This window comes from Rhinatrema bivittatum, chromosome 6 (assembly GCF_901001135.1).
Source record: "Rhinatrema bivittatum chromosome 6, aRhiBiv1.1, whole genome shotgun sequence".
Classification (NCBI taxonomy): domain Eukaryota; kingdom Metazoa; phylum Chordata; class Amphibia; order Gymnophiona; family Rhinatrematidae; genus Rhinatrema; species Rhinatrema bivittatum.
The window spans coordinates 56,409,785-56,553,963 of NC_042620.1; positions in this window are offsets into that span (position 1 = coordinate 56,409,785).

The following is a 144,179-nucleotide window of genomic DNA, read 5'->3' on the forward strand; positions in this document are numbered from 1 at the left end:
GCAGTTTTGTTTATCGGCTGTGCCCGAGCCGATAAACAAAAAACCCTCCCGACCCTTTAAAACTAATACCTTAGCTTCCCCCACCCTCCTGACCCCCCAAACAACTTTTTACAGGTACCTGGTGGTCCAGTGGGGGTCCCTGGAGCGATCTCCCGCTCCCGGGCCGTCGGCTGCCACTAATCAAAATGGCGCCGATGGCCCTTTGCCCTTACCATGTGACAGGGTAGCCATGCCATTGGCCGGACCCTGTCACATGGTAGGAGCACTGGATGGCCCGCACCATCTTGTGCTCCTATCATGTGACAGGGGCTGACCAATGGTACTGGTAGCCCCTGTGACATACTAAGGGCAAAGGCTATTGGCGTCATTTTGGTTACTGGCAGCCGATGGGCCGAGTGCAGGAGATCGCTCCCGGACCCCTGCTGGACCACCAGGGGCTTTTGGCAAGTCTTGGGGTACCCTCCTGACCCCCACAAGACTTGCCAAAAGTCCAGCGGGGGTCCGGGAGCGAACTCCTTCACTTGGACCGTCGGCTGCCAGTATTCAAAATGGCGCTGATAGCCTTTGCCCTTACTATGTCACAGGGGTTACTGGTGCCATTGGTCAGCCCCTGTCACATGGTAGGAGCACAAGATGGCGCCGGCCATCCAGTGCTCCTACATTGTGACAGGGTCCAGCCAATGGCACGGATACCCTCTCACATGGTAAGGGCAAAGGGCCATCGGCGCCATTTTGATTAGTGGCATCCAATGGCCTGGGAGCGGGAGATCACTCCCGGGACCCCCACTGGACCACCAGGTACCAGTAAAACGTTTTTTGGGGGGTCGGGAAGGTAGGGGAAGCTAAGGGATTAGTTTTAAAGGGTCGGGGTGGGTTTAGGGGTTATTTTTGTGTGCCGTTTTTCCCGCCCTCCCCCAAAATGATAAGAGAACCCCACAATCAATATCGTGGGGTTTTCCTATCGTTTTGGGGGAGCCCCCGATTTCTGACGATTTTGAAAATATTGTCCGATATTTTCAATCGTCCGAAGCCCAATTCACATCCCTAACAGTTACCATTAGTGAGGACTTTGTGATTTGGAGAGATGAAAGGTGAAAGAAGAGTAGATTTGTATCATGTACAGAAATACAAGATAGAAATTGACTGAGCTAAATAATCCTTTTATGCTACCAAAATACAAGCAGCCAATGATAATTCCAATGATGTATTCAATATTGTGAAATCCCTCACTACAGTAAAAAATGAACCTTTTAACCACATCTCCAATGCTTTCTGTGATGATATTGCTCAACACCTTAGAGATAAAATAAATACAATTTCGTCTGAATTCACTACTTACCTATTCCTATAGTCAATCTCCCTAAAGCCACCTGTACTTGGTCTGACTTCACTAACACAGACCCTTCTAGCATAACCCACATTCTTTCTAAAATCAAGGCCTCCAACAGTCCATACAACCCCTGTTCAGGTCAATTATTTAAGGAGATTCAAGATTATATTTTACTGCATTAATTCAATTAGTTAATTTATCATTCAGCACTGGTACTTTCCCAAGCACTGTAAAACAGACCTCCATCTTACCTATTCTCAAAAAGAAATGAACAGATTCTACTGACTTTACAAACTTCTGTCCGATAGCCTCTTTACCTACCTTAGGCAAGATGATTGAATCTGTAGTTCTCCACCAGCTAAGTGAATACATTGAAGAAAATAACATTCTCCATCCGAATCAATATGGATTCCGCAAAGGACATAGTACTGAATCTCTCTTACTTTCATCTTTTGATTCTATTATCCGTGGCTTTGATTCTAACATTGATTATATTCTAATTATTCTTGATATCTCTGTTGCATTTGATTCTCTAAATCATGAAATTCTTTTTGCTAACCTTCAACACATAGCTGTCCAGGGCACTGTTCTTGAATGATTTAAGTCCTTTCTATCTAACCATCCCCAATAAGTTAATCTAGGGCAGTATAACTGTAACTGGTACCTCACTAAGGGCCTCATTTTCCAATATCGCATTGGTAACACATTAGGAGGCATTACCAATGCAAATGAGGCTTCTTTCGTGCAGATATTTGCCAGTTTTTGCACTTCAATCATCGCGGGCCACAATAGTCCCAGACAGCCTGTTTCAGGTGCTGAAAGAGAGAGAGAGAGAGAGAAAGAGAGAGAGCACCTTACTATAGTGCCTGTGCCCTAGACAGGTATTTTAATCCCTATGGGAGGGCCACCTACTAACTCGGGGTGGGGATTAGGTATCAGCGTCGGGGGTTGGGGGCCACTTTCGCATTCCACATGAGACCTACGGAAAGAACAGTGGTCTCTAGTGAAGATTTGCTGGCCGTTGGAGTGAGGAAACTCACTCCAAGAGGAGATTTGGGCAACGTTCTCTCCACCTAGCTTGTTGTTGCCCAGGTAGAGTGTCCAGCAAGCTAGGTGGAGAGAACGTTGCCCAAATCTCCTCTTGGAGTGAGTTTCCTCACTCCGACGGCCAGCAAATCTTCACTAGAGACCACTGTTCTTTCCGTAGGTCTCATGTGGAATGCGAAAGTGGCCCCCAACCCCCGACGCTGATACCTAATCCCCATCCCGAGTTAGTAGGTGGCCCTCCCATAGGGATTAAAATACCTGTCTAGGGCACAGGCACTATAGTAAGGTTCTCTCTCTCTCTCTCTCTCTCTCTCTCTCTCTCTCTCTCTCTCTCTCTCTCTCTCTCTCTCTCTCTCTCTCCCCCCCCCCCCCCCAGCGCCTGAAACAGGCTGTCCGGGACTATCGTGGATGGCAATAATCCTTTTCTGGCCTGTAGCGCAGTCCATAACGCAAATTTGAGGGTTGTAGTTAGCAGCCGCGCTAACACTGCGGCTGTTTCGCCGCACACGATAAACAGGTTCCCGCTTTACATATGCTCCGCCCCTGAATACCAAATAACTAATTTGCATTCGTGTTAACAGCTGTTAACGCGATTTGCGAATTTATCGCACGCAGTAAAGTGCTTGGAAAATGAGGCCCTAACTCAGATGTCTCTCAAGGACCCGCCTTATCAGGTATTCTGTTTAACATTTATTTGCTCCCCCTCTGTCATCTTCTCTCTGGTTTAGGCATACATTTCAAAATATATGCTGATGATATCCAATTCATCATTCCATATACTTCCTCCTGTTCTGAATCATTATCCCTAGTGAATCTATACCTCAAAACTATAAATACATGGTTAGCTCATAAACTCAAATTAAATGTCACAAAAACCGAAATAATACATCTACAATCCCCAATTCAGCATGTGCTCTCCCCTCAGAATTTATTTTTGAAAACTGTACCATTCCTATCTCTAGCAGTGCTCGTAAACTAGGGATTACTTTAGATTCAAACTTATCAATGTAAGCCAATATCTCCTCTGTGTAAAAGGTTCATATTACAAAATCCATTTACTAAAAAGACTAAAATCTCTTCTATACCCTAATGACTTCTATTCTGTATTATAATGCTTATTTCTAACAGGCTTAGATTATTGGAACTCGCTTTACTTAGGGCTTCCACCTTATGTCCACTTCAACTGGTTCAGAATGCTGCTGCTCACATATAGAAACATAGAAACATAGAAATGACAGCAGAAGAAGACCAAACGGCCCATCCAGTCTGCCCAGCAGCTTTCACACTTTTATTTTTCTCATACTTATCTGTTACTCTTGGCCCTTAGTAACCTTATGGTTCTATTTCCCTTCCACCCCTGCCATTAATGTAGAGAGCAGTGTTAGAACTGCATCTAAGTGAAATATCTAGCTTAATTAGTTAAGGGTAGTAAACGCCGCAATAAACAAGCTACTCCCACACTTATTTGTTTACCCAGCCTGTGCAATTCAGTCCTTTTTGGTTGTCTGAATATAAATCCACTTTTCTTCATTCCCCCTGCCATTGAATCAGTGAACTGTGCTGCATATGTATTTCAAGTGAAGTATCAGGCTTAATTGATTCAGGGTAGTAACCGCCATACAAGCAAGCTACCCCCATGCTTATTTGTTCACCCAGACTATGTAATTCAGTCCTTGTTGGTTGTTGTCTGTAAATAGATCCACATTTCTTCATTCCCCCCTGCCATTGAAGCAGAGAGCTATGCTGGATAGGCATTGAAAGTGAAGTATCTGGCTTATTTGGTTTGGGGTAGTAACCGCCGTAACAAGCAAGCTATTCCCCGCATTTTTGTGAATGCAAATCCTTTTTTTCACATTTCCTCTTGCCATTGAAGCTTAGAGCAATGTTGGAGTTGCATTAACCATGTGTATGTTTTTTGAATAAGGGTATTATCTCCAGGTAGTAGCCATCATTCCCGCAAGCCACCCTCTCTTCATTCACATCCTCTAGACTTTATGGATCCACAGTGTTTATCCCAAGCCCCTTTGAAGTCCTTCACAGTTCTGGTCTTCACCATTTCCACCGGAAGGGCATTCAAGGCATCCACCACCCTCTCCGTGAAGAAATACTTCCTGACATTGGTTCTGAGTCTTCCTCCCTGGAGCTTCAAATTGTGTCCTCTGGTTCTGCTGATTTTTTTCCAACGGAAAAGGTTTGTCGTTATCTTTAGATCATTAAAACCTTTCAAGTATCTGAAAGTCTGTATCATATCACCTCTGCTCCTCCTTTCCTCCAGGGTGTACATATTTAGATTCTTCAATCTCTCCTCATAAGTCATTCGATAAAGACCATCCACCTTTTTGGTTGCCCTTCTCTGGACCGCCTCCATCCTGTCTCTGTCCCTTCGGAGATACAGTCTCCAGAACTGAGCACAGTACTCCAGGTGAAGCCTCACCAAGGACCTGTACAAGGGGATAATCACTTCCCATTTCTTACTTGATATTCCTCTCTCTATGCAGCCAGGCATTCTTCTGGCTTTAGCTATCGCCTTGTCACATTGTTTTGCCGACTTCAGATCTTTAGACACTATCACCCCAAGGTCTCTCTCCTGCTCCGTGCACATCAGTCCTTCACCCCCCATCGAATACAGTTCTTTCAGATTTCCACACCCCATATGCATGACTCAGCACTTCTTGGAATTGAATCTCAGCTGCCATATCTTCTAGGGACATGCAGCCAAAAACTTTTCATTGCATTCGTGATACGTATTCATCGGGGGTCATTTCCATTGCATTCGGACGTATGGCGCCCCGATACATTGATATGTGAATTTGTTTTCCGGTTCCCATTAAAGTCAAAGGGGAAGGATTTCCAGCCTATTTTTGGCTGCAGAATTGGGGTTTTATTATCAATTTTGATGAAACTTCTGGGGAGCAATCATCACAACAACAAAAGAGCTCCAAGGTACTTAGACTTTGGCAAAGTGGCACCAAAGTGGCATGAATATCCTAAGGCACTGTAAAGGTGCAAAGGGCTACCAGAAGTGGCAAGGGTGCAGCAAGAGTGTCAAAAACACACCACAGCTTCAATAGAGAGCACCAATAACAGATGTATGAACCCTCGAAGGCAGCACAACAGGCAAAGTGGCAAGACAAGTGGCATTGACATCCTACAGCACAATGAAGGGGAACATAGCAAGCATAAAGACTAGCACCAACACACTGAGGAACCATGATAGTGGCAATAACACCACAAGGAGTTAAGTGAGTCATCTGGTAATTGACAGCAAGGCAGAGTGGCAGAAAGTTGATAGGGGCAAGACAGGCTGGCAGATCTGAGGTAGTCAGGTCCCTGTGGTTTGATAAGGGAAAGACAAGGAGACAAGACAAAACAAGGCTCAGCATGTGGTGGGACTGTCAACTGGGCATTCTGTGCACCCGACCCATCTTGAAACAGGGACCAGGGAATCTAACACGAGTGCTAGGACCTGAAACATGATGAACTATGCCTGGGTGGAGTGGAGCATCTGCGGGTTCCAATTTCGGTGGTAGTAGCAAATATTCAAACAAGAGCCCTGGGGAGAGTTCCCTTTCCTATGAGCAGGAAAGGGCTCCCTTGAATGGGTTCACCCCTAAACAGCGGTTCAACATGGGTCAGAGGGTAGAAACAGGCAGGCTATACCCGGGGAGAGTTCCCTTTCCTTTGCGCAGGAAAGGGCTCCCTGGAATGGGTTCGCCCCTAAACAGTGGTTCAACATGGGTCAGAGGGTAGAAACAGGCAGGCTACTCCGGGGGAGAGTTCCCTTTCCTTTGTGCAGGAAAGGGCTCGCCCCTAAACAGCGGTTCAACATGGGTCAGAGGATAGATACAGGCAGGCTACACATGGGACCCCGAGGTATTTTAGTATGAGAATATCCTTGACAAAAAACAGGTAGGCCAGAAAGCAGTCAGAGTACTGATTGGCACAGAAAAAGGCTAATTTCAAAATGGAACAGCGGTTCAACATGGGTCAGAGGGTAGAAACAGGCAGCCTAGGCTACACCCGGGGAGAGTTCCCTTTCCTTTGCGCAGGAAAGGGCTCCCTAAATGGGTTCACCCCTAAAGTGGGGGGGTTTCCATTGGGGTCCAGTGGGCTCTCACTGGTCTTTTAAAATCAGGCTGGCTGTAACTGGAATCCCCAGGGACTGAAGTGTGAGAATATCCTTGACAAAAGACAGGTAGGCCGGAGAGCAGTCAGAGTACTGCTTGACATACAAAGAGGCCAATTTTAAAATGGAAGAAACGACCGGAGGTAAAACACTAATAAAAAGGACTTCACCAAGTGAAGTAAAATCCCAAATGCCAGCTGTTGTGTTAGTAGAAACAGAGGCTTTGAAGAACTTTACTATTCCGAAGCTAAGAAGAAGTACTAATAAAGTGAGCTTGGCACCTTGCAACACAGAAGACAGTACATACTAGGGATGTGAATCGTTTTAGGACGATTAAAATTATCGTCCGATAATTTTAATATCGTCTTAAACCGTTATGGAACACAATACAATAGAGATTCTAACGATTTATCATTATAAATCGTTAGAATCGTGAGCCGGCACACTAAAACCCCCTAAAACCCACCCCCGACCCTTTAAATTAAATCCCCCACCCTCCCGAACCCCCCCCCCAATGACTTAAATAACCTGCGGGTCCAGCGGCGGTCCGGAACGGCAGCAGTCCGGAACGGGCTCCTGCTACTGAATCTTGTTGTCTTCAGCCGGCGCCATTTTCCAAAATGGCGCCGAAAAATGGCGGCGGCCATAGACGAACACGATTGGACGGCAGGAGGTCCTTCCGGACCCCCGCTGGACTTTGGCAAGTCTTGTGGGGGTCAGGAGGCCCCCCCCAAGCTGGCCAAAAGTTCCTGGAGGTCCAGCGGGGGTCAGGGAGCGATTTCCCGCCGCGAATCGTTTTCGTACGGAAAATGGCAGCCGGCAGGAGATCGACTGCAGGAGGTCGTTCAGCGAGGGTTCCGGCGCCTCGCTGAACGACCTCCTGCAGTCGATCTCCTGCCGGCGCCATTTTCCATACGGAAAACGATTCGCGGCGGGAAATCGCTCCCTGACCCCCGCTGGACCTCCAGGAACTTTTGGCCAGCTTGGGGGGGGCCTCCTGACCCCCACAAGACTTGCCAAAAGTCCAGCGGGGGTCCGGAAGGACCTCCTGCCGTCCAATCGTGTTCGTCTATTGCCGCCGCCATTTTTCGGCGCCATTTTGGAAAATGGCGCCGGCTGAAGACAACAAGATTCAGTAGCAGGAGCCCGTTCCGGACCGCTGCCGTTCCGGACCGCCGCTGGACCCGCAGGTTATTTAAGTCATTTGGGGGGGGGGTTCGGGAGGGTGGGGGATTTAATTTAAAGGGTCGGGGGTGGGTTTTAGGGGGTTTTAATGTGCCAGTTTTGCGATTTTACGTTTTTTTGATTTTTCACGATTTTTCACGATATTTTACCCCCCAAACGGCAACAATACGATTCCCTCCCCCTCCCAGCCGAAATCGATCGTTAAGACGATCGAGGACACGATTCACATCCCTAGTACATACAGATGAATTATACTTTAGAAGAATCAAGATTTGATATGTGCTATGATCTGCACTCTTCCTGGCATTTTTGTGATATGAAACCTGAATATACAAACGAGAGTTTTCAAGGCTGAGGCTGATGAGGGTGCATGGGAACAGGGGTTCATCATTGTTCAACAGATCCTAAGATATAGGGGAGACATCCCTTTCCTAAGAGCAGGAAAGGGCTTCCTTGGAATGGGTAGGCCCCTAGAGTGCAGCACGAGCCTTCAAAGCGTGGTGACATGGAGCAGGGTGCCATGTGAACAGCAGTTCAACATGGGTCAACAGCAGTCGAGGACAGATGTCAATCCCAACTAGGGACATAAGGCCTGGATAGACAGGCAAAGCAGTCGAGGTCAAACACTTGTAGGAACATAAGGCCTGGACGAACAGGCAAAGCATTCAAGGACAGTGGTCAATTCCACAAAGGGACATAAGGCCTGGATGGACAGGCAGAGCAGTCGAGGACAGAGGTCAATCCCAGCTAGGGACATAAGGCCTGGATAGACAGGCAGAGCTATTGAGGTCAAACACTTGTAGGAACATAAGGCCTGGACGAACAGGCAAAGTATTCGAGGACAGAGGTCAATCCCACCTAGAGACATAAGGCCTGGATGGACAGGCAGAGCAATTGAGGTCAAACACTTGTAGGAACATAAGGCCTGGATGAACAGGCAAAGCATTCGAGGTCAAACACTTGTAGGAACATAAGGCCTGGACGAACAGGCAAAGTATTCGAGGACAGAGGTCAATCCCACCTAGAGACATAAGGCCTGGATGGACAGGCAGAGCAATTGAGGTCAAACACTTGTAGGAACATAAGGCCTGGATGAACAGGCAAAGCATTCGAGGTCAAACACTCGTAGGAGCATAAGGCCTGGATGGACAGGCAGAGCAGTCGAGGACAGAGGTCAATCTTGCTAGGGACATAAGGTCTGGACAGACAGGCACAGCAATTGAAGTTAAACCCTTGTAGGGACATAAGGCCTGGACAGACAGGCAGAGCTATCGAGGTCAAACACTTGTAGGAACATAAGGCCTGGATGAACAGGCAAAGCAATTGAGGACAGAGGTCAATCCCACCTAGAGACATAGGCATGGACGCACAGGCAGAGCAATCAAGGTCAAACACTTGTAGGAACATAAGGCCAGGACAAACAGGCAAAGCAGTTGAGGTCAAACACTTGTAGGAACATAAAGCCTGGACGAACAGGCAAAACATTCGAGGACAGAGGTCAATCCCAGCTAGGGACATAATGCCTGGACAGACAGGCACAGCAATCGAGGTTAAACCCTTGTAGGGACATAGGCCTGGATGGACAGGCAGCGCAATCGAGGTCAAACACTTGTAGGAACATAAGGCCTGGATGAACAGGCAAAGCATTCGAGGTCAAACACTCGTAGGAGCATAAGGCCTGGATGGACAGGCAGAGCAGTCGAGGACAGAGGTCAATCTTGCTAGGGACATAAGGTCTGGACAGACAGGCACAGCAATTGAAGTTAAACCCTTGTAGGGACATAAGGCCTGGACAGACAGGCAGAGCTATCGAGGTCAAACACTTGTAGGAACATAAGGCCTGGATGAACAGGCAAAGCAATTGAGGACAGAGGTCAATCCCACCTAGAGACATAGGCATGGACGCACAGGCAGAGCAATCAAGGTCAAACACTTGTAGGAACATAAGGCCAGGACGAACAGGCAAAGCAGTTGAGGTCAAACACTTGTAGGAACATAAAGCCTGGACGAACAGGCAAAACATTCGAGGACAGAGGTCAATCCCAGCTAGGGACATAATGCCTGGACAGACAGGCACAGCAATCGAGGTTAAACCCTTGTAGGGACATAGGCCTGGATGGACAGGCAGCGCAATCGAGGTCAAACACTTGTAGGAATATAAGGCCTGGATGGACAGGCACAGCAATCGAGGTCAAACACTTGTAGGAACATAAGGCCTGGATGGCCAGGCACAGCAGGTTTTTCTTCTTTATTTATTTATCTTGCAATTTTCAAACGTTTCCAGCACTTCATAGTCGATTACACTCAGGTACTGTTGGTATTTCCCTATCCCCAGAGGGCTTCCAATCCAAGTCAAACCCTTGTAGGAACATAAGGTATGGACAGTTGATGATCAGGCACAGCGTTTGAGGTCAGGTACATGTGCTGCAGTGCTTATATTATCTGGAGCATAGGAGGCAGTTGGAGCTGCTGCAAGGCTTTCAATTGCTTTTATTCCTCTTGCCATTCACAGGGAAAATTTGGAAACCCAAGCAAAGGCAGGTTTACTATCAAAAACACTAGCATTTCCATCAACTCTGGTGCCAGCCTTGAGCGGTGAGGGCTCATGATATCCCCTGTCATTGAAAAGACATGTTCACTGGGCACACTGGTTGGTGGACATGACAGATATCACTGAGCCACTTTGGCTAGGTGTGGCCAGAGAGTGGACTTGTGTGCCCAATATTCCAGTGGATCTGTCTGCATGTTCTCTATTGGCTCTGAGAGATACCATGTCACTGACAGCTGTGCTGGTGTCTCCTTTGCTTGAGTGGGCTGAGAGTCACTCATGCCAGCTGTTTTCTCTCTCGCCCATTGCACAAAAGATGAATCTTTATGGGCAACGTGCCGTTGGCATTCTGACGTGGAGAAGGAGGAGGTACTATCTGTCACTGACACAATGCTGCTCCTGCTTGGGCTAGCAGCACAACTCTCTGAAGTGCCCGCTGTTTCCAACTCTGCTTGAAGCCTAATCTGTCTCTGCCTATGGCGCTCCTGTTCATGGACTGTAGATAACAGCAGGTCCTTCACCAATATGAAACAATCGTACTGTAGGGCAAGTTTCCCTTTCACACGGGAATCACAGACTGTGGCGAGCACGTATGTGTTCTGTTCTGTTAAAGGCCTTAATCTCTCTTTCACCTTCTGCTGCAAAACGTCCAGACAATGCAGCACCTCAACTGTCATTCCCTCTTCCTGTTTAAAGGCCTCCAAACATTCATCCAGGAGATTAACTATAGGGATGATGTCAGCCAAGGTGGCACTTCTGGAACTCAGCTCCTCCATGACATTCTTGAAGGGCTGCAGGATTTTTACCAGCTGACTCATGACTAACCAATCATGATGCCCTAGGGGATTCTGCACACCTATGTCCATTGTTCCAGAAATTTCATGAAGGGGTATCTGCAGCTCCACTAACCTCTCCAGCATCATAAAGGTGGAATTCCACCGGGTGGCAATGTCTTGAATGAGATGCTTGTGAGGCATCTCCAAATCAGTCTGCTTTTGTTGGAGAACCTGCCCCGCCTTCACACTTCTGGGGAAGTCCGCTGCTATGTTCCTGCACTTGTTTATTAACCTATGCAGGTATTCATTCTTTTTGTCATTGGAATCCAACCCCAGAGCTGACTTCACTACCAGGTGCAGAGTGTGTGCAAAACCTCGGATGTTCTTAAAGCGCCCGTCATTTATTGCCTTAACCATGTTTGCACCATTGTCTGTGACAAAGAACCCTGCCTGCATTTTCCTGTCTCGCTGGTGTAGTTGCCAGCCCTCCAGCATCTGTCTGATGCATGCTAGAATATTGTCTGCGGTATGGGCCTGGTCCGTCAGGTAGGTGTGCAGTAAAGCCCACCTCCACTCTGATACTTCTTCATTAATAGAGCTGCTGGCTGCCCCTGCCTCAGCCATGTCCCACCAGTCTGCTGGCAGAGAGAGGTAACAGTGTGCAGCATTCATGGCAGTCCAGATATCTCAGAGTATTGCAGCACTCTGATAATGAACAAAATACACTCTTCCCTCTGCCTTAGCTAGCAGCGCTTGCATGCAACTGCGACACTGCTTGTACAGGCTGGGGATGACCTTTCTACTAAATGTGGTTCTGGAAGGGACCTTGTAATTTGGAAGTAAGACTTTCAGAAAATGCTTGAAACCCACATTCGCCACTAACTACAAGGGCTGGTTATCAAGGGCAATCATTTCCCCAATGGTCCTGGTTACAACCTTTGAGGCTGCCTGCCTCCTATCCTGGGATAGCGTTACCACTCTCCACTCCATTTCCTCCATGGTGGATTGTCACTTCTGCCACATGTCAGGGGGTTGCTGGCCTGTACCTGACTGCTAGAAGGGGATGAGGGTGTAAGCTGACTCTGCTGCTTTCCTACCACTGCACACTGCTTGTAAGAGGTCCCCCGACTGGTACTGACACCATCCCCAGATGGCAGTAATCTTGTTGGGTGTTGCCTCTTCATATGATGGTTCATGCCAAAATTAGATAGATGTCCCATTTGCTTGCTTCTGCTAATAGCCCTGGCACAGTAATTACACCAAGCATAACGCAGGTCTTCCGTCACTTTAAAGTGGCTCCAGATCGCAGATGTCTTTCGTGATCCTCCCCACTCTATAGCCTTGGGGTGGATGCTGGCACTGGAGCTGAGGTAGTGGGTGCACCCTGAGAAGCAATGACAGGGGGGGCCTCAGTCACCCTTGTGCCTGTGCTGACTGCTCTTCCTCCTCCTCCTCCTCAGCACTTTCATCTCTCCCCTGCTGCACTGAAGTGGAGGCTAAGACAGGACTAACTGATCCTACCGAAGATTCTTCACCTATTACTTCTTCCGTTTCTGATGAGAATCCCACACAAGAAGATTCTTCATCTGAATCTGAAGCAAACAGTGACTGTGCTACCTTGTCAACCCTAAGTGTTAGTCGAGACTTCTGTCCCCCTGCTGCTTTTGGGTGTCTACATTTTGTCTGGCATGACTCTGCCTCCCCTTCCCTCACCTCCAAAACTACAGGGCCAGAAACATGTGGTGGCCATGGTGATGCATCATGGTCAGATTTCATTTTTTTCGGGATGGAACTGCCAGCCCCTACAAAGACTTTAGGTTCTGACAGGTGCCTTTTTAACTGTACTGGTGGTGTTGCAATAGTGTCTTTTGAGTTGCCTCCTCTGCCAGTCCCAATCACTTGACTACATCTATCTTTCCCTGACATTATGGATTTAATGTCACTGAGTAGTGCCTACCACTGCCCACTGTCACGGTGCCTGGCTGTGCACCAATGTGTGTGGCGTGTACACAGAAGCTGCTTGCTTGTAAGCACAAAAGAGGCAGACTCCCGGGGCACTTGACGCACAGACCCACCCAATAGTTAGGTTCAGTCTGTTAAAACTACCCACTGCCCACTGTCCCTGTGCCTGTGCCTGGCTGTGCACTAATGTTTGTGGCATGCACACAGAAGCTGTTTGCTTGAAAGCACAAAAGAGGCAGACTCCCTGGGCACTTGACTGCACAGACCCACCCAATAGTTAGGTTTAGTCTGTTAAAAATACCCACTGCCTACTGTCATGGTGCCTGGCTGTGCACTAATGTGTGTGGCGTGCACACAGATGCTGCTTGTTTGTAAGCACAAAAGAGGCAGACTCCCGGGGCACTTGACTGCACAGACCCACCCAATAGTTAGGTTCAGTCTGTTAAAACTACCCACTGCCTACTGTCACGATGCCTGGCTGTGCACTAATGTGTGTGGCGTGCACACAAAAGCTGCTTGCTTGTAAGCACAAAAGAGGCAGACTCCCTGGGCACTTGACTGCACAGACCCACCCAATAGTTAGGTTTAGTCTGTTAAAAATACCCACTGCCTACTGTCATGGTGCCTGGCTGTGCACTAATGTGTGTGGCGTGCACACAGATGCTGCTTGTTTGTAAGCACAAAAGAGGCAGACTCCCGGGGCACTTGACTGCACAGACCCACCCAATAGTTAGGTTCAGTCTGTTAAAACTACCCACTGTCCCAGTGCCTGGCTGTGCACTAATGTGTGTGGCGTGCACACAGAAGCTGTTTGCTTGTAAGCACAAAAGAGGCAGACTCCCTGGGCACTTGACTGCACAGACCCACCCAATAGTTAGGTTCAGTCTGTTAAAAATACCCACTGCCCACTGTCACGGTGCCTGGCTGTGCACTAATGTGTGTGTCGTGCACACAGAAGCTGCTTGCTTGTAAACACAAAAGAGGCAGACTCCCGGGGCACTTGCCTGCACAGACCCACCCAGTAGTTAGGTTCAGTCTGTTAAACTAACCACTACCCACTGAAGCCCAGTGCACAGAGAGACTAAATGACTTGAATTAGAAAAAAAATCAGTTTAGAAAAGCTGGAATTTTTATTTTTTTTTAATAGATATCTCTCCCAGTCAGCCACAACACCCTAATGGTGAGTGGCTGGCTGCTTCTCTCCCTGGCACAGCTTCTCTTGTCAGTGAGATCACCTAAATAAACAGCTTGAAAGAAACAGGATTAGCTGGCCCTGGCACTGCAGCAAACTAAAGAATAATTAGCTTTTTCTTTCCTTAACTAGCCTATTTCTCAGTGCAGCCTTCTCTTACACCCAGCCCACCTCCCCACTGCATCGCTGGAAATAAGTGTGTGGCTCCTCATGCTGATGTTTATATTTTGCTGGCTCATAATTAAAATTGACAGAGAGCACTGAGTGACAGTGCGATTGGCTGCATTCAGTGCATGTCACAAAATTTCAGTGCAGATACGTTGCATTCCAGTATCCATGCCGACCTGTCCGACCCTTTTCTATGAGTCACTGTGACTCACAGGAAAGGGTCAGACAGGTCGGCATGGATACCGGAATGTAGGGCATGGGTACTGCCATTTTGTGAAAATCATAGTTAGCTAATAGCTAATGGGGGCGAAGAAAAGCATGCGCCACAGGGCACACCGAATTAAACGGATAATAAGTTAAATACATGGGGAGTCGCGATGCGTTTCACCTCCCCACGTATTTAACGGATATGACAAGATACGTTGCGGATCGCCAATACGGCGAAAACGAATGCACACCCCTTATATCTTCAACCACTCTTCCAGCTTTCTTAAATCCCATCTCATTTTCTCCACTCCTTCCAACTTGTCCACTCTGTTGCAGATCTTAGTGTCATCCGCAAACAGACAAACCTTACCTTCTATCCCATCCGCTATGTCGCTCACATAGATATTAAACAGGACCGGTCCCAACACCGATCCTTGAGGCACTTCACTTAATACTGCTCTCTCTTCAGAGTAAGTTCCATTTATCATCACACATTGTCGTCTGTCCGACAACCAGTTTGCAATCCAGGCCACCACGCCGACACTCACTCCTAAGCTTCTCATTTTAATCACCAGCCTCCTGTGCGGGACCATATGAAAAGCTTTGCTGAAATGCAAGTAGATGACATCGAGCGCTCTTCCTCGATCCAGTTCCCTAGACACCCAGTCAAAAAAGTAAATCAGATTTGTGACAGGATCTTCCCCTGGTGAATCCATGCTGCCTCCGGTCCAACAATTCTCCCGACTGTAGATAGTTCACTATTCTTTCTTTCAGCAGCAACTCCATTACTTTTCCCATCACCGAGGTGAGGCTAACCGGCCTGTAGTTACCAGCCTCCTCTCTGCTCCCACGCTTGTGAAGCAGAACCACCACCGCTCTTTTCCAATCACTCGGCACCACTCCTGTTTCTAGGGATCTATTGAACAGGTCACACAGCGGACCCGCCAGCACATCTCTGAGCTCCCTCAGTATCCTGGGATGAACCTTATCAGGCCCTATGGTTTTGTCCACTTTCAGTTTCCTCAGGTCTTCCCTCACATTCTCCACTGTAAACAGAGTTACATCTATTCCAATGCCCTCCAGTTTCTGTTAACTAGCGACGGTCCTTCTCCTGGGACCTTGTTACAAATACAAATTGCAGAGATCACATCACTGCTGCTATTCATTCAGTTCACTGGCTCCCAATACATCAATGCATCTAATATAAAGTCTTGCCAATTATTCATAACTTAACAACCCTTCAATAGTTTGGCTATGCTCCTCACTACGATTATATCAGCCCCATGTCATCTTCGCTCCATCAACAAAATCTATTTGCAAATTATGACTATTAAGACAGTGAGACTAGATCTAACTAGGAAACGTGCCTTTTCTGTGGCAGGCCCCATATCATGGAACTCTATTCTAGATTCGCTCCGACACTTATCAAACACAAGAGTTCAAAAAGACCTTAAAACGTAGGTATGCTCCATTTCATTTAACAAACTCTAGGTTTGACTGTTTAAACACTCCATTTCTTTTTACTTTGTATTTTTTACAACCTTTTGTTCTTTTATTTTACATTTTTTAATATCTGTACTTGCTGTGTATTTTAATTTATTGATGTAATGATTTGTATTTTATATGTTTTGTAGTCTCAACATGATTATGTGTGTTGCCATATATAAAATGCTTAGACCTACCTGATTCGTATAGGTGGTATATAAAAGATTTTAAATAAACAAATAGATAAATAAATGTTCTCTCTACTTAGCTTAATTGCAAATAGGTAGAGAGTGCATCAAGCCAGGTAGAGTTAACATGATGCAAACCTACTCTTCTTTCACCTTTCATCTCTCCAAATCACACAAAATCCTCACTGATGATAATTATGCTTTTTGTACATATGACAGTGCATGTGATATTGCCCCCTAACATCCAACTCACACCACAAACCTCATCCTAAGTTTCTAGTGCCCCCTCTTACAGTGGTATAAATAGCTAACTTTTTGGTGAGCCTCCACAGAGTCTCTTTTTCTATCTCTCTCTCTCCAGCTGCAGTTCAAAATACAGTAAAAGCCTGTCCGGGGGCTACAATAGCTATGTGGTACAAGGAATATTACCCTAACTAGGCCTCTTTTTTTATCGCGTGCACTATTTGTGCAATATTTATCGCAAAATGATTAATCTAGGCCTTAGATTGTGAGCCCACTGGGAAGAGGGAAGTACCTGAATGTAATCTGCTTTGAAGTGGCTGAATGGTGGAATGTACATTAAAAAGAAATCTAATGGGAAAATAGGGAAAAAGAAGGGGCTTATCTTAGTCATGCAGATTTATCATCTGTAACCTTTTGATGACCCTTAATTCCACATATCCAAGTGGACTAACATGGCAGCCCCAATTCTTGGCTCATAAATAAAGAAATTCTAGGATAAGGACTTCATGTTATGAAGTCAGAAAGAGGAAGAATCAAAGGAAAAAGGAGTTCTTTAATGAGAGGATGGTGGATGGTTGGAATAGCCTACTAGCAGGAGCAGTTGCAGCCAAAACCATGTAAAATGTAAGCATGCTTATAACAGATACAGAATACAGTGTTAAGGGGCAGGAAAAAAAATAGGAAGTAGTAGAAATATTGCTCCTATTTTTTCTAACTATACAAACCTTTGGAACTCTATTTTCTGTCTATAGACAATAGGGATGTGAATCGTTTTTTGACGATTTAAAATATCGTCCGATATATTTTAAATCGTCAAAAATCGTTAGAAGCGCGATACAATAGGAATTCCCCCAATTTATCGTCAAAAATCGTAAATAGGGGGAAGGGGGAAGGAAAGGGGGAGGGCGGAAAAACCGGCACACTATAACAACCCTAAAACCCACCCCGACCCTTTAAAATAAATCCCCCACCCTCTCGAACCCCCCCAAAATGCCTTAAATTACCTGGGGTCCAGAGCGGGGGTCCCGGTGTGATCTTTTACTCTCGGGCCTGCGGTGCGTTGTAGAAATGGCGCCAGCGCTACCTTTGCCCTGTCATATGACAGGGCAAAGGTAGCGCCGGCGCCATTTTGTTTTTTGTCTCCCGATGTCAGGAGCGTAGAAGATTGCTCCCGGACCCCCGCTGGACTCCAGGGACTTTTGGCCAGGTTGGGGGGGCCTCCTGACCCCCACAAGACTTGCCAAAAGTCTAGCGGGGGTCCGGGAGCGACCTCCTGCACTCGAATCGTTTTGCCGTACAAAATGGCGCCGGCCATACGGCGTATGTCCGGCGCCATTTTGTACGGCAAAACGACGTCAGGAGCGTAGGAGATCGCTCCCGGACCCCCGCTGGACCCCCAGGGACTTTTGTCAGCTTGGTGGGGCCTCCTGACCCCCACAAGACTTGCCAAAAGTCCAGCGGGGGTCCGGGAACGACCTCCTGCAGTCGAATCATTTTGCCGTACGGCCGGCACCATTCCTACAGTCGAATTGTTTTGCCGTACGGCCGGCGCCATTTTGCGCAAAATGGCGCCAGCGGTACAGCAAAACGATTTGAGTGCAGGAGGTTGCTCCCGGACCCCCGCTGGACTTTTGGCAAGTCTTGTGGGGGTCAGGAGGCCCCCCCAAGCTGGCCAAAAGTCGCTGGGGGTCCAGCGGGGGTCCGGGAGCGATCTCCTATGCTCCTGACGTCGGGGGACAAAAAACAAAATGGCGCCGGCACTACCTTTGCTCTGTCATATGACAGGGCAAAGGTAGCACCGGCGCCATTTCTACAACGCACCGCAGGCCCGAGAGTAAAAGATCACACCGGGACCCCCGCTCTGGACCCCAGGTAATTTAAGGCATTTTGGGGGGGTTCGGGAGGGTGGGGGATTTATTTTAAAGGGTCGGGGTGGGTTTTAGGGATGTTTTAGTGTGCCGGTTTTCCCGCCCTCCCCTGATTTACGATTTACACGATATTTACAAAAACAAAACCGCGACGATCAGATTCCCTCCCCCCCCAGCCGAAATCGATCGTTAAGACGATCGATCACACGATTCACATCTCTAATAGACAAGCTATTGAGAATAATGTTTTTTATGTATATAATAACCACTGATGCAATAATTTCATATTTTTAAAAATGTGAAGAAAAAATTATAAATGAATTGTTATTTGTACTCATCTTCTGTTGAAAATAGGACTGAGATTCTTAAGAACTATAGTAAATAGTATGCTATATACATCTCATATTTGGGTTCTAAAATCAGAATCAGTGGAAAAAAATTGCTTTGATTTTTAATTTTGTAATTGAGTTTTGTTTTTCCAAGAATTTCATTTTGTTTAATGTTTCTTTCATTGTCTTTAGTTTATAATAATGAAAGAAATAGAAAAAAAACCCCAAAAACAAATTAAAAAAAAAGAAATAGGACCTCCCGAGGCCTGCTGTTCCATCATCCATACCATGCCAGACACAAAATCATCCCTGACTCCACTTGCCTGAGCCAGAGGGATCTGCTGAAGAGGGTTAGGCCCAGGCCAAAGACTCAGACTTTCACAGGCTTAGGAAGCAGTGGGTCACCACAACCTCAGTCTAGGCCCTATGCAAAGGCTAGGCTTGGAGGCCTTGTACTGATGACTCCACTTAGGTATGATGCCAGGGCCTAAGCCAGATACCAGGGCCTCAGCCTTGGTCTAAACCAAGGCCCAGTGCTGGGAGCTGGTCCAAAGGCCAGTTCCTGGTACCTGGGCCTCATCCTAGGCCCAAGTCTGATGCTGGAGCCTGGTCCATTTAAACTTCCATACACCAAAATGGTACCCTCTACTGAGGAGGAAGGCACCAGAGTTAATTTACTCAGGTGAGTTCCCAGCAGATGCCATCATTTAAAAGAAGAAAGAAGAAGACATCAGCATATGAGGCCTGGGCCTAAACTGAGGCCTTGGCATTGGAACCCGGCCTCTGGACTGGGCCCCAGCATCAGGCCAACTCCTTGACCATGATGTTGAATCCCTGATATATAATGTAAATGCATGCTGGGAAGTTTCCTAGGCTCAGCAAAATTTTTGGCACCTGGGCCTTTGCTCATGTCTTGACCAAGGATCAATTGTTGGGCCCAGGCCTAGGCATAGACTCCAGCATAGGGCTCACGTGTAGACTATGGACCCTGCATCAGGCCATGGCCTATGTATGGGCATGGCCCCTACCTCGGGCCTATGCCAATGCTCTAATGTCATGCATAGGCCTATGGCCTATGCTCTGCCACAGGCCATAGGCCATTGCCCTTGCTTTGAGTCTCAGTGTATTCCCTAGGTGAGGCCCTGATCTCGGACCTGGGCCTAGGTCTAAGTGACTTTGCTTTTGTTTTTCAAAATAAATTGAGAAAACCAACAACATTTCATCAGATTTTCAGTCTTTTTGTTTTAAGAATGAAATGAAACAAAATACAAAATGTCATTGTCATTTCCTATTTTATTTCTAATGAATGTAAATTCCTAGTATTATCTGACTGTTATGATCACAGGCTTTATTCATATGTGACTAGAAGATTCTAAGCCCTATCTGAATGGCTAGATGATATGTTCATTACAAGATGGACAAAATCATTTTGTAAATATCTGATGCAAATTTCTGTAAATCAACAAATTCACATTGCATTTTGAGTGATTTTAGCATTTCAGAGAAATCAGCAGAGGCAGATTGAATGCTGATTTGTCTGACATGTTAAATCTGCATCAAATTTCAGCAAATGTGCTCAGGTTTTCCTGAGATCCAAAAGGAAAACTAAATACATTTTCAGTGTGAATCTGAGGAAATTACTAAAATGGTGATAGACTATATGAAACACCTAAAATTTACCTGGGTTTGACTTTTATATTGAATATTAGAAAACACCTCTAATCACCATACAAAGCAGTCAGCTTATATGAACTATTTGAAAATTTCATCTTCAGGATCATTTATCTTTCCTATGTTGAAAAGATGTGTATCTTAAGGAGCAGTTTTCTATTGACTTGTTCGTCATAATATTAATTTGTATTTGTAAAGTGTGTTTTATCAACCAAAACTGTAATAGAGATTTCTATTTCTAATATTCCAGAAACAGTGAAGCAATAGTCTAACAAACCTTTTTTTATGGAACCTGGTTTTTATGCCAGCCTATAAAGAGAAGAAATGTGTATTATTGTTCTATTACAGTGTATAAAATTAAATACAAGGTGGTACTGTGACCTGTCTAAACTTACACAGGGAGTCAGTGTCAGTGATGGGGGAAGAGAATAATAGGAACAGAGTCTTGAAGTCAAATTTGAAGACATCCACTGCTTTCTAGTTCTGTATTCTATTAGACACTGCCTCATCCTTTGGCTTGAGAGGATCAAATTTGTGTTAATTTATCATGTAAAGCAAAGAACTCATTTTATATTTTGTATATCAGTAGAGAAACAAGAATTCTTTAATATTCTTAAATGCAAAGCCAAATAAATAGCTTGCAGTTTCTGCACTATTATTGCTACACTTAATAAATCTATGTAAGTGTGGCTTTAATGTTGTAAGTTTTAAGATGCAATAAAAACAATTCAATTTATTGACTATGTTCTCATGTTTGACTATATAAGTTGCACATTTACTTATATAGGGTATTATTTTGTATATCCTTTTCTAGTGCATCTATTCTTCAGTTTTAAATTTTTGCTAAGGGTAATGTTTTTCTTCATTTCAGTCAATGTTCTCTCTTTATAGGCTACTGGATCCGTATGTTTCTCTCTACATGGGCAAGAAACATATGATTGATTATCATCAACACTTTTTTGCTTGCAGTATATTTTTAATATTGTTGTACATTCCATACTATATAAATCTCTTTTCAGCTTCACATTCTAGGTGCATGAATAATGATATTAATTAAATAAAAAGCTCTGATTATAAGATATTTGAAAGATTTGTCATTAGGACGTGATTTTTTATGTACTTATGTTTTTAAATTCACTTTTCTTACAAGAATTTTTAATCATCTGCTGAAAACATAGCTATAGTTATTTAACCTATTAATGATCAGTAATTTTTTTAATCTAGTTATTGTTTGGATTACTATAAATTCAATAGGCACTTTATTATAGTTTTTTATAAATTTAGTCTGGAAAAACTAATGTAAGCATGTATTGGTTTTTGCTGCTGATCTATAACCTAAAGATTATTGGAAAGTTAAAATAGAGGAAATATATTTCAGGTTTTTTAAATCATTATTGTTGACTACTGGTCAAGATGTAGAATTCAGATTTGGCATTACATTTGCATTATGTTCCTTCTAATATTTTAAAATCTGCAAAGAAAGCATTGTAGCCTAAGATATAGGTAGTCAACTTTAGTCCTGAGAGGCCCAAACTAGTCAAGTGTGGCCCCTGTGTACCACAGAGGAGACGCAGAGTATATAAAGTTTGAGAGATTGGTGTTTCCTTCTAAGGAAAACTGTGAAGTGTATTATGAAAGAGAAAAGGTTCCAGAAAGTGTAAGTTCATTAAGTAGTCAGAGGGTGTGCATTGTAATTCTCTGACAGACAGAATGGTTCAGTCCCAAGGGAGACCTGGCATTTGCATAGGGCAGCACCCCGGGGGGGGGGGGGGGCAGCAGGAGAGGACACAGGGCTGCTGGAGAAGCTTAACCCACTGGCGGCTGAAAATGAGAAAAGTCTGGGAAGAAGAGAGGCAGGCCCGAGTGGAGCTTAACCTGCAGTGGCCAAAAATGAGGAAAGGCTGCGGCAGTATTCTCTGTTAGCTGCGCACATGCACATACAACTTTATGGCTTCTGTCTCCCCCCCTCAAACGCAAGAAGGCCAGCAAGGCCAAAGGAAAGAGTAGCCCTTGGTGCTGTGATAGATCTCATCCCACCATGGCCTGACCTTAAGGAATAGGAGTCCGGGTAGATTGTTAGGGAGCTAATCCCATCATGGCCCGAAGTGAAAAGGAGGATGGAGGGGGCAGCAGTGGAACTCATCCCTCCATGGCCTAGAGAAAGAAGGCTGTGTGTGTGTGTGTATATGTGTGTGAAAACCTATGTGCATGTGTTTGTTTTAGAACTTGTGTGTGTTGTGTCAGAGCTTGTATGTGTGTTTGTGTGAGAGCTTGAATGTTGTCTGTGTCAGAGCTTTTGTTCATGTGTATGTGTGTCTGTGTGAAAGCTTGAGTGTGAGTCTGTGTGAGAACTTGTGTTCTTATGTATAAGAACATAAGAACACAAGAAATTGCCTTTCTGGGTCAGACCAAGGGTCCATCATGCCCAGCATCCTGTTTCCAACAGAGGCCAAACCATGCCACAAGAACCTGCAAGTACCCAAACACCAAGAAGATCCCATGCTACTGATGTCAGTAATAGCAGAGGCCATTCCCTAAATCAACTTGATAAATAGTAGTTAATGGACTTCTCCTCCAAGAACTTATCCGAACCTTTTTTAAACCCAGCTAGATAACTGCATCAACCACATCCTCTGGCAACAAATTCCAGAGCTTTATTGTGCATCACGTGAAAAAGAATGTTCTCAGATTAGTCTTAAATATGATACTTGCTAACTTCATGGAGTGCCCCCTAGTCCTTCTATTACCTGAACGTGTAAACAACTGATTCACATCTACTCATTCAAGACCACTCATTATTTAAAGGACCTCTATCATATCTCCCCTCAGCTGTCTCTTCTCCAAGCTGAACAGCCTTAACCTCTTCAACCTTTCCTCAGAGGGGAGCTGTTCCATCCCCTTTATCATTTTTGTCCCCCTTCTCTGTACTTTCTCCATTGCAACTATATCTTTTTTGAGATGCAGCAACCAGAATTGTACACAGTATTCCAGGTACGGTCTCACCATGGAGAGATACAGAGGCATTATGACATTTTCTGTTTTGTTAACCATTCCCTTCCTAATAATTCCTAACATTGTTTGCTTTTTTGACTGCTGCAGCACACTGAGCTGATGATTTCAAAATATTATCCACTATAATGCCTAGATCTTTTTCTGGGTGGTAGCTCCTAATATGGAACCTAACATCGTGTAACTACAGCAAGGGTTATTTTTCCCTTTATGCAACATCTTTCACTTGTCCACATTAAATTTCATCTGCCGTTTGGATACCCAATCTTCCAGTCTCGCAAGGTCCTCCTGCAATCTATCACAATCCACTTGTGATTTAACTATTCTGAATAATTTTGTATCATCTGCAAATTTGATAACCTCACTCATCATATTCCTTTCCAGATTATTTACAAATATATTGAAAAGCACTGGTCTAAGTACAGATCCCTGATGCACTCCTCTGTTTACCCTTTTCCACTGAGAAAATTGACCATTTAATCCTTGTCTCTGTTTCCTCTTTTTTAACCAGTTTGTAATCCATGAAAGGACATCACATCCTATCCCATGACTTTTTAGTTTTCTTAGAAGGCTTTCATGAGGGACTTTGTCAAATGCCTTCTGAAAATCCAAATACACTACATCTACCAGTTCACCTTTATCCACATGTTTATTAACCCTTTCCAAAAAAATGAATCAGATTTGTGAGGCAAGACTTCCCTTGGATAAATCCATTTTGACTGTGTTCCATTCAACCATGTCTTTCTATATGCTCTGTGATTTTGATCTTTATTAGAGTTTCCACTATTTTTCCTGGCACTGAAGTCAGACTCAGTGGTCTATAGTTTCCCGGATCACCACTGGAGCCCTTTTAAAATATTGGTGTTACATTGGCCATCCTCCAGTCTTCAGATGCAATGGATGATTTTAATGATAGGTTGCAAATTTAACTAATAGATCTGAAATTTCATTTTTGGGTTCCTTCAGAACCCTAGGATGCATATCATCCAGTCCAGGTGATTTGCTACTCTTTAGTTTGTCAATCTGGCCTATTACATCTTCCAGGTTCACAATGTTTTGGTTCAGTTCATCTGACTCATCACCCTTGAAAACCATCTCCAGAACTGGTACCTCCCCAATATCCTCATTAGTAAACACAGAAGCAAAGAATTAATTTAGTCTTTCTGCAATGGCCTTATCTTCTCTAAGAGCCCCTTTAACCCCTCGGTTATGTATGTGCCTTTGTCTGCATGAGAGCCTGTATGCAGGTTAGGGGTGTGCATTTGTTTTCGCCATATTGGCAATCTGCAACGTATATGTCCCTATTCGTTATATTCGTGGGGAGGCGAAGCGCATAGTGACTTCCCACGAATATAACTTATCATCCATTTCATCCGTTGCATGGCGCACAGCGCGCGTGCTTTTCTTTGCCGCCATTTGCAATCAGAGGTCGCCATTTCGGTGTATCCACTATCCAGAGTCAAAAACCAGCCTTTTCCTGTGGGTCATCAGTGACTCACAGGAAAGGGTCGGACAGGTTGGCACGGATACCAGAATGCAGCGTATCAGCGCTAACATTTTGTGAAATGCACTGAATGCAGCCAATTTTGCTGTCATTCAGTGCTCGGTGACAATTTTCCTGATGACCCAGTAATAAATATACTTAAGCATGTGGTGTGCCGCGCACTTTCTTTGCAGGAGTGGTGTGGGGAGGTGGTCTTTGTGGAAGGAAGCTGCACTGAGAGCTGGCTAGGCTAGTTAGTAAAGAGAAAAAAAGATATTTATTCTTTATTTGGCTGCAGTGTCTGTTCCAGCTAGCCCTGTTTGTTTTTTAAGCAGTTTATTTAGGTGATCTGAGACGGTCTATCTGTGCCAGGGAGAGAAGCTGCTAGCAGTGCCATTTTTTTTCATTCACCCTCTGGGCTAGGCTGCAAGCAAGCATGATTTGGGTGTTGTGGCTGCGAGAGATATATTCAATTTTGCTAGAATTTGCATTGGAAAATATATTTCATCGATTTTCCTGCTGTGAAAACAATTCCAGCTTTTCTAAACTGAGTTGTTTAATTCAACTCACTCAGTCTCTCTGTGCACTGGGCTTCAGTGGGCAGTGGGTAGTTTAACAGACTGAACTTTATTATTGGGAGGGTCTGTGCAGTGAAATCCCCAGTCTGCCTCTTTTGTGCTTACAAGCAAACTGCGTGTGTGTGCACACCACACACGTTACATTAGTGCATAGCAAGGCACTGTGACAGTGGACAGTGGGTAGTTTAACAGACTGAACTTTATTATTGGGGTAGTCTGTGCAGTGAAATCCCCAGTCTGCCTCTTTTGTGCTTACAAGTAAGCTGTGTGTGTGTGCACACGACACACGTTACATTACTGCATAGCAAGGCACTGTGACAGTGGGCAGCCAGTAGGCACTAGGCAGTGACATTAAATCCATAATGTCAGGGAAAGCTAGATGTAATTGAGTGATTGGGACTGGAAGAGGAGGCACTTCAAAAGGCACTAGTGCCACTCCCCCATTAAAGTTAAAAAGGGACCTGTCACAATCTAAACTCTTTGGAGGGGCAATCAGTTCCATCCAGAAAAAAATGAAATATGACCATGATGAATCGCCATCGCCACCACCTGTTTCTGACCCTGTAGTTTTGGAGGTGAGGGAAGGGGAGGCTGAGTCATGCCAGACAAAATGTCGACACCCCAAAGCAGCAGGGGGACAGAAATCTTGACTAACACTTAGCGTTGAAAATGTAGCGCAGTCACTGTTTACTTCTGATTCGGATGAAGAATCATCTTGTGTGGGATTCTCATCAGAAAGAAGTAATAGCTGACAAAGATTTAGGAGGATCAGTTAGTCCTGTCTTAGCCTCCACTTCAGTGCAGCAAGAGAGAGATGAAACTGATGAGAAGGAGGAGGAAGAGCAGTCAGCGCAGGCACAGATGGTGACTAAGGCCCCTGGCATTGCTTCTCAGGGTGCACCCACTACTTCAGCTCCAGTGCCAGCATCCACCGCCAAGGCTTTAGAGAAGGGAGGATCATGAAAGACATCTGCGATCTGGAGCCACTTTAACGTGATGGATGACCCGCATTTTTCTCGGTGTAATTACTGTGGCAGGGATATTAGCAGAGGCAAGCAAATGGGACATCTATCTAATTTTGACATGACGCATCATATGAAGAGGTAACACCCAACAAGAGTACTTACATCTGGGGATGGTGGCAGTACCAGTCAGGGGACCCCTTCCAAGCAGCGTAAAGTGGTTCAAAAGCAGTAGAGGCAGCCCACACCCTCATCCCCTTCTAGCAGTCAGGTGGCAGCCCAGCAACCCCCTGACATGTGGCAGAAGCGACAATCCACCATGAAGAAAATGGGGTGGAGTGTGGTAATGCTATCCCAGGGTAGGAGGCAGGCAGCCTCAAAAGTTGTAACCAGGAGCAATGGGGAAATGATTGCCCTTGATGACCAGCCCTTGCAGTTAGTGGAGAATGTGGATTTCAAGCGTTTTCAGAAGGTCGTAGTTCCAAATTACAAAGTCCCCTCCAAAACCACATTTAGCAGAAAGGTCATCCCCAGCCTGTACAAGCAGTGTCACAGTCGCATGCAAGTGCTGCTGACTAAGGCAGAGGGGAGAGTGCATTTCACCTGTGATATCTGGACCGCCATGAATGCTGCACACTCTTATCTCTCCCTGACAGCACACTGGTGGGACATGGCTGAGGCAGGGGCAGCCAGCAGCTCTATTACTGAAGAAGTAACAGGGTGGAGGTGGGCTTTACTGCACACCCACCTGACGGACCAGGCCCATACCGCAGCCAATATTCTAGCATGCATCAGACAGATTCTGGAGGGCTGGCAACTACACCAGTGAGACAAGAATCCTCAGGCAGGGTTCTTTGTCACAGACAATGGTGCAAACATGGTTAAGGCAATAAACAACGGGCACTTTAAGAACATCCAATGTTTTGCACACACTCTGCACCTGGTAGTGAAGTCAGCTCTGGGGTTGGATTCTAATGACAAAGAGAATGAATACCTACATAGGTTAATACAAAAGTGCAGGAACATAGCAAGTTCTCTGACAAAAGCAGACTGATTTGGAGATGCCTCACAAGCGTCTCATTCAAGACATTGCCACCTGGTAGAATTCCACCTTTATGATGCTCGAGAGGTTAGTGGAGCTGCAGACACCCCTTCATGAACTTTCTGGTACAATGGACATAGGTGTGCAGAATCCCCTATGGCATCATGATTGGTTAAACTATCTTATTTTTATTTGTATTGACAATCAATTTTAATAAAATATATTGGAGAAAGAGGTAAGTTTCATATTACTGGTGCATGCCTCCACGGCCTTGTGCCCTTCTCGTAGTATAATCATTAACTTGCCTCCTTCCTCCTTATGTGAATTTTTATGTGTTTTTATAAATAACTTTAATATAATATTTATGTCAAAAAGATTTTTTTAAATCAAACAAGATTTTTAAATTAATTATAATCTCCACTTTGCATAATCGGGATAAAGCAACTTATATTTTTCTTCTATTGCTTTCAATGTCTTATCAACTTTCATTAAATGACTGAAATTCACGTATCCCTTATGCTCATAGACAATTAAATTTCAATCTCCTTTCAATTTATACGCCATCTATCTTAAATATCCCTACAAGGGTTTTGTGAACGCCGAGTTCCTGTATATTAAACTACCACTATCCAAATGGAACTGTTAGAGACTTATCTCCCGACACAGCTGCGTTTCGGTTTTTCTTCCTCAGGGGAGAATGTCCATTCCTGTTATCCTTAGTTTATAGTTGGTCCAAAGTTCATGGCGTTTTTTCAGGCTATCCGTTCTCTCTCTCCGGCTTACGAGCTCCGAGTGGCGGCGTTATTCTGAGCGCTTTCTTTTTGCTTTAAAAGCTAGTCAGCAGATCACTACTCAACCAATGGCGTTGGATACGTGTTACGTGTTGCATCATATTCACCAGCGGATGCTGATTGGTGGCCTCAAAATTAAAGGGCCGCTTCGCCCACGTAAACATACGTGAATACCATTCTATTTCAAATTAGACTCGCCCACTCTATCTCTTCGTTGAGTCCATGTGGAACAACAGTATTCAACCTAAAAATCCATTGCTGTTCAATGTAATTCAATTTCTTCTTTTCATCTCCACCGATGTTATTACTTTCAACCTTGTCTATAACCGCTGACAGATCATTCAAATACCATGGAAAGTTGGAAAAACGTTTTTAGTTACACAGAAGATCAGGTGGAGAAAATTAAAGAGCAATCATCGCTATTTTCAGATGCGCCAGAGGAATTGACCAACAAAGGTTGGGAAGATTATGATAAATTAAACAGGAAACTCATTAGGATTCAGATGCATGGTATAACGCTAGTGGAATATGTTAAACAACAGATAGTGCCAAGAGGGTTGAGGGTACTGAAGGATCCTATGCTATTCTCGGATGATAGTGAATTTGTGGGTGTTTGGAGAGCAATCCTCAACAAATGCTCACTGGACTTAATGTTGTTAATTATCAATCGAGTACGTCAACATACGGAAGAAGCACAAACACAAATACAAGATATATTGGAGACAGTGAGCAAATTATCAGATTTTGAAAACAAATTGGAAGAACACAGTTTAGCATTGGATCAATTTAGAGCGGACATAAAAGAGACGAAAATAACAAAATTTAAACGGGATCAAGCAGATTATTTAAATAATAGAGTTTATAATTGGAAGACTCGACAAGGAGAGATACAAAAGAAAAAAGTGAAATTTAATTTTTCGTCTGGAGAAAGTTCGGGGAGTTCAGAAGAAGGAGAAATAGAAGAGGACAAACAAGAACCGGTTAAGTCATCTAATAAATTTAAGAAATCATTGGAAAATAAAGGGGGACGTTCAAAGGATTTTTTAGGATTACAACCCAACAATCAAAGAAAAAAATCTTTAAGAACGGAGATTGTCGACAAACCGGGAATAACAACGAGACAACAATATCACAAAAATCAGAAATCCAGCAACGATCCTCCGCGGTGATAAATTTGTCAAAAATTCCTCTGACTGACTATCAGACACAAGTATTGGAAAACGGACTTTCATTTGTTCCAACTCAATTTCATAAGCCCTTTGACACGCGTATTTGGATACATAGATTTATAAGAAAACTACAAGTTAAACTGTTTTTCAGTCTGCAAGAAGTAGCTTCGAGCTCCGCTGACTATTCTATTGTTCGCCCTAAATCACGTTGGGTGCCCCAGGGTCCGATAGACCCACACATTATCACGTTTAAACACATGATTTTACGGGATCTTGAAATCATGGAAACGAAAGAAACCCCTAGATATCACAATCTTACTAAAGAATTGAGGACAGCTCTTCATACATTATCCAATGAAAGTCAACTAGTTATTAAACCGGCTGACAAGGGAGGCGCCATCGTTGTTCAAGACATTACCACTTACAGAACCACAATGTTACAACATTTAGAAGATCAGAAATATTATCATATACTGGACAGAGACCCCACTCACACGTTAGTTGAGTCCATTCAGGACCTTACAGAAGAAGTGCCGTTTTTGACACTCAAAGAGAAACGTTTTTTACAAAATAAACAACCTAAAATTCCATTGATATATTCAGTTCCAAAGGTACATAAAGAAATTATACCGCCACCGATAAGACCAATCGTCTCACTTAGAAATACAGTGTTGGAGCCCCCGGCGATCCTACTTGACAAAATTTTACAACCTATAGTGATTAGAGCAAAATCTTATCTGAAAGATACGATACAGTTTTTGAAGGAAATTTCAGAAATTCAAATTACACAAGGAGAATGTTGGTTGACAACAATGGATATCCAATCCTTATATATGCAGATTCCGCAACAACAGGCTATACAAGCAGTGATGTCTCAGTTGGTCAAAGAAAGGAAGCAGCGCATACCCCTACAGTTTTTGCAACAACTTCTGGAATTGGTATTAACTAACAATTATTTCAGATTTGGTGACAAGTTTTATCACCAATCTCATGGAATTGCTATGGGGTCATCGTTAGCACCTTCAGTTGCTAACATTTATGTGACACAATTCGAGGAATTGCAGGTATACAAATCTCAATGGTGGTCGAAGATTACATATTGGCGTCGCTATATCGACGACGTCTTCTTGATCTGGACGTCATCTAAAGAAGAATTGGACAAATTTGTACTGTGGATTAATACAGTGGATGAGAATTTAAAGTTTACAGCAGAAAGTAGCCAACAAAAAATATCCTATTTGGATGTATTAATAGAAAGAAAAGAACAAATATTAGAAACAACTGTACATCACAAAAAAACGGAAAGGAATACATTACTTAAATATCACAGTCATCATGCTGTATCCTTGAAGCAAGGATTACCAGCAAGCCAATTCTTTAGATATAAAAGAATCTGCTCCACCAAAGAAGAATTTGAAAGACAAGCGGAATATTTAAAGAATAAATTCAAGGATAGAGGATATCCTAATAAAATCATAAATAGAGCATATAAACGAGCAAAATATGCTGATCGCAACCAATTGCTCCAATATCGAAGTAAAAAGGAGCAAGGTAGACTCACCTGTATCATTCCACAAAGTACAGCAACGGCATCCATTACAGCTTCCATAAGAAGACATTGGCCCATTTTATCTGTGCATGAAGCGTTTGGAGAACTCCCATTAATAGCAACAACGAGAGGTTGTAATATAAAAGATATGGTGGTCCATGCGGATATTATTAGAGAAACGGAAGAGAAAATTCGAGGTGGCAAACATAAGGCATGTCAACGTTGTGACATGTGTCAAACCACCATCGAGGGCAATGAATGGAAGGATTCCGTTACAGGGTACTGTATAAAGAGGAGTAGAGACACGGATTGCACATCGAAAAATGTGATCTATTTGATCCAGTGTCCTTGTCCTAAGAATTATGTGGGCAGGACATCAAGAGTCATAAGAATTCGGTTGATCGAACATAGATCGAAATTAAACACAAAAACCGTGGAAGCACCCATGGTGCAACATTGCATCGAACATGATCACGTTTTTGATCAACTCAGGTGGACGGTTATAGACAAGGTTGAAAGTAATAACATCGGTGGAGATGAAAAGAAGAAATTGAATTACATTGAACAGCAATGGATTTTTAGGTTGAATACTGTTGTTCCACATGGACTCAACGAAGAGATAGAGTGGGCGAGTCTAATTTGAAATAGAATGGTATTCACGTATGTTTACGTGGGCGAAGCGGCCCTTTAATTTTGAGGCCACCAATCAGCATCCGCTGGTGAATATGATGCAACACGTAACACGTATCCAACGCCATTGGTTGAGTAGTGATCTGCTGACTAGCTTTTAAAGCAAAAAGAAAGCGCTCAGAATAACGCCGCCACTCGGAGCTCGTAAGCCGGAGAGAGAGAACGGATAGCCTGAAAAAACGCCATGAACTTTGGACCAACTATAAACTAAGGATAACAGGAATGGACATTCTCCCCTGAGGAAGAAAAACCGAAACGCAGCTGTGTCGGGAGATAAGTCTCTAACAGTTCCATTTGGATAGTGGTAGTTTAATATACAGGAACTCGGCGTTCACAAAACCCTTGTAGGGATATTTAAGATAGATGGCGTATAAATTGAAAGGAGATTGAAATTTAATTGTCTATGAGCATAAGGGATACGTGAATTTCAGTCATTTAATGAAAGTTGATAAGACATTGAAAGCAATAGAAGAAAAATATAAGTTGCTTTATCCCGATTATGCAAAGTGGAGATTATAATTAATTTAAAAATCTTGTTTGATTTAAAAAAATCTTTTTGACATAAATATTATATTAAAGTTATTTATAAAAACACATAAAAATTCACATAAGGAGGAAGGAGGCAAGTTAATGATTATACTACGAGAAGGGCGCAAGGCCGTGGAGGCATGCACCAGTAATATGAAACTTACCTCTTTCTCCAATATATTTTATTAAAATTGATTGTCAATACAAATAAAAATAAGATAGTTTATCGAACACATTTTTAGGAGGTGAGAGCACGGAATTTTGGGAGTACATTTATTTGGATTTCTCATCACAAGCGGAGAGAGATACTGATCATGATTGGTTAGTCATGAGTCAGCTGGTAAAAATCCTGCAGCCCTTCAAGGATGTCACGGAGGAGCTGAGTTCCAGAAGTGCCACCTTGGCTGACATCATCCCTATAGTTAATCTCCTGGATGAACATTTGGAGGCATTTAAACAGGAAGAGGGAATGACAGTTGACATGCTGCATTGTCTGGACATTTTGCAGCAGCAGGTGGAAGAGAGATTAAGGCCTTTAACAGAACAGATCACATACATGCTCGCCACAGTCTGTGATCCCCGTGTGAAAGGGAAACCAATAAGAGACAGTACAATTGTCTCTTATTGGTAAAGGCCCTTCTATTAGCAAAAATCCGTGAACAGGAGTGCCATAGGCAGAGACAGATTAGGCGTGAAGCAGAGGTGGAAACAGTGGGCACTTCAGAGAGTTGTGCTGCTAGCCCAAGCAAGAGCAGCATTGTGTCAGCGACAGATAGTACCTCCTCCTCCTCCTCCACTTCAGAACGCCAATGGCATGTTGCCCATAAAGATTTATCTGTTGTGCGATGTGGGAGAGAGATAGCAGATGGCATGAGTGACTCTCAGCACACCCAAACAAAGGAGACACCAGCACAGCTGTCAGTGATACGGTATCTCTCAGAGCCGACAGAGAACATGCAGACAGATCCACTGGCATATTGGGCACACAAGTCCATTGCCTAGCCATACCTTGCCAAAGTGACTCAGCGATATCTGTCATGTCCAGCAACCAGTGTGCCCAGTGAACGTGTCTTTTCAATGACAGGGGATATCATGAGCCCTCACCGCACAAGGCTGGCACCAGAGTTGATGGAAATGCTAATGTTTTTGAAAGTAAACCTGCCTTTGCTTGGGTTTCCAAATTTTCCCTGTGAATAGCAAGATGAATAAAAGCAATTGAAAGCCTTGCAGCAGCTCCAACTGCCTCCTTTGCTCCAGATAATATAAGCACTGCAGCACATGTACCTGACCTGAAACTCTGTGCTTGACGGTGCACTGTCCAGGCTGTACGTCCCTACAAGGGCCTGACCTGAAGCGCTGTGCCTATCCGTCCACTGTTCAGGCATTATGTCCCTATGTGGGATTCACCTCTGTCCTCGATTGCTGTGCCTGTCCGTCCAGGCCTTATGTCCCTTCATGGGCTTGACCTCTGTCCTCAACTGCTTTGCCTGTTTGTCCAGGCCTTATGTCCCTAGGTTGGATTCACCTCTGTCCTCAACTGCTGACCCTGTCCGTCCAGGCCTTATGTCCCTAGGTGGGATTGACTCTGTCCTGTATTGCTGTCCCTACAAGGGTTTGATCTAGATCGCCTTGCCTGTCCATCCAGGCCTTATGTCCCTAGGTGTGATTGACTCTGTCCTCGACTGCTGTGCCTGTCCGACCAGGCCTTATGTCCCTACGTGGGCTTGACATTTGTCCTTGACTGCTTTGCCTCTTTGTCCAGGCCTTATGCCCCTAGGTGGGATTTACTCCTGTCCTTGATTGCTGTGCCTGTCCGTCCCGGCCTTATGTCCCTAGCTGTGATTGACTCTGTCCTCGACTGCTTCGCCTGATCATCCAGGCCTTATGTCCCAATGTGGGATTGACTCTGTCCTTGATTGCTGTGCCTGTCCATCAAGGCCTTATGTCCCTACAAGGATTTGACCTCGATCATTTTGCCTGTCCGTCCAGGCCTTATGTCCCTGCATGGGCTTGACCTTTGTCTTTCACTGCTTTGCCTCTTCATCCAGGCCTTATGTTCTTAGGTGGGATTCACTTTTGTCCTCGACTGCTGTGCCTGTCCGTCCAGACCTTATGGCCCTATGTGGGATTGACTCTGTCCTCAATTGCTGTGCCTGTCCATCCAGGCCTTATGTCCCTACAAGGGTTTGACCTTGATTGCTTTGCCTGTCTGTTCAGGCCTTATGTCCCTACAAGGGTTTCACTTAGATTGTAAGCCCACTGGGGATAGGGAAATACCTACAGTACATGAGTGCAATCCTCTATGAATTGCTGGAAAAGCGTGAAAAGAGGAATATAAATAAATTAAAAAAAATTGCTGTCCCTGTCCGTCCAGGCCTTATGTCCCTACAAAGGTTTGACCTTGATTGCTTTGTCTGTCTGTCCAGGCCTTATATCCGTAGGTGGGATTCACCTATGTCTTCGACTGCTGTGCATGTCTGTCCAGGCCTTATGTCCCTAGGTGGGATTGACTCTGTCCTCGATTGCTGTGCCTCTCCATCCAGGCCTTACGTCCCTAGGTGGGATTGACCTCCGTCCTCGATTGCTTTGTCTGTCCGTCCAGGCCTTCTGTCCCTAGGTAGGATTCACCTCTGTCCTCGAGTGCTGTGCCTGTCCATGTAGGCCTTATGTCCCTAGGTGGTATTGACTCTGTCCTCAATTGCTGTGCCTGTCCGTCCAGGCCTTATGTCCCTACGTGGGCTTGACTTCGGTCCTCGACTGCTTTGCCTGTTCGTCCAGGCCTTATGTCCCTACAAGTGTTTGACCTCGATTGCTTTGCCTGTTCGTCCAGTCCTTATGTCACTCAAGGGTTTGACCTCGATTACTTTGCCTGTTCGTCCAGGCCTTCTGTCCCTACAGGGTTTGTCCTTAATTACTTTGCTTGTCCATCTAGGCCTTATGTCCCTTCGTGGGATTGACCTCAATTGCTTTGCCTGTTTGTCCAGGTCTTATGTCCCTACAAGGGTTTGACCTCGATTGCTTTGCCTGTCCATCCAGGCCTTATGTACCTACATGGGATTCACCTCTGTCCTCGACTGCTGTGCCTGTTTGTCCAGGCCTTCTGTCCCTACAGGGTTTGTCCTTAATTACTTTGCTTGTCCATCTAGGCCTTATGTCCCTTCGTGGGATTGACCTCAATTGCTTTGCCTGTTTGTCCAGGCCTTATGTCCCTACAAGGGATTGACCTCAATTGCATTGCCTGGCCGTCCAGGCCTTATGTCCCTAGGTGGGATTGACTCTGTCCTGTATTACTGTGCCTGTCCGTCCAGGCCTTATGTCCCTATGTGGCATTGACCTTGATTGTTTTGCCTGTTCATCCAGGCCTTATGTTCTTAGGTGGGATTCACCTCTATCCTCGACTGCTGTGCCGTTCTGTCTAGGCATTATGTCCCTAGGTGGGATTGACTCTGTCCTGTATTGCTGTGCCTGTCCATCCAGGCCTTATGTCCCTACTTGGGCTTGACCTCTTCCCTCAACTGCTTTGCCTCTTCGTCTAGGCCTTATGTTCCTACGTGGAATTGACACTGTCCTCGATTGCTCTGCATGTCCGTCCAGATCTTATGTCCCTACGTGGGATTGACTCTGTCCTCGATTGCTCTGCCTGTCCGTCCAGGCCTTATGTCCCTACAAGGGTTTGACCTTGATTGCTTTGCCTGGCCGTCCAGGCCTTATGTCCCTACAAGGGTTTGACCTTGATTGCTGTGCCTGTCTATTCAGGCCTTATGTCCCTAGGTGGGATTGACTCTGTTCTCGATTGCTGTGCCTGTCCCTCCAGGCCTTATGTCCCTACGTGGGCTTGATCTCTGTCCTCGACTGCTTTGCCTGACCTTCCAAGCCCTATGTCTCTACAAGGGTTTGACCTTGATTGCTTTGCCTGTCCGTCCAGGCCTTATGTCCGTACAAGGGTTTGACATCAATTGCTTTGCCTGTCTGTCCAGACCTTAGGCCCCTAGGTGGGATTCACCTCTGTCCTCGACTGCTGTGCCTGTCCGTTCAGGCCTTATGTCCCTACGTGGGATTGACTCTGTCCTCAATTGCTGTGCCTGTCCATCTAGGCCTTATGTTCCTAGGTGGGATTGACTCTGTCCAGTATTGCTGTGCCTGTCCGTCCAGGCCTTATGTCCCTACGTAGGATTGACCTCGATTGCTTTGCGTGTTTGTCCATGCCTATGTCCCTAGGTGGGATTGACTCTGTCCTGTATTGCTGTTCCTGTCCTTCCAGGCCTTAGGTCCCTATGTGGGCTTGACCTCTGTCCTTAACTGCTTTGCCTGTTCATCCAGGCCTTATGTCCCTAGGTGGGCTTGACCTCTGTCCTCGACTGCTGTGCCTGTTCGTCCAGGCCTTATGTCCAGTCCTAACGACTGAACCCTCGTTGGAAAAGGGAAACCTCAGTCTCTGGCAATTGAAACTAGTAATTCTTCACTGCATGGATCCTTAAATAAAACAAACAGTTTTCTTTAGTTTTAGGGCAGAGAAGAGAACTTCCTCCGTCTTGCTTATGAAGTCATTATCTGTTTACAAATGCTTAAATCCTAACAATTTGTATCATTTTACACTCTATGGGCCAACCTATTCCAGGGAGCCCTTTCCTGCTCAAAGGAACGGGAACTCTCCCCGTTGTTGCAGCCTATCTCTTACCACCCGTTGACGCATGTTCAGAAGAAGAAAGGATCTCCAAGGTACTTAGACTGTGGAAAACACAACACAGTGAGACCATGCTCACAGTGAGACCCTGCTCCAGGTCGCCACGCTTTGAAAGCTCGTGCTCCACTCTAGGGGCCAACCCATTCCGGGGAGCCCTTCTCGGCTCAAAGGAAAGGGAACTCTCCCCGGGTGTAGCCAGCCTCTATCTGCCCTCTGCCTCTGTGCCTTGCTGCCATACACCAGATGACCCAGTATGGCATGTCTTATGTTATGTTATGATCTTATGTTAAGTTAGGCTTTAGGAATAAGGTTCAGTAACATCTCAGTAACATAAAACCCTAAGAACAAAAAATTACCTCATTCCTTCCAATTGTGCCACCATTCAGAAATTCAAGTATATCATTTCTCACAGGTTAAGCTCTAGAATGAGGTTCTGTAGCACTCTTCTTTTCACAATCAGAGTAGTCTTTTCTAGTCCTTTCTTCACAAAGCAACACACTACATATAATTAGCAGAGAAAACTTTCCTCTGCAATCAACACCATCCTTTCTTCACAAAGGTAGGCTCTGCTTTAAATTGCAGGCTTGGTTCTTGGGAACCAAGCTTCACTACCTTCTGTAGCCTGCAGCTGGATTTACATATTTTTACTGCTTCCCAGCTACAGCTACAACCACCCAGGGCAGTGTTTACTGAGTACTTTAATTCCACACTTTTACCTTCTTCTGGGGAACAGCTCCACCATTTGTTCCTTGAATCTTTTCCATCTGAACCTCTCACTGCTTCTGCCACTACGCTTCTTTTAGAAAACTCATTTAAATGTATCGGGCTCCTTTTCTGGCTAATGGCCCATGTGGGTGATTAGAGGCTTGAATGTTTCTACCCTCCCTGCTCTCAAAAACTTTCTCTCCAGAGCCCCTATACATCCTGGGAATTGTAGTTTCCTTCCTATTCTGGCTGCTCCTCTGCTCTGGAGGTTTTTCCCAGGCTTTCCCTCTAGACTATCCCCTCTAGAGGTTCCCTCCAGCTAATTTCTCATAAAGGTATAAAACAATCATCATAACTGTAAAGTATGAAGACTGTGGGTATAATATGTATTTTTGTATCACATTTAACTAATAGCTGTTCAGTTCTTATTGTTTTCTTATCTATTTATTGTAGATCTCTGACATTATGCTCTCCTCTATGCAAGGTAAACATAGCAGAGTTGAAACAGAGGCATACTACATATTCAGCATAAGAGTCCCCTCTATCAAGGAGCTTATAATATATAAGGTGGATTTTAAAAGCCCGGCACGTGCCAAAATTGGGAGATGTGTGCACAAGTCGGGCTAGCACCCACCTACCAAATTTTAAAAGGCGCCCAGATGCATGAATATCTCCTGAGGCACACAGGTGTGGTCTGGGTGAGGTATGGATGTTCCGGGGAGAACATGTAACAACTTACGTGCCTGGGCACTCACCCAAGTCTATGCTGTGTAAGTTTACTTTTGCTATGGAGGAGGTGCAAGTTTAAAAATAAAAAGAAAGAGACATTTCTGCCAGGTTTAAAGGGTCTGGGGTAACTGAGGGAGGAGGGCATTCTATTAAACTAGAAGACCTAGCCCTTAACTGGGTGAACTGGTGGACAAACTGTCAGTGGCATGCACGTGCACCCTTTTTAAAATCCTCCCAATTTACGTGGTAGAACTGGGATTTACGCACCTAGGAGCATGCACACTTGAAACTGGGCGCACTTGTGCAAGCACCCAGTCTATTTTATAACCTGCCCACAAGTTATAAAATCGCTGCATATCTGGACGCACACCAACGTACGTGCCAAAGTTCATCTGCACGCCGATTTGAAAGTTACCAGTCCTGTGAGAAGATATGAGATTGGAGAAGTTTCATGCAAGACAAAAGATTGATCATTGAGTAGATGGTTGATTTTAAAGTGCCTATTGAAAAGCCTCTCTGACGAAATACATTTTCAAATAACACTCGTAGAAAGACAAAGATAGAAAGACAAAGATAATCTCTATTGTTTTAAAACAAGCATAGCCTGTTGGATTGGTCTTCAAACAAACCCTTCATCCATCTTTGCTGAGGTGAAAAAATAATGAAGTAAGGTAATAGTAATGATAAATGTGTGTTATGAAGGGAACACAATGAACAATGTTATAATATAATTCATTTCAATAGGTAAGGGGATGGACATCATACTAAAGTTTCATTTAGAAATATAATGTGTCATTCGCCACTAATGGAAATAAATGTGCATGCAATATTTATGTATTTTCTCTCCGTTTCTCATTTTAAAACACTACCTCACAGCTGTCTTTTATATTATACAAGCAAGTAATCAATAACTGCCTTATAATTTGATAAGGATCATTTTTTTTTCAAACTTCCAGGGCTCTGTTTTGTAAATATAATAGCCTTTCATCCTGATTTCTTAACCTTTTTTCCACTGTCACAAAATGGGAGAAAGGTTTTAGTGAATCAACCCCTTAAAATAGTAACAGAAAAAATGAGGGCAGAAAAAGACCAAAAAGGCCCATCTGGTTTGCCCAGCACAGATATTATTCATATTTACCCAATGTAGATCAAATTCTCTCTTGGAACACAAACCCCAATCCCATTATGTCCTCTTTAGGATTTTGACTGCCACTCCATGCGGGTTTCCCCATACTATCCAGGAATCACAATGTGGTTTTATCCCTACTGCCTTGGGCTGCAGCTGTCGCTCAGTGAAGGTTACCCCCCAGTGTCTTTATTAATTTTTCTTATGCTTAAATATCTTTAGATTATGAACCCAAATTCTTACTTTGGCTACTAGTGGATATGCCCTTTTAGAAAGAAAGTTTTGTATATATTTATTTTATTTATTTAAATAACTCTTTTCTATACCGAAATTCATGATACCGATCCTAACATATCGGTTTACAAGGAACTAGGGGGTTATAACATTAACATTAACATAGAAGAAGAAGCAAAGTTACAATAAAACAGGGTCGTGGAAACTTGGGAGCTGAAGTAGCTAGAGGCTGAGGTTAAACGAAGTAAACTTAACAAGGGTATATTGGGAGTGCCTTGAGTCATATATGGAGAGTTCTGTATAAGTGGCACTTATAAATGAACCAAAACAAGCTACAAAAGGGACGCAGAAACAAAAAAGGGGGGAATAGGCGGGAGGGACGGGGAGGCTTGCTGGGATAAAGGAGTGGAGGGGGTGGGGTGGGCTGGGTTAAGGGAAGGCGTGTTGAAACAGCCAGGTCTTTTTTTTCCTAAATGTCAACAGGCAGGGTTCCATTCTGAGATCTGGAGAAATGGCATTCCAGATGGCTGGACCTGCTGTAGAGAAGGCCCGTTCTCTGGTGGCTGTATGAAGGGTGGATTTGGTTGTAGGGGTGTGTAGGCTTCCTTTGTAAGCTTCTCTGATGGGTCTTGTAGCGATGTGGAGTCTAAACAGGATCTGAAGGTCAAGAGAGAGCTGATTGTGAATGGTTTTGTGGATGATGGTGAGGGACTTGTGTAGGATTCTGAAACTTATTGGGAGCCAATGCAGGTTCCTGAGGATGGGTGTGATGTGATCTCCACGGTTGGTGTTTGTCAAGATTCTGGCAGCCGCGTTCTGGAGATGTGAAGTGGTTTGGTGGTGGAGGCAGGGAGACCCAGTAGGAGGGCGTTACAGTAGTCTATCTTGGAAAAAAGTGTGGCTTGGAGGACTGTCCTGAAGTCATGGAAATGGAAGAGTGGTTTGAGTCTTTTTAGAACTTGTAATTTGTAGAAGCAGTCCTTGGTTGTGTGATTGATACATTTCTTTAAGTTCAGACGGTTGTCAAGTATCACTCCGAGGTCTCTTACTTGAGTGACCATGGTGTTGGGAGGGGTCTGCGGAGGAAGATCAGTGTGGTCAGAGGAGATGAAGAGGAGTTCCATCTTGACTGAGTTGAGGACAAGGTTTAGACTGGTGAGGAGGAGGTTGATAGATTGGAGGCAGTTTTCCCAGAACTTGAGTGTTTTCATTAGGGATTCTGTATGGGGATCAGAATCTGTACATCATCGGCGTAGAGATAATGTTTTAATTTTAGGTTCATTAGCAGCTGGCAAATGGGTAGGAGGTAGATATTGAAGAGGGTGGGAGACAGTGGTGAGTCTTGGGGTACTCCTAGTGATGATTTGATGCTCGGGTATTCTTTGTTGTTAATTTTAACTTTGTAGCTTCTATTACTGAGGAAGGACTCAAACCATCTGAAGACCGTTCTTGATATACCAATGTCTGATAGGCGATTTAGAAGGATGGAGTGATTCACCATATCAAACGCAGCCGAGATGTAGAGAAGTACTAGCAGGAATGAGTGTCCTTTGTCTTGGCCCATGATGATATGGTCCATGAGGGAGATAAGAAGGGTTTCCGTGCTTAGCGATTTGCGGAAGCTGTATTGAGTAGGATAGAGAATTTTATGGTCTTTTAGGTAGTCTGAAAGTTGAGTATTGACCAGTTTCTCCATGAGTTTGGCAACAAAAGGGAGATTAGAGATAGGATGGAAGTTGGTGAGTTCTCTTTGGTCTAGGTTCGGTTTCTTCAGAAGGGGTTTGAGGGTGGCAAGTTTTAGCGTGTCTGGGTAGATTCCTTGCAATAAGGAGCAGTTTATAATACCTGCCAATGGTTTGGAGATAGTGTCCGGAATCAATAAGAGTAGTTTTGTCGGGATGTGGTCGGATGGGTGGGTAGAAGGTTTCAATCTCTTTAGTAAGGACTCGATCTCCAAGGAGGACGTAGGTTTGAAGGAGTCGAGGTTGGCTCCAGCATAAGATGAGGTGGCAAAAGGGATAGGAAAAGAAGTTGTGTTGGTGGGGAGGAATGTTAGAATATTGAGATGTTTTCTGAAAGAAGGTTGCGAGTTTGTTAGCCTTAGTTTATGCTTGGTCGTCTGGGATTGCCTGGGTGGTGAGTTTTGTGAGTTCGGAAACATAAGAGTACAGGGCCCTGGCATTGAATCGGAGGTTGTGAATTCTACGGGCGTAGAAGTGTCTTTTTGTATGTAAGATGGAGCTCTTGTAGTAGTGGAGGGAGCATTTGTAAGCGGACAATGTAATAGTGCATGGGGCCTTGCGCCATTTGTATTCCTTGTGTCTGAGGTCTTGCTTCAGCTTCTGAAGTTCAGGGGAGAACCAAGGTTGTTTTCTTTTCAGGGCCAGGTTGATTGTTTTGACTGACAGGGGGCATAATTTGTTGGCTATCAATTCTGTGATATTGTGCCAGGAGAATAGGACTGAGCTAGGGTTTGAAACATCCAGGTTAGGAAGTTCTTTGGATAGGTGTTCGCTGAGAACATCTGAGGCGCATGGTTTCATGAAGTGGATGGTAAATTGGGGGAGGGGAGAGGTCGGACTTTCTTTCACCGTGAGGGCGGTGGATATCAACGAGTGGTCTGACCAAGGGACTGGGATGCAGTCAGGAGAGATAGAATGTGATAGGCTAGAGTTTATGAAGATGAGGTCTAGGATATGGCCCACTTTGTGGGTGGGCTTGTTAATAATTTGTTTAAAGCCCATGGCCATGAGGGAGGTAAGAAAGGCTTCACAGTTGGAGGAGGGCGGTGTTGAGTTGACATGGAGGTTGAAATCCCCCAAGATCATAGCTGGGGAGTCCGTGTTTATGTATTTTACTATGGATTTTATGAGAGGGGAGGCATCTGTGTCTAGAAGCCCTGGGGGGGCATGTATGAGCAGGATTTGTAGCTGATTGGATTTGAAGAGGCCTAATTCAAGTATAGAGGACGACTTGACAGGCTGTAGAGTGAGCCTAAGCTCTTTTTTGGCTGCTAAAAGAAGACCGCCTCCTTGTTTTTTTTTGTCTAGGAAGTGAATAAATGTTGTATAGATGTATTGGTAGTTGATTTATCAGGCTATGTCCGAGTTTTTAAGCCAGGTTTCCGTGATAGCACAGATGTCTGGCTTTGAGTCTAGAAGATAATCATTGAGGATGTGAGTTTTCTTTGTGAGTGACTGTGCGTTAAAGAGAGTTAGTGAGAATAGCGTGAATCCCAGGAGTTGAGTAAGGGGGGAGGTCATGATGGGAATGAGGGTTCTAGTTGAGTGGATCGGGGATTGCAAGGGTGATTTTTTTAGGAGAGAGGTGACGGGAACACTGAGAGGAGAGGAGAGGAGAGGATCACCTTGCTGATGGCTGAAAGGAATCAGTAAGTTTTTGCTTGGGACATTGTCTTTTTTAAAAGTATTGGGGCAAAGTTAACTATTTGGGAATATTATTTAGTGTGTTTGTGCATTTAATAGTCAGAAAGGCAGTGAATAAACAAGTTAGACTATTTGTATTTTTAAATAGTCAGTCAAAAAGGTAGCTAGTAAGCAGTAGGTAGTGTGTTTATTTTTAAAAGTCTGCAGAACTGAGTGTTCTGCAGACTTTTAAAGAACTGAGTGTTTGTATTGAAAAAAAAAACACACAAAAAAAGAAAAAAACCCCACAAAAAGTAGCCAGAAGCTAGAAATAAGCTAGGAGCAGTGTATGCCTAAGTAAAAAAGTTGAATAGATCAGCTCAGTTACTCACCTTGGAAAGGTGTTGAGGTAGTGTGATTGGGTTTGAATAGGGACCAACATTTGTTAATCAAGAGAGCAGTGAGTCACTCTGGCTGACTAACTGAAGTTAGACTGTTTGTATTTCCCAACCCTCCCACCCCTCGCCCACCCACCCCTAGCTCATCCCTTAATTTATAGGCAGGTGCCACTTTCACAAAAAAAAAAATCAACAAAAACTTTATTGAGAATTTGATCAGACGCCGGTAGGCCACTACCAGCACATACTGAATTCACTAATACATTTAAAGGACGTTAGACACATTCCTACTCCCATAGCAACCTAAAACTTAACTAGGAACTGATCAAAATTGAGATGAAGGCAGCAGTCCAGCAACAAGAGGGGGGCTTCCCAGTTTTTTGCAGAGTGTCACATGTATGATTTTTTACCTACTGGTGAGAAGTTGTACATGGCATGCGATGCAAAGAGCTCCTGGCTCTCAGAGAATGAGTCCGATCTCTGGAGGCTAGAGTGGTAGACCTGGAGGAGCTGAGGCAAACAGAGAGGTATATCGATGAGACCTTCAGGGACATAGTAGTCAAGTCCCAACTTCAGACTGGCAGCCCTGGTGCTGCCTTGGAGGAAGAAGGTCTCATGATGGGAGAACACTAACCAGATGCAGCAGGAAAGGATCCTATAGCAAGGACCTGCTCTCCAGGTGATGCATTGTCCTTTCGCACTGAGGATATCTCCCCATGGCCTACTGCCCAGGAGGGAAGGGTTAGGTCGGCCGTCATAGTTAGTGATTCAATTATTAGGAATGTAGATAGCTGGGTGGCTGGTGGGCGCGAGGATCGCCTGGTAACATGCCTACCTGGTGCGAAGGTGGCAGACCTCACGCGTCACCTAGATAGGATTTTAGACAGTGCTGGGGAGAAGCCGGCTGTCGTGGTACATGTAGGCACCAACGACATAGGAAAATGTGGGAGGGAGGTTCTGGAAGCCAAATTTAGGCTCTTAGGTAGAAAGCTTAAATTCAGAACCTCCAGGGTAGCATTCTCTGAAATGCTCCTTGTTCCACGTGCAGGTCACCAGAGGCAGGCAAAGCTCCAAAGTCTCAATGCGTGGATGAGACGATGGTGCAAGGAAGAGGGATTCAGTTTTGTTAGGAACTGGGGAACCTTTTGGGGAAAGGGGAGTCTCTTCCGAAGGGATGGGCTCCACCTTAACCAGGGTGGAACCAGACTGCTGGCACTAACCTTTAAAAAGGAGATAGAGCAGCTTTTAAACTAGAACAAAGGGGAAAGCCGACAGTCGCTCAGCAGCGCATGGTTCGGAGAGAGGTATCTTCAAAGGCATCCCGACAGTGAGGTTCCAATAATAAGAAAAGTAGTCCAAGTGCCTGTAACTAAAAACTCATCTGAGCTAAAAAATTCTAACATCCCTATCAATTAAAATGCAGAATGAAAATACAAACAAAAAACAAACTTTGAAATGTTTGTATGCTAATGCCAGAAGTCTAAGAAGTAAGATGGGAGAATTAGAATGTATAGCAGTGAATGAAGACATAGAATTAATTGGCATCTCAGAGACATGGTGGAAAGAGGATAACCAATGGGACAGTGCTATACCAGGGTACAAATTATATCGCAATGACAGAGAGGAGCACCCGGGAGGAGGTGTGGCACTTTATGTCCGGGATGGCATAGAGTCCAACAGGATAAACATCCTGCATGAGACTAAATACAAAATTGAATCTTTATGGGTAGAAATCCCTTGTGTGTCGGGGAAGACTATAGTGATATGGGTATACTACCATCTACCTGGTCAAGATGGTGAGACGGACAGTGAAATGGTAAGAGAAATCAGGGAAGCTAACCAAATTGGTAGTGTAGTAATAATGGGAGACTTCAATTACCCCAATATTGACTGGGTAAATGTATCATCGGGACACGCTAGAGAGATAACGTTCCTGGATGGAATAAATGATAGCTTTATGGAGCAATTGGTTCAGGAACCGACGAGAGAGGGAGCAATTTTAGATCTAATTCTCAGTGGAGCACAGGACTTGGTGAGAGAGGTAACGGTGGTGGGGCCGCTTGGCAATAGTGATCATAATATGATCAAATTTGATTTAATGACTGGAAGAGGAACAGTGTGCAAATCCAAGGCCCTTGTGCTAAACTTTCAAAAGGGAAATTTTGATAAAATGAGAAAAATTGTTAGAAAATAACTGAAAGGAGCAGCTACAAAAGTAAAAAATGTCCAAGAGGCGTGGTCATTGTTAAAAGCACAGTCTAGATGTATTCCACACATTAAGAAAGGTGGAAAGAAGGCAAAACGATTACTGGCATGGTTAAAAGGGGAGGTGAAAGAAGCTATTTTAGCCAAAAGATCTTCATTCAAAAATTGGAAGAAGGAATCAATAGAAGAAAATAGGATAAAGCATAAACATTGGCAAGTTAAATGTAAGATACTGATAAGACAGGCTAAGAGAGAATTTGAAAATAAGTTGGCTGTAGAGGCAAAAACTCACAGTAAAAACTTTTAAAAATATATCCGAAGCAGAAAGCCCGTGAGAGAGTCAGTTAGACCGTTAGATGATCGGGGGGTTAAAGGGGCACTTTGAGAAGATAAGGCCATCGGGGAAAGATTAAATGATTTATTTGCTTCGGTGTTTACTGAAGAGGATGTTGGGGAGGTACCCGTAATGGAAAAGGTTTTCATGGGTAATGATTCAGATGGACTGAATCAAATCACGGTGAACCTAGAAGGTGTGGTAGGCCTGAATGACAAACTGAAGAGTAGTAAATCACCTGGACCGGATGGTATACACCCCAGAGTTCTGAAAGAATTAAGAAATGAAATTTCAGACCGATTAGTAAAAATTTGTAATCTATCATTAAAATCACCCATTGTACCTGAAGACTGGAGGATAGCAAATGTATCCCCAATATTTAAAAAGGGCTCCAGCGGTGATCTGGGAAACTACAGACCGGTTAGCCTGACTTCAGTACCAGGAAAAATAGTGGAAAGTGTTCTAAACATCAAAATCACAGAACAAATAGAAAGACATGGTTTAATGGAACAAAGTTAGCATGGCTTTACCCAGGGCAAGCATTGCCTCATAAATCTGCCTCACTTTTTTGAAGGAGTTAATAAACATGTGTATAAAGGTGAATTGATAGATGTAGTATACTTGGATTTTCAGAAGACGTTTGACAAAGTTCCTTATGAGAGGCTTCTAGGAAAAGTAAAACGTCATGGGATAGGTGGCGATGTCCTTTCGTGGATTGTAAACTGGCTAAAAGACAGGAAACAGAGAGTAGGATTAAATGGATAATTTTCTCAGTGGAAGGGAGTGGACAGTGGAGTGCCTCAGGGATCTGTATTGGGACACTTACTTTTCAATATATTTATAAATGATCTGGAAAGAAATACGACGAGTGAGATAATCAAATTTGCAGATGACACAAAATTGTTCAGAGTAGTTAAATCACAAGCAGATTGTGATAAATTGCAGGAAGACCTTGTGAGACTGGAAAATTGGGCATCCAAATGGCAGATGAAATTTAATGTGGATAAGTGCAAGGTGATACATATAGGGAAAAATAACCCATGCTATAATTACACAATGTTGGGTTCCATATTAGGTGCTACAACCCTAGAAAGAGATCTAGACGTCATAGTGGATAACACATTGAAATCGCCGGTTCAGTGTGCTGCAGCAGTCAAAAAAGCAAACAGAATGTTGGGAATTATTAGAAAGGGAATGGTGAATAAAACAGAAAATGTCATAATGTCTCTGTATCGCTCCATGGTGAGACCGCACTTTGAATACTGTGTACAATTCTGGTCGCCGCATCTCAAAAAAGATATAATTTCTATGGAGAAGGTACAGAGAAGGGCTACCAAAATGATAAGGGGAATGGAACAGCTCCTCTATGAGGAAAGACGAAAGAGGTTAGGACTTTTCAGCTTGGAGAAGAGACAGCTGAGGGGGGATATGATAGAGATGTTTAAAATTATGAGAGGTCTAGAATGGGTAAATGTGAATCGGTTATTTACTCTTTCAGATAATAGAAAGACTAGGGGGCACTCCATGAAGTTAGCATGGGGCACATTTAAAACTAAATGGAGGAAGTTCTTTTTTACTCAACGCACAATTAAACTCTGGAATTTGTTGCCAGAGGATGTGGTTAGTGCAGTTACTATAGCTGTGTTTAAAAAAGGATTGGATACGTTCTTGGAGGAGAAGTCCTTTACCTGCTATTAAGTTCACTTAGAGAATATCCACTGCCATTAGCAATGGTTACATGGAATAGACTTAGTTTTTGGGTACTTGCCAGGTTCTTATGGCCTGGATTGTCCATTGTTGGAAACAGGATGCTGGGCTTGATGGACCCTTGGTCTGACCCAGTATGACATTTTCTTATGTTCTTATGTTCTTATGGTGATATAGGATGGGGATTGGGTAGGCTTGCATCATGCTTCTCGTTTTGCAGAACCTGTGTGGGGAGGGTAGGATGGTTTTGCAGCTCCATCGTGGGGGCTGCGGATGTGGGCAGCTTAGATAGCTGTGGGGGGAGAGAGAAGCTGTGAGGCTGATCTGGAAGGGGAGGAGATCCGGGGAATAACAAATTATTCAGAGTTGTTAAATCACAAGCGGACTGTGATATATTACAGGAGGACCTTGCAAGACTGGAAAATTGGGCATCCAAATGGCAGATGAAATTTAATGTGGACAAGTGCAAGGTGTTGCATATAGGGAAAAATAACCCTTGCTGTAGTTACACGATGTTAGGTTCCATATTAGGAGCTACCACCCTGCAAAAAGATCTAGGCATCATAGTGGATAATACTTTTAAATTGTTCGCTCAGTGTGCTGCAGCAGTCAATAAAGTAAACAGAATGTTAGGAATTATTAGGAAGGGAATGGTGAATAAAACAGAAAATGTCATAATGCCTCTATATCGCTCCATGGTGAGACCACACCTTGAATACTGTATACAAATCTGGTCGCCACATCTCCAAAAATATATAGTTGCAATGGAGAAGGTACAGAGAAGGGCAACCAAAATGATAAAGAGGATGGAACAGCTCCCCTATGAGGAAAGGCTGAAGAGGTTAGGGCTGTTCAGCTTGGAGAAGAAACGGCTGAGGGGGGATATGATAGAGATCTTTAAGATCACGAGAGGTCTTGAACGAGTAGATGTGACTTGGTTATTTACACTTTCGAATAATAGAAGGGCTAGGGGGCATTCCATGAAGTTAGCATGTAGCACATTTAAGACTAATCGAAGAAAATTCTTTTTCACTCAACGCACAATAAAGCTCTGGAATTTGTTGCAAGAGGATGTGGTTAGTGCAGTTAGTGTAGCTGGGTTCAAAAAAGGTTTGGATAAGTTCTTGGAGGAGAAGTCCATTAACTGCTATTAATCAAGTTTACTTAGGGAATAGCCACTGATATTAATTGCATTAGTAGCATGGGAACTTCTTAGTGTTTGGAAAGGCCAGGTTCTTGTGGCCTGGATTGGCCTCTGTTGGAAACAGGATGCAGGCTTGATGGACCCTTGGTCTGACCCAGCATGGCAATTTCTTATGTACTTATGTTCTTATCAGATGTGGGAGGCCCAATCACAGGTGCTGGCAAGAAACTTAAACTCAGACGATGACTTGTAACTATGCTTATCTTGCTGGGTTGTAAAATTCCTCCTTCCATAGTAGTCTGGGATATGGGAGGTAGGTAGGAGGAGGCTGCGGTATTGCTGAGAATAGCTCTGGCTGGGAAAACTACGAAGTAGGTGTTTGATGAGAGGTTTCACCAGGAGTTTACCGCCAGCACCGATTCGCACGAAGGGGCGCACAAAGGGGCAGGCCCCTTTGTTGTGCTCCTTAGGCGTGCGAAGCCTGACACAGTCATCTGCCCTTTAAAGGGCTCGGATCACACCTCGCTGGCGTCGGGTGGTGGGCGGGCTTACCACTGTTCCTTGGGGCGCTTTGGGCTGGGTCGAGGCGCGGGCCGCAGGCCTCAGGACAGGCCTCAGTGGGTTCCACCGCCCTTGACCCCGATGGGTCCGTGCCGATCACGCGGGGCTGGCCTGCCATGAAAGGGCTGGCCTGGTGCCGTCATCTGCCCTTTAAAGGGCTCGGGTCCCGCCTTTGCTGGCATCGGGTGGTGGGCATGCTTATTGCCGTTCCTTGGGGCGGTTTGGGCCGGGTCGGGGTGCGGGCCGCAGGTCTCGGGACAGGCCTCAGTGGGTTCCACCGCCCCTGACCCTGATGGGTCCGTGCCAATCGCGCGGGGCTGGCCAGCCATGAAAGGGCTGGCCTGGCACCATCGCCCGCCCTTTATTTATTTATTTGTTTATTTATTTATTTAAATTATTTTGATATACCGATGCTGAAGACCAAGTCTTATCGTACCGGTTTACAATGAACTCAGGGTAAACCAATTAACACTGAAAGCGAAAGTTATATTACAACAGGGAAAGTCAAACAGAAAAAAGGATAGATTAACGATTTCTAACTGAAGAGCCGTGCCAGTAAGCACGGAGTAGTTGTTTACATGGTAAAAATAAAATGCAATTTACACTTTATAATTTACACATGGTGAAATTATATATGATTTACACAGAGGGGTCGATTGGACAAATTATATAAGAGCGTAGTTGGCAGAAAACAGTTCCTTTGTGAGGTGGCAGGAGGACGCAACGGTGGGATGTTGGTCCATGTAAGTTACCATAATTATTTATTCAGGGAAATGCTTGGGCGAACAGCCATGTTTTTAATTTTTTTCTGAATGTGATATGGCAATGTTCCTTGCGGAGATCTGGCGGGAGAGAATTCCAATGATGCGGACCAGCAGTTGATAGCGCACGTTTTTCAATGGTGTTATGTATAGAGGTTTTGTTCGGGGGAACCTGGAGGGAGTCTCCGTATGCAGATCTGGTAGGTCTTGCTGAGGAGTGTGGTTTGAGGGGTATGGAGAGTTGGAGAGAGGACTGCTGATATATGGTTTTGTGAATGATGGTCAGTGTCTTGAAGAGAATTCTGTAGCGGATGGGTAACCAGCGAAGTATTTTTAGAATCGGTGTGATGTGGTCCATACGGCGAGAGTTTGTGAGAATCCTGGCTGCAGCGTTTTGCAGCATCTGAAGAGGTTTGGTGGAAGAAGCCGGGAGACCAAGTAGAAGCGCGTTACAATAGTCAATCTTTGAAAATAGAATGGCTTGAAGTACGGAGCAGTAGTCATGGAAGTGAAGGAGTGGTCTTAACTGTTTTAGGACCTGAAGTTTGTAGAAGCCTTCTTTAGTGGTGTTGTTGATAAATTTTTTAAGGTTCATTCTGGAGTCTAGGATGGCTCCGAGGTCTCTCACTTGATTTACTAAAGGTGTATTTGTAGAGGGCTTTAAAGGGCTCGGGTCGTGCCTTCGCTGACGTCGGGTGGTGGGCGGCCTTACTGCCGTTCCTTGGGGCGCTTTGGGCCGGTCTAGTTTTACTGGGCATTTTATATTTATAGTGCTTATTTCTCTATGGGAAAATATATGAAGTAGGCCTTAGGTGACTACTATAAAGCAAGGTCTACTATCACATATAAAGAACCACTGGATCTGAAATATACAACATTAATAGCATATTGTAAGAACATGAACAGTTGAATTCTTTTCCCTGAGATTATATCTTAATTTATTAGGTTTAATCTATATTAATAGAAACGGCATCATACCATCCTTATAGAGTTCTCCGTCATAGCCTGGAGCACATAAGCATGCATAGGGATGGTAACTTTCAAACTGATACACAGGCACACATGTGCATGTGTGCATCAGCCCCCACCCTGGGACATGGCTATTTTATAACTTGCACACGAATATGTGCACGTTATAAAATAGTCTGGCAGCATGCACGTGCGTGCCACATTTTAAGTGGGTGCACAAATCCCACTTCTACCATGTAAATCGAGGGATTGTAAAAGAATTCCCAGTTTTATAAAGTCATCACCAGGTCACCCAGTTAAGAGATGGATCCTCCAACCCCCCTGGTTTAATAGCTTCCCCGCCCCCCTCCCAGTTAAACCGGAAGCTTAAAACCCTGCAGATCTACCTAGTTTTCTTTAAATTTTAATTTACACAGCATCCATAGCAAAGTTATGTGGCAGTGGGCCTTGGTATATGCCAGGTCATGTCATAAAGTATGCACACATCTTTGGTTCATGTCCTGTCCCTTCCTGAAAGCTTTCTAGATCTGCGTGCTGTGAGAGATACGTGTGCATCTCCTGGCTTTTAAAATCCTCTCGGCACTTGTGAGTCTGGCTTATTCGCACATCCCCTAATTAAAGCATGAGACAGACTTTTAAAATTCACCTCTACTTCTCATGCACTTCCCTCCATTTTGGCAGTCAGGACTACAGATTGCTTAGAATTGTTTCAAAAAGCAAGCCTTAATTTTCAGAAATTATATCTAGACATACATATAAATTACTTTTAAATTTGCAAGGGTTGCAGCAAAACTAAAACTCATAACAAAACTGAAATCTTTCCAGAAAAATAATTCATGTAAAACAGCCAACTGTGTGCTTTTTGCATAACTATTTAGAAATAAGATGTAATGCATTGTGACTTTACAGGCACTGGAAGCAAACTGAGCAAAAACAAATTATTTAATAAATTCAAACATTTATTATCACTAAGTACGGTCTTTATTTTTTGAGACGTAAATGAAAAATGTATAAGCATAAAAAAATGTGGAGGCCTTTATTTCTAAAAAGCATATGGAATTTCTATTGAATGTTTAAAATGAAAGTCAATATAAGGAGAAGAAATAATAAGGAAGAAATATCCAAGGGAATAATATCTGAAAACCTAATTGACAAGAACTATTATTAATGAATGACATTCAGAAGATTGTTACTATGGCTGGATATTCATTGCAGGTACCTATAGTGAATTTTTAGGTATTATACTGTTACTCAAAAGCTGGCAATTATAATTCATATTTATGTATCAGGTCACCTTCCATTCACAGTTGATCTTTGACTGCAAGTTACCAATTTTGTATTTAAAGTAATTTTCTCTATTTTGTTTTAAACGGCAACATGCCTTATTTTACCTTGAAACATACACCATGCATAAGAAAATAAGAACTTGCCATACTAGGTCAAACCGAAGGTCCATCAAACCCAGTATCCTGTTTCCAGCAGTGCCCAATACTAGTCACAAGTACCTGGCAAGATCTCAAACAGGAAATAGTTCTTATGCTGCTATTGCAGGAATTATGCTGCTATTGCAGGAATTTTTCATAAGCCTTTCTTAAAATCATGAACACATTTTTAAAAGTCATTGATAAAAACAAAATTAAATTGTAGTTCATTACTGTTGTAATAGTACTTTAGATTAGAAACACAATAACACTTAACACATGTGGATAAGTGCAAGGTGATGCATATAGGGAAAAATAACCCATGCCATAGTTATACAATGTTAGGTTCCATATTAGGTGCTACCACCCAAGAAAGAGATCTAGGCATCATAGTGGATAACACATTGAAATTGTCAGTTCAGTGTGCTGCGGCAGTCAAAAAAGCAAACAGAATGTTGGGAATTATTAGGAAGGGAATGGTGAATAAAACAGAAAATGTCATAATGCCTCTGTATCGCTCCATGGTGAGACCGCACCTTGAATACTGTGTACAATTCTGGTCACCGCATCTCAAAAAAGATATAATTGCAATGGAGAAGGTACAGAGAAGGGCTACCAAAATGATAAGGGGAATGGAACAGCTCCCCTATGAGGAAAGACTAAAGAGGTTAGGACTTTTCAGCTTGGAGAAGAGACGGTTGAGGGGGGATATGATAGAGATGATTAAGATCACGAGAGGTCTTGAACGAGTAGATGTGACTTGGTTATTTACACTTTCGAATAATAGAAGGACTAGGGGGCATTCCATGAAGTTAGCATGTAGCACATTTAAGACTAATCGGAGAAAATTCTTTTTCACTCAACGCACAATAAAGCTCTGGAATTTGTTGCCAGAGGATGTGGTTAGTGCAGTTTGTGTAGCTGGGTTCAAAAAAGGTTTGGATAAGTTCTTGGAGGAGACGTTCATTACCTGCTATTAATTAAGTTGACTTAGAAAATAGCCACTGCTATTACTAGCAATGGTAACATGAAATAGACTTAGATTTTGGGTTCTTGCCAGGTTCTTATGGCCTGGATTGGCCACTGTTGGAAACAGGATGCTGGGCCTAATGGATCCTTGGTCTGACCCAATATGGCATGTTCTTATGTTCTTACATTATTTTCCATAGCTTTAAACCATTGTCTAATGTTACTACCATAGTAAATGCATGAATTATGGTAGTAGTCTAATATTTAGCCAATCAGAAAGTAAGATTCAACAAAATGTGATCACAGGTTTATTAGAGTTACTAAAGCATGGGATGACCTAAGTCTTGTTTTTGCTTCTGTTATTGATCTGTTGTGCTCTTCTCCAGGAGAGGGAGGAGTTAGCAATCCATTACCAATTTGCTGCTAGGAGTTAGCGATCTGTTAGAATCTGCTCCCCAGGGGGGCGGAGTTAGCAATCTGAAATAAATCACCCCGCCAAGGGGAGGAGTTGGCAATCTGATATAAGTCCGCTAGGGAGTTGGCAACCAAGTATGGATCACTCCGCCAAAGGAGAGGAGCTAACAATTGTAATACTCCATAGGCGGAGTTAATGATCTGTAGTGGGTTGGCTTTCCACAGAGTGGCAGTCTATATAATACCACTCTAGTAGTGTAAGGAATGAACACTAATGTAAATTGGTGAATCCCTGGGCCGATGGAAGATGACAGCGCCCCCAGGAGGATGTCCTGAGAGGGACCACCGGCTATGCTGGTGTATGGAGACAAATACAGATAGTTCTTTATTAGACAGGAAGTAGAACCACCAGAGGTGGCAGTAGTGAGCTGATGTGCCCGGCATGGCTGAAGTCTCTCTGATACTGGAATTGCGGTCTCTGGGTTGCTGAGCTGTAGAGAGAGACTATAGATAGTGAGTAGACAGGGTATGCTGGATACATAACCAGTAGTAGATGATACACTCACAATTGTAGATAACTATAATGGCTTCTATGCAACAGAGAGTCTTCATTATATTCAGGAACAGGAGCCGTAGGTGAGTACTAGTTCCTATATGCAGTCTGGAATGAGAACTCACAATATCTGTGTATGAGATGGCTTCTGGAAAAGAAGAGAGTCTTTGGAGGGTTTTAGGAACATAGGCCCTCATGGAGCAAGGACCATTCCTATCTGCAATCTATAATAGTAATTCACAAGATATAGGTATGTGATAGCTTCTGAAATAGAAGAGAGTCTGTGAAGAGTTTTAAGAACATGGGCCCTCGTGGAGCGAGTACCGGTTCCTATCTGCAATCTGAAAATAGTAGTGCACCAGATATAGGTATGCGATAGCTTCTGAGATAGAAGAGAGTTGAGAAAGGTTTTAGGAACATGGGCCCTCGTGGAGCGAGTACCGGTTCCTATCTGCAATAGAACTCACAGTGTTCACGTCTGCGATCGCTTCCAGGTAATAAGGAGTCTTCTGAGCATTCAGGGATGTAGGCCCTCGTGGAGCGAGAACTGGATCCCATCTTAGCAATCTGAAATCAAGAAGAGAGAGCGGGGCCCCCGAGGAGTGGGTACCCCTTGGTAAGTTTGTGGAGGCAGAGCAGCGGAGAAAGAATTCCCCTTGCTAACTCGATTCGTAGTTGCAAGCAAAGACCTTTTAAGTTGGAAGCGGATGACATCACTACGGGGGGACGCCCCTGAGGTTCACGCCCTTGCTGGTACAAACTCTGGATCGTGCGCCCTTACGTCATCAAGAACATGGCAGATCCGCAGCTTCAGGCCAGCCCTGGGATTCCAGGGAGAAGCGGCGAGGAGAAGTCGCAGCAGCATCTGTCTGTCAGACCCGAAGGGAGTCGCCTCTAAGGTAGAGAGGGTGGAGCGAGGGCGAGAACAGGCACAAACTCAACAGCTCCTCAGACCATAGGGAAGGAATTCTTGCTACAGAACAAAAGCTACATATAATGGCTAGACTGAGTGTGCACTCATCCCAGGGTTCAAAGAAAGAAGAAGCTTGTGGTCCTCTCCTGAGGACTCTCACTGGGATGGCTGAGTTGGATTGAAAGGGGTGGAAAGGGCTAAAAATGGGGAAAAACACTGGGTAGTTGTGAAGAAAAGCTCATGATACAGGTCCCAGCTGTGAATGAACTGGAAGCCCAAAGTAGCAATAATGAAGAGTTACTAAATAATTACTATACATATATTTTTGAAGATATGGATTACTATATAAGATTTATATAATTATTTCTATAAGATTATTCTTGCATTAAAAAAAAAATGGAAATATACTCTTTATAAATTGTCACCTGATATATAACATGTTTGAAATAATTTCTGATGAGGACATTTGCTGCTAAGAAGGCAAAATGTTATGAGCCAACTGCAGATATAGAGTAATTAAGTAATATTGTGTACAAGTTAGCTGGCAAATGCTAGGGATGTGCATTTGTTTGAAACAAATGGGTAATCTAAAACTAGAATCCATTTGAGGTTTGTTCTAAATGAAATGAATTGGCAACACCTCAAAAAATCATGAAAATGTTTATTTGCATTCATTTTTTAATAACTTAAAATCTGCAAGGCAAGCAAAATTGAAGGGTTTTTTTTTTTTCCTACTCAAGTCAGGTGGACCAGAGCCTGGATGCAAAGGGACAAGGAAGGAACATAACCAATCAAGGTGAAACACTTTTTCAACCAGCCTATGCCAGTATCACTTCCTCATGTTTTAAAACCTAAAACTGAAAGGAAAAATGAACTTTGATAGTTATATTTTGTTCAGAGTATTTTCTCTGTTAGATTTCATACAGAGAGGAAATAGTTTCTGAAGATCTTTGTCAGAGTGAAAGAAAATCTTTTAAAATGGTTTACAAGGAAGAAAGGAAGGTGGGCTCTTGCCTCTTATCAATGTATCATAGAGACCCTATAAAAATCTAACGTTTACAGGGTTACAGGATCACAATAGGGGTTAGTGGGCTGCAAAAGACAGACACAGTTTGTCACTGTCTTGTCTGCAGCACATAGTAGGATAATTCTGTGTTTCATTGTGACTCTGACAGGAAGGTATAATGCAGCCTTTCTCAAATTTTGTGTGTGTCATTTAGTATAAGCCAGGAAGTACACAGAACAGCTGTGTGTGTGTCATGTGCTCTGTTTCATAACAAAATGACAGTGGCTGCTGTGTGTGTGTGGGTGTCCATTCTAATGGGTGTATTGTATCATTAGTGATCTGCTGGATTGGCCAGTGTTGGAGACAGGATACTAGGCTTGATGGACTCTTGGCTGACACAATATGGCATATCTTTTGTTCTTATATTATATGTATTTATGTTTAAAATTCCATCATGCCACTGGCATCGAAGGGCAGTCTAGGTAAGAATAGAAGAGCAAGAGGAAATCCTGTTTTTCTACAAGGACTTAGGACTATCATGAGCAGCAGCATCAATGAGGCTAATAGTGATTGGACCAGGAGTTCCCCAATAAATATAAAAGGGGGAAAGCAGCTAGAGAGATAGGGTAAGGTAAGAAACTGGAAGAGTGCTGCTTGTTCCCATCTGCACTGCTCCTGTTGTGCAGAGGTGACGTTAGGGATTGTGGACCCTTGGTCCGAGGTGGGGTTGTTGCTACCTGAAGGGTTGGGCCCCACAGTTCTCCACCGATGGGAGGCGAGGCTGGCCAGGAACAGAGGCAAGCTGGAACTTCATCTGTACCGATGCTCATTCCATGCAGGTTGAGCCCTTGGGTGCCTGGGCTGGCAGGACTTAAGCACACCTTTGTGTGGCTGGTCCCGGAGAGGGTAGACGACTGGGTGCAGAGAGTGTCAGAGAGGATAGGCACAGTCCGAGACAGGAGCACTCTCGAAGGGAGAAGGAGAGAGAGTCTCAAGGGGTACACGGCCACTGCAGCTCTGCAGAGTGAAGAGCAGGACCACGTGGGAGTAGCCTCGAGGTGAAGAGGTGCAGGTGCGGAGACTCGAACTGTGGAATGCTGAATATGGGCTAGAGCGGGAAACCCGCTGTAGCAGATGCCAAGAAAGCAGCAGCGCAGCAGTACTGCTCGAGTCATGGCAACCTGGTGACAGGACCTTTTGTAGTAGAAGCGCTAGGGAGGGCCCGAGGAGCAGGGACACCGAGACACAGTCCGGTAGAGTCACAGCGCTGGGCCAGGTCTTGATGAGTAAAAGCACTGGAGCAAGATCCTTAATGTAGAAGTGCAGTGGGAGTCCCAAAGAGCAGAGGGCACTGCAGTAGGGACTCAAAAGTAGTGGCACTGAGCCAGGCCCCGAGGAGCGGAAAGCACTGAGAGAGAGAGTCCAGGTGACGTAGCACTGAGCCAGGCCCCGAGGAGTGGGAAGCGCTAAGAGAATGTCCGAATGAAGTAGCGCTGAGCCAGGCCCCGAGGAGCGGGAAGCACTGAGAGAAAGTCCAGGTGAAGTAGTGCTGAGCCAGGTCCCGAGGAGTGGGAAGTGCTGAGATCCAAAGAGCAGGAACAATAGGTTCGTAGGAAAGAAACTGGCACCAAAAAGAACCATGGAACTTGTTGCCAAGTCGGTTAGTGGTAGCTGGTCGTAAGGCTTAAATATCCTGGGCCAGTGATGCCATCAGCAGGGGACGATCCTGAAGTTCCTGCCATTGGCCTTTTAAGGGTGGACAGATGGCATGTTCGTGTGTCTAGGGAGGCCCAGGGTTGGAACGCTGGTCGGCAGCATCCCAGCCGAGATGCCAGGAGCACCGAGAGCCAGGAGGAACGCAGTGGCAGTGACTGGCTACAGCTGCAAGAGTACCGGGGGTAGTGATCCAAGCATGACACGACGTGAGTTAAGCCTGCCGCGAGCGGCCGCGGCCTGCGGCCATACCAGGTGAGAAGAAGGCAGAATCACAGAATGTCATCAGCAGTGATCAGTAGCTAGAAATAGAGAATCCAAAAATTGAACAGCATTCACCCATGATTCCCCCTAAGGACAGTCTGCAGCAAGTCTTAAGAGAAAGTCTTGATTCAGGTGAATAATGTTCATGATTTTCAGAGTCAGAGAAAATTGAAGATCTAATAGGTGAGGAAGATTTAGGGAGTCTAGTAGTTTCTAGTGAACTTTCCAGTGAGCAGTTGCAAGAGGAATCAAGTAATATTACTGGGGCCAGGAGCATTCTCCAGGAGGATCAGGAAGTAGAGACCATGAGAAATACTAATGATCTTTTCCTACTGGTCTGCCATCAAACTCAGCACAACAACAACATTATCCAAGGTGATGCTGCAAGCTAGCAATCATGTAAAGGCACTTTACAGTTCTGGAGGACCAGTATTTTGAAGAACACATTCACTGATGGAAGGCTATCAGTAGAGGAAATGTAAAGTGCAATCTTACAAATAGTGGCATGCAGCACCATTAATAAAAACAACACCCTCTACCAATGACATCATTTGTTTCAGTGGAGGCTGTTAGTTTTTAATCTGGGCATCCCATCTTCCATTTAATGCAGGATCGGGAAAGCTAGAGAAAAGAGATGTCCATTTCCTAGCAGTCTCCTTCTCCCAATGGGGTGGTAGGTTTGGCAGCCCACATGCCCGTGTCAGAAGCAATCAACCATGGAACAGATGGTCTGGCAATCTATATCACTGTTCTGAAGTATGCGACAGACAGCATCAGAAATGGTGACATGGTGCATAAAGCACTGTAAGAATCAGGAAACATTGAGAACACCTCTGCAGAGTAATATTCAGAATGTAAACACCAGCTGGAGTTCCCCATATTTGATGCTGCAGAGATTATCAGAACAACAGATAAATATTCATGATTTTTCTCTGGAAAACAAGATAGGTGTTAATTGTTACATGTGGCATCACAATTGTTATACAAGATGTACATGGTGCAAGTGTTAAAGCTCTTCAAGGATACCATGGAGGATGTGAGTTCAACTAGAGCCATTCTAGAAGAGGTCATCCCCATAGTCAATATTTTGGAGAAGTTAGAGAAGGGGTCAGCAAATTTGTAGCTGGAGTGCCACAAGCAGGTCTGGTTTTCAGGATATCCACAATAAATATACATGAGGTATATTTGCATACACAGTGGTTTCATTGTATGCAAATATATCTCATGCATTTTCATTGTGGATACCCTGAAAATCAAATCTGGTTGTGACACTCCAGGTCTGGAATTGCCTACCCTTAAGTTAGAAGATTTATGGCAAGAATAGACTGAAACCGGAGATGTTGCTGCTTGTGGACTAACTTCAGTGGCAGCTCTAAAATAAGCTCAAACTCCTCACCCACCATGATCCTTACTTGCTAACTATGTTGAGTAATCCATGGGTGAAAGGAGTGCTGCACTCCAGTCCAACAGTTAATTACCTTAAAAGAAATGCTGGTAGCTAAGGTATAAGAATGAGAGCACCAATGTGGATATAGCAGAGGAAAGCATGCACACCTTACACAGTTCTGTCAGCAAGAACAGTCACCTTATCAGTTACCATTTCCTCCTCCCACCTTTATCTACATCACCACATAGCCATAGCAGAATAGGCTCTCCTGACACAGACCATAGCAACAGCTGTTAAGAGCAGAGACAATCATCCTCTACCATCATGGCAGATACTTGCACATCTTTTAGTCAAGCGTGATCTTGAAGAGCCCATAAGGACATGGGCACAGACTTGTCCACTAGGTACACAAGGCTGTGGATTAGTCAGACCTGGCCCAGGTAGCCCAACATTTCCTTTTCTCATCACCAATTAATGTGCCTAGTGAATAGGTATTCTAAATGGTAGGGGCCATTGTGAGACCACATTATTCATGGCTGATAGAAAATGTGGTCTTCCTTAGGTTAAATCACCCTCTGCTGGTATTCCCTGATTTTCCATGTGAGTACCAGGAGGACTGAATGCACTGCTACAGTGAACCAATACTGAGTACACTTTTGCCCTCACTACTATGCTGACTTGTTCCCATTTGCAACTATTGATCCTGCTGTCTGGCCGACTTCTCCTGTCCTACCTCTCTTCTGGTCAGTGATTTCCTGTGTTGTTGTACCATGGTTGTTTCCTGACCTTCTCCTTCTGCTGCTGTCCTGCCCACTCCTCATTCTCTCCTCTTTCCTGATTCATCATCTTGCTATATTGTTCTGCCATTGTTATTGTCCAGCCTGATCTTCGGCCCTGCTTCTCTCTTAGTTATACTGAGGAGCTTTCTCCCCTAAATTTTTTTTTAAAAAAGAAACACTTTCACCTCTGATCCTTTCATTCTCTTGGTTCTGTCTTGCTTTATTGTTCTGCAACTATTACTGCCCTATTACTCCTGCCATGCCCTTGTCTTGGCTATATTAGGGTATTTTGATTCTAAAAACAACTTTTAAAATTAGGAAAACCTCCTGAATACCTGTTTCATTACTGGTTCAGCATCTTGCTGTGTTGTTCTTCCATTGTTAATCTCATTCCTGCCCCTGCTGTTCTCATGGTGCCTTCCGAACCTCCTGCCATTGCACTCTCATGAAGTCTTGGAGCAATCATCCCACTGTCTATGCTGCTTTGTCCCAATCTCGGTACCATAAAATTTTAATGCCATTCTTGTTGCCTCATTTTACCCCTCTTCTACAGCTTACACTATACTTCATGCTTTGGAAATTTGATGCTATTCTTGAGATTTGTCATACTGAATCTTGCCAAAGCCCAGTATCCTATTTCCAACAGTGGCCAATCCAGGTCACAAGTAACTGGTATGATCCCAAAAGTTTGATAGATTCCATGTGTTTATCTCAGGGATAAGCAGTGCGTTAAATCATGTTACAAGTTACCTCGAGAAGGCTCCTTGCCCCTCACATATCCTCTTGTATATTGCACTTTATTTCGTTCCCCTTTCTTGTTTCCTACTCCCAGTTAAAGGCACCCTTGTTATAATGTAACTTTATACTCCTTCAATTGTCTCTTGTTTGGTTCGTTGGTTATAGTTACTGTCTAGTTCGATGTAAACCGAGTTGATTTGATTTGTATCAAGAAAGTCGGTATATAAAAGCCTTAAATAAATAAATAAATTACCCAAGTTTACCTTAATAATAGTTTATGGACTTTTCTTCCAAGAACATGTCCAAACCATTTTTAAAACTAACTAGGGATGTGAATCGTTTTTGAACGATTAAAATTATTGTCAGATACTTTTAAAATCATTCTAAATCGTTAGAGTGCACGATACAATACAAATGCCCCCCGATTTATCGTCAGGGGCATTTGTATTGTATCGTTAAATAGGGCACGGGAATTATTTGGGGGAGGGCGGGAAAACCGGCACACCAAAACAACCCCTAAACCCACCCCGACCCTTTAAAACCAATTCCTTACCCTCCCCCACCCTCCCAAACCCCCCCAAAATGTTAAGTTACCTGGTGTTCCAGTGGGGGGGGGTCCTGGCGCGATCTCCCGCTCTGGGGCCATCAGCGCCATTTTGGCTGCCACTAATTAAAATGGCGCTGATGGCCCGATAAAAAAAAAACCCACCCGACCCTTTAAATCGGCCCCCCTTAGCCTCCCCCACCCTCCTGACCCTTTTTTTTAGGGAGGCCCGCGCGCTAAAATAAAACAACCCACCCGACCCTTTAAATCGACCCGACCCTCCCGACCCCCCCAAACCTTTTAAAATTACCTGGTGGTCCAGGGGGGCCTCGGGGGGCCTCGGGGAGAGATCCAGGGGGGCCTCGGGGAGAGGAGAGATCCAAGGGGCCCTCAGGGAAAGATTTCCCGTTCCCAGGCATCAGCTGTTCTAAAAAGAAAATGGCGCCGATGCCCCTTTGCCCTTACCATGTGACAGGGTATCCGTGCCATTGGCCGGCCCCTGTCACATGGTAGGAGCACTGGATGGCCAATGGCACGGATACCCTGTCACATGTAAGGGCAAAGGGGCATCGGCGCCATTTTTTTTTAGAACAGCTGATGCCTGGGAACAGGAAATCTTTCCCCGAGGCCCCCCTGGATCTCTCCTCTCCCCGAGGCCCCCCTGGATCTCTCCCCAAGGCCCCCCGAGGCCCCCCTGGACCACCAGGTAATTTTAAAAGGTTTTGGGGGGGTCGGGAGGGTCGGGTCGATTTAAAGGGTCGGGTGGGTTTTTTTTTTTTAGCGCGCGGGCCTCCCTAAAAAAAAATTAGCGATGTGAATTGGAATCAGAAACAATTCCAATTCACATATCTTAACGATTAGATTCCCCCCCCCCCCCCCCCCCCAAGCCGAATCTGATCATTAAGACGATCTGGCACATGATTCACATCTCTAAAACTAACTACACTAACATTTTTTACCACATCCCATGGCAATGAATTACAAGTTTAATTATGCATTGTGTAAAAAACATTTTCTCCTATTGGTTTTAAAAGTATTATTTAGCAATTTCATTGTGTTTCCTTTAATCTTTTTACTTTTAGAAGAAGTAAACAACCAAACTGGGGTAACCCACTCCACTTTTGGGATGTACAATTGTTTAAAACGAAGTGCAAAACACGATGATTAAGGCTAATTTTTTTCATTTTGGAGGTCTCAAAACAAATCGAGGGCCCCCCGAATTAAACAAACTTTATTTGTTCATTTCATTTTAAACAAATGCATAGGGTCTAAGTCTAGACCCGAAACTGGGGCCTCACCTATGACATAAGCTGAGGCCCAAAGAAAAGACTGCAGCATAGGCCTGAGTGTGACACCTAGGTCTCGGAAGAGACCTGAAGGCGGGGCCTCAGAAAAACCCACTGAAAATTTAAAAAAAAAAAATCATCTTACCTGAGCTATTGGGTATCTGTCAAAGGCCGGGTCCAAATGCCGGGACCTTGGCCCAGACCCAGGCCTGACATCATAACCCTTCCCGGAGGCTGAGTCCTAACTCTGGGGACTTGGACAGGGCCCGATGCTGGGTCCTCAGACAGGAGGCCGGGTCCTGACACCTGGGCCTCAGCCCAGGTGTCAGGCACAGGCCTCAGAGACCAGGTTTGGAAGCTCCTCTTTACACCTCCTCTTCTTTCTTCTTCCTGAAACACAATGTCAGCATCGTCTTTGTGTCATGTTGGAGTTAATTAATTGCTTACAATTGCCATACAATTAACATACATTAAAATGATGCTGTTCAATGGGGTGAATGCACCGGAGGTAAATAAATCTGGCATGCCCCGAGTGTACGCCGTCATTGTGCTTCAGGAAGAAGAAAGAAGCTTCTAAGCCTGGGCTCCGAGATCTGGCCTGACCTTGGGCCGATGCCCAAGTATCAGGACCCAGCCTCCTGGCTGAGTCTGCTGCATCAGGCCTAGGTCCTGGCATCAGGTTGTAAAATCTGGCCTGGGACTAGACTGAGGCCCTGGCATCAGGACCTGGCCTCCGGGTCAGGTCACTGCATTGGGCCAGGGCCCAGGCTATAGCCTAGACTGAGGTCCTGGCATCAGGCCAGGGTCTGGGCCAAGGCCCCAGCATCAGGTCGTGGCCTCTGGGCTGGGCCACGTTCTTGGGCTTGAGTTTGAGCTCCAGCCGATGCCCAGGTATCGGTCCTAGGACTTGGCTGAAGCCTTGGCCTTGCATACACCGAAGCCTGGTAGATTACCACGGCCTTGGCCTATGCAAGTCCAAGGCTTTGGCCTAGTCCGAGCCAACAGATCCTCATGGGACCCAGTAAGTAGAGCCTGGGGGGGGGGGGGTGTCTTGGAATGGCCTTTTCCTGGGAGGGTGGGAGGGAATACTTGTTTTTGCTTTTTGGCTGTTTTATGTCTCCTTGTTAATTGCTTGATTTGTTTTTTCACATGAATGAAACAAATCAAGCAATCCATGAACTGAAATTCATGGGAATAAAATCTTCGGAAAATGAACTGAAAAATGAAAACACATTTTTTCTTTAAACATCCCTATTCCATTCCACTCATATCTGCCTTTAGCAATCTCTTCTCTAAGCAAAAGAGCTCTAAGCTCTTTAGCCTTTCCTCATAGGGGAATCATTCCATTCCCTTTATCATTTTGGTTGTTCTTCTTTTCTAATTCTACTACATCTTTTTTGAGATGAGGTGATCAGAATTGCACATTCAAGGTACAGTTGCACCATGGAGATATACAGAAGCATTATGATATTCTCTGTTTTATTCTCTCATTCTTAATAATTCCTAGTATTCTATTTATTTTCCTGGCTGTTGCCATACTTTGAGCAAAGTCTTTCAACAAATTATTCATGATGATGCTTAGGTCCCCTTCTTGGGTGGTGACTCTCAGTGTGGAACCTTGCATTGTGTATCTATACTTTGTGTTGCTCTTCCCTTCATGTATCACTTTGCACGTCCACATTAAATGTCATTTGTCATTTGAATGCCCAGTCTCCCAGCTTTGCATAGTTCTCATGTAATTTCTCACAAACTTCTTGTGATTTATCAACTTCAAATAATTTTGTATCATCAGGAAATTTCAATCACCTCACTCATTGTTGCCATCTCTGGGTAATTTATGAATATGTTAAAAAGCAGTGGTCCCAATACAGACACCCCTGTGGCACCCATGGAATCATTTTTTAAAAACTGGCTTTACATTGACCACCTTCAATCTTCAGGTACTGTAGCTGATTTTAATGACAGTTTATAGATTACTAATAGTAGGTCTGCAATATTAAATCTTCCAGGTTTAGTGAGATTGGTTTCAGTTCCTCAGAATCTTCTCCTTTAAATATCACTTCTTATAGGGGCATCTGCCTTACATCTTCCTCAGTAAAGCCTGAAGCAAATAATTTATGTAATCTCTCTGCCATGGCCTTGTCCTCCCTCAATAAGAATAAAAGAACATAAGAAATTGCCATGCTGGGTCAGACCAAGGGTCCATCAAGCCCAGCATCCTGTTTACAATAGAGGCCAAACCAGGCCACAAGAACCTGGCAATGACCCAATCACCAAGAAGATCCCATGCTACTGATACAATTAATAGCAGTGGCTATTCCCTAAGTAAACTTGATTAATAGCCTTAATGGACTTCTCTTCCAAGAACTTATCCAAACCTTTTTTGAACCCAACTACCCTAACTGCACTAACCATATCCTCTGGCAACAAATTCTAGAGCTTAATTGTGCGTTGAGTGAAAAAGAACTTTCTCCAATTAGTCTTAAATGTGCTACTTGCTAACTTCATGGAATGCCCCCTAGTCCTTCTATTATCCGAAAGTGTAAATAACCGATTCATATCTATTCATTCAAGATCTCTCATGATCTTAAAGACCTCTATCATATTCCCGCTCAGCCGACTCTTCTCCAAGCTGAACAGGCCTAACTTCTTCAGCCTTTCCTGATAGGGGAGCTGTTCCATCCCCTGTATCATTTTGGTTGCCCTTCTCCGTACCTTCTCCATCGCAACTATATCTTTTTTGAGATGTGGCGACCAGAATTGTACACAGTATTCAAGGTGCGGTCTCACCATGGAGCGAAACAGAGGCATTATTACATTTTCCGTTTTATTAACCTTTCCCTTCCTAATAATTCCTAACATTCTGTTTGCTTTTTTGACTGCTGCAGCACACTGAGCCAACAATTTTAAACTAATATCCACTATGATGGATACCTAGATCTTTTTCCTGGGTGGTAGCTCCTAATATGGAACCTAACATTGTGTAACTATAGCAAGGGTTATTTTTCCCTATATGCATCACCTTGCACTTATCCACATTGAATTTCATCTGCCATTTGGATGCCCAATCTTCCAGTCTTGCAAGGTCCTCCTGTAATGTATCATAATCCACTTGTGGTTTAACTACTCTGAATAATTTTGTATTGTCCGCAAATTTGATAACCACACTCGTCGTATTCCTTTCCAGATCATTTATATATATATTGAAAAATACCGGTCCAAGTACAGATCCCTGAGGCACTCCACTATTTACTCTTTTCCACTGAGAAAATTGACCATTTAATCCTACTCTGTGTTTCCTGTTTTTTAACCAGTTTGTAATCCACAAAAGGACATCGCCTCCTATCCCATGACTTTTTAGTCTTCTTAGAAGCCTCTCATGAGGGACTTTGTCAAACACATTCTGAAAATCCATATACACTATATCAACTGGTTCACCTTTATCCACATGTTTATTAACCCCTTAAGAAAAATGAAGCAGATTTGTTAGGCAAGACTTCCCTTTGGTAAATCTATGCTGGCTGTGTTCCATTAAACCATGTCTTTCTATATGCTCTGTGATTTTGATCCTTAAAATAGTTTCCACTATTTTTCACAGCACTGAGGTCAGGCTTACTAGTCCGTAGTTTCTTAGATCACCCCAGAGCACTTTTTAAATATTGGGATTACATTGGCCACCCTCCAGTCTTTAGGTACATTTGATGATTTTAATGATAGGTTACAAATTTTAACTAATAGGTCAGAAATTTCATTTTTTAGTTCCTTCAGTACCCTAGGATTCATACCATCCGGTGCATGTGATTTGCTACTCTTTATTTTGTCAATCTGGCATACTACATCTTCCCGGTTCACAGTTCGTCTGACTCATAACCCTTGAAAACCATCTCCGGAACTGGTATCTCCCCAACATCCTCATTAGTAAACACAGAAGCAAAGAATTAATTTAGTCTTTCAGCAATGGCCTTATCTTCCCTAAGAGCCCCTTTAACCCCCTCAGTCAAATAACGGTCCAACAGATTCCCTCGCAGGTTTCTTGCTTTGGATATATTTAAAAACGTTTTTATTATGAGTTTTTGCCTCTATGGCCAACTTCATTTCAAATTCCCTCTTCTCGCTTGTCTTATCAATGGTTTACACTTAACTTGACAATGTTTATGTTTTATCCTATTTTCTTCAGATGGATCCATCTTCCAGTTTTTGAAGGATGGTTTTTTTGGCTAAAATAACCTCTATCATCTCACCGTTTAACCATGATGGTAAGCGTTTAGCCTTCCTTCCTCCTTTCTTAATGCGTGGAATACAACTGGACTGTGCCTCTAGGATTGTATTTTTAAACAATGTCCATGCCTGTTGAACACTTTTAATCTTTGCAGCTGCACCTTTCAGTTTTTTCTAACTATTTTCCTCATTTTATCAAAGTTTCCCTTTTGAAAGTTTAGTGTTAGAGCTGCAGATTTACTTATTGTTCCCCTTCCAGTTATTAGTTTAAATTTGATCATGTTATGATCACTATTGCCAAGTGGCCACACCACCGTTACCTCTCTCAACAAATCCTGTGTTCCTTTTATCCCTTGATTATCTAATTGTCCAAATGACTCCCTTATAGGTTTTTAACTTTGAATGTACCTAAAAAAATTATTTCCGTTGTTTGAAAGATGTTCTTTTGGCTAGAATAAACTCTCTCACTTCACCTTTTAACCATGCCAATTGTCAATTGACTTTCCTTCTACTTTTTTTAATGCATGAAATATATCTAGTCTGGGCTTCCAAGCTGGTGTTTTTTAAGAATGTCCATATCTAATGTAAACTCTTAACTTTTGCAATTGTTCCTTTCATTTATTTCCTATTTTCCTCATTTTATCAGAGTTTCTCTTTTGAAAGTAAAATGCAAACACAGACGATTTCCTTAGTGTCCTCCATCAAGTTATCAAGTCAAATGTGATCATGTTATTGTTATGATTCTGCCCGTGGCTATGCCGTGAGCAGTCTCTTACCTCTCTCTGCTGCCTTCCGACACCGTTCTTTGCGGCCTGGGAGCTGCCGCCATCTTTACGGCCAGGAAGCCGCAGTCAAGCGCTGCCGAAGTGTCCATTCTTCGCGGCCTGGAGGTTACTGCTGACCCCACTGCTCTCCTATGGTCTGGCACCGCCTTCTTCATCTCTTCATGGCCAGGAGGCCTCCAAAGTCCCCTCTCTTCGTGGCTGAAGCCACCACCGACCAGGCCTTCCATGCGGCCTGGGACCGCCGCTATTCTGCTCTTCTTCGCGGCCTGTAGGTCACTTCCTACATCCTCTTCCCTGGCCAGGAGGCCACCCCAGAGCCCCTCTTTATGTGGCAGGAAGCCGCCATCATCTTCTGTTCTTCGTGACAGGGAGCTGCCATCATCAGGGCCTGCTTCCTCCTGTGCAGCAGGATGCCACTCTCCAAGGTCCTGCTCTCCTTTTTGGTGTGGGGTCATGCCTCTCTGCTCTTCTAAAAGGGCCAGCAGAGGGCTGTCTTCCTAGGCTCCTCCTGATGATGTCATCCAGGCATTTCCTCTTCAGCCCTACAAAAGGGCTCAGCCGTGAGTTCCTCTTCACCTTCACAAGGAGTCAGTTCTGGAGTTGGACTGCTCCTGGATCCTTCGTTCCAGCTCTTCGGTCCAGGAGTCTCTGATGATGTCCTTCTTCGCTTCTTCAAGGCACTCTCTTCCTTGTTGTCTTCATCCATAGTTCCTGAACCTTTGTTTTGATCTCTGTTCCTTGTCCTGATCTCTCAACGGATCCTGTCCTCTCATTCCCAGATGTCCTGGAGTCTCTGTGTCTCCATGTCCAGATTCTCCTTGTCTTCAGGTGTCCAGAGACCTTCCTTCCTTCTGATGTCCTGATGTCCTTCATCTTCTGATGTTCTGATGTCCACATCTCCAGATGTCCACGTCTTCAGATGTCCTGAGGTCCCCCCCTCTTGAGGTCCCTGATGTCCAGATGTTTAGATGTCTTGATGTCCTGAGGTACCGGTTTTCCTTTGTATCCAGTGTCCTACATTCCAGTCCTGACATCCCAAGTTCTGAGTCCTGATCCCGATGTTCCAAATTCCAAGCTCCTGATGTTCCAAGTCCTGATCCTGATGTCCTTCGTCCAGTTCTATTCCTGAAGTGTTGTCAGTTCCTAGCTCCGAGTTCAGCCTGCTCACCCCAGACCTCAGCTTCAGCTGAACTTTCCTGGGAGTAAATCCGTATCAATCCGGTGTCCATTTCCTGGTGGTTGGAGTCCTCTTCCAGCAGGATCCATCTTCCAGAACTGCCCAGATTCCTTCCTTACTGTGAGCCTCAGTCTAGTGCTCGCTCTGCTCTCCACGTGGTCCACAACCAGCCTCTTCAGGTTGTGTAGGGCATGCCATGGGACAGGGTGGTCCATGACCAGCCCACGTCGGCTGTGTAGGGCGCCTTGAAGGGCAGCGCCTGTCTAAACCTCAGAGTATCCTGAGTCCTTATCCTCATCTGAGTCCTCCCAAGTTCCAAGTCCTCACTGGAGTATCCGGAATCCTCACCTGACTCCAGAATCCACTTCTGATCTTCACCTTCATCTGAGCATCTTACATCTGAGTTTCAAGCCACTTCATGTCTTCGTCTCGTCTGAGTTCCAAGTTACCTTTGTCCTTGTCTCATCTGAGTCCCAAGATTCAAGTTCCATGTTTCCTTATGTCCTTGTTTAGCCCGAGTTCCAAATTTCCTGGTGTCCTCATCTCATCTGAGCTCCCAGTCTCCAAGCATCCTTGTCTCGTCTGAGCTTCCAAGCACCGAGTGCCTTCGTCTTGTCTAAAACTTCCAAGAACCAAGTGTTTTCGTCTTGTCTAAAGCTTCCAAGTACCAAGCATCTTCGTCTTGCCTGATTCTCCAAGTATCAAGTGTTCTCTCCTCATCTGAATCTCCAAGTGTCCTCGTCTTGTCTGAGTCCCAAGCTCCACATGTCTTCGACTTATCTGAGCCTCTGAGCTTCTTCGTCTTGTTCAAGTCTTCAGCCTAGTCCAAGGCCAAAGTCTCGTCTTGTTCCAATCTCCAGTGCCGTCACCTGTCCGTGACCTCTGTCCATCCTGACACATCTGCAACTACCTAGTGGCAGGTCCAAGAGGGCTATCGAGTGGCCGGAGAGCTACCCCAGAGACCAGCATAGCGCTGCTGGGTCTCTACCGGTGCATGCAGGTTTGGCGGAGGTTAGGGCAGTGTCAGTATGCTCCTCCCAAGCTGGGCCACGTCTTGCCTGCCGCAGTGCTTCCACGGAGCTCCTCTTTGCAGCCGCATCATGGTCCAAGGGCACACATCTGCCCGGAATTGGGAACGCTCCCTAGAGCTCCCTCCCACAGATCCCGTAACAGTTATGATCACTATTGCCAATTGGCTGCAACACCATTACCTCTTACTCCAAATTATGTCTTCCACTAAGGATTAGATCGAAAATAGCTTCCCCTGTTGACAGTTCTTTTACCTGTTGTTCCATCAAGCAGTCATTTTTTTCAACTAGAAATTTTATCTGCACTTCTTCCCTTAATCTTCGCTCAAAAACTTGGGGATTTGGTGCTATATTTCATCCTGTCTTACCCCTCACTCAATGTCTGGGGATATTGATGCAACTGTGTTTCCTGCCTTATTCTACTTTTTATGCCATGGGGAATTGAGACCATTCTTTTTGCTGCCTCACTCTGCACATTGTACCTTGTGGAGTTCATTCTACTACTCTTTATGACTCACTCTGCTTTCTGTCTTTTGAGTTATTTTATGCCACTCTTCTTCCTGATTTACCACATCTTACCCACATATAATTTTTTTGTCCGTGCAAAAAATTATATGTGGGTAAGACCTCCAGAATGATTAAAACACGTATAATTGAACATAGATCAAACTTCAATACCCATCGGGAAAATTCCCCATTGGTGGAACACTGGGCTCAATATTCTCACACTGTATCTGACCTTAATTTCTTTGTTGTTGATGTAGTTTGCCCTCCGGTGCTGGGAGGTAATTACTCTGACATTCTGATAAAGAGGGAACAAAAATGAATCTACCTTTTGGACACGGTTGTCCCTAATGGACTGAATTGCGATCTTGAGTGGAGTTTCTTTACTTGAGATTTGTTTTTTACTTTGGTTTTTCCTTCAGACTTACCTGCTATGTTCTGATTGGCTACCCATTCCTGTGATGTGATTGGTTGTTCTCATTCGCGCCAAATTGATCGAAGCGTTTAAATCTTTGCTACACTGTAATATTGATGCACTCCCTGTAACTCTCTACTTGTATACTGATAAGGTATGTCCTGACACATTTTTATGTTTGAATTTGTTTTTGTTAAAAGTTATCTTAATGTCGACTGTTTCCTATATATATCGTTGATCCAATTTCTTGTATTTGTTTTTACACTTGTTTTTGCAGAATATTGGTTTAATGGTGCTGTCCCTCCCGACGCAGCCAGTTGGCAAAACACGGGGTCCATGTCGGGGCACCCTGACTTTGCATTGGAATATTATAATTAACAGTGGAGTTAACAGTGGAGTTAACAGTGGTCAATTTCAGGAAGAGCCTGTGGTCACAGCCTTTCTTCAGAGGGAATCTTTCTCTCTAGCCTTACATCTTGAGGGACTTCAGTCCTATAACCCAGCACCACAGAGGAGCTATTCCAGATGCCCAGCAACCGTGAGGTTCTGTGCCAGATGTCCAGCATCAGGAAGGCATTGGCCCCACTATCCAATGCCCTAGAGTTACCTTTCCAGCGGTGCCCTCACTGAGAGATCCTGAGCCAGTGGTTCAGCCACTAAGATTCCCTGAGCAGGGCATCCAGTCAATGAGGGATTGATTCTGAGCCAGCAGTCCAGCACTTGAGAGATGTGGGTCCAGCCACCCAACTCTAGAGAGATGTGGGCCCAGCCATTCAATGCCCAAGAGATATGGGTTCAGCCACCCAGCATTTGAGAGATGCAGGCCCAGCCACCTAGATCCTGAGAGATGCGGGGACAGCTATCCATTGCCCAAGGGACTCTGAACCAGCCCAGTCTTGAAGAGACACTAATCCTCCAGTCCAGCCACAGAGAGGCTCTGAGTCATCAGTCCAGCTTCTGAAGGGCATCAAACCAGCCATTTAGCACCAGAGAGAGTCTAGGCCTAATGATCCAGCACCAGAAGGAGACTGGCCCAGTGATTCAGATCCAGCAGGGAGGCAATGACCTAGCAATTCAGTGCCCAGAAAATGCCTTTCCAGCTAACTAGCACCCAAATGACCTGAGAACACTGCTCTGATTTTTGACAGACTCCCAACCAATGGTTCAGCTTCACAGAGAAATTGATCCAGTACATGCAGACTGGACAAGAAAAACCTCTGCCTCTACTTTCAACAACCACACTCCAAGCCAAATACCCCATGGTAAATGGGACCCGAGAGGATGGGATCTTGAAAGGGGATTTATTGCCACATTTTTGCCTGTTGTGCAACTTCACTGTGCCCTGGTTCTACCTGCTATGATGCCTCCCCACAAACAGAAACCTCCAGTGAGTTTTACTTCCAGCTATCTAGCCATTTACTCATTGACCATCTGACTCAACAGTTCCTGCATTACTTAAGGCAGACTATCCAGTCCACTGATGCCTCTTCATCAAGTCACCTTGGCTCCTTGACCTGGCTAACCTTTTGCTACCCTGTCTTAACTTGTGGCCTTTCCAGATCTCCTGTTTTGACTTGAAACCTATCCAGACAACATGTCTTGCCTTGCGGCCTACCCAGGTCTCCTGTCTTGCCTTGCAGTCTAATCAGGCCTCCTCTCTTGCCTTTCGGTGTACTCAGGCTTTCTGTCTTGCCCTGTGGCCTCCTAGGTTTCCTTATCTTTATCTCTAGACTCCCAGTCCTCCTTTCCTTGCTCTCTGTACTCCTGGGCCTCCTTGACTAGTTCTCTGGCCTCCCAGGCCACATTGCATTCTAGGCTCTCTGCCTTACCGTACAAACTCCGAACCTGCTAGGTTTTCCTAGCCAACTTTGTCACCTGTTGGGCTTCCCTTTTTTTTTTTTGCCTATCCTTTCTAGTCCAGTTCTTTCCCTCTCTAGTCCAGTCCTGTTTTTGTCTTGTCCAGTCCTTGTTCTGTCTTGAACTGTTCTGCCCAGTCCTTTTTCTATTTTGCACTGCCCTGCCAGTTCCTTGACTGTTTTCTGGTGGGATATGTGTGATCCAGTACCCTTGTGACTGATTTTGGCTCTTCAGGACCAGAGTTGGCCATCCCAGGACTAATATATTTTAAAAAATAGCTACTGAAAATATAAAAAGATCTAAAGAAACACACACACATTTATCTAATTACATAGTGAAATTGGGGTACAAGAATCAAAATAAAATGCCCACTGTTTTACAGTTATCCTGAACATGCTAAAAATTGGCATGCCAGCACAGAATTTTAGTGCATAAAATATATTCACAGAACAGCAAAATTGAAATCTATTTAGAAGGATTTTATGATCAGAATATCAGTGATAAAATGAGAGAGATTGACTTTGAAAGATTCAGAAACAACTCAGTGTTAAAGGTCTAAATGAATACTAATTTCTACATCAAAGTCATTCTCTAAATGCATTTTCTCAGGCATTCAAATGATACTCTAACTGTAGGATAAGTGACTGCCTATCCTTTAGATGTCTTCTTGGGTTCAGTAACAGTTATAGAAGTCATTGTGTTCTCCAAATTCAAAATATAGGACCATTGGGTCAACAATATCTAAATTAACTAAACTACATGTTACATCAACATTTTCAAATGATTTGAGTGTATTTTATTCAATAGTGTATATGACTCATTTTATACATACAACACAATAAGTTAACCTTTGAAATAAAAGAACTGTTTATAATATCACTATTGCAGTTATATAATATCAAAATTCTCACCACACTGCACAGTATTCTTAGTGGAATATATTTACAATTTGTTTTAATATTAATAGCCTACTCCATGGCACTTGATCCAAAGATCAATAAGCATAATGATAGCTGGTGAAATTCATCTTTCAAACAGCATGAAACAATTTTGATCCTTGAATTATTAACCTTGACTAATGTTGTTGTTACTAGTTGAGGTCAATGTAATGTAGTTCTAGGGCAATTGTGCTACAATCTTTCTTGAATGAAGCAAAAGCTTATAAAAACATTGAATATCAAATCATGATATTCTTTAATAAGAATAATTTGTCATTATCTGTTTATGCATAATTGTTAAGCAAATTAATCACTAAATACTGGTAATCCTCTGTCTCTGGTGGTCTATAGTAGAAACATACTGTACTGATTAAATCTGTTAAAACTGGAGCTTAGTACTAAAATACAGGCAAGTAAATGTATCTATAGAAGCTGATCATCTTTATGATTAATAAAGGCATACAAAAGACATGAAGAGGGAGATGTTGGTAGGATATAGCAATCTGCCAAATGTTGATTGGAACATCCCATCTTCAGAATCAGAAGTAGAAAGATGCTGAACTCCCTTTATGGAGTTCTTCATGGGCAAATGGAAACAAACCCCACAATGAAAGTACATTACTTTACTTAGAACTTACAAATGAGGAAGTGTTTCTCATTTATTGGTTTTTTTTTTCTAGGAAAAAGTGATGGCACTCAGATGCAGGACTGTCCTTAGGAAGAAAGAACCCATTGGGGTAACAGCTGAGGACCCTGCCCCCCCCCCCCCATGGGTAGTCCCACCCCTAGTAACTGGTTGCTGAACCTATGAAAAACAAAATAAGTTGACCTATAGATTTATCCACAAACTACATCACATTGATCATACATGTAAAACAAAGACATTCACCAAATACAAAAGAGATCAAAAGTTAGAAATAGAAACATACAGACAAAATCTGGATACCTCAATAAAAGTGACTCAGCAGTACAACAATGGAAATATAAAAACAACTCTTCACATTTGTCCAGTAAGGGGAGATATCAATGAAACAAACACATAAAAACTCCCCATAGAATTAAGTGTATAGCAATATATCTTTCTTGTTGCTTTTGCTCCTTTACACTCACACTTCTAATCCTATAATATTTTAAAATATATTTTAATTAATTATATAGGACCTTCATATTTTGGGCTAGTAGCATCATATATCACTCATCATGCAAACAACGCTTGTTGTGCCCAATTGTTATAATCATTGGTTCTTGTCCATGAACATTAATGTGTATTACTTTGTTTTGTTTTTCTTTTCCAAATAAAATTTATACCATAACATTTTGTATGTCAAGAAGCTGGGTAATCTGTTTTATATATGAAATGACAAGACAAACACTTATATTGCGTGTCATTTCCAAGATGTAAAACTGAAGTAACAACAAGACCCCGACATGGTCTGTGTTTCAAAAGTCCATGCTTTCTGCTTCAGGAGAGTTGAAACATGTTGTTCACTTCTCCTACAACAACTTCAGTTTGACAGTGACTTGGCTTATTCCTGTCTTACAATGTGAATAACTGATAGTCTTATGGACAAATCGTTACACATCACTATTCACATGATAAGTGTTTTTATGACTGGTCTTAGATGGGTTTGAATAGTGACATGTGAGGTAGGATATTTGCAGAGTAAGGGTAAGCCCATTGATGGTTTGGTCCAGATTTTTATGTATGTATATCGGCAATTAGTAGATGTCATGGTTAGCCTGGAGTTGTCTTTCCTTTTCTTTTCCTTTAATGTGTACATTTTTTATCCCTCTAATTGATGTTGAAGGGTATGGATACATATTTACTTTTGCATTTTATATTATTGATTTGTTTCCATAGTATTGCCATTGTTCAGTAGTATTCTTAATTGTTTGTTCTCTGAAATATCAATAAAAATCAATTTTAATATAAAAAAATCACTACTAGCCAAAACTGCTGGCACCTGCACCTTATCTTTCTGATCACTTCTCTGCTCACCATCCCTCTAATTCCCCCATTCCCTTACCGCCCCTTCTCAGATCCTGATTTGCCTCATCTTCTAATGTCTCTTGATCAGGTCCTCTGCCCCCCATTCTATCCCTGGACTTTACAAGGTCCTTAGAACTCCAGCCTACCTATGGCTCTTTCACAAGTTTTCTGCCCCCCTCTGGGCTCCCTCCATGGCTTCCCAAGTATTTTTCTCTCTGTCCTACCTACTCACAGAAATGGCCTTTTTGAAAACTAACTAACAGAGAAGAGCTAATGAATTCCAACATAGTCAATCTATTATAAAAGAGGGAAACAACAAACAGTCTAATTAAAAAGAAAATTGGACCTCTGCAAATTGTGCCAAGGTTTCAGCAAGCCTGTCAGCGTCCCCTGAAATCTAGGGGCCATCCAGTCATTTCATTCATCCACTTTAAAATACATCTATTTTTTTCAGAATGTTTCAAATTTACTTATTAAAAATATATAAGCCCTGGCAAACAGTCTTATTCCTTCAAAAATTCAAATTTATGCCCAACATGGTTAGTAGGGATGTGAATCGGGCTTCAGACGATTGAAAATATCGTTGATATTTTCAAAATCGTCAGAAATCGGGGGCTCCCCGAAATGATAGGAAAACCCCAGGATATTGATCGTGGGGGTTCTCTTATTGTTTTGGGGGAGGGCAGGAAAAATGGCACACAAAAATAAGCCCTAAACCCACCCCGACCCTTTAAAACTAATCCCTTTGCTTCCCCCACCTTCCCGACCCCCCAAAAAACATTTTACAGGTACCTGGTGGTCCAGTGGGGGTCCCGGGAGCAATCTCCCACTCCCGGGCCATCGGCTGCCACTAATCAAAATGGCACCGATGGCCCTTTGCCCTTACCATGTGACAGGGTATCCATGCCATTGGCCGACCCTTGTCACATAGTAGGAGCACTGGATGGCCCGCGCCATTTTTAAAGATGGCGCCGGCCATCCAGTGCTCCCTCCATGTGACAGGGGCCGGCCAGTGGCACAGATACCCTGTCACATGGTAAGGTCAAAGGACATTGGCGCCATATTTATTAGTGGCAGCCGACGGCCTGAGAACGGGAGATCGATCCTGGGACCCCCACTGGAGCACCAGGTACCTGTAAAATGTTTTTTGGGGGGTCGGGAGGGTGGGGGAAGCAAAGGGATTAGTTTTAAAGGGTCGGGGTAGGTTTTTTGTTTATCGGCTCGGGCGCAGCCAATAAACAAAACCGCAATCAGGCCAGATGAAAAAAAACCCACATGTGAATCGGCACTGGAATCCGAACCGATTCCGGTTCCGATTCACATCTCTAATGGTTAGTGATTCATATAGAATGATTCTTTAGGAGCCATATCACATAAGCATTGTTATAAAAGGATAGTTGGACTGGTGTCAGCAGCAGTAGCTCCCTGCCCTGGAACAGTGGCAAGAGCAGAGAGGCGTACTGATGGCAGCACGGGCCATGAAGAGGATCCCTGGCAGCGGCTTCTGGGCTGCAAAATTGGAGGCTTCCCAGGGGCGGCACTAGGCTGAGAAGACGTGTGCTGCTGGCAGCTCCTGCTGCCGTGGGTTGGAAAGTGCAGTAGCGGCCTCCTGCCACGATGGAGGGATCCTGGCAGCACTTGGCCATGAAAAGATGTACCGGCGGTGGCTCTTCTTGCCGCAGAAGGCAGCGGTGGCAACATTAGGGCCGGGGTGCAAGTGATAGTGATAGGTGAAGGCCTGCTTGCTGGATGGAGTCTGCGAGCAGGATCGTAACAATAAATTACCAAAACTAGGGCTAAGAAATGCTTATCTATTGCCAATCAATACCATTCTTTGCTAGGATGGAAATGGAGAATCGAAGGTAGCATCCTCTTCTTCTGTAAATGACTGGGTGCATATCCAGTAATACAATCATGTCAGCTTGAATCGAAGGAGTTGTCTCCTATTATAATAGTCAGCTGATTGTGTGTATCAACGTAATGACAGATCTAACCCAAAAGTCCTGAACTAAAACCACTTGGTGAAACTGTTTTCAATCTGTGAATGCAAAGTTGTTCCAGATGCAACAGTCTCAGATCTAAATCCCTAACATGCAGGGAAAGGTTGATCAATTAGGCAAAATTGGAGATCATCAAAGCAGTGGGTTTGAGGATGGGGATGACTTTGGAACTATATGCATACTTTTACATTTTCAAAGGTATGCATGCAATTATTCTCTGGAAATCTACTTGCACAAGTTAGTAAGAATAAAGTATGTAGGTAATTTTCATTGGGTAATTTTCAAAGTGAAAGTATGTGCATTTCTTCTCTTTGAAAATAAGTGCAGATCTTCCATGTATCCAGCATTCTTTCTATAAATAAATATTTTCCATGTTTTTATTTTGTTTTTATTAAAATTTATGATTTAACACAAGTAAACCTGTTGCAGAAAATCTCTGTCTACAGATATCTCAAGATCAAACAACCATTACAAAAAAGAAAAAAGAACAAGCCAGTCCCAATGCTATATGATACAATATAAAAAAAAAAAAAAGGAAAATGGGTGGAGGAACCAAATTAAAGAAGCAAACATTATCCAAAAGAAAATGTGGAAGAAAAAAAGAAGCAAATGTCAAGATAAATTCAGATTAATATAAATGTGACAGCCAGTTAGTTAGTGCTGGACACCACTGGTCTATAAGAAATAAGAATCCAAAAAATAATCTTAATTGAGAAAGTTCAGCAGACACATATCTGACATCATGCAGATAAAATACTTCCTTATATTACTTCTAACTCCCTTCAGGCATCTATCATGATCTTTATTCTAATTTCTAAAGCCTCTTTGCTATGGACTACGCATGCAATCATTAAAATATCTTTTGAAGTTTCATAAAAACACTTTTAGGATCAGCATGTAATTGCATGCTGCATCAAGTGACAAATTAAAACATAAGAAACTAAAGAATTAACGTTCATTTACCTGAAATGTTATAGAAGCTGTCCCCAGGTTTTTGATGATCAAAACTTATGCAGTGCAATAAAAAGGACTACTTTCCTTCTAGTGAATCATTAAGCCCATCATTAATTGTTACAATTCTATAGTTGTGTTTGAATAAGTGAGGGATAAGTTCAATAATTTGATTGGCATATGCTGTACTTTCTCCTACACTATTGCTGTATGAAATGATTTGTCAGGCACAGAGAAGTTGATTGTTTCATGCTTATCAGTCACTTCAGCTTTGTGTATATGAAGTTTAAATTATTACTATTAACAATATTGCCATTATATTTATCTATTCAGAATCATTATTTGCCTTTTTTCTTACCAGTTTTTTTTTTTTGCATGCTCAATATGGGGAACAATAGAATTTAATCTGTATTTAATCAGTTGTATAATCTGCGCCACAATTTGAGGCAGATGGATACAGATTTCTTTCTTAAATTTATTTCAATGCAGTGAAACTTATCTTTGCTGATCTTTTCTAGATAATACATTCCATTGTAGCTCTCTTTTCTATCTGTATTAAATCATTTATCTAGATATTGCTGTTAACTCTGCTGCCCTGCACAGCTATATAAACAAATCTATCATGATAATGAGAAAGTAGTTTACTTCTTAGCAAATTTAAGCTGTACTTTCTTTATGAATATAGAAAATAAATATTAAACCTGCAATGTGATTATAGGGGCTCTAAGGTATAGACTTTCTATTAATGCTTTAATGGTTGAATATAAAATATTTATTGCTTTATACTAAAAAAATATTCCTTCATAAGAAATGTATGTGGTTATACAACATCATTTCAACATAGATTTATATGTGGCCCTTTGTCTTATTAAATCAAAACCATTCCATAATCCAGGAATAGTCAAATTCAGTCCCTAAACAGGGATTTCTAATGGCATAGTCCTGTGCACCCCTCTTGGTATATAGAAGAAGGTTTCTCTCAGTAAAGGGTATACACAGAAACTAGAGTTACCAACTGGCTCCACTTTTTCAGGATAGGTTCATCCAATCCTGATTTTACCCCATTGCATGTTTCTGAGAGTCTTGTTGATTTCCCTATGAAAAGCAGGACTATTGGTCCCAGAATGAAATGAGGTTAACCAGGACTGGATCATCCTGTCCTGAAAAAAAAATGGAACCAGTTGGCACAACCCTAGTAGAGACCCCTTCTGGGCAATTTACTAGATATTCCCCAGAATAGAAACAGAGGAGTTCTACCTTAGAGGATTGAAAGGAAAGTACAGAGAGTTTCTTTCCCTGGAAGTCCATTTGTTCTTTTAGTGTATCTAATCCATTTTACCAGAATAACAGGCAGGGTCAGTTACCAAATCAAGAGTCTGGTTGACTGAATGTCCCTACTGTTCTATAATAAACTTTATTGAAGAGACCTAGGATAATTAACTGCAATCTGATAGACTGATACTTTACATTCTACTTACTTACAAGGTGCATTATCTCACCGGTAAGCAGATAGCATGATTCTTTTGACAGTTCAGTCAAAACTGAAGTGAAGAGAGTGGCAAATAAAATGATGGATGTCATAATGACTTTATATCACTCCATGGAGAGACCGCACCTTGAATACTGTATGCAGTTCTGGTCACCACATCTCAAGAAAGATATAGTTGCACTGGGGAAAGTACAGAGAAGGGTGACCAAAATGATAAAGGGAATGGAATGGCTCTGATATGAGAAAAGGCTAAAGAGGTTAGGGCTGTTCAGCTTAGAGAAGAAATGGCTGAGGGAGGATATGATAAAGGTCTACAAAATCATGAAAGGACTTCAAAGGGTAAATGTGAATAGGTTATTTACTCTTTCAGATAAATCAAGGACAAGGGGGCACCCCATGAAGTTAGCAAGTAGCTCATTTAAAACAAGTTGGAGTAAATTCTTTTTCACTCAATGCATAATTAAACTCTGGAATTAATTGCAGATAATGCGGTTACAGCAGTTAATATAGTTGGGTTTAAAACGTTTTGGATAGGTTCCTAGAGAAGAGTCTTTAAACTGTTATTAGGGGTAGATTTTAAAACATAACATGGATGCGCGGGCGGCGCACGAGGGGGGATGAATTTTTGCAAATTTTTGCAGCGATGCAATGAGGCCTTCCCCAGTTCCCTCCCAGTCCGCTCCAGTTAAGGAGCAAACTGAGAGGGAACTCCCTAATCCCCTGCCTAAACTTCCTTACCCTTCCCCTCTCCTCCCCACCTCCTAAAACTAATTCCCCGGGACAGTGGCTAATGGCCACTGCCCTGGCCAGCCTCCATCCCACCCTGCCTCACCCCGCCCCTCCCTGCCCAAACCCCGCCCCTGGCCTGGCACTTATGCGCATATCGCTGCTTAGGCGCATGGCCGGGCTCTTTTGAATATGCACGCAACGAGTGCAGGACCCAGCCACACACGTGGTGATTTTTACACCCACCGGGCTTTTAAAATCCGGCCTTTAATCAATAAGGATTAGTAGCTTGGGATCTATTCATTTGTTTGGGTACTGGTCAGGTACTTGTACCTTGGATTGGCCACTGTTGGACACAGAGTACTGGGGCTTGATGGATTCTTGGTCTGACCCAGTATGGCATATTTTATGTTCTTATAAATTTTTTTTCAGATTCATTTTAATTTAGAAACAGCAAAAGAGGATTTTAATGTTAATAATACTTTCCCCAATTAACAGTTGTTACTTAGAATGTAGTAAATTTGTATTATACAGTACTATTGCAATTTCCTTGACATCTGGCCTGTCTATGTTGACTTTCATGTATGTTAAGAACTTGCTTCTACAGCCTTAGCAAGGCTTCCTAAATCTGTCCTAGTGACCTCAAAACCAGTCAGGCTTTTAGGATATCCAGAATGAATATATATGAGATAAATGTGCATGCATTAGTTCTCCAAAGTGTGCAACTTTATCTCATGCATATTTGTTGTATATATATTCTAAAAAAAAAAAAAAAAAATTAGCTATGGTTTCCAGGATAAGTTTGGGAAGTCCTGGCTTAACATCCTGTGTCTGGTTCAAGAATGAAATAAACTATGTTTCTGCACTTGACATACAAATGTTCTGCTATCTTAAAATTTGATGGAACCAATAAAGCCTTTCCCAGTTAGTTGAGACAAGAAATGGGATTCTTAGGGTTTCCATAATCTTGCAAGGAAGGGATTGCCTTTACATGGTACACACTCTTTTATGCACTTTGGGCAAACTGCCAAATGCCGTTGACAACCTTGCATATAGTCAGATGATAATTTGGAGTCATACCGAAGCATCGTTATAGAAGGAAGCATCCAGAAGGTCTGCCGGCTGATGACGTGCTGGTAAATAGGCAAGTTTATTTATTTTACTCTTTATTTAAGGAGCCACAGCCTCACTGGATCCTGAGGCTGACAAATATTGTGCATGCTCATAAAAGTTCTTGGACTGACACAAAGAAACTTGGAGCTAGAAGACCAACAAGAAAGCAGTCTCTGCAAAGAAAGCTTCACGTTATGTGCTTCATTGTCTTAAGAAATAACCAAAGGGGGAAAATATTTCTTCTGCTTATAAACACAATCTGGTACAATGACCAAGATTATTAAAGGAGTTTTCTCCTTAGACAATGGGATCAGTCACTTTGAAAAGGAGATGTAGTTCAGAATGAGACCTTTAGTCACAAGTACATTTCTGAATATGCATTTCTGATGGATCTTTTGGCTTAGACAAATCAGCAGCAATGCTCAAATAAAAGTGAATTTTAAAAGCCTGACACATGCGGAAATTAGTGGATGTGCAACTATGTTGGGCTGGCACACACCGAGCAGATTTTAAAAGCAAGCCAGATACGCATGTACTTGCCACTGCACACACAAATGAAAAGTAAAGAAATAAAGGGGCATGGCATGGACATTGTCTGGGCAGGACATGGGCATTCTTGGATTTAACCATGAAATTTGTGTAAATACTTATGCACACTGGCATGCACTGGGTGCGTAACTTTACTTCTGCTATGGATGACATATAGGTAGTAAAGCAAAAAATATAAGCAGACCAGCGGGGATTTAAAGCTCGGGGCTAACAGGGGACAAGAGAGGCTACTAAACTAGGGGGGTTTGGAAGTCTTATCCCTTAGCTGGGTGAACTGGGAAAATGGGCAATAGCATTGGCGCACGTGGAAATTACACTTTTTTGGTAGAAGTAGCATTTGCGCACACAAGAACGTGTCCACTTAAAACTGCATGCTCATGTGCATGGCTATTTTATAACATGTGCGCATATATGTGTGTGCATGTTATAAAATGGCCATGTCCCTGGGGGCGGGCCGATGAATGTGTGCACGTGTGCGCCTGCGGGCTCATTTAAAAGTTACCTTGTAATGATAATAATGCAAGAGTTAGTGTTCTCATTTTTAAGCAAACTTTGAAAAAGGTAATTTTTTTTTCTCTACTCTTTGCCAAGTTTTACATTTCTTTAGGCATTTCTCCCTTCCAATAGTCTTCCATCCTCTGAGGCATACACAGATTGTCCCAACTGGGACTAGATTTTCCTAACTTCTGGTTTGTTTCTTGTCTTGCTTAAATAATCCACATATTACCTATTATCATAGTATCTGATTGCAGATATTTGTGTAAATAAAATAGTGTAAAAAAAAAGGAGCACTACAACTCCCCGCCATCCAGTGATCTGTGGACTATTCTTTAGCTGTGTTTCATTTTCTTAACAGACCTAAGAAAGAATGTATGATTTATGCAGGGTAGGGAATGCCTTCACCACAAAAATATCTCTAATTACTTTTAAAATTTACCAGCACTACATAGAGTAGTTTACAAAGCAGTTGATTTCACAAAATATAAATAAAGAGGTTCCAACTGGATTTTGGTTAAGATTATTAAATGTTAAGGCACAGAAGAAGATAATAAAAGGTAAATTCCATTCTGTTGTTGGAACACTAGTGCATATCACTGAGCAAAGATGCTTATATGCTAGTCAGGGATGTCTTATTAATCCTAATCCATAAAGTCAATAAAAATTTAATGCAAAACTCAATGGTAAATGGAATCAGCATTTGCAAAAAGAGCAGTTCCATCTTCTTATATTCAACTTCTTTTTCAACTTACTAGGCTTTCACCAGGTGTCATTGCTTGGCTTTGCTTCGTGAATTCTTTTGTGGTATATGTGCCATCTTCCCACAGATTGTGGTTTTAGTTTTACAATATGGGAAGGGGCAGTCAGAGACAACTGAATTATTCTGTAAACTGCCATTAAGTCTCACAAGTCAGAACAGAAACAGAGGACTTGAATCACCCAGTTTCATTTTGATGTCTGGATTGTGAATAGTGGAAAAAGTGCAGAATTGTAAGAGGCCTTCATGCAGATATTTAGGAAATATTCAGCAACTAAAAATGTGATACTCATCATGGACTGGAAAGAAATGCAAAGAGGAAAGAGGCAGAAATGGTGCTCTAGTCACATAGATATGCCCACAAATACCCAAATGCATGCACACCCATCTTTTATTCACCTCTGCCAGCCCTCAAACCCAAATATATCTGCCTGAGGCTGGTGTAAGCGTGGTCACATCTTCCTATGTGAGCAATTTTGATTCTTTTACATATTTTTACTCTTTGAGAAAACTGGAAAACTGTATCAAATCCTTTTTACTATATTACAAAGTTGTCAACAGGTGTATCGGGACACACTATTATGTGTGAGCTTCTGGGAGGTATGCCAAGGGGCCAGCAGGAGGTTGTTCTCTCTTTATCAGTTCAGGTGGGAGTTGGCACACTTCTCCCTTTCCAGGCATGACAGGAAGCTTTATCTTCCCCCACTGAGCCTTGAAGAAAAGCTGCTGATGATCTTTTCACTCCACGAGGCCCAGAAGTGTCAGACGGCAGGAGAATGAGGGAGAGAGATGTGTACTCTACATGCATAGATCCATTGTTGACTTCTGCTGCTGCTGCTGCCTCCTCCTCCTCTTCCCAATGCTTCTTGCCCTCATCTGCTGTCAATTAGGAGGGGGGGAGTCTCTGGACTAGACTGAAGGATTTTCTGCTAATTTGGAGGGTGATGGAAAGGCGTGGGGAAGAGGGTGTGTGTGCTACTAGGCAGGGAAGGGTGGGAGAGAAAGGAGATCAGGAGTTTGATGAGTAGAATGTGGAAAAAGGGAGTCTGGGCCAATTACTGGGCATGGAGGGGTAGGGGAGAAAGGTTGTGCAGGTGCTATTAGGAAGGGATGTTGACCTCGGGACTTCCTCTGCGAGCTCTGTTCCATCCTCCCTAGCTGCAGGAGCCAGCTCTCGGCGTCCCCAATGCCTGTCCCAAATGCCTCTGGCTTCACAGGCCTCACAACGGAGCTCCGGCAGGGGGTCCGCGTCCTCGGCATCCTCGGCCCCGCCCCTAGGCATGCACGCGGCCAGTGCTCCCTCTTTTAAAGGTCTCAGGGTGGGAACCTCGGCTTGGACGTCTCATGATGACATCACTAAGCACTGTATATAAGGTGAGGCCCGTCCCTCAGTTCCTCGCCTTGGTAAACAGATCATCACATTTATGTGAAGCTAGTTGTCATTCTGTGCTCCTGCGTTCCTGTGCTTGTTCCAGTGGTCCTTCCTTTGTGCCAGCGTCTGTTCCTGATTCCTGTTCCACTACCCAGTTTGTACCTTCTCGGACTGATTTATGGTACTGACCTCAGTTTGCCTCTGACCTTCTAAACTTCAAACTTAACTATCATGAGGCTTTTGGACTTATACTTTAGACACCTCTATTCCTAGGGGGATGAATGAGGAACTCAATCTTGCGATGTTAATTTCACATTGAGGAGGTGTGGTAGGGAGGTATAGCAAACACAATAACTCCTATTGGTAAAAAAATAATATTGTAGCAATAGATTTGTTGGCTTGAGAAGTCTAGATGATGCATAAAGCACGTTAATGTTAGGGATCAGCTGATCTTGAATGGCGTTTTTGTGAAAAACATGGCACACTAAGGGAGAATGCTCCGAAGAGATAGGGTTCATGGAGAGGATCTGCTGAGTATTATACAGATTGACACCCCCTGAGGAAGGACGGTTTGTTTGAAACAAGGACATGTTGGGATTGTTTACACCAATATGGGACTTTAGGCAGGGTTTATTTACATTTCATGTTAAAGTGTGTGGAACAAGAGAGATCACATGAGCTAACATGAACGGATGTAACTTCCCTCTCTCCGCTCCCCGCTCTGCATCCTATACCATCCTATACCATCCATCTGCTCCTGCCATCGCACAGCAACCTGCCCTCTGTAGCAGATCGGGGGAGATCGCAGCAAAGCGCGGCCAGATGGTGACTCAGTGCGCCTAAAAAGACAAGGAGCAGAGCATGCCCACTGATGTTCCACCGGAGGAGGAGCCGAGCACCGGAGATCAGCCGCAGCTGGTGCCAGTGGCCGACGTTTGGGCAGCAGTACAGGAAGCCCTGCCCCCGATTTACAAAATATTTCTTCCAAACTCACAGAAATTTTGTCAGCGCTCCTGAGCTTCGAGGGCCGCATGGAGACCCTAGAACAAAGGGTTTCTGACATTCAAGATGGCCACCAGGACACCTCCTCTGAATTGGAGCAGCTGAAGAAAACAGTGGCCAGGCATGCTGACAATTGGAGGAACTGGAGAACAGAGTGAGGCGCTCCAATATAAGGTTAGTGGGGCTCCCTGAATCCTTAGCTGACGCAGACTTGCCCACTTTCTTAGAATCCTAGCTCACTAAAGAACTGGGCCTGACCAGCAACCAGGGCCCTCTCCGTGTAGAGCGAGCACAGAGGCTGGTGCCTTAGAGGCCTGATGTTGCTAAACCTCGCATAGTTATTGCGAAAATTCTTAACTTTGTACACAAATCTGCTATTCTCAGGGCGATGAGTACAGGGAAGGCTCTCACCTATGAAAATCAGAAAATCCTGATTTTCCAGGACTTTTCAGCACAGTTATCTCAGCAGCGCAGGGCCATGGCCCTATTCTGTGCCAAGATGTAAGACCTGGGGCTCAGGGCCGCACTGGTTTACCCAGCACGTATTAGGGTAAACACCCAGCACGGTATCTGTTGGTTAAATAACGCTACGGAGGCACAACAGTTTCTGCAGAAGACACCCAGCTTTTCTTCGCCTTCAGCCAATGCCACGCAGGCAGAAGAGCCCTGAGGCCACAAAATCATATGGCCCTTGGATGTACAAATAAGTTCCTCTTTGTGGAGAGGACGATTTACAGTCCTGCTGCTTGGCATATCCTGCGATATCCTGACTGGAATGTGGGACATGTCCGGAGCAGCTCTGGGTACCCTGCTTCATCACGACCCGGCGATGAGCCTTCATGCGGATGTTTGCATTTTTTTCCTTCCCTTCATGGCTGATCTGTTGGAATGCAGGAGGACCTTATTTCTTTGGTCCCCCTGTAGACTACCCTTTGAAGCGCAGGGAGTTTTTTTCAAGCCGCACGAGTTACCTGTTCAATGTTGTTTGTTGTGTGTATTTTACTAGTTTTATGCTCATATTTCAAAAGAAGTGGAGTGGGGAGTTGTGGGAGTGGGTGGGGGGGGGGGGGAGAGGTGCTCATCTAGTGATCTCCGCTGCGGACCGGCTTGACCGGCGAGCAGCCCTTTGGTATAGATTTGGGAAGGGACAGAGTATGGGGGTAAAGGGGATTACAGGGGTAGACTAAGGGGGGAGTTGGCAGGTGGGGGTTCCTTATTGGACATTAGGGATGTTTCTCATGCTTCAGAGGCAGACCAGAACAGGCAAAGCACTTATGAGCGGGGACATGGGGCTCCTGCTGGGAGGGCCCACGCCCCCTTAATAGCAGGGAATAATTCTTGTGGTAAAGTACCTCCTGGTTTAAGTGATTAGCCCTAGCTTCTGACTATGCTCCTGGAATATATGCGGCCTTAATTTGCTGATTAAGCATTCCAAAATTCTACAATACCTAAAGAAAAAAAATGTGGATCTTGCTTTCTTACAAGAAACACACTTAAACGCTGTAGAACATGAGAAACTGCATAAGGGGGTGCGTTGGCTCAGTCCATTATGCCTCAGCCACCACGAGATCAGCTGGAGTGGCAATCCTTGTCAATAAAAACTTTCCTCTAATGGTGCAGAAAGAAATCATAGACCCTGGCGGTCGCTACATTATTTTAGTCACAGAGTCCCAGCGGCACACTTATGTGTGGTGTAATGTGTATGCACCAAATAATCCCCCAATGACTTTTTTTCGGGACTTTTATCGACAATTGGCTTCTTATAGAGATCAAGCAATAGTATTGGGGGGTGATCTCAATACTATATGAGACTTGCACCTAGATAGGGGGGCTATGCACATTAGCTCAAGGGCTTCTGATAATGGTATTTTGTTTCTTGAAAGATCCTTAAACTTGGTGGATACTTGGCGTACCCTGCACCCTGGGTAACGGGACTTTACCCACATCTCTAGGGCTCACGGGGCCCAGTCTCTAGATTACATATTGTTGAGTACTCACAGCTTTGCGAGACTGTTGGATTCCGGTATAGATGATATAATTATTTCAGACCATGCTCCTGTGTAGATAACGCTTAAAGGATCTGTTGAACCCTCATTAACCAGGATTTGGAAATATCCCTACTATCTAGCTGATGACACATCTTTCCAAGCCTATTTACAAGAGAAATGGAGGGAGTATATCCACTTCAACACTCAGCACTTGGAGGACCCAGTACTTTGCTGGTACACAGCAAAAGCGGTGCTACGGGGAGAAATAATAGCATACATAGCCCACTGGCGTAAGCACACGGATAAACAGCTACTGACACTCACTCACCAACTCCAGAATGCTAAGTGGGCTCTTGCATCAGTGGCATCTCGCTCAAATCGAGAGCACTATCTCACTATTCAGTGTGCCCTTAATGCTGCCCTTCATCAACGGGTGAAAAAGAGTTTGCTTTTTTATCAGCACAAACGTTTTCAATTTAGTGACAAATCTGGGAAGTTATTGTCTAATTTGAGTAAAACCCACAGAGGAGCGAGATATATCACGTCCCTTCGTTCCCCTGCTCATAAGGTGGTTTTTGATACTCCCTCCAGTTTGGCCATATTTAAGAATTATTATTATGTCTTGTATGGCTCTGAAACTGGGGTGCGAGTTGCCTGGGAACACTTTCACTCTAATCTCAACCTGCCTAGTCTGACTACCGCCCATAAGGAGCAATTGAATAAGCCTATTTCTGAGGAAGAAGTGAGACTCACAATTCGGCAATTGAAGCGCTTTAAGGCCCCCAGCCCGGATGGGTACAATGCCGAATTCTGCAAAACATTAAGTGACCAGGTTACTCCTCTTCTAGCCAGTACGTTTAATAGCCCATGGTGCATTCCCCAGAGAGACCATCAGAGCACATTTCATCCTTATTCCTAAACCCGGCAAGAATCTACTATCCCTGAGCTCATATAGGCCCATTTCATTACTCAATCAAGATCAGAAGATCTTGGCAAATATTTTAGCTGAACGTTTGGCAGATTTCCTGCCTGGGTTGGTGAGACATGGGCAAGTTGTATTTATTCACAAGCACTATGCATTGACCAAAATTAGGAGAACTCTGGTAGTCATGGCCTTGTGCCAACAACATCAGGAAGCACATGACGCTGAAAAAGCATTTGATCGGGTGGGCTGGGACTACTTGTTCAGTGTTCTCCGGCTGATGGACTTTGAGGGTTTCTTTTATGATGTGATCCGAGTGTTGTATAACGATCCCTGTGCTAGTATTACTGTGAATGGCTCCATGTCCCAGGAGTTCTCGATTAATCGGGGTACACGCCAGGGCTGCCCATTGTCGCCGTTACTGTTTGTGTTAGAGTTAGAACCCTTACTGCAGGCTATCTTGTCTGCGAACACTGTGAAAGGCGTTCGGCTCCAGTCCGAGACCTTTAAATATGCTGCATTCACAGATGACATTCTTGTGTTCTTAACCGACCCGCAAAAGTCTCTGCCCACTCTATTACATATTTTTAGTGAGTTTGGTGCATTTGCGGGCCTTAAACTTAACTCTGATAAGTCAGAGGCTCTGGGATATCTGGACTCCTTGCGGGGTACGTGGGTTGGGCAATTTCCCCTCCTTTGGGCCACCGACATGCTTAAATATCTGGGAGTATACATCACCACTTGCATGTCTAATCTTTATGAGTACAATATCCAGCAGTTGCACCTTCACACACTGGACCAGTTAAGGACTTGGCAACCCTTGCCACTGTCTTTGGGTGGCAGGCTCAGTTTATTTAAAATGGTGCTCCTTCCTCAATGGACTTACCTGTTTCAAAATTTGCCCCTGACCCTACGGCACACGGAACAGATTGCACTGGACAAGGGACTTCGTACGTTTCTCTGGCGGGGGAAGCGAGCACGGATAGCACTCCCTTAGATGAAGGGTACTTGGCGTTTTGGGGGTTTACAGGCCCCAGACCTGAAACTCTATAACCTAGCCAGTAACCTGCGGATCCTCAGGGACTGGATGCTGGAAGAATCCCACAATGTGAATATATAGGTGGAGCAGACCTTGTTGACCCTCTATAACTTGAGATATGTGCTTCAAGCCGCAAAGACAAGTTGGTCATACCAGATGGGTTGTGGCTGCTGATTGCTCCCATTGTGACTGCATGGTGAGCCTTTGCTAGGCAGCTCCATCTCCCGCAATTCAACGCCTATTTGTTGCCCCTGCAAGGGAATCCCGACTTTCTCCCTGGGACGCAGTCTGCGGGGATGAGAGGCTGGATAGCAAAGGGCTTGGTACAGTTGGGTAACGCTTTGGATAGTACTGGGCGCCTACTATCGTTACCAGAGATTATAGCTCTCTACGGGTGGGTACGAACATCAGAGTTCTCCTACCTACAGCTCAGGCACTATGCTGATTCTATACTGGCCGACCACCACAATCCGGCCTTCTTCTATACGCTGGAGGGGCCGGGACAAGGTGCCATCTCTGTCCCATTATTACAAATACCTCAGAACCAAGGGGCGGGTAGACCCTAGTCAATTGATGGCTGATAGATGGAATAAGGATGGCCTGTTTGTGGTTACTACCCCCATGGTTCAACACAGTCTTAATACTATAGTGAGAGTATCTCCCAATCAATACTTCCGTGAAATGCAATTTAAATTTCTTTGGCGGGCTTATATTTCTACACCTTTGGCATTCCGCTCATATCTAAAGTCCTCAGATGCTTGTGGGAAATGTCAGCAGGCAGTTGGTACGCTCTCCCATTTGTTTTTGGGGTGTAACTTGATTAAGCACTACTGGTGTAGGATAGCCACTTACCTCACAGAGCTGCTTGGAATTTGTGTACCCCCAGACCCCCACCTCCTGTTATTTGACTATGACATTGATCTGAAACTGCGGGGAATGGGACCCTGCCTATTCCTGCGAAAGGCTAGTTATGTGGGAAAGAAGGTGATCTTACTTCACTGGAAGGACACGCCCCCCCCCCCCCCCCACACACACACACACACACACATGTTTTGGGAGTGGCGCAACTACATACATAAGATGTTGCAAATGGACCATATGACCTCCAGAACATCTCCACTACACCACCAACTGTTTTTGCTTATATCAGACGCTTATCTTCAATTTCACATAGGTCACGCAGTTTAATTCTTAACAAATGACTATCAACATCCCTTGCATGCTTAAGGAGACACCCTTCCTTTTTTTTTAAGTTGCTTATGTACTGGTTCTTGGGATACTCTGGGGATAGGGATATGGTGGATGGGTGGGGAAGGGGGTAGGTAGGGTAGGGACGGGAGGGGAAGGAGATGCAGTACTGGGGGAAAATAATGCATTGTTGTAACCTGCACTGTTTGACCCATGTGAGCACATAAGACCACTGTGTGCATGGGACCTACTTTGTACATGTTTAATTTGCATTACAATAAAAATTGTTTAATACAAAGTGTGTGGAACAATGGAAAAGACTTTAAAAAAACATTTTTTTTTAAAGTTTTGCTATTCAATTGAAAGCACATTGGATATCAGTATTTAAAGAAAATATGGAGGTAGTTGGAAGTTTATGATTATATCATAAACTATTATGGTGCCGGGGGCACTAATAATTATATGAAACCTATAGCCCCTTCTACAAAAATTTATGTTTGAATATTTTTTAAATTTTGGAATAATATTGGAACCAGGTTTTCTGGTATGGTATAAAAGTTTATATCATTCAATGCAAATATTAGCATAATATAGCGGTGACGGGACATTCTTGTCCAATTTGATTGATACAAAATTCTCTAAGGCAGCGGTTCTCAACTGGTGTGTCGCGACACACCAGTGTGTTGCCAAGCACCGGCAGGTGTGTTGCGGCTTCTGGTGTCCCACTGCCCTGCTTGTGCTTCCCTTCTCCCCAGGGGTGGGGCCGAAGAGTGGAGAGATCTGTGCACTGCCGCCGGAGGCCAGGCGGCCGGCGGCTAAAGAGTAGAGAGATCTGTGCGCCGCCAACAGCAGGGCCAAATAGTGGAGAGACCTGTGCACCGCTGCCAGAGGCTAGGCCAATGGGGCCAAAGGGGCGGATTTTAAAAGGAGCGCGAATAGCCTACTTTTGTTTGCGCTCCAGGCGCAAACAAAAGTACGCTGGATTTTAGTGGATACGCGCGGAGCCGCGCGTATCTGCTAAAAACCTGGATCGGCGAGCGCAAGGCTATGGATTTTGTATAGCCGGCGCGCGCCGAGCCGCGCAGCCTACCCCCGTTCCCTCCAAGGCCGCTCCGAAATTGGAGCGGCCTCGGAGGGAACTTCCTTTTGCCCTCCCCTCACCTTCCCCTCCCTTCCCCTACCTAACCCACCCACACGGCCCTGTCTAAGCCCCCACCTTACCTTTGTCGGGGGATTTACGCCTCCCTCTGGGAGGCGTAAATCCCCGCGCGTCAGCGGGCCTCCTGCGCGCCGGGACGCGACCTGGGGGCGGGTCCGGAGGGCGCGGCCATGCCCCCGGGCCGCCCCGGGCCGTAGCCACGCCCCCGGGCCCCCCCCAGAACGCTCCCGACACGCCCTGAAAACGCCGCGCGGTTCGGGCCCGCCCCCCGACACGCCCCCTCCGAAAACCCCGGGACTTACGCGAGTCCCGGGGCTCTGCGCGCGCCGGTAGGCCTATGTAAAATAGGCTTACCGGAGCGCAGGGCCCTGCTCGCCTAAATCCGCCCGGTTTTGGGCGGATTTAGGCGAGCAGGGCTCTGAAAATCCGCCCCAAAGAGCGGAGAGACCCTGCACATTGCCAGAACCCAGGCCGGCGGCAGCTGGAAAGACAGTGCACGCTGCCGGAGGTCAGGCCAATGGCAGCTGATAAGCGGAGGCCAGGCTTATTGGGCCAAACAATGAGAAGAGGCTCCATGTGAGCTTGTATGTGTGTGTATGGTAGAATGGGTGCCTGTGTGCTTGAGTGGCAGCTTTGTGTGTGTGTGGTAGAATGGGTACCTGGGTGCATGAGTGAGAGCTTGTGTGTATATGTGTGTGTGTGTGTGGTAGAATGGGTACGTGAGTGAGAGCTTGTGTGTGTGTGTGTGTGTGTGGTAGAATGGGTGCCTCGGTGCATGAGTGGCAGCTTTGTGTGTGAGTGGTAGAACAAGTGCCTGGGTACATGAGTGGCAGCTTTTTGTGTTTGTGTGGTAGAATGGATGGCTGGGTGCGTGAGTGGCAGCTTTGAGTGTATGGGTGCGTGTGTGGTAGAATGGGTGCCTGGGTGGTGAGTGGCAGCTTTGTGTGTGTGTGGTAGAATTGGTGCCTGGGCATGAGTGAGAGCTTGTGTATGTGTGGAACAATGGGTACATGAGTGGCAGTGTGTGTGTGTGGTTGTATGTAAGTGACAGAGCATGTGTGTGAGTGAGAGAGAGACTGGTCAGAAGTGATGTGTTTCTGTGAGAGAGAGACAGACTGGTCAGGAAGATGACTGGTGTGTGTGTGTGTGTGTGTGTGAGAGAGAGAGAGAGAGAGAGAGAGGCAGAGACAGAGACTCGTCAGGGAGGTGACTGTGTGTGAGAGAGAGACAGACTGGTCAGGGAGATGACTGGTGTCTGTGTGAGAGAGACAGAGACTGGTCAGGGAGTTGATTGGTGTGTGTGTAAGATAGAGAGACAGAGACTGGTCAGGGAGGTGACTAGTGTGTGTGGGGAAAAGACAGATACTGGTCAGGGAGGTTACTGGTCTGCATGAGACAGAGACTGGTTGTGACTGGTTGTGGGCCCTAAGGAAGAGGACTGTGAGGACAGTTTCAGCAGCCATTGCTGCTTCTGGTGAGTGCTATTGGCCTGCAAGGGAAAGGAGTAGAGTTGCTGGAGAGAGTAAGTAAAGGCGACTTTTTAAGTTTATTTTTCTTAATTGACTATCATTTTAATTATTGGGTATTATGTGATGTGTCCACTGTTTTGAAATATTTTATTGATAGTTGGACAATTTTTAATAATTTTTATGAGTTTTTAATTGTTGGATGTTATTCTGTTCATCAGCTGTTTTGTAACATTTATTAGTATAATTTTACAATTATTTTTAAGTGGGTATCTATCTATAGCAGCTTGGCTTGCTCTGTTTTCCTAATAGGAGGTGTATTAGTGTTTAGGGCTTGGTTAAATATTTTCATAAGGAGGGGTATTGTGCCTGCCAGTAAAGAGAGTTTGTTTTGCTTTTACTGAGATATCATCAGAACCAGAATATCTTTTTTTGTATAGTGAGTTGTATGGGTAATGCTCTAGTTCTGCTCTGCACCCATATTTGGGGGTCGAGGGGGTTCCTGAGGATGCAGAATGTATATTTACATTTTTCCCTGTGATGGTCACATGTTCAGTATGTCACACATGTGAGAACCATCTGTCAGGTGTGTCCCAGCCGAAAAAAGGTTGAGAGCCACTGCTCTAAGCAGAAAGTGGATACCTTGCCTCCATTACACAAGTTCAGCTGTCCTATTGAACTTCTGTCAGGCACCATGCCTCCCAAAGGCAGAAACTATCCGTTGTCCCAGCCTGAGACTCAGGCTATGTAGGAATATATTAAAGAGAATCTAGAGAAAGGCTTTATCCATCCATCTGATTCCCCTGCAGGAGCGGGGTTCTTTGTGAAGAAAAAGGATGGAGGGCTATGTCCCTTTATTGATGCAGGGGTCTCAACATGATAACTTGTAAGGATTTATACCCACTAACCCTCATTAGCGAACTGTTCAATTGCCTCGAAGGGGCACAAATCTTTTCCAAATTGGACCTGAGAGGTGCATACAACTTGGTACGCATTCAACTTGATGATATTTGGAAGACGGCGTTTAATACCAGAGGCAGCCACTACAAATATGTGGTATTGCCTTTTGGGCTATGTAACACTCCAGCCATCTTTCAACGCCTCATGAATGAAATCTTCCGAGATCTCCTGTACAATTTCATAGTCGTATTCCTCGACGACATTTTGATCTTCTCTAAGGACATAGACTCCCACCATGAACACGTCCACATCATCCTCCAATGTCTGAGAGAGAATCACTTGTATACAAAACTGAAAAAATGTCTGTTTGAGCGTAATCGCTTACCCTTTCTGGGATACATCATCTCTGATCGTGAGTTTTCAATGGACCCGGAAAAACTTCAGGGAATCTGCAACTGGCCTCAGCTAGAAGGCCTTCAAGCATTACAACGCTTTCTAGGCTTCACCAATTATTACCAGAGCTTCATAGCGAACTATTCTTCCATAGTTGCCCCACTCACTGCTATGACTAGGAAAGGGGTCAACACCCAAGTTTGGATGCCTAAAGCAATTGCTGCCTTCTAGAGGATTAAAGAAGCCTTTAGCTCCAGCCCTTGTCCCTTTCATCCGGATCCCAAACGTCCATTTGTTGTGGAGGTTGATGCCTCAGCAATCGGCACTGGAGCCATTCTGAGTCAACACTCTCCCACGGGAAAGCTAACCCTCTGTTCATTTTACTCTCATAAGTTTTCCCCCATGGAACAACGTTACACCGTTGGTGACTGCGAACTCCTTGCGGTCAAACTAGTGCTTCAAGAGTGGTGCCCCTGGTTGGAAGAGGCGCAACATAAGTTTACCATTTTCACTGACCACAAGAACCTCAAACATCTCAAAGAGGCTCAACTTTTGAACCCCCATCAGGCCCAGTGGGCCTTTTTGTTCGAAAGGTTTGATTTTAACCTGTGCTTTCATCCTGGTTCCAAGAAATTGCATGCTGATACGCTGTCCAGATCATTCGAGCCTGAGGACATCCCAGAAGTTCCTAGCTTCATTATCGACCCTGCTTGTATTTTCCTTGCTGTGACTAACACAGTCCCTGTTGGGAAGACCGTCATTCCCCGCCGGCTATGTGAGTGCGTCTTAAAGTGGGCCCACGACTCCAAACTGGCAGGCCACCCTGGACGTGCCAGGCACTGGAAAGGCAGCAAAGACACTTCTGCCCGCGGCGATCTCCCCTTCAGCGGCTGCCGACCCGTGCGAAGGCCTGCGCAATCGGCGCCCAGACCCACCGGGGTAAGGCCTCTAAAAAGCGCACTTACCTCCGCTGGACCCGGGCCCGAGCACGCGGCTCCCTCCGACGTCCTCCGGCCGCCCCGACCGCCGTGAAGGCCCGCCCCCGGCCGACCAGCCAGCCAATCAACAGGGGCCCTGAGGCTCCTTAAAGTGCCTGCAGCCCCGGAGTTCCTCCTCTTCTGCCCGCGGCGATCTCCCCTTCAGCGGCTGCCGACCCGTGCGAAGGCCTGCGCAATCGGCGCCCAGACCCACCGGGGTAAGGCCTCTAAAAAGCGCACTTACCTCCGCTGGACCCGGGCCCGAGCACGCGGCTCCCTCCGACGTCCTCCGGCCGCCCCGACCGCCGTGAAGGCCCGCCCCCGGCCGACCAGCCAGCCAATCAACAGGGGCCCTGAGGCTCCTTAAAGTGCCTGCAGCCCCGGAGTTCCTCCTCTTCTGCCCGCGGCGATCTCCCCTTCAGCGGCTGCCGACCCATGCAAAGGCCTGCGCAATCGGCGCCCAGACCCACCGGGGTAAGGCCTCTAAAAAGCGCACTTACCTCCGCTGGACCCGGGCCCGAGCACGCGGCTCCCTCCGACGTCCTCCGGCCGCCCCGACCGCCGTGAAGGCCCGCCCCCGGCCGACCAGCCAGCCAATCAACAGGGGCCCTGAGGCTCCTTAAAGTGCCTGCAGCTCCAGCGCCGCGCGCCGTGCGTCGCGCGCCAAAGGTGCGCGACAAAGGGGCCCGCCCCTTTGTGCGCCCCTTCGGGCAGCCCCTTCGGACTGCCCTCGAAGGACCCCGGAGACACTACCCTGGTCCCTCCGTTCATCACTCTACAATCCCTTGGCCTTGAAGCAGCGCTGCCTGCTAGTCTGCTGCCAAGACCTACCTTGTTCCTAGAACCCTGGACAAGAAAAGACAAGGAAAGACGCTGATGCAGTGAAAGTGCCTCACAGCCACTACCAGCTTATAACCGGACTATCACCCTCACAGCTGTCGCCACCTGGTGAGCATTGCAATCTTCACCATTCTTTGCTCTACATACCTGTTACCAGATGTACATTATCTCACTGTATGTAACCTGCTGCACTGTATATCAAATAACTCCCCTACTGCACCCGTCTCCACCACCCTCCTCCTCTTCTCCTCCTTAACCCCTACTACACCACCCTACCTGACTGCTAGCGGTGCCAATATGGCTGCCTACGCAATCCCTCGCATCCACCACCCACTCTCCAGAATACCTCCCCCCCCTCTCCTCCCCCGCCACACCCCCCCCTCTCCGCAAATCCCTCATCCCCATCCTTACCTCACCGCTTACACAATTCCTCGGCCTCACCACCCTCTCTATCATTCTTATCAACGCGCAATCCCTATCAAAAAAGACGCCAATCCTCAATGACCTGCTCACGGACTGCACACCAGACATCTGTGCAGTCACTGAAACATGGTTCAAAGACTCAGACACCGTCCATATAAACCAACTCCCAACCACCCTTTATGACATCTTCCCCATCCACCGACCCAAAAAAAGAGGAGGTGGAATCCTCTTAGCAGCTAAAAAATTCCTCAACCTCAAACCCATCAGCATAGCAACTCCACCCAAACTTGAAATAGGTCTATTTAGGGCAGATGCCCTGCAAATCTGTCTTGTCTACGCCCCCCCCCCCACCATCCTTGAGTCCGACCCGTCTCCCTTAATTGAATTTTTTGTAGAATGGATAAAAACTGACACCCCCTCCATCATCCTCGGAGATTTTAATCTCCACGTTGACTCTCTCCCCCCCACTGCATCCTGCGACACCTTCATTCAATCCCTCCTTGCCATAGGCTTCCGACAAATCATAGTAACCCCAACCCACAAAGCTGGCCATACGCTAGACCTGATGTTTATCAACTCTAGCTTCCAAACCACCACCACACCCACCTGCACCCCAGTGCCCTGGTCCGACCACTGCCTCATTGAAAGCCGACTCTCTGCCATGAGACCTCTTCCTAGTAACCATACACATCACACTACCATAATTTCCAGAAAAACGTGCCCCAGCGACAAACTTACAGATGCATTAGCCTCGTCCTTACCAAACCTAATCTGCTCTGACCCCGACACAGCCTTAGCGTCCTGGAATAGCCTTACAGAAGACATAGCCAATAAACTATGCCCCCTCTCTAAACGAGTCATAAACACCTCTGCGAAACCCTCCAAGCCCTGGTACACCCAAGAGCTAAAAATCCTAAAAAATAATCTCAGACAGAAAGAGAGAATATGGCGCAAGGACCCTACCCCGCAACACTCCTCTAGCTACAAAACAGCATTACACGAATACAGACTATCTACACTCAAACACAAACGTGACTTCTACTCAAAAAAAATCCATGACTATAAATTCAACCCCAAAGTGCTTTTCTCCTATGTCGCCAGCCTCACCACCCCCATCCCTCCTACCATACCAGACTCTGAGGCAGCCGCCAAATGTGAGGAACTGGCCATCTACTTCCAGAGTAAAATCGCCAACCTCCTCTCCAGATTTCTGTTCTCCAATCTCTGTGCCCCCACCACCCTTACTCCTATCCCCGCCTCATCCCAACCCACAATGGCCATTCTTGACTTCACTTCCTCTAAGGAAATCATTAGCCTCCTTCGTAAACTTAAGCCAGCTTCTCACCCTAGCGACACCATCCCCACCAAAGCGCTAATAGCCATCCCAAACAGCATAGCTAGAGCCATAGCAGACATTATCAACTGCTCCCTCACCCATGGGATGGTCCCAGACTCACTTAAGCACGCTGTCGTCAAACCCCTTCTTAAAAAACCCTCCCTAGACCCTAAAGACCCCTCCAATTTCCGCCCCATCTCCAACCTCCCTCTTATTTCCAAGCTAATGGAAAAAGTTGTTAATTCGCAACTCATGGATTACCTTGAAGATCACGCTATCCTCCATGTTTCCCAATTTGGCTTCAGAAAACATTTTAATACCGAATCCCTACTCCTCTCCCTAGCCGACTACCTCCTCAGAGGTCTGGGCCAAGGCCACAGCTACCTCCTTGCCCTCCTTGACATTTCGGCGGCTTTTGATACCATCAGCCACCACCGCCTCCTGACACGGCTAGAAAGCATCGGCATCTCAGGAATAGCTCTCGCCTGGTTCAAATCCTATCTTTCAAACAGAAAGTTCTCTGTCAAAATTGGAAACAACCTCTCTGCTTCACACCCTTTACAACAAGGAGTCCCGCAAGGCTCATCTCTTTCCTCAACCCTCTTCAATATTTATATCACCCCCCTCTGCCAGCTCCTCACTGACCTTAAACTCAAATTCTATCTCTATGCTGATGATGTTCAGATCATCATTCCCATTCATAGCTCTATATCTGACGCCCTGGAGCACTGGGAAAATTGCCTTGCAGCCATCAACTCCCTCCTCACCAACCTTCAGCTTGCCCTCAACGCAAACAAAACGGAACTCCTCCACATCTCCTCGCAACCGCCTGACCTCATACCTAATGACCCTAAACTTAACCTCCTCTCAGGTCAACCAGCTGTTAGGGACCTCGGAGTTCTCCTTGATCCCAACCTTAGCATGAAACCACAAATCAAATCTATCCTCAAAGCAGGCTTCTTCAAACTCAACGTTCTTAAGAAACTCCGACCCCTGCTGTACACCCAAGATCTCCGCACAGTGATCCAAGCCACCCTTACCTCCAAACTGGACTATTGTAATGCCCTCCTCCTAGGGCTCCCCTTATCTTCAATAAAACCCCTTCAACTTTTGCAAAACGCCACTGCAAGGCTCATTACCAACACACGCATACACGAACATATTACCCCTGTCCTCAAGGATCTACATTGGCTTCCCATCCTTTTCCGTATACACTACAAGACCCTGACCATAGTACACAAATCTATCCACACACACAACTCCAACTGGCTTGACCTCCCTTTCACTGCGCCCCTGTCCTCCCGAGCCACCAGATCTGCCAACAAAGGTAATCTACATGTACCGTCCTTGAAGGCAGCTCATCTCTCATCCACCCGTGACCGCTCCATATCCATTGCCGGCCCCGCCCTCTGGAACTCCCTACCCGTCCACTTGCGCCTTGAACCCTGCGCCATCAAATTCAAAAAGAAACTAAAAACATTCCTGTTCAACCAAGCCTACACAGAATAGACCCTCCCTTCCCTCTATTGCTCATACCCCCTAGGTGACCGCCCTTTTCCTTATATTAAGGAATCTAATCACAATGTACATTGTTGTCTTCTTGTTATGACCTCTTGTTGATTTCTTGTTGTTTAATCTATTTTCCCTACTGCTCTAGGTTAACCCCCTGCCCAGTTCGCCTCCCCTGTTGAAATGTACTTCTAAATCTTTTGTTAATATGTGAACCGGTATGATGTCCCCACTAATACCGGTATATAAAAGTTTCTAAATAAATAAATAAATATTGGTGGCCTATTATGGTGCAAGATTCACAGAACTACGTGGACTCATGACCCACTTGTGCCCAGCAAAAACCACCAACAGGGAAGACTTGGGGCTTGCTTCAGCCTCTCCCAACACCTACTGAGCCATGGTCCAGCATTTCGACGGACCTTATTACTGAATTACCTCCTTCCCAGAATAACACGGTGATTTGGGTCGTCATCAACTGTTTCTCGAAAATGAGACACTTTATCCCCTTGCCGGGCCTTCCTTCAGCCCCAGAACTAGCAAAGCTCTTCTTGAAGAACATCTTTCACCTCCACGGACTCCCCAAGGAGATTGAATCTGATCGGGGACCTCAGTTTGCTGCCAAGTATTGGCATTCCTTGTGTAGAAGGTTCGACATTTCCTTGAGTTATTCGTTGGCCTACCATCCCCAGGCCAATGGGCAGGCCGAAAGGACCAATCAGACCTTGAAGACATTCCTACGCTCCTATGTAAATGATCAGAAAAAATAATCGGTTGGATCTTCTCCCCTGGGCTGAGCTGTCGTACAATATCCATGTCGCAGCAGCCACCGACACATCCCCATTTGCAGTTGTCTTCGGACGGCAGACCCGACTGCCTCTGCCTGTTCCTCTGATGGTTCCGTCTCCATCGGCTCAATCCATGGCTCAAACCATTCGCCAAGTGTGGACTCGAGTAAAGGAGCGACTTTCGCAAGCTGCTGAATGTGCCAAGCGCACTTCTGATCTTCATAGATGACCCGCTCTACTCTTTTGACATGGCAAGAAAGTGTGGCTAAGTGCTCGACACATTCGACTAAGACTTCCTTCGCATCGTCCCTCTCTGAAATACATAGGACTATTTACTGTGATCCAAAGAGTGGGAGCTGTCTCATATCAACTCCATCTACCTCGTTCATTGGGTATCCACAACATGTTTCATGTGTCCCTGTTGAAGCCGTTGGTCCTCTCCTGGCCCTCATGCAAAGACCCTCCTGCTCCGCGTATCTCTGCAGAACCTGACACTTCTCTCCAGGTAAGAGATGTCCTCGATGTCCTCGATGTCCGGTGACACGAGGCAAGTGGGAATACATCTTAGCCTGGGAGGGCCATGAGGCCAAGGAGAATTTGTGGGAACCCTCCCAAAACATCCTTGATATGGATCTTCTGAGGACCTTCCATAGAATGTACCCTGAGAAACCAAAGCCACGTAGGGGAGGCCTAGAAGGGGGGGTACTGTTAAGCGCCCCACCTGCAGCCATCCCTCACATGGGCCTGCTCACCTTCATGGTTCCACAGCGGGTCCTGGGATGACCTCCCTCGCGGTAGTTGCCAGTCCTGCCAGGCCACCTCTGCGGTGGGATCGCTGCCGGCTTTCCCACCCAATAGTGCCATCATAAAAGGTGGTGCTATTGGGCACAAAATGGGCAGCAAAAAGACTCCTTACCTTTTCGCCGTCCATGCTGTCTTCACGGTAGAGATGTGAATCGGAACCGGAATCAGTTCAGATTCCGGTTCTGATTCACATGTGGGTTTTTTTTCATTGGGCCCGATCGTGGTTTTGTTTATCGGCTGCTTTTGGCAAGGCTTGGGGGACCCTCCTGACCCCCATAAGACTTGCCAAAAGTCCAGCTGGGGTCCGGGAGTGACCTCCTGCACTCAGACCGTCGACTGCCAGTATTCAAAATGGCGCCAATAGCCTTTGCTCTTACTATGTCACAGGGGCTACTGGTGCCATTGGTCAGCCCCTGTCACATGGTAGGAGCACAAGATGGCGCCGGCTATCCAGTGCTCCTAACATGTGACAGGGTCCGGCCAATGGCACGGATACCCTGTCTCATGGTAAGGGCAAAGAACCATCGGCGCCATTTTGATTAGTGGCAGCCGATGGCCCGGGAGATCGCTCCAGGGACCTCCACTGGACCACCAGGTACCTGTAAAAAGTTTTTTGGGGGGTCAGGAGGGTGGGGGAAGCTAAGGTATTAGTTTTAAAGGGTCGGGGTGGGTTTAGGGGTTATTTTTGTGTGCCGTTTTTCCCGCCCTCCCCCAAAATGATAAGAGAACCCCCACGATCAATATCGTGGGGTTTTCCTATCGTTTTGGGGGAGCCCCCGATTTCTGACAATTTTGAAAATATCGTCTGATATTTTCAATCGTCCGAAGCCCGATTCACATCCCTACTTCGCGGCATCCGCCCCGACTCCTACTCTTCAGGGGCAGACGCCGCCCTGACTCCACCCTTTTTACATGTGCAAAATGTCTCTTTTCACGTGTGCTAGCTTTAAAAAATGATCTCCTCTGTTCCATCAGGAACATTTGGGTTATAGTTCTGGGTTGTTCAACTGCACTTGATTGTAGCACATCTCAGATTTGGAAAGGTGAGTTATTAAATCTAAAATACAAATACAAATTTATAGACTGTAGTATTCTGATTTTTCATCTTGTTTTATCAATATAACACAAGATTACCAACTATAGATTGTTTAGAAATTGTAGCTGAAAAATCAGGAGTAGTTATGTATCCCTGAGAGATTAGATCATGTTAAGAGGTATGATTATACAAGTGGGAGAACAATTTACAACAACATTAATTATGGTTCCACTGTTGATCAATGGAGGATATACACAATACATTGTAAATATCAGAAGTAAAATTTGTTTATAACATTTACTGAGTGAATCAATCATAACCATGTTACAGCAGAGGATGCTAGATTTTTGAGAAACAAGATTTAGGTCTATGATTTCAGTCTTCACCAAGAAACCATGTCTGTGGGTCCACCAAGAATCCACAAAAATGTAGTAATGAAGTTAAGAAATATTTTTAAGCAATATTTTCTATATACTCAAGAAGGGCTATTGACCACAAATAGTGATAGAGCCAGCCATAGAACACATTTTAGACTTGCACATCTTACACTGGAGAGGACCACATTCTTCTACTGTGAGAATTAAATTTGTGTTACAGATGAAGGATATGCAGATATCACTGAGTGTTTACTTAAGTGATACCCCTAGTAGAGCAGAGGTGGCCAACTCCCGTCCTCGAGAACCAAAAACAGTCCAAGTTTTCAAGATATCCACAATGAATATACATAACATAGATTTGCATACAATGGAGGGAGTGCCTGAAAATGTATCTCATGCATATTCATTGTGGATATACTGACAGCCTGACCTGTTTGTGGATTTCAAGGACTGGACTTGGCCACCCTTGAAGTAGGATATACAACTGGCTCCAGATTTTAAAGACAGAGTGATCCAGTCCTGGTTTTACTCCATAGAATTACATGGACTTAGGAAATGAAATGACATCATTCCCCACATAGAGAAGGGCAAAATCAGGACTGAATCAATCTGCCCTCAAAATCTGGAGTCAGTTAAATACCCTAGTAGGAAGGCATCTGCAAAGTGAGCTAGATAGAAATGGTTGCAAATTAGTCCCTTAGAAGCTTGAGTATGAGTTTCCCTTTATCTTTTACTTGATTCTATTTCTTAAATAGAACATGGGGGTGGAATAAAAACCTGAATAATAAAAAATAGCAATATTAGAAATAATAATAACAATTATAATGTAATGATACAAATGAATGCACTGAGTCTTTATGAATGTTTATGAGTTTTAAGATAATACATTTTCTAGAGGAGTTCATGAATAACTATGAGCAGGCAAAGCTGGCAACATTCAGTATATTTGCTTTCTATGTTAAACTATTTGTGCTGCCATGGTCAGAATCTCCTCAGAAGATATTTTCTGTCACAAATACTGCATCTCCTTTTCAAAATGTAATTTCCTCTTGGGATCTATTGGACTTTTGTTATACATTATACATGTCATTTTCTCTATGGACAATCTGAAAACCATGTACAAATTATTCTGGTGCCATAAATATTTATATATATTTTATTGTGCCAGAGTAAACTGTATTTAAATATACTTTATGTAATTACAGCAGTGACATGAATGTATTATAAAGTTGCTGAAAGTGCTACTACAAATATTCACAATAGGCGACTATAGTAAAGCCATGGGGTTGCACGTAGTACCCTCAATGTTGATTATAAGGTGATGGGAATCCACAAACCTCAATGTTGATTATAAGGTGATGGGAATCCACAAACCCTTTTCTCCTGTCTAGAATGCTTTAATCATTGTGTGATTTAAAAAGAACGGGCCCTATAGTCTGCGGGAGCTTCCAGACAAGCAAAGTTTAAGCTACAGGACAACTGGAACATGCCTAGTGAGAAGAAAGGTGTCGGCAGTCTCCTGTGCACCTTAAAGGGAAAATTCATAATTTTGGTATCAAATATGAAATAAATCTAGCTGCCAACAGAGCAGCTAAATATAGCATAATTTTACTATATTTACCTACTCAAAGAATGGATGTTTCTGGAGCCATGGCTTGATTGGATTGAATTTTGGGGAGGGTGGAGGGAAGGGTGCCGGCCATTTTAAAGATGGTCAGCGCCATCCCATCCAGTGCTCCTACCATGTGACAGGGGCCAGCCAATGGCATGGATACTCTGTCACATGGTAAGGGCAAAGGGCCATCAGCGCCATTTTTATTAGGGGCAGCCGATGGCCCAAGAGTGGGAGATCGCTTCCCGTGCCCCCACTGGACCACCAGGTAATTTAAAAAGGTTTTGGGGGGGTTGGGAGGGTGGGGGAGGCTAAGGGGGACATTTTAAAGGGTCGGGTGGGGTTTTTTTTTTATCGGGCCATCGGCGCCATTTATATTAGTGGCAGCCAAAATGGCGCCGATGGCCCGAGAGCGGGAGATCGCGCCGGGACCCCCAGGTAATTTAAAACATTGTTTTGGGGGGGGGGGGATTCGTTTTAAAGGGTCGGGTGGGTTTAGGGGTTTTTGCAGTTTGGATCATTTGCTGAATCAAAAACTAAATATCATTCAACTCAAAATCTGCTCCCCATAACAACAAGAAAAAAGAACCCATTAAAAAAAAAAAGTGGCCTCCTGCAGCTCTAAAAGCACCTTCCCACCCTGCTACAATTGAAGCCAGGGCCCAGACTTGCCTTGTTGGGCTTCCCCAGGCACCTCCTTCCCCTCCCATTAAAATTTGCCAGGGTTGGGAAGCTACCTCCCTAACCCCCATACCCCCTTTCCACGGTCCTTGAAAAATCCTTAGGCATTTTAATGAATCTTCCTCTTTTCTGCATCGGCCCCAGGACATTTATTTATTTATTTATTTTATTTAACAGTTTTTTATACCGACCTTCATAGTAAATAACCATATCGGATCGGTTTACATTTAACAAAGGAAAAACTGGGGTAACAATTCTGGTAAACAAAAGAAAACAAACGAAAGGAATAAGTCAAAGTTACAATCAACAAGGAATGGAAAACTTGGAGGCTTAAACAAGCTGGAAGAAAGATAAAGGCAGAAGAATAATTATAGAGAGATACAACTGAGTAATGGGTTAAGGCTGAGTGCTTTAACCTGGAAATGCCAGTGTCCGTTGTTCAAGAAGCTGAGTGCCAAAAAACCTAGTAGGCGGTGAGGCTCAAACTAGTGGTTTAAAATGACACATTTAAAATGTGTTTAAATGTGTTTCAAACTAGTGGTTTAAAATGACACATTCACCTACAAGATGGTGCAGAAATGACATCCCTTCAGGACCTGCTTCTGGTATGCCCAGCACCATTTTGCTGTATGGGCCATAAAACAAAATGGTACCAGGTGCACCAGAGGCAGCTATGAAAGTACTGTCCCTTTGGCACCATCCGCCAGGTCGATGGAGCCATTTTTAAATTCCTGATGCTGTGGCAGGAGTGAGTGGGTTTTGATTCTGCCCCTAAGGATTTTTCAAGGACACCGGGGAAGGAAATTTGTGGGGCAAGATTGGGAGCCCTCTAGACCAGTCAGATTTTAACAGGGACAGTAGGAGGGGCCCATAGAGGTTGCAGCTGCTCTAGGGCCTTAGGCTCAATTTCTTATTTGTGGTGATAGTGGGAACTGAATGGGACCAGGGAGACCCTGGTTGGGCTCTGGGAGGCCCAGCCAGACAGACCCAGGTCTCAGGATCATTTGTGGCAGGGTGGGAGTGCTTCTGAGGTTCTAGGAGGCCAAGGTTTTGTTTTTTTTATAATTATATTTTTTAACAATTTTTGGTTCGTTCCATTCAGAATGAACAGAATATGGCTTTATTCATTGTATTTTAGGCATTTATTTTAAATAAATGCATATCCCTGGTGCTGAATGATTTTCAGATAACAGGGAATGAGACAAATTAAGAAATTCTCAGGGACACCAATCCAACAACCTCTGTTCTGGACCTTTTCCCTTCTCAGTTTATTAAATGTTCTAGGGATAAGATATTGCTTGGTCTAGAGAAATGATCAAATCAACATTAAAGAAGGGCAAGCCCTTCTTTAATGTGGTATGCCCTCTATTGAATGTGGTATGCCCTTTATTGAAAAAACCACTATAAATCAGCATTATTCAAATAATCTAATTTTTGTGTAAATCTTGACAGACTGAGCAGAGTTTCTACAAGTAATGAATCATATTAGAAACATAGAAATGTGCTGGCAGAAAAATACCATACAGCCTATATAGTCTGCCCATGCAAACCAATGGCTCAGCTCTACAATCCCTACCATTTCTTTAAAGAAACCCAATGCTTGTCCAGTCCTATGCTTTCTTGAATTCAGATACTAGCCTCATTTTCCCCACCTCCACTGAGAGGCTGTTTTGTGTGTCTGCCAACCTTTCTCTAAATAAATATGTTCTTATGTTACACCTCAGTCTACCCCCTTTCACCTTCATCCTCTGACCCCTCGTTCAGATCAGAAGATTACAGAAGTTGGCCATAGAGGCAAACACTCATAATAAATCTTTTTAAAATATATCCAAAGCAGAAAGCCTCTGAGGAAGTCATTTGGGTTGTTAGATGATTGAGGGGTTAAAGGGGCACTAAGGGAAGGTAAGGCAATCATGGAAAGACTAAGCAAATTCTTTGCTTTGGTGTTAACTGAAGAGGATGTAGATGAGATACCCGTTGTGGAGAAAGTTTTCAAGGATGACAATTCAGATGAATTGAATCAAATCACAGTGAATCTGCAAGATGCGGTAGGCCAACTGACAAACTGAAGAGTAGTAAATCACCTGGACTAGATGGTATATACCCCAGAGTTCTGAAAGAACTCAAAAGTGAAATTTCAGACCTATTACAATTAGGGGTACGTTTTAAAAGACAGCGCGCACGTACTTTTGTTCGCGCATCAGGCGCGAACAAAAGTACACTGGATTTTATAAGATACGCACGTAGCTGAGCGTATCTTATAAAAACCAGGGTCGGCGCACACAAGGGGGTGCACATTTGTGCAACTTGTGCGCGCCGAGCCATGCACACGCTGCCCGTTCCCTCCGAGGATGCTCCGAAATCAGAGCGGCCTTGGAGGGAACTTTCCACCCCTCCGCACCTTCCCTTCCCTTCCCCTCCCTAACCCACCCTCCCGGCCCTATCTAGACCCCCCCCCCCACCTTTATCTGAAAAGTTACTACTGCGTCCCGGGCTTGCGTGCGCCGCCGAGCCTATGCAAAATAGGCTCAGCGTGCACAGGGGGGTTTTAAAAGGGTTACGCGTGTACCTTATGCGTGTAACCCTTTTAAAATCTGGCCCTTAATTTGTAACTTATCATTAAAATTATCTGTGGTACCTAAAAACTGGAAGGTGGCCAATGTAATCCGAATATTTAAAAAGAGCTCCAGGGTGATCTGAGAGACTATAGACCGGTGAGCCTGACTTCAGTGCCAGGAACAATTGTGGAACTGTTATAAAGAATAAAATCACAAAACATTTTGATAGACACAATTTAATGGGGCACTACCAGCATTGATTTATCCAAGGGAAATCTTGCCTCAAAAATCTCCTACATTTTTTTGAAGTGGTGAATAAACATGTGGACAAAGGTGAACCGATAGATTTGGTTTTATATATTTTCAGAAGGTGTTTGACAAACTCCCTCATGAGACGCTTCTAAGAAAACTAAAAAGCCATAGGATAGAAACATAGAAATGACGGCAGAAGGAGACCAAATGGCCCATCTAGTCTGCCCCGCAAATTTTCTCTCTCATACTTATCTGTTTCTCTTAGCTCTTGGTTCTATTTCCCTTCCACCCCCACCTTTAATGTAGAGAGCAGTGATGGAGCTGCATCCAAGTGAAATATCTAGCTTGATTAGTTAGGGGTAGAAGCCGCCGCAATAAGCAATCTGCACCCATGTTTATTTGTTTTACCCAGACTGTTATACAGCCCTTATTGGTTGATTTTCTTCTCCCATGCCGTTGAAGCAGAGAGCTATGCTGGATATGCATCGAAAGTGAAGTATCAGGCACATTTGGTTTGGGGTAGTAACCGCCGTAACAAGCCAGCTACTCCCTGCTTTGCGAGTGCGAACCCTCTTTTCTGGATGTGTGAAGTATCAGTTTTTCTTCTCCCCTGCCGTTGAATCAGAGAACTATGCTGTATATGCATTGAAAGTGAAGTATCAGGCTTATTTGATTTGGGGTAGTAACCGCCGTAACAAGCCAGCTACTCCCCTCTTTGTGAGTGTGAATCCTTTTTTCCACATTTCCTCTTGCTGTTGAAGCTTAAAGTGATTTTGGAGTCACAGTAAGCCTGTGTATGTTTATTTAATAAGGGTATTGACTCCAGGCAGTAGCCGTCATTCTGGCGAGTCACCCACTCTTCATTGGCAGCCTCTTGACTTTATGGATCCACAGTGTTTATCCCATGCCCCTTTGAAGTCCTTCACAGTTCTGGTCTTCACCACATCCTCCGGAAGGGCATTCCAGGCATCCACCACCCTCTCCGTGAAGAAATACTTCCTGACATTGGTTCTGAATCTTCCTCCCTGGAGCTTCAAATCGTGACCCCTGGTTCTGCTGATTTTTTTCCTTCGGAAAAGGTTTGTCGTTGTCTTTTGATCATTAACACCTTTCAAGTATCTGAAAGTCTGTATCATATCACCTCTGCTCCTCCTTTCCTCCAGGGTGTACATATTTAGATTCTTCAATCTCTCCTCATACGTCATCCGATGAAGATCCTCCACCTTCCTGGTCGCCCTTCTCTGTACAGCCTCCATCTTGTCTTTGTCTTTTTGAAGGTACGGTCTCCAGAACTGAACACAGTACTCCAGGTGAGGCCTCACCAAGGACCTGTACAAGGGAATAATCACTTCCCTTTTCTTACTCGATATTCCTCTCTCTATGCAGCCCAGCATTCTTCTGGCTTTAGCTATCGCCTTGTCGCATTGTTTCGCCGACTTCAGATCATTAGACACCATCACCCCAAGGTCCCTCTCCTGCTCCGTGCACATCAGCCTTTCCCCCCCCATCGAATACAGTTCATTCGGATTTCCACTCCCCATATGCATGACTTTGCACTTCTTGGCATTGAATCTCAGCTGCCATATCTTTGACCACTCTTCCAGTTTCCTTAGATCCCGTCTCATTCTCTCCACTCCTTCCGGCGTGTCCACTCTGTTGCAGATCTTAGTGTCATCCGCAAAAAGACAAACCTTACCTTCTATCCCGTCCGCAATGTCGCTCACAAAGATATTGAACAGGACCGGTCCCAAAACCGATCCTTGTGGTACACCGCTTAAAACCGCTCTCTCTTCAGAGAGAGTTCCATTTACCATCACACATTGTCTTCTGTCCGTCAACCAATTTGCAATCCAGGTCACCACCTCGGCACTCACTCCCAAGCTTCTCGTTTTATTCACCAGTCTCCTGTGCGGAACCGTATCAAAAGCTTTGCTGAAATCCAAGTAGATGACATCGAGCGCTCTTCCTTGATCCAATTCCTTGTTTACCCAGTCAAAAAAGTCAATCAGATTTGTCTGACAGGATCTTCCCCTGGTGAATCCATGTTGCCTCTGGTCCATTAATTCTCCTGACTGTAGATAGTTCACTATTCTCTCTTTCAACAGTGACTCCATTACTTTTCCCACCACCGAAGTGAGGCTGACCGGTCTGTAGTTGCCAGCCTCCTCCCTGTTCCCACTCTTGTGAAGCGGGACCACCACCGCTCTTCTCCAATCTCTTGGTACCACTCCTGTTTCTAGGGATCTATTGAACAGGTCACACAGCGGACCCGCCAGAACATCTCTGAGCTCCCTCAGTATCCTTGGATGAATCCCATCAGGCCCCATGGCTTTGTCCACTTTCAGGTTCTTTAGCTGTTCCCATACATTCTCTTCTGTAAAAGGATTTTCATCTATTCCTCTTCCCTCCAGTTTCTTGTTGTGTAAAGATGGTCCTTCTCCAGGGTCTTCTTTAGTGAACACAGAGCTGAAGTATTCGTTTAATATTTCTGCCATTTCTTCATCTCTCTCCATACATTGATCATTACCACCTTTCAATTTCCTATACCACTTTGGACCTTTCTCTTTTCGCTGATGTATCTGAAAAATGTTTTGTCACCATTTTTTATCTCCTTGGCAATCCTCTCTTCCGCTTGACTTTTTGCCAACTTGATTAATTTCTTTGTCTCCCTCAGTTGATACAAATATTCTTCTTTGTGTTCCTCCCTTTGGGAACTTTATATTTCTTGTATGCTGTTCTTTTAGCTTTAATTTTGTCAGCCACCTCCTTTGAGAACCAGATAGGTTTCAATTTTCTTTTGCTTTTCTTTACATTTCTAACATATAGAGCAGTTGCCTTGGTGATTGCTCCTTTTAGATTGGTCCACTGCTGATCCACATCTCTTTCATTCTCCCATCCTTTTAGTTCTTCCTCCAGGTACTTCCCCATTTCCTCAAAGTCTGTGTTTTTTGAACTGTAAAACTCGGGTCTTTGTGGTTCTTTTCCCTATTCTTTTAGTGATATTAAACCATATCGTTTGATGATCACTGGTGCTGAGGTGGGTGCCCACCTGGACATCGGAGACATTATCTCCATTAGTGAGCACTAAGTCTAGAATAGCTCCTTCTCTCGTGGGTTCCAACACCATTTGTTTGAACAAAGATACTTGCATGGCATCCACTATCGCTCTGCTATTTTTAGATTCTGCAGATGGGATTTTCCAGTCTACATCTGGCATATTAAAGTCACCCACGATCACCACTTCTCCCTTCTTACCTATCTTATGGATGTCTTCAACCAGATCTCTGTCCAGCTCTTCCTTTTGGTTTGGAGGCCTGTAAACCACTCCAATATAAATGGATGGTCCGTCATCTTTTTTTAGGTCAACCCATAGTGCTTCTTCCTTGCCCCAACTTCCTTGCAGCTCAGATGCTTGGATGTTGTTCCTGACATAAAGAGCCACACCTCCCCCTTTTCTATCCACTCTGTCCTTCCTTAACAAGTTATAGCCTGGTATTGTTGTATCCCATTCATGAGATTCTGTGAACCATGTCTCTGTGATAGCAACAATGTCCAATTCTGCCTCTGTCATTAGGGCCTGTAGATCTGGGATTTTATTTCCCAAACTATGAGCATTTGTGGTCATAGCCTTCCAGGTACTCTCTTTAAGGTTATTGCTTTTCCTGGACTCCTTATGAGACTTTGGTTGAGATTTGTTATTCACTTCACTCATTCCTTTTGCGGTTGTGCCACTGTTGACAGAGTTATCTATCTGAATTAGATTTTTCTTTTGGTTATGGAACTTGAAATTCTGCATGCATTGTGTTTTTTTTCTCATTTCTGGTAACACGTCAATGTTTTTCTCAAGAACTTCATTAGTTTTTAATATAGAGAAGGCTTTTTGTTCTTTTTGCATCTGGTACATTGTGTGTCTCCTTATCACAGGTCTAATTCTACCAGAGCCCACTGTAATCCTGGATTTTAAAGAATTTCTTAATGACCTGTTTGAGTGGGGGGGGTGTACCTGTTGGCTGCCCATCTGTCAAGAATGGGTGACTGTGGGGCCTACCTGAGCCTAATGAATCTCCTTTTCTTGACTCTTGGTTTTTCTGTGATATTGGGGAATTAATTTCTGAGTAATGCAATGTGGGTGTAATACTTGTAATTGAAGCTAATTGAGCTTTAACCTCAGTCAGCTCCTTTTTCAATGTAGAGAGTTGTGCACAAATTGGGCAAGCTCTAAGTTTCCAGATGCTTTCCCTGAGAATACAGGCTTCACAGCAGTTACATTGGATAGTCCTCATTTTGGTAATATTTGATTTGTATTTCCTTGACCTATCAATGTACTAATTTATCTTGCTGCTAATGTTAAGTTAGGCAGTCTTTATTAGAAAACAAGCCCCAGGGGTGGGTGGGTAGAGGGGTAGGGTGAGAGGGAGTCAAACAGTTTAATCTGGGACAAGCTGGGTAAAGCAGGGCACTTCCTGGAGCAATAATAGTCCTCTATTAAATGATCTCTCAGTACTTATGTGCCAATGTTAAACAGATTATAAAGATAGCTCTACAATAAGAGAAATGCAGGTATGCTGAATCTAAAAGCAAACGAATTAGCAAAGAACCAGACCAAATATATACTCCAGCCACTTCACTGACCACAATGGCTCTCCTTCTCACTAACTTTACCTCCCCCAAGGTCTGAGACACACCCAATCCAGTTAGATGAGGTCACTTCTGGAAGTGTATCTGTCCTTTGATCAATTGCTTTAAAACAGACTTTATGCCCCAATATAAAAATTTGACCAGATTATTTATGCCAGCTAACTCCAAAAAGAGAGAGATTTTACAGATTAAAAGCTGGACTGCTTTTCTGTGGGGTTTTTTTTTGTTTGTTTTTTTTTTTTTTACGTTATGGCAGAGCAACCAAACAGCAAATTAACTTCAAGAATATATCTTACTAACAAGAAATGAAACACAGGCAGGAATTATTCACAGAAGCTTTCCACAAAACTTGAAAGTAATAAGCAGAGTACTTATCCAAAATGCAAAATCACAATGCAAATTCCAGTAGCACAAGGAGAAAAACCTTCCAGCCTCTTCACTGACCACAATGGCTCTCATGGATAGGATAGGAGGCAATGTACTTTTGTGGATTATAAACTGGTTACAAGATAGGAAACAGAGAGTAGGATTAAATGGTCTTTCACAGTGGAAAAAGGTGAACAGTGTAGTGCCTCAGGGATCTGTACTTGGACTGGTGCTTTTTAAAATATTTATAAATAATTTGGAAAAGGGTACAATGAGTGAGGTAATAAAAATTGTGTATGAAAAAATTATGCAGAGTGGTTTAATCTCAAGCGGGTTGTGATAAATTGCAGGAGAACCTTGTGAGACTGGAAGATTGAGTTTCAGAATGGCAGATGAAATTTAATATGGATAAGTGAAAGGTGATTCATAAGGGAAAAATAACCCTTACAGTAGTTAAACGATGTTACGTTCTATCTATACCAGGAAAGAGATCTAGTCATCATAGTGGAAAACATTGAAATCATCAGCTCAGTGTGCTGTGGTGATCAAAAAAGCAAACAGAATGCTAGGTATTATTAGAAAGGAAATGTCAAATAAAATGGTGGATGTCATAATGCCTCTGTATCACTCCATGGTGAAACCGCAAATTGAACACTGTGTGGAGTTCTGGTCACATCTCAAAAAAGATATAGTTGCACTGGAGAAAGTGCAAAGAAAGGCTACCAAGATGATAAGGGGCATGGAACGGCTGCCCTATAAGTAAAGGCTAAAGTGGTTAGGGCTTTTCAGTTTGGAGAAGAGAAGACTGGGAGTCTACAAAATCATGAAAGGTCTTGATTGAACAAGTTAATATAAATTAGTTATTTACTCTCTCAGATAATAAAAGGACTAGGAGGCAATCCATGAAGTTATCAAGCAACTCATTTAAAACAAATCAGAGAGAATTCTTTTTTCGTTCAATGCACAGTTAAGCTCTGAAATTCATTGCCAGAGGATGTGGTTATGGCAGTTAGTGTAACTGGGTTTAAAAAGGGTTTGGATAAGTTCCTAGAGGAGAAGTCCATAAACTGCTGTTAATCAATAAGCAATAGTAGCTTGGGATCTATTTAATGTTTGCGTACTTGCCAGGTACTTGTGACTTGGTTTGGCCACTGTTGGAAACAGGATGCTGGGCTTGATGGACCCTTGGTCTGATGCAATATGGCATATCTTATGCTTTTATGTACATAAATTCTCAAGTGAAATTTAGACCAAAACAGCACTAAGATGTTATTGTTGGCTGTGAGAGATATTTTTTTTTATGATCCTTTGTTAAGGAAGTTTCAAAGGTAACAATTTTACTTGGGTTGAAATGAGAACTGCCTTTCATACCGTTGCTCAGCTATGCAATTGCATAGATTGAAAGATTTTGGTGTAGGAGGATTTTTGTGTAGGAGATGGTTTAGATTATTTTTGTAAATTCAGTTCCAAAGGATTGTGCCGGGTGACTGCTATTCTTCCCTCCACTCTCATAGCTGCAGTGTCTCGCAAGGGTCCATACTTGTTCTGCAACTGTTTAATTTCTATCTGAAGCCATTGAATGATCTATTAAGAACCAGTGATTCCAGGTTTTATTTATGCTGATGACATTTAGTTGGTTATCCCATTAGACTCAGTTGCTGAGATAGATGAAGGGTAGATTAAAAAACGGATTAGAGCAGATTTACTGGTGGATGACTCCAAAGAAAATGTTATTAAGTTATTCAGAGACAGAGGTCCTTAAAGAAAGTAAAGTGTCATCCTTTTCTTTTAGCTTGGATGGAACCTTTTGGACTTGTAAGCAGTATGGGCCGGATTTTAAAACCTACGTGTGCGGCGAACATTTGTGCGCGCTACCCGGCGGGCACAAATGTACGCCCGATTTTATAACATGTGCACGCAGCTGCGTGCACATGTTATAAAATACAGGGTCGGCGTGCGCAAGAGGGGTGCACAATTGTGCACCTTGTGTGTGCCGAGCAGCGCTGCCTTCCTCCATTCCCTCCCAGTCTGCCCCCCAGCCCTAAGCTAAACCCCCCTAAAAAAATTAACTTACAAGTTACGCCTGCCTTGGGCAGGTGCAAGTTGTGTGCACTGGCCGAGTGCAGTTGCGCGATCCCGGGCACAGCAGCAAATTGCCGCTGTGCCTGGAGACTCCAGCCCTGCCCCTCCCCGCCCACACCCTGCCCATGCCCCGCCCCTTTTTGCAAGCCCCAGGACTTACACACGTCCTGGGAGCTTACGCGCGCCACCAGGCCTTTTGAAAATAGGGCTTTAAAACCTGCCCTTATGTTTCCAGGCTTGAAAATATTTAAGATGAAAATGTATCTATGAAAGCATGTGGCCCAAGCTATCTAAAAATCTCTAATTTACGCTTAAGTAAATTCAGAGATTGTGCCCCTATCTATCCATGCCTTCCATGATAGCTATAGTCTTGGCTTTCATAGCACCTTAAATAGACTTCTATAATAGTATTTTACTGGGTCTTCCATGAAAAAATAAATACAGCAGGAGTAGGTAACTTCAGTTCTCATGTGCTGCAAACAGATTTCATAATGAATATGCATGAGATATACATAGCATACAATGGTGATAGTCCTTACAAATGTATGTCATGGATAAACTACAAACCAGTTAGCCTGACTTCAGTGCCAGGAAAAATAGTGGAAAATGTTCTAAATATCAAAATCACAGAACATATAGAAAGACATGGTTTAATGGAACAAAGTCAGCATGGCTTTACCTAAGGCAAGTCTTGCCTCACAAATCTGCTTCACTTTTTTGACCAGGAACTCACCGAAGCAAGCAGACTAGACAGCGGAGGAACGTTGCCAAGTCACTGGATGAGCAGAGGAAGCTGCCTTTTATACTTCCTCTGCCCTGGCTAATAGAGAACAGGTGAGGTCATTTAAAGGGATGGGTCCCTTTAATTCTGTGGAGGGGGCGTGGTCTAGTGCTGAAGCATGGTGGCGGCCATCTTGGATTTCCCCTGTGGAGGAGAGACGCCGCTGGGGGAAGCAGGACGGCTTCCCCTGCAACGGGCAGTGCGGGCCCGAGTCAGAGCCCTCCCCCGGGGCTCTCATGGCGCTGTGAGTCAGGTAGGGGGACGCAGTCGTGGGGCACCACGGCCGCGGAGCACAACAAGCTGACGAGGTACCTGATATGGAAGATGGACGCACCTCAGAATGTTCAACAATGGGTTCTTGAAAACCAACACGTCTCTTATCATTCCTATTTTTATTCAGATTATCCCCAACTTCTTCAGTTGAATCATCCGAAGATGAGAAATCCCCATGTTTCTTAAATCCACGTTTCCTATTAGCATTCATCCAGGGGTAAACGTATCCTACAGTATAATCTCTCTCATCTCTGTTAAACTTGTCTATTTTCAATTGTCTAGTTTCTTGTCTAAATTCATCAAGTTGGTGGGGTGAGGTGTGTATGTTTGCGCTAGATAGTAATTTTTTGTCTAGTTAGGATTGTTTTAATATGTTATCTTATGAATAAAGAATGTAAATTATACAAATACCATATGTTTATATTTATGAGTTATCTTATGTTGATGTAATTATATACATAGAGAGAACCTAGTATAGACTTTACCCTCAGTGTGTATTACATTGCAGTGATGTGGCCAGCAGAGAGAGTCAGTGTGTCAAAATGCATACTCTCTCTCCTTTTGATAGTTCTGAGTATGATACTCAATAAGGATTCTGTCCTGTTGTCTAAAGTTTTAGTATCTAGAGAAAGATAAAGTTCTACACTTACAAGGCTGAAAAAATGGAACTAGCAACCATACATTAATTAATACTTTAATAACATGGTTTTCCAATAAATGAACAACCAGCTTAAGCATAACAAAAAACACAGCTCTGACTATCTTACATCCACGCTTAAGGCAATGCTAATAAAAAACATAATCATTTAAGGACTTACTAGTCTAGCCTTCATTGGCTTAAAGGTAATGTTAAATATTTCCTAAGGCACGAGACAATTATGTTAACAGAATATAAAATCATTTAAGGCTCACTATTGCAGGTTCCTTTGGCTTAAATATAGAGTTCAACATTCCCTAAAGTTAGCAACAATTTCATTCATCTAAGGGCTCACTAAACTAGGTTTCATAGGCTTAATTACAGAGTTCACCACACACCGAGACAACCCAGCTGTTCTTCAATTACTGCTAAGTTCAGTTCCTTCAGGTAAAATACAAGGAACCCAATTAGACTAAATCAACTCTACAATGTCTTAGAGCCCCTAAATGACCCTCTATACTAAACTATGTATGAGTCATTAGTCAGGTATCAAACCTTTTCTCTCATACACTCAGGAAAAAAAAAACTGTAGTGCTAGTAATTATTATTAAAGAGTCAGGCACACTATTATCAAATGACATTAATTAGCCTGGTTTGCAACAGGTTTCAGTTCCTATAACCAAATGCCAAGACTCACTCAGGGAAAAGGAACAGCAGTGCTACTAATTAAAGAATCTACTACACTGTCAGTAATTAGCCTAGCTTGCAATAGGTTTCAGTTCCTACAACCAAACTGCCCTTCTTCATTAGGGCCTCATTCATTAAGCTGCGTTAGGCCATTTACCAAGCAACAAAACCTGTTGATTGTTGGGTAAATGGCCTAATATGGGGATAACATGAGATATTCAAAATATCTTGCGTTATTCCAGGCGCAGCACCACACATATTTAAATGAGTTCATTAGTTTGCAGATGCACGCTAATCTCTCATTACTACCCTAACTGATGCAAATCAAATAACATTGATTGCCAAAACATTCACAAGCCACGTTATTTGTATTCAAATTTACTACAACTCAAGAGCTGTAGTTAATTTTTCATGGATGCCGCAGGACAAACGCATGCCCCAAAGCATCTACAGCCTAGCAATAAAGTGGCCGATGATCCCAAGGAACACTGCCTGTTACAAGAATTAAAAACACCCAGGGGTCTGCATAGATACCTTTATTGGTATCTACTGGTATTTATTGGTATTTATTGGTATTTATTGGTATCTTTATTGGTATTTATTGGTATCTTTATTGGTATCTATTGGTATTTATTGATGCATAGATACCTTTTCTAAAACCTTATTGGTGCATAGATACCTGCATAGATACCTTTTCCAAAACCTTATTATTCCAAAAACTAACCTAAATAGTTCCTTGCAATCTTTGCAACTCCTCCTTTCCCTCCCCATGCAACCCTTTCAACTCTTCATTCCCCTCCCTATATGCAATATACAACCCCTATCCCCTCTATACATTCTATCCATCTTCATCCTCCCTCTACCCCTTTCTTTCTTTCCCCCCACTCCATCCCCCAACCATTTCTCTCAATACCATCTCAGTTATCCAACAACCTCTATTTAAGTCTCTCTATTTAAGCCTCGTTCATTATATAGTTTATCTAATTTAGTTTTATTCACTGTTTTCCTATAAGTTCTATGTAAAGCCTCTGTTTTGCTTATTTTGAAGTTATAATGTAAACCGTACTGATGTTATCCTACGAAGTCCGGTATATAAAAACCACAAATAAATAAATAAATAAACTTATTGCCCTTGGAAGTGGCTCATTGCTTTAGAAAAATAAAAATAAATGTGTTTATGCCTGCAGTGATCCCAATTCCCCACCACCCAACTCTGACACTTGACTCCAAAATCCTGGCCCCAGGATGCCTGGAGGATGAGACCCCTAGACCCGATCTTGGACCCCCCCATTTGTTGCAAATAATTCCTCTAGTGATCCAGCGGACTGCCCGACTCCCACACCAGACCACCCTCCTTAGACTAAAAGAGATCCCTGGTAGTCTAGTGAACCACTGTGCTCATCTCAACTCCCCTCCTTATCTTAAAAAAATGTCTCTGGTGATCCAGTAGGGGCCCAGAGTGCCCCCCTAGGCTCTGGACCCAGGTAGTGGCAATTTTCCAAAATAGTGCCACTCAACCTTTGCCCCATCACATGATAGGATGGCTTGCTGTCAGCTCCTTTAAGTGATGGCAGCCTCACAGTCCCTGGGCTGCCATAGTTGACTGTTCAGGGGTCCTTTCACTGCCTCGGTACTTTTTTCAATGGGAAAATATTGTGGGCTGCAGTATTTTCCCATGAGGAAAAACAATTGCAGGATGCGCTAAGCCACAGGTTTATTTACTGTGGCTTGGTGAATCCTGTAATAAATACCATTGCTTTGTGAATGACCCCCTATTAGTTTTATAGAAAACTTTCTCTTTCAAAAACTCAGGAAAAAAACCAGCAGTGCCAGTATTTAAAGAGCTGATGTACTGTCATTAGTTAGCAAGCAGGAACACAATCTATAGACCAGTGTTAGTGTTTTGACAACTTCACTTAAGTGAAATGCCATAGAGCCACTGGTGGCTGTGGATGGAAGGGAGCATCCTCTGCAGCATCTCCCTTCACACTGCAATTCAGTTCTCTGTTACCCAGAAAAGGGCCCATACCACCTGCTGAATCCCTTGCGCTTCCTCCCTAATGGGCTCACGTAGGCCTTGCGCTTCCTCCTGGATGGTGTCATAGAGGGCCTGTGCTTCCTGTCTTACCACATCTTGCAGGCCATGGATCTTCACCAAGAGGCTGCCGCTTTGCTGTATTAACAGCCTCTCTGCCTGACTGGTGACCATTTCTGGATCAGGGTCTTGTCCTTGGTCAGATGAACTGCTGTCCTGCCTCTAGCAGACCAGCCATTGGGTCCTCCTGATCCTTTTCCTCCAACTGCTGCTCCTCCTCTTCTTCCTTGGGCTGTTGCTACACCTCAAGGGTTCTTTCTTCCTTTTCATCCAAGGTGTCACACATTACCCGCATGCAGTGGTACAGCCTTTGTGGCCCTCTAGGTGCCAGGATGCTCCTCAGCAGATTCCCCTACCAAATGAAATAGGTAAATGTCAATGGCATTCTATGTGTTTTTTTTCCTATGGTTCATTTCCTAGGTAGTCTCCACTAGATGACCCTAGTTCCTAGTCCTTGGGTACATAGCTATAAAGGAGCATACCATTCTATATTGCCACTCCCCTGAAATATATTGGATGTGGGAGTCCCTGGGTCAGAAGGAGAGGCTAATCCAGGCTGCATAGTGGTTAGGTGTTTTGATTTTCAAAGGAGACGGAGCAATTTCAGTGTGCTCTACATGTTTGGTCCCCAGTCTAACACTGACACAGAGACACTGCCTTGTCTTTTGAAGAGGAGTGAAAGGGAGAGAAGCAGAGAAAGTAACCAGGACATCCCTAATGGAGTTTCCACTGCTGGGACATAGGACATAGGCAGGTTGGACTTTGGAATTCACTGAAGAACCCAGGTACTGTGGTAGTGGATGCAGTCACTGTTAGCTGATCCCAGCCCACCCCATGGAGGATAAACATTTTCCCAGCCCCTGCCTTGAGGAACACATCCCTAAGGGATAGAAAATCATAACATACTGTCTTGGTGAAATCTGGGGGCCCTGCACGAACTTAGACACACATTTTAGACACTCTTTAGTTTTAAATACCCATCTAGTTATTCCAAGCTCCTTTGTAAGGATGCCTTTCCCATAGAGCTATGGGAAAACACACACACAAACACACACACACACACATACACACACACACAAGATATCACGTTTGCCCTTGGTATAGAAGGTTCACTTTCTCCCCACATACTGTTAGTACCCCTTGGGAAACAGATTTGGGAAAGTGACAGAAGAGATAGCTCCATCAAAGAACATCCCTTATGATCTTTAGGATACGTCCTATGCAATAGAGATGTGAATCGGAACCGGAATCGGTTCGGATTCCGGTTCAGATTCACATGTGGGTTTTTTCCCATCGGGCCCAATCGCGTTTTGTTTATCGGCTGCCCAGCCGATAAACAAAACTATGTGACATAGTTTGGCCCTCATATGTCACTATGTGACATATGAGGGCAAAGGCTAGAGCCGGCGCCATTTTGAATACTGGCAATACGGCCCGAGTGCAGGAGGTTGCTCCCAGACCCCCGCTGGACTTTTGGCAAGTCTTGTGGGGGTCAGGAGGCCCCCCCAAGCTGGCCAAAAGTCCCTGGGGGTCCAGTGGGGGTCCGGGAGCGATCTCCTGCACTCGTGCCGTCGGGTGCCAGGAACCAAAATGGCGCTAATAGCCTTGCCCTTACTATGACACGGTGCCATTGGTCAGCCCCTGTCACATGGTAGGAGCACAATTTGGCGCTGGCCATCCAGTGCTCCAACCATGTGACAGGATCCGGCCAATGGCACGGATACCCTGTCACAAGGTAAGGGCAAAGGACGGCCCGGTAGCCGGAGGACGGCCCGGAGTGGGAGATCGCAGGAGATCGCTCCCGGGATCCCCACTGGACCACCAGGTACCTGTAAAAAGGTCTTGGAGGGGTCGGGAGGGTGGGGGAAGCTAAGGGGTTACTTTTAAAGGGTCGGTGGGTTTAGGGGTTATTTTTGTGTACCGTTTTTTCCCGCCCTCCCCAAAACGATCAACGATCAAACCCCACGATCAATATCGTGGGGTTTTCCTATTGTTTTCGGAGAGCCCCTGATTGCTGACGATTTTTAAAAATATCGACAATATTTTCAATCGTCCGAAGCCCGATTCACATCCCTACTATGCAATAGGGATGTGAATCGTTTTAGGACGATTAAAATTATCGTCCGATAATTTTAATATCGTCTTAAACCGTTATGGAACACAATACAATACAGATTCTAACGATTTATCGTTATAAATCGTTAGAATCGTGAGCCGGCACACTAAAACCCCCTAAAACCCACCCCCGACCCTTTAAATTAAATCCCCCACCCTCCCGAACCCCCCCCCAATAACTTAAATAACCTGCGGGTCCAGCGGCGGTCCGGAACGGCAGCGGTCCGGAACGGGCTCCTGCTCCTGAATCTTGTCGTCTTCAGCCGGCGCCATTTTCCAAAATGGCGCCGAAAAATGGCGGCGGCCATAGACGAAAAAGATTGGACGGCAGGAGGTCCTTCCGGACCCCCGCTGGACTTTTGGCAAGTCTCGTGGGGGTCAGGAGGCCCCCCACAAGCTGGCCAAAAGTTCCTGGAGGTCCAGCGGGGGTCAGGGAGCGATTTCCCGCCGCGAATCGTTTTCGTACGGAAAATGGCGCCGGCAGGAGATCGACTGCAGGAGGTCGTTCAGCGAGGGTTCCGGCGCCTCGCTGAACGACCTCCTGCAGTCGATCTCCTGCCGGCGCCATTTTCCGTACGAAAACGATTCGCGGCGGGAAATCGCTCCCTGACCCCCGCTGGACCTCCAGGAACTTTTGGCCAGCTTGTGGGGGGCCTCCTGACCCCCACGAGACTTGCCAAAAGTCCAGCGGGGGTCCGGAAGGACCTCCTGCCGTCCAATCTTTTTCGTCTATGGCCGCCGCCATTTTTCGGCGCCATTTTGGAAAATGGCGCCGGCTGAAGACGACAAGATTCAGGAGCAGGAGCCCGTTCCGGACCGCTGCCGTTCCGGACCGCCGCTGGACCCGCAGGTTATTTAAGTTATTTGGGGGGGGTTCGGGAGGGTGGGGGATTTAATTTAAAGGGTCGGGGGTGGGTTTTAGGGGGTTTTAATGTGCCGGTTTTTCGATTTTTCGATTTTTCGATTTTTAACGACCCGCAGGTTATTTAAGTTATTTGGGGGGGGTTCGGGAGGGTGGGGGATTTAATTTAAAGGGTCGGGGGTGGGTTTTAGGGGGTTTTAATGTGCCGGTTTTTCGATTTTTAACGATTTTTAACGATTTTTCACGATATTTTACCCCCCAAACGGCAACAATACGATTCCCTCCCCCTCCCAGCCGAAATCGATCGTTAAGACGATCGAGGACACGATTCACATCCCTACTATGCAACAAACATTTTAGCTTATACTTTGCTTACCCGTATTTAGAAAAATGCTGCTGTATTATTTCAGACAGCATAACTTCTAACACCCCATGAATATCACAGAACGCTTTCCCATGCAAAATAAATTCCTTTGAGCACTAGCATAGAAAGTCTAGCTGTGTGTGGAGAATAGCCAATCCTGGAATGTTTCCAGAGTTGACCCAGAAAACTGTTCTGTGTGGTGAATCAGGAGATGACAGCAAACTGCTTCTTAGTTTATAATGTGTGTGTACCGATAGGTAGACATCTAACCATTAATATTTATTTATACCATAGGTGAGCAAAATGATTATAGGGTCATTAGTTTTAGGAAGCATTTACTGTCTCACAGAAAAAAGTGTATGATGGATATCAGTAGACTGCTCTAGTATTTATAGCCTATATAGAAAGCTTGCATTTCCATTAAACAAGGATGCTTTTTAGTGATTCAGCTGTGCACTAGTGTATAAAGTAACAGCAACCATGTTTATGATAAGGTACAATCCAGAAAAAACTGTCTTGGGTACCCAAATTTTACTATGCTATATACTGTGCTCTAGGGATGTGCAGAGGGACGCCATATGTTGCATTTGTGATTCGAATTCATCGGGGAGCAGATATGTTGCATTCGGCCGTATGGCGCCCTGATGCGTTAATACGGAGATTTCTATTCGTGCCCCAGCTAAAATTAAAATTAACTACAACCCCTCACCCTCCTGACCCCCCCAAAACTTACCAAAACTCCCTGGTGGTCCAGCGGGGAGTCCGGAACCATCCCCTGCACTCTCACACCCTCGGTACTGGTTTCATCATGGCACCGATAGCCTTTGTCACAGGGGCTACCGGTGCTATTGGTCAGCCCCTGTCACATGGTCATCGGCGCCATCTTGTGCTCCTACCATGTGACAGGGGCTGACCAATGGCACCGGTAGCCACTGTGACATAGTATGGGCAAAGGCTATCGGCGCCATTTTGAGTACTGGCATCGGACAGCTGGCATGCAGGAGGTCGCTCTGGGACCCCCGTTGGACCCCCAGGGACTTTTGGCCAGCTTTGGGGGGCCTCCTGACCCCCACAAGACTTGCCAAAAGTCCAGCGGGGGTCTGGGAGCGACCTCCTGCATGCCGGCCGTCCGATGCCAGTACTCAAAATGGCGCCGATCGCCTTTGCCCTCACTATGTCACAGGTACCGATGGTCGGCCCCTGTGACATAGTGAAGGCAAAGGTGATCTGCTGCCAGTATTCAAAATGGTCGGCCCCTGCCACATGGTAGGAGCAATGGAGAACCGGCACCATCTTGAGCTCCTACCATGTGATAGGGGCCGACCAATGGCACCAGCTGTCCATTGCTCCTACCATGTGACAGGGGCTGACCAATGGCACCGGTAGCCCCTGTGACATAGAAAGGACAAAGGCTATCAGTGCCATTTTGAATACCGGCAGCCAACAGCCCGAGTGCAGGAGATCACTCCAGGACCCCCGCTGGACCAATGTAACTAATGAATGGATCGGGGTCTCACGAGAATGGATGCAATGGATTTGGATCCCGACGAATACGAATACCAAGTAGAACGAATCCGTCCCTGCTGCACATCCCTATTGTTGGATTTTGTCTGAATGTAAATCCTGTTTTCCACATTTCCCCCTGCCATTGAAACAAAGAGCAGTGATGTATATGCATTCAAAGTGATGTATCAGGCTTAATTGGTTTAGGGTAGTAACTGCCGTAATAAGCAAGCTACCCCCACACATATTTGTTTACCCAGATTGTGAAGTTCAGTCCTTGTTGGTTGTTATCTGAATGTAAATCCTTTTTTCCCCTTGCCGTTGAAACAGAGAGAAAAGTTGGAGTTGCATTAACTGTGCAAAGGCTTATTGAGTAAGGGTAGTAATCACCAGGTAGTAGCCTCCACTCCAGTATTCCACCCCCATGGCTCTTCTCTTCATTCCCATCCTCTAGCCTTTAAGGATCCACAGTGTTTATCTCATGCCCCTTGGAAGCTTCAGGCAGCTCCCAGCAGAAAACCATAACTCTCTCCTTGCAGATATACAATGCAGGCCCCCCAACCTCTTAAATGTGTTGAACATCCAATGGAGTAAAAGACTGACTTGCTTGAAGATATTTAACAGAGCTAGTATAGCAGCTGGAGGTTCAGGCGATGTGGGATTTTACCCAGCTAGTTCTGATTGATAGAGAATTGACATTACATGGGGATGGAGGGGAACAAGAATGATATCCACTGTGATACGCCTGAGGATCATTAAGCAATCAAGGGGAGGCTTTTCAAGCTTATGCTTAATCATTGAAGAGAGCATTATCACCCGACTGTGTCAGAGTGTGGAAGAGTGGGTTGATTATCACTGGTGCATGATTGGGATGATATTTTCTGTGACCTTGCAATCCAGATCCAGCATTCTTCCTAAGACTTACTAAGTGGCCAATCCCTGGAGTGGACTTGTCCATGCAGCTGCTATTGGCCCAGTACAAGGTAGTTCAGGGAACTGAGGTGTTGAAGATTAAGCCTAGGAATCTTTTCTATTCTCTTCATCTGCTCATGGACATTTATATAGAGAGTCTGTAACTACTATTTATTTCTATGTGCCTTTTCTCTCTAAAAGGATCCATGCTATATTTTAAATTTCACACATTTCTTGTTCCTCTCCATCCCCTTGTAATGTCAATTCTCTGTCAATTAGAACTAGCTGGGAAAATCCCACATCGCCTGAACCTCCAGCTGCTATACTAGCTCTATTAAATATCTTCAAGCAAGTCAGTCTTCTACTCCATTGCATGTTCAACACATTGAAGATGTTGAGGAGGGTCTGCATTGTTTACCTCCAAGGAGAGAGTTATGGCTTTCTGCTGGGAGCTGCCTGAAGCCTCTAAAAGGTATGATGTAAGAGAAATATTTTTTTGCTTGTTCAATGAAGGGATTTTCTAGGCCTCAAGAATATGAGCATGTGATTAGTTCTACTGGCTGAAAGTTATAGATGCGTAAAAGTCTTATTTTGATAGCTAGCTATTGCAACTCTGTGTCAGATAGTATGTATATGCAGTGACATCTGAATCCCTGGGATTTAAATATATTGTTTTCCTTAAGCTTGTACCCTAACAATTTCTTCACAGTCTGTATACACTGATTGAGCAGAGGTAGCTAAAGGACGACTGTAGACTAGAGATGTGCAATCGTTTATCACAAACTAGGCAATTACAACGAAATTGCCTAGTTCGTCGTGGTTCGGGGGGCCCCGAAACCCGAAAAGGATTTTCACCGAACTTCGGGGAAAATCCATTTTTCGGGTTTGCATGGGGAGAGAGGCACATTTTTTTTTCCAAATTAAAAACCACCCCAAACCACCCCAAACATTAAGATTAACTATAATACAACCACCCCCCCATCCCGATCCCTACCCAAGACTTACCAACATCCCTGGTGGTCCAGCGGGGTCCCGGGTGCCATTTGTTCCTCCGTGCACATGTGCACCATTGTCAGCCTTGCTCAAAATGGTGCCGAACAGCCTCTGAACTACTATGTCACAGGGGCTACCGGCGCCATTGGTCAGCCCCTGTCACATGGTAGGAGAACCGACCAATGGCGCCGAAAGCCCCTGTGACATAGTATAGGCAAAGGCTATCGGCGCCATTTTGATTTCTGGCAGCCGACAACGAAATCGCTCCCGGACCCCCGCTGGACCCCCAGGGATTATTGGCAAGCCTTGGGGGGGTCAGGAGGGGGCCCCTCCTGACCCCCCCCCCCCCAAGTGTACTTTTGTTTGCACCTGGTACTCCTCGGGGGCCCTCTGCTTTATTTCAGGTGCCTTACAGAGAACAGGTACTCGCTCCTCGAGGGCCTGCTCTCCCTGCCTTGGTGCCTGTACCTACTACAACAGACCTGGTGGAATTGCATATCAACAGCAAACACCTAGTGAGTACTAGTGAGTACTCTAACTCTCAGTCTATCTCATCCACAGTATCTCCTCATTGGGAGACCTGCTGTGGAACCTCCTGATGTCATCAAGGAGAGAAGGGCTCCCTTTGCCGAGATCCCTGAGACTGCAACTACTAGAATGCCTCACTACTGCCACCTCTGGTGGTTCTCTTCAAGCTGTTTAATAAAAGAACTCTTGTGTTTGTATAGTACGAGTCTAGCCTAGTGCTGTGGCTCCTCACGTGGTTACCCCCCATGGGCGTGGTCACCTCCACAGCACCCAAGGATCCACAAACACACATAATTACAACAGTCTGATTTCAGTGCCAGGAAAAATAGTGGAAAATATTCTAAAGAACAAAATCACAGAGCATAAAGGAAGACATAGTTTAATGGAACATAGTCAGCTTGGATTTGCCCAAGGGAAGTCTTGCTTCACAAATCTGCTTCATTTTTTTGAAGGAGTTAATAAACATGCTGATAAAGGTGAACCAGTAGATGTAGTGTATTTGGATTTTCAGAAGGCATTTGACAAAGTCCCTCATGAGAGGCTTCCAAAAAAACGAAAATGTCATGGGATAGGAGGTGATGTCTTTCGTGAATTACAAACTGGTTAAAAGACAGGAAACAGAGAGTAGGATTAAATGGTCAAATTTCTCAGTGGAAAAGGGTAAACAGTGGAGTGCATCAGTGATCTGTACTTGGACCAGTGCTTTTCAATATATTTATAAATGATCTGTAAATGAATACGATGAGTGAGATTATCAAATTTGCAGATGATACAAAATTATTTAGAGTAGTTAAATCACAAGCAGATTGTGATAAATTGCAAGAGGAACTTGCGAGACTGGAAGATTGGGCATCCAAATGGCAGATGAAATTTATTGTGGATAAGTGCAAGGTAATGCATATAGGGAAAAATAACCCATACTGTAGTTACACAATGTTTGGTTCCATATTAGGAGCTACCACCCAGGAAAAAGATATAGGCATCATAGTAGATAATACATTGAAATCATCAGCTGAGTGTGCTGCAGATATCAAAAAAGCAAACAGCATGTTAGGAATTATTAGGAAGGGAATGGTGAATAAAATGTAAAATATCATAATACCTTTGGATCGCTCCATGGTGAGATCGCACCTTGAATACCGTGTACAATTCTAGTAGCCGCCTCTAAACAGGTACAGAGAAGGGTGACCAAAATGATTAAGGGGATGGAACAGCTCCCCTGTGAAGAAAGGCTATAGAGGTTAGGACTGTTCAGCTTGGAGAAGATACAGCTGAAGGGGGATGTGGTAGAGGTCTTTAAAGTCATGAGAGGTCTAGAACAGGTAAATGTGGACCGGTTATTTACTCTTTTGGATAATAGAAGGACTAGAGGGAACTCTATGAAATTAGGAAGAAGCACATTTAAAATGAATCAGAGAAAATTATTTTTCACTGAACACATAATTAAGTTCTGCTGATCATATGTGGTGTTCCTTTGGCAGACGATAAGTCTCTTGGCCCAGTAACTGCCCTAACTTTCCTGGGGATTGTGCTTGATTCCACTCATATGGAATCCAGGCTGTCACGCAGCAAAGTAGTAAAACTGTTAGATGGCCACCACCTTGTGCATCAGGAAAGTCATGCTGAGACACATGAGGTTCCTTGTAGGCAGCCTAACCTTTGCTGTCCACGGTAGGCCTGATTCATGGCCATTATCACTTGTGGGTTAGCAGGCTCATCAAGGAGGACCTGAAGCTTTGGTCCACATTCCTCAGGGATTTCAATGGTGTCTCAGCCTGGCTTAGAAGCTTGGTCAGCAGAAATGACCTTCAGTTATAATTTGACACATGAGGAGGCATTCCTCTGCTCTCTTAGACTATGTGACCTCAAAGTGACTTGCTGAGCTGACCTGCAAGAATTCCCAGGACACCTGGACAGGCAGTTGAAGCTGGCGCTATACTGTGATTCCTAATTATAGGGTCACACAAAGCAGAAACCAACGGAGGGAACTTCAGGCTATACTGTCACAATAGAGGCACTCTTTCTCAGGGGTTTCTATAACACAGCCACAGATGTGTTAATTGCCCTGACCAGCAAGATTCTAACAGAACAAAGGACTATCTAAAGAGTGATGGTAAATGGGTCCCACCTTGGAGAAATACTCAGGGGTAGCTAGGGAAGATCTTATCATGTTGTTGACATGACAACCTATGTAAATTATTTTCTAGGCAGTCACTCAACTCTAGAATCTTCTACAATATTGTATGTTATCTATAAAAGAAGGATCACTTCCTGTATATGATGAGATGCTGGTAGTCAGTTTGTTAGAGACATGGCATCAGCATCTCCCAAGAATACTTATATTGATCAATAAAAAAATTATGCTTTCTACAGAATCTAAGTGTTCTTGTATCCCTGGACATAAGCATCAATAGAAAATGGCATGGCGCTTAACATTTTGCTGTCTATTTTAGGGGTGATTGGTGTGCAGCTCGCAGGCTGGACAGTTTGACTATGTGCAGCCTAACCAGGAATATCACATTTCTTGAGCTTTTTCCCATCATTGTTGCCGTGCCAATCTGGGGCGGTACTTTTAGCCACCAAAGAGTAGTGCTATAGTGTTATAACAAGGCAGTAGTTAAATCCGTCTTATGGAACACCAGCAATGGCAACCTCCTGAAAGCCGCCAATACTGCTAAGCAAATGACAGATAAATACCATCGCCTGGCTCCCCTCTTCACACTGGGGGATCGGGTGTGGCTAAGCACTAGGGATGTGAATCATTTTTTGACGATTTAAAATATCGTCCGATATATTTTAAATCGTCAAAAATCATTAGGGCCACGATACAATACCAATTCCCCCGATTTATCGTCAAAAAATCGTAAATCGGGGGAAGGGGGAGGGCAGGAAAACCAGCACACTAAAACCCCCTAAAACCCACCCCCGACCCTTTAAATTAAATCCCCCACCCTCCCGAAACCCCCCCCCCCCAAATGCCTTAAATTACCTGGGGGTCCAGCGGCGGTCCGGAACGGCAGCGGTCCGGAACGGCCTCCTGCAATTGAATCGTGTTGTCTTCAGCCGGCGCCATTTTTCATAATGGTGGCGCTAAATGGTGGCGGCCATAGACCAACACGATTCGACTGCAGGAGGTCGTTCCGGACCCCCGCTGGACTTTTGGCAAGTCTTGTGGGGGTCAGGAGGCCCCCCCAAGCTGGCCAAAAGTCCCTGGGGGTCCAGCGGGGGTCCGGAAAACGATCTCCTGCCGCAAATCGTTTTCCGTACGGAAAATGGCGCCGGCAGGAGATCGACTGCAGGATGTTGTTCAGCGGGGGTTCCGGACCGCCGCTGAATGACCTCCTGCAGTTGATCTCCTGTCGGCGCCATTTTCCGTATGGAAAACGATTTGCGGCAGGAGATCATTTTCCAGACCCCCACTGGACCCCCAGGGACTTTTGGCCAGCTTGGGGGGGCCTCCTGACCCCCACAAGACTTGCCAAAAGTCCAGCGGGGGTCCAGAATGACCTCCTGCAGTCGAATCATGTTGGTCTATGGCCGCCGCCATTTTGCGCCGCCATTTTGAAAAATGGCGCCGGCTGAAGACAACACGATTCAATTGCAGGAGGCCGTTCCGGACCGCTGCCGTTCCGGACCACCGCTGGACCCCCAGGTAATTTAAGGCATTTGGGGGGGGGTTCGGGAGGGTGGGGGATTTAATTTAAAGGGTCGGGGGTGGGTTTTAGGGGGTTTTAGTGTGCCGGCTCACGATTTTCACGATTTTCACGATACTTTAAACACCCAAACGGCAACAATATGATTCCCTCCCCCTCCCAGCCGAAATCGATCGTTAAGACGATCGAGGACACGATTCACATCTCTACTAAGCACATACCACATTCGCCTTTGGGTCCCTTCGATGAGACTTGCTCCCTAATAAATCTTTAAATCTTTAAATCTAAAATTTAAATTTAAAACTTTAAATCTTTTAAAAAAAGATCTTAAAACTTGGCTACTCAGTCAAACACTCAAAGACAGTATAGGATAAGACTGCAGTCCACTCCCTTGGCGTGTCCCACCTTGGACATGCAATCTCCCTCCAACGACTACCACTTTGACTCACAGAAACCTTCTTGATTTTTCTCTGTATCAGCTATCCCCTTACATGCTTTGAGCACAGATATATACCTAACTATATTGTATTTATTGATTGATATTAATCAATTGTTCAGAACCAGTTTCTGTTTTTTCTGTTAAATGCTTTAAATGTAACAGGTTGTTGTAAATGTAAACCGGAGTGAAGGCAGGTTCTGCTATACCTCGGTATATAAAAAAATGCTAAATAAATAAAAAATAAATAAATAATACATTGGACCGTTCTCAGTTAGCGAGCGGATGGGTCCATGACTTATCACCTAAGTCTTCCCGCCGGTTTACAGATACATAACTCCTTCCACATGTCCCTGTTAAAACCATTGGTGCTTTCCTTGTTCCATGCCACACCACCCAAGACTCTGGAGGTCTCCTCTGAAGAAGATCCAATCTTCCAAGTCTAAGAGATACTGGATGTGCAACAAAGTGACAGGTGTTAGGAGTTGATTTCCTGGGAAGGATTTGGTCCTGAGGAGAACTCCTGGGAACCGTCCTCGAATATCCTGGACAAATCTTTGATCCTGCACTTCAACCATACTCACCCCAACAAACCTGGTCCTTCTGTGAGGGGGCATAAAGGGAGGGTACTGTTGTGGTTCCCAGCCGTGGCAGGCCACCGCCAGTCCCCTCTACCTCCTCCAATGCACTACAGGCTCTTCCCCAGCTGATGCGATATGCTCCGCTCCAGAGCTGGCCATCCGCGGACCTCTCACGCAGCTCTGGATGATGCCATACTCCCTCCAGCAGGCCTCTCCTTAGGCGCACGCATGTGGAAGGTCCCGCCTCTAAAAGGGGCCGCAGTGGGAAACTTTGGCCCAGCCCCGATGGATGATGTCAGGACTGAGGGGTATTTAAACCCTGCATCAGTCCTCAGTTCTTCGCCTTGGCAACAAGTCCACCTCCTCGGAGTGATAGTTGCTGTTCCTGACGTCTCCAAGTTCCTGTCTTCGGTTCTTGTTCCTGATCCTGCTCCTGCTCCTGGTCCTGTCCTTGGTTCCTGAATCCTGTTCTGGTGATTCCAGCTCTTGCGTTCCTGTCCATCCCAGTGTTTCTGTCTCCATTCCTTTCCTCGTCCTCCAGTTCCTGTGCTTCCATCCTCAGCTTGATCTCCTGGTTCTGACTTTGGCTTACTGCCTCATCTTTTCTTGTCTGCTGCCTGTCTTGGCCTGGTTCCTCATCTTGCTGGTCTGCGGCCTGCCCCAAATCTTTGGATTGGACTATCGTTCTGCACCTCCGCAGACAGCCATGACCCGGACTCCTGACTTCGGCTCTGCTTGCCGCTGCTCCAGACTCCATCAAGGTGATACACTCCTAAGACCTGCTGTCCCCGGCACCCAAGGGCTCAACCTGAGGGAACAAGGGCTGGAATAGGTGAAGCTCCAGCTGGGTCGTTCTCACCTGCACTGCCAGCCGGTGATGAGGACCATTGGGGGCCATCCCTCAGTGGTAGCACCAATTTTCATCTTGGTCCAAGGGCCCACAGTCTCTATATGACCACCTTCGCCTTAAGGGGGTGGCTGCTGAAAACTAGCCTGACAAAAGTAAGAGTTGAGCTGGGGGGTCAAGACTGACCCCAGCTCAACACAGGGCCACATAAAGTGACAGCATCAACACCCTAAGTTTAAAAAAAAAATTACACTTCACACTTTGCGACAGACCCCCCCAAATCCCCTACTCTGTCCACACAAAATAGTACCCCACTCCCCTTTCCCCATACATTCATACATCATGATACTAGGGATATAGTGCCTCCCCACCCCAAGCACCCCATCCCTGATCCCTCTCCTGTAGCTCCAAACTTATAAACTTGAAGCTCCCTCAAAGGGATCCCATGACACCTCCTAGCCCTGGACCCAATCAGCACCATTTTTCTAAATGGCCCTGACCTGAACATCCCCCTTTCACTAGTGAGTTATATGGCTAAATGCCTTTGAATATTGAGCTCTTTATTTTCTGCAATTTAATTAATTAGAAACTGACAAATAATTATGATTATGTCAAGACTTCAGGATATGAGAATAACTTTAAAAACTTGTACATGCATAAAGACACCACCATAATGACTTCCCTCTTGGGAGGTAACTACAGAATCAACTTAATATTGTATTATGAATATGTAGAATAAGTTGTTTTTGAAATACAAATTTTCAGTGATCCCAGTCTGGGGAAGGGGATGAAGGCATAGCTCCCTGGATCCAGATCCAGATCCAGCCTTGGAGTGATGGGTATTAATGAAGTTTTTATGGTGGCTGCTCTCCCTGCATATGATAACTAGAATATTTGTTGGCAGGCTAACTATCTTTTCAATGTTTGCTTTCAGAATAATTAACATTCTTTTTTTTCTTAATATTCAACCCCAGAGGCCAAAATGAATTTGGTTGGTTCAAGTCTCTTATATTAAATAACAGCTAGATTAAATCACTTTATAATAATCCTGTCATTAATACTGTGACAAGTTTGAAATTAAAGCATGTCCTTGTTGCGACATAAGATCATAATGTGTTATTTTGTTAGGCTTGCTGTTGTCCCTAATATCATATCAATGAATTGTTTGTTATCCAGATAATATTGTTTTATGCTTCCTGGTGCAAGGTTTCTGACATATATTCATTCTTTCTGTTAAATAAATTGCCCTAACTCATAAAACTATACCTATAAACCTTCCTACTCTATTATCTACAGTTTTATAGGTCAACTTGCTTAGAAATCTCTGTGACAATCAACAAGGAAAATGTGAAATAGATAATCTTTTATCTGGTTTGAATGCTTTCATACAAACTTTATTTCCAAAAAAATCCCCTGTTGGGCTAGAGCCATAAAAACATATCCAATAAAAGGTTTACGATCAACACATATGATGCCCAGGAAACACGAACTATTTGTACAGGTAGTAATGACCCGTGGTGATTTATAACCTAGAAAAAGATCCAAGTCTTTTTATTATTATTTTGAAACAGAAAATTTATCAAAAGTAGAGAATGTATCAACTTAGCCAAGTTTCACTTTTTTTGTCTCTTCACATATAATTAGCATGGAATGTTCCTCAAGTCTGATGCCAAACCAGAACGTCCTGAAGGCAAGAAGTATTAGACCAGCTGGAGCTCATTAAAGTTAGGGCTATTAATCCTCTAATTACAATTTTTAAAGTTTATTATTAGAAGTTGTTGGGCATTTATTATGAGCAGCCTAGAAATTGTAATTTTCAATAGACCAAAAAATTAATGGAGTGAGAAATTGTATTATTTTGATATTCCTTCATTCAAAATCATAATTCCCACATATCTTTAATCAGATAATAGTTTGGTCTGCAAACTTTAGTGCTGGATGTTATCTGATATGTAACCTATTTTAATTACTTTCATATTAGCTAAACTAACAATTATTTTTTGTATAAGACTGTAAATAGAGGCAAAATGTATTACCAAGTACAGGAAAATGTAATAAAGTTAATATTGGTTATCTAGCTTGATATTTTTATAAGGCAAAACCCAACATAGAATTTAGGGAAGTCGTATAGTAAAATTGCTCGTTTAGGGATACAGCATAACCCTAGACTTTGACAATATTATAGAGAACTCATTTTTAACTATCAGTGCAGATGTGGGATATTACATTTTCATGCACATTCACTAGGGATATGCTTTCCTTTTTGTAACCCCATCCCCAGATGCGGACTGTACTCCAATAGGGCCATAATAGAGACAATTTTTTTTTTTTGGGGGGGAGGGGCTGGAACCACTCCTGACTTGCTCAAACAGCCTCTAAACCCTCAAGGCCTGGATTCATGGTTGTGTGGGGGGGGGGGGGGGGAAGGTTTTCCTTTCAAGACAAGGTGTGTCAGGGGTGACTCTTTTATTACTTTCTTGCCCTGGGAGAGGGATATGGATACTTATCCTCACTGTGAATCCTGTATGTGCTAAAAAAAATACACTGGAGCAACTGGTTTAGTGTCCAAAATTAAAGTCTTTACTGTTGAAAACTCAGATGAAGTATGGCACAAATAACATAATCCTCAGCAACAAAGAATGTCTCTTATGTTACAGTTATCTTCCCTCTATCTGTGCATGGGTCTCGATTATCTGGGCAAGTGAGACATCCACCCTCCTGGACTTGGATAAATAGAGTTCCCAGGTGGGCAAGATAGCCCTTAGATGGACAGGAAAAACCCTTTCCCAAAAATGGCAAAACAGTCTTTTGAACAAAGGGTTCATTTCCTCTCTCTCCCCAGGGGATGAAGATTCCGGATTGGTGCCCTCAGAAGTCTCAAATTGTTCTTACTCACAGTTATGTGATCTTTCTTCACTTCTTTTAGTCTCTGTCTCTTTCTCTGGATCCAGGATGGAAGGGATCCACTTGAAACAGGCAACTCTTTTACTGCTCTAATAAAGGAAGGAAGGGGCAGCCAAAAAAAATCTTCCTCCTGAGTTTCTCAAACAATATCCTTTCCCCTTCAACAGAAGTTAAGAAAGGAGTTCCTCCTTGCAGCAGGCCATCACCATACCTACTTCTCATTGATGGTGTGGAGGGGTAGGTCTTCCCTAACAGGGTTCCCTATGCCCTGAATTCAGGTGGTACCCAAGTATCTCACGAGGCTCATACCATGAAAAAGTGGAAAAATAAATAAATAAATAAAACCAGGAAAAATCAACCCAGAGGAGATTCCCAACCAGCTAGTGAGTGAACTGGAAGGAATCACCTCCCTACACTGCACAGGTTCCCCCGGCAGGGTATTCCTGGTTCCTCCAAATGGGACTGAAAATCCAAACTCAAGAAACACTTTTACTGCCTCCTAATTCTAAGAAAACCTAAATGGTCTACCCACAGTCTCTGTGTAGAGAGCTGCTTAAAAATCCTTTCCAGGGGACAGCCATTCCAGCACCCTAAAAAGGAGGGGCTGTACCGAATGGCGCGACCATATACTTCCAGAACTCTCTACCCTTAGCTATAGGAGTTAACTAAGGGCACTATTAGTGATGAACACCAGTGGGTCATTACATTTTAAAAGGTCATGAAAATATCAACGATATTTGTTATGTTATTATATGATTTCCTTTCAGAAGTGCCTAGCTTTCGATTTTTTAACCTGTGAGTTTTTGGTTTTGTTTTTTTTACTGTTTTTGCCGAGCCTGCCAGGGGAAAGGTAAGGAGTTAATTATCTCTGGAGCTAAGTCAGTGGATGCCATCAGTTGAAGAAAGAAGAGTATGATGGATGTGCTTCGAGGCCTGGGATCTGGGCATGGGCTTGATATGAGGCTGAGGCCCAGGCATCAGAACCCAGGGTCTGGGCTAGGCTCTAGTGTCTGGCCTGGATATGGGTCAAGGCCATGCATCAGGACCCGACCTCTGGACTGGGTTTCAGTGTCAAACCTGGGTACAGGCTCTGGCTTAGGCTGAGTCCCAGGTATCAGTACCTGGCTTTCTGGCCAGGACCCAGCAAAAGGGCTAGGTCTTGGTCAAGGCCATGGCTTTGGGACCTGGCCTCCATCGGCAGCATTGGCAGGTCTGGGTCTGGGCTCTGGCCTAAGCTGAGACCTAAGCATTGGGACCTGGCCTGGCCACTTCCACAGATACCTGATAAAGCAGGTAACTTTGTTTGTTTGTGGTTGGGGGCTTAACCAAGGCCCCAGTGTCAGCTTGGGCCTAGGCCAAAACCGCAGAGTCATCCTCAGGCTTAGGCTGCAACCCCTGCTTTGGACCTTGGCCTATCCCCTAGGCAAGGCCCCAGCTTTGGGCCTTGGTATAAGCCTAGGCTGAGGTGCCAGCGTCACTCTCAGGCATAGGCCATGGCCCCTGCTTTGTCCCTTGGTTTATGCTCTAAGAGATAGATCTTAAAAGCATTGCTTGAGCAAAAATGGATACATGTGCACATATGTGGGCTGCATGCAAGCAAAGCGAATTTTAAGAAGCCTGGAAAGGCATATATATGTATCACTCTAGAGGGGCACTTGGAATCAGGGTGGGTTTTTGGGAGATGGGTTGGGGCTAGGGGGGGTGTTGTAACAGACACATTCAGAGGTATTCATAGTAAAATTGTCATCAGTAAAGAATTATAGCCCTTATAAGTGATTAAAAATCTAACAAGAGGAGCTGATTTGTATACTGCAGTGCTACATGCATTCAAGGTTCCCCTCTAGAGTGGTACATATATAGTGTCAGACTGACTCTATACAGAGGTGCTTTCTCTCTCTCTGTCTCTCTCTCTCTCATACATGATTATAAGAGTTCACATGGGATATTCCATTTTTTGACACTCTGTGTGATACTATAATAGATTAAATGACTTTTTTTTTTATAAGAGGTCCATCCCAATTTTATTTAATTTTGTTTAGTGGAGTGGATCGTTTACCTCTTATATATTTATTGGTAAGATATAGCTATTCGAGGCTTAATATATTCAGTAAAGAAGGACAGATTAGGAAGAAATGGAGAAAGAGTGGTGCTAAATAATATAAAAAAAATAATACTAAAGCAACAGAACCACAAGGTTTATGGAGCAAGGAAGAGGTATTGTGGGTTAATCTGGAAAGAGGGGATTCAAGATCTATTTATATTGTTTGATATACAGACCTTCTTAAAGACAGAAGAAATGGATAGAAATGTAATTGAAGGCATTCACAAAACTGTGATGAAAGGGGAGATTCTGCTGGGTATTGATTGGGACACCCTGGCTGTGGTGTCATCTAGAAGCAGGGAGGTTCTGGATTGTCTGCAGGAAAAACTGTTCTGGAAATAGAACTTACATATGAGGGGAAAATACTGGACTAGCACTTACAAATGGGGAGGGTGTTTTTGTGGGATAACCTTAAATACATCAATCATAGGATGGTGTGGGTCAGAATTGGAATACAGGCAATGGTGGCTGATTCAAACACAAGGTTCCTGGACATCAGAAAAATAACTTTGTTAAGACTGGGAATACCTAAAGGAGGCATTAACAAATGGGATAAGCTAGAAGAGTAGAAGATCAGTGGACAAAACTAAAAGGACATAGTGAAAGGGCAGCAAACAATTTTGTTATAAAAGTAAATAAAGGTTAGGAGCAAAAGAGGTCAAAAACGTTTACTAAAAAGTGGATGAAAAAGTAAAGGAGAAAAGGTTAGTGTTCATAAATTGCAAGAGATTGCAAGATGACACAACAATATCTGGAAAAGGTAAGAAAAAGGTGGAAAAGCTGGGAAAGTAGCCAGGAGATCAAAGGCGCAAATGGAAGAAAAAATAGTTAACAGTAAAATAAGGGGACATGATTTTTTTTTAATTATCTTCATTACAGCATGACCCAATGAAACATTGACCAAATCAGTATTGTGGTAACTTAAATCTCCTATTATTATTGTGTTTCCAAATAGATTTGCCTTTCTAATTTATATGCTAACATTTCATATTCTTTTGCTTTTTCTTGGTCAGGTGGATGGTGGAATAAAAACACTGCTATACTCCTACTTTTCACACATGGAATTTCAATCTATAATGATTCCACAGTGCATTTTGTTTCCTGCAGGACTTTTATCCTGCTTGAATCTTTGCTATCCTTTACTTATAGTGCCACAATTCCACCAAGTTGATCTGCCTTGTTATGTTGATATATTTTTTAGGGATGTGCATTCGTTTTTGATGAATTAGGAAATTCGTATGATATTTCCTAATTCATCATGGATTGATAAAACGATTGCATTTTCCACAAATTTTTGGGAAAAAAATCATTTTTCGGTTTAGCGCACACTGACGGGAGTTAGCGCGCACTACTCCTGTTAGTACACGCTAAACCGAAAATGATTTTCCATGAAAAAAATAATCCCAAACCGTGGAAGATATGAAATTTCCTGTGGTTTTATGAAAACGAAACTGGAAACGATTCGGACATCCGATTCACATCTCTAATATTTTATACTTTGGTATTGCAAAGTCCCTATAATGTATATATCCTCATATTGTTGCACTGGAGGTGGACCCTTGGCCTGGTGCAGGATTGGTACGGCCTTCTGGTCGGACCCAGAGAGTGCCTGCCACCAGGAGGTGGAGCACACAAGGAGACAAAGGCTAACTGGAGCTTCACCAATAACAGTGTGGGGTTTCCACAGGTTGAGCCCTTGGGTACCCGGACTGCCTGGACTTAGGTGGGCCTCTGGTGGTCTTCCGGAGAGGTAGCGGAGGGGAGTGCCCACCATGAGCAAGGGTACGTGGCTGATGCAGAGTGGATGGACTAGACCCGAACTGCAAGCTCCGGAGGCTTCAGGGAGGCAACAGTTCAGGAAGGTTTTCTGGGTGAGACAGGCAATGCCTGTCTCACCCAGAGTGAGACAGGCCAGTTAGGTTCCAAGCAGGTTGGTCTGATGGTCACAGTAGGCCAGAAGAGAGTGTCCAAGTGAAGCGCAAGGGTCAGAGCCAGAGTATCAGTCCAGGAGAAATCAGCCAAAGCAGGGATCAATACCAGAATCAGTCCAAGCATAGTCAAAGCAAGCGAGGGTTGGTTCCAGGCGGCAGACAAGAGAATGGTCAAGCAGGCAGTGGTCAATTCCAGGTGGTAGGCAAGAGAATGGTGAGACAGGCAGTGGTCAGTTCTAGGCAGCAGGCAAGAGAATGGTCAACCAGGCAGAGGTCAGTACCAGAGGACAGTCCGAAGAGGTACTACCTGTGAAGGATACAGGAACACACGAGCCACTGGGAATGGAGAGACACTGGAACACAGGGACACTGGACCAAGGAGATGCTGGAACAAGCAGACTCTGGGACAGGGTGACACTGGAACAGGGAGACACTGGAACAGGGAGACACTGGAACAGGAGAACACTGGAACAGTATGAGGCAAACTAGCACACCAACGGTGTCGACCCAATTGCCAAGGCAGGAATCAGGAGACTGAGCCCTGCCTTATATACAGGGCTCTTGTGATGTCATCCGAACGCGCCTCCCTTGGGTTTCCCGCGCTTGTCCCTTTAAAAGAATGGATGTCAGCTGCACGCGCACCTAGGGGCGGGGCTGAGACGGCTGAAGACGCAGAGCCCCATTGGGAGCTCTCCTGAGAGGCCTGCAGGGATGAGGAAGCTGAGGAAGGCTATGGTGAGCAACGGGAACGCTGGAGGTTAGCAGCAGCAGCCAGGCCGGCGCTGGTGGAGGGCAGCACAAGGTGAGCAGGCCCAGTCGTGGCACCCACGTGGCTGGGATCCACAACACATATAATGCCATACCTTCCTTTTGTCTTACTATTCAGATTTCTGACATTCACATACAGACATTTTAAAGTATGGCTTTAATTTTATTTCTCGGGGGGGGGGGGGGGGGGGGAGGATGGAAAGGGAAGTTATGATAGAGGTATTAAAATATCTCCCAGAAAAAAAATCACAGGAAGTGGGCCTCTTTGAATAGAAAGGAGGCTCTGGAATAAGGGATTGTGGGATGACATAGAGTACTCAGGAATAATCTAAGGAAATATTTCTGTACAGAAAGGGTGGTGGACACATAGAACAGCCTCCTGTGAATGTGGTGGATGCAAAGACAGTATCAGAATTTTAAAGATCATAGAAAAAGCACAGAATATTTCTCAGGAAGAAGAATGGATTATATAGCTGAGCAGAAGATGTGAATGGGCAGACTGGATGATCCATATGTTCTTTATCTGCAGTCTTGTTCTATCTTTTCATGTTTCTGTGTTAAAAGTAATGTGTTACGCAGAAGGACCTTACTGGGCACATTATTGAGGCATTTAGCCTGACTGCAAAAGGTTTAGTGCCCATGCATGCAAATGAAGAAATGGCATATTCAAATGGTGTGTGGGGGTTATGAGCTTTCACTAAATAGGGTGGTATGTTCACCCTGTATGCTATTTAGAGAGAGTTTACTAAAAGAATGCTATTTTATATCTGTTGCAACACAATATTATCTTAATTAACTGAGCACCTCACATAACACAGGCAAGTTAAATAGTGTAAGCATGCTAAATATGAGCAGACTAAACTAAAACTGAGCTTGTCCATTTGCTTAATAATTCAGAAAGGTCCTTCCTTTCTTCTTTTTCCTTTCAAGTGCAGGCTATTCCTATCAAACTCTAAGCAAAAAATCCAGGGGTCATAATTTAATCCAACCTATCTTTTAAAGCACATGTCAAAATGCTGGTGCAAAAATCATTTTGGAAGTGTTGTGCTTTATGCAGATTGAAACCTCATCTTGACCCATCTCACTTTTGAGCAGTGTTACAGGCACTAGTAATATCTAACATCAATTACTGCAATTACTTATCTCTAGGCAAACCACACTACACCTTGAAGGCACTTTACATAATTCAAAACTCAGCTGCTAGAATTTTAACTGGGACCACTAAGTTTGACCACATTACCCCAGTAATATGTGCCATACGTTGGTCAAGAACTGAATACATTATAAAATTCTCAATATGATCCATAATAAACTAAATGATGATGCCCCTTTCTGTATAATTCTTTTTTAAAGATGTATTGCCCAAACAGTAGTTTAACATCAGAAGGGCAATGTCTGTTTGATGTTCCGAATCATCGGTTCATGCAGCTGTCTGAATCACAAAATAGGCTATTTGCAGTCACAGGACTGGAACAGTGGAATCAGCTCCCTGTTATCTTGCATAAGCAGGTCTTCAGCAAAACCTTTAAAAATAATCTGAAGACCCACTTGTTTAAACAGGCATTTTACTTAACTTGAAAGGACATCATTCTTAGTGACTAGTGTCTTCTGTCAGACAGCAACATAAACAATTTTGTTGTATACAGATACCTAGTACTACTACTACTACTACTACTACTACTGCTTAACATTTATATAGCGCTGCGCAACATACGCAGCACTGTTCAAACATACAAAAATGCAGTCCCTACTGTTGCGGTCCCGGGCCGTGCCCCGGTCCCTCCACCTACCTCGGGGGCGGCCTGGGCCGTTTCCAGCCTTCCTCGGGCCGTTTCCAGCATGCCCCGGGTCTACAAGCCCTCCAGCACGTCTCTCCCTCCTCGGGAGAGACGCCGACGCTCCGGCACGGCTGGCCCTACCCCCTGACGCGCACGCGCGGGGAGGAGCCCCATTTAAAGGGGCCAGCGTGGGAAAACCTCTCCCGGGCTGAAGATGACGTCAGACGCCCTCAGGGTATAAGTACCCTGCAGCTAGCTCTCTCCTGTGCCTTGCAACAAGGTTCCTGGTCTTCGGCCTGCTGTTGCTGTGTTCTGGTTTGTTCTTCATCCTGCTTCTGCTCTGCCCTCCTTGCTGGATTGATTCTTCTGGACACCGACCCCTGGACTGGCTTTGGACCACTCTCTGGACACCGAACCCTGGACTGGCTTTGGACCACTCTCTGGACATCGACCTCTGGACTGGCTGCGGACCGCTCTTGGACTCAGACTCCTGGACCGACTTTGGATTACCTACGACCTGCTGGAGGCGCCAGCCGTCCGGATCCCACGACCTGCAGGAGGCGCCTGCATCCAGACCATCTTCCACCTTCAAGGAGTCGCCTAAGTCCCAGCAGCCGTGTCCCTACGGGCTCCTCCTGGGGGGACTTCGGCTTCCAGGGTGAATCTTCTAAAGTCCCAGCGGCTGGACTCCTAAGGGCTCCTCCCGGGGGAGTGCCGGTCTCCAGGGTGAAGATTCTTCTATCACCAGGGTCCAACGTCAGCCATCCTCCCAGTGGGTACAGAGTCCTTGGTCGCATAGGACTCCACCGTGGTCCAGTATCTCAGCTTGCACCGGGTCTCCGAGCTGCCTCCTGGTTGGGACACTTGCTGCGGACCCCACAGCACTCCATCCTCTGTCCCAACCGGCCCAAGGGTCCACGAACATAACAGTTTGCAAGGCCATGGACCCGGCGGACCTAGCCGGCCTGAGAGCCATTCCAGGTATTGCTCAAAGGCTGCAACAGCAGCAGACATGCCTTGACGCCCTGACGACAATGGTACAGAGGTTAGCTGACCGGGTTGAAGGAGCCACGGCTGCCAGCTCCACGGTACCAGGAACAGGGGCCACTTCTACCGCTACAGCTCCCATCCAGATGCCGGTAACTTTACGGTATTCAGGAGATGCAAAACTATGCCGAAGGTTTCTGAACCAGTGCTACATTCGCTTTAACCTGCTTCTGCTTCAATTTCCGACAGACCGAGTCAAGACAAGCTTTATTATCTCTCTATTGGACGGGAAGCCCGTGGCGTGGGCCTCCAAACGTTTGGAGCGTCAAGATTCTCGCCTGGACAACTTGGAGCACTTCGTCTCTGCCTTCAGATGGATCTTTGATGAAGCCTCCCGCAAGTCCACTGCTGCCTCAGAGTTACTCCAGTTACGCCAAGGGAACCGTCTGTTGGCAGAATACACTGTAGAGTTCCAAACTCTCACCACCAAATTAAACTGGGGGAGCGACAGCCTGCACGACATTTTTCTGGAGAGCCTCTCCCCAAAGCTCCAAGATGAATTGGCAGCCCGAGACCTCCCTGATGACCTGGACGCTCTGATTGATCTTGCAGGTCGTGTGGACCGTCGCATCCAGCGCCGGTTTCGAGAAAAGAAACCGACTTTTAGGCTGGGACTTGTTGGATCTACTCCTCCCCGCAGCGGGA